This window comes from Macaca thibetana, chromosome 6, assembly GCF_024542745.1.
Source record: "Macaca thibetana thibetana isolate TM-01 chromosome 6, ASM2454274v1, whole genome shotgun sequence".
Taxonomy (NCBI): Eukaryota; Metazoa; Chordata; class Mammalia; order Primates; family Cercopithecidae; genus Macaca; species Macaca thibetana.
Window position 1 is genome coordinate 1 of NC_065583.1, and position 109,306 is coordinate 109,306.

The window sequence follows — 109,306 nt, forward strand, 5'->3', positions numbered from 1 at the left end:
GCATAATATGGTAGCATAATAATTTTCACGATATTCTTCTAATTCATGAACCCGGGATATCTTTTTATTTCTGTGGTCTTTAATTTATTTCATCAGTGTTATATAGTTTATGTACAGATCTTTCACTTCCTTGGAAAAATTTATTTTTATGTATTTTGGGGGACAGCTATTGTAAATGGCTTGATTTCCTTTTTTGACAGTTTATTGTCAATATATAGAAATGCTGTTGATTTCTGCCGGGTGCAGTGGCTCACGCCTGTAATCCCAGCACTTTGGGAGGCCAAGGCGGGTGGATCATGAGGTCGGGAGTTCGAGATCAGCCTGACCAACATGGTGAAACCCTGTCTCTACTGAAAATACAAAAATTAACCGGGCATGGTGGTGCACACCTGTAATCCCACCTACTCAGGAGACTGAGGCAGGAGAATCGCTTGAACCCAGAAGGCAGAGGTTGCAGTGAGCCAAGATCACACCACTGCACTCCAGCCTGGGCAACAGAACAAGACTCTATCTTAAAAAAAAAAAAAGAAAAGAAAAGAAAAAGAAATGCTGTTGATTTTTTTTTTATGTGGTAGCCTGCAAGTCTACTGAATTTATTTATTAGTTCTAACCATTTTTTAGTGATGTCCCTAGGGTTTTCTACATATAGAATATGTCATCTACATACAGGTATAACTTAATTCTTCCTTGCCTATTTGTTTGTTTTGTTTGTCTGTTTTTTGAGAAAAGGTCTTGCTCTGTTGCCCAGGATGGAGTACAGTAGCATAAGGTTGGCTCACTGCAACCTCTGCCTCCCAGGCTCAAGTGATCCTCCCACTTGAGCCTCCTGAGTAGCTGGAACTACAGGCATGTGCCACTATGCCCAGCTAGTTTTTGAATTTTTTTTGCAGAGACAGGGTTTCACCATGTTGCCTAGGCTGGTCTCAAACTCCTGGGCTCAAGTGATCTGCCCACCTCAGCCTCCCAAAGTGCTGAGATTGCCGGTGTGAGCCATTGCATCAGCATTCCTTTCCAATTTGGATGCCTTTTATTTCTTGTGCTTGTCTATTCTTGCTAGTTCTTTCAGTACTATGTTAACTAGAAGTGGCAAGTGTGGATCCTTGCCTTGTATGGAGTCAAATCTTTTTCTGCATCTATGGAGATGATTTGGTATTTATTTCCCTTTTATTCTGTTGATGTGATGTATCACATTGATTGATTTGCATATGTTAGACTAACCTTGTATTACAAGGATAAATCCTACTTTCTCCTTCACTTTTGAAGAATAATTTCACTGAATATAGATTTCTAGGGTGGCATTTTTTTTCTTTTAACACTTTAAATATTTCACTACTCATTTGTTGTTTGCATGGTTTATGACAAGAATTATGATATAATATTTATCTTTGTTCCTCTACCAGTAGGGTGTCCCCCACCCCCCACCCCGACAACCTTCCTGCACCTCTTCAGCTTCTTTCACGGTTTCCCTTTTTGTCTTTGGTTTCCTACAATTTGATTATGATGTATCTAGGTAAAGTGTTTTTGTTTTTTATTCTACTTAGTATTCTCTGATCTTCCTGGATCTGCAGTTTAGTGTCTGACACTAATTGTGGGAAATTTGTAGCTATTACTTTAAATATTTCCTTTCTCTGTTTTTCTTTTCTCTTTTTTTTTTTTTTTCTTTCTTGGTCTTTCTCTATTGCCCAGATTGGAGTGCAGTGGTACAAACATGGCTCACTGCAGCCTGGACCTCCTGGCTCAACTGACTCTCCCAGCTCAGCCTCCCAAGTAGCTGGGACCACAGGCACGTGCCATCATGACTGGCTATTTTTTTACTTTTACTTTTTGTGGAGACATGGTCTCAGTGTGTTTCCCAGGTTGGTCTCAAATTCAAGCAATCCTCCTGCCTCCACCTCCCAAAACATTGGGATTACAGGCGTGAGCAACAACACCTGGCCCTGTTCTGGCGTTTTTCCTTCTCTTTTCTTGTATTTCAGTTTGGGAAGTTTCTATTGAGATATTCTCTGTAGCAAATTCTCTTCTGAGATGTTCTTAAGTTCAGAGATTCTTTCCTCAGCCATACCCAGGCTACAACTAAGTCCATTAGAGGCATCCAGCATTTCTGTTATGGGGTTTTCATTTACAGTGTTTCTTTTTAAAAATTAAAAAAAATAGTTTTTGTAAATTAATTTTTTTTCCCTTTTTTGGGATGGAGTCTTGCTCTGTTGCCCAGGCTGGAGTGTAATGGTGCGATCTCAGCTCACTGCAACCTCTGCCTTCCAGGTTCAAGTGATTCTCCTGCCTCATCCTCCCAAGTAGCTGGGATTACAGGAACCCGCCACCATGCCCAGTTAATTTTTGTATTTTTAGTAGAGATGGGGTTTCACCAGGTTGGCCAGGCTGGTCTTGAACTCCTGACCTCAGGTGGTCCACCCACCTCGGCCTCCTAAAGTGCTGGGATTACAGGCGTGAGCCACTATGCCTGGCCATTTTTTTCTTTTTTAATAGAAACCACAAGGTCTCACTTTGTGGCCCAGGCTGGTCTCAAACTCCTGGGCTCAAGCTTCCCAAAGTGTTGTGATTACAGGTGTGCGCCACTGCAGCCAGCCTCTTTTTATTTTATTCTTTCTCAGAGTTTCAATCTTTCTACTTATATTATCCATTGTTCTTTATATTGTTCGCTTTTTTCATTAGCATCCTTAGCACATTGATCATACTTATTTTAAGTGCCTAGTCTGATAATTTCAAAATTATTGCCATATCTGAATCTGGTTCTCCTGCTTTCTTTTCCTCTTTAGATTGTTTTCTGTTGCCCTCGAGCATGCCTTGTAAAGTTTTGTTGAAAACCAGACATGATGTATTGGGTAATAGGAACTTAGATATATTGGCTTTAGGGAGATGGTTGGTGTTTATCTCCCTAGGAGAATTATGCTGTGTTTACTATTTGCTGTAGCCGTAGATGTCTGAGGCTGCAGTTTCCTCTAGTGTTGCATTTGCCTCCTCTGGAAAGCCCTTCTGAAATAGTCTGAGCCTTGCAGGTCTCTCACTGTGATCCGCTGTTGCTGTACAGGAGTCCTGCTGCCATGGAGGTGGGGAGGGGCATATTCCCTCATCTTGTGATTAGGTCTCAGTGGTTCTGTGGTCTCTGCATTTGCTGTATGACCTCCACACGTGCTGCTCACCTCCCCTCCCACTGAGATGTGACAGGGTGGCTAGAGAGGCTGGGTCGTTGACCCTCCCTGGGTCAGGTCAGGCTTTCATCTAGACTCCCATGTGTGCTGGCCTTTGTTGCAGGGAAACTGGAGGAGAAAAGAATGCTCTGCTACATTTGCAGATGGTTGCTTTTCCTCTGCCCCTGCTGGAGGCATGAGATTTCCCTCCAGTCTTCCCAGTGGGGACCTGGTGGGGCTCCTGGAGATAAAACTCAAGAAGGTGTGGGAGCCCTCAAGGCTAGGGTTTTGAACTCTGACTGGTCCAGCCTCTGCCTCCAGCAGCTGGTTTATTTCAGTCTAGTTGTTCCTACTTGTTCTGGCTCCAGGCAGGCTTCATCTCTTGGGCTTCCGCTCGTGGTGAGTTGTGATTTTTTGTATCAGCCTCTCTCTCTCCAGTTTTCAGGGCAGCAGTTTGCCCTGTGATCTACGAGGAGCTATTGTGTTTTAGTTTGTTCAGTTGTTTCCCTGTAAGTGTGGGAATGATGCCGCTGAGCTCTTCATATGGCAGAGCAAAAATCAGAAGTCTAGGATGCCTTTTTACTGTGCCAGAGGTTCCCTCCCCATGACGGTCAACAGAGAAACCTAATTACACTTCAGCATTTCCTCTGCACTGACCTTGCTTAGTCTCACCATCTCTGTCCATTATCCTGCTTCTCCGACCCACTGAGAGCAACTTGTTCAGCAAGAAGGTGACAGTTAAAAGCTGTGGTCAGATGGCAGTGGCTCACGCCTGTAATCCCAGCACTTTGGGAGGCCAAGGTGGGCAGATCATGAGGTCAGGAGATCGAGACCATCCTGGCTAACACAGTGAAACCCCGTCACTACTAAAAATACAAAAATTAGCCGGGAGTAGTGGCGGGCGCCTGTAGTCCCAGCTACTCGGGAGGCTGAGGCAGGAGAATGGCGTGAACCTGGGAGGCGGAGCTTGCAGTGAGCGGAGATCGTGCCACTGCACTCCAGCCTGGGCGACACAGCGAGACTCTGTCTTTAACAAAAAAAAAAAAAAAAAAAAGTTGCAGTCAGATGCACTAAGTCTCTGGCTCTACAGTGAGCGCTCAGGTTAGTAATAGATGACAGTTGGGCTCCAGCTTATGCAGGGCTCACCCTTCCAAAAACAGCCTCGGGCCCAAGAAAGACCCAGCCAATGCCAGTGCTGCCCAACCCACCTGCTGCTTCCCTGTTTCCCAGTTCCAGGGCTCTCCCCAGGGCCCCTGCTGACCAGCTCTTTTCCAAGGCCACACTCCACAGGAGGACTGGAGAACATCTCAGGGAGGCAGCCACAGCAGCCACTGCGTGGAGTCCCAGCAATGACATGGTTTTGGACCTTTTTCTACAAAATCTTTGAATTGTTACTGGGAAAGGAGGTGAGAGGTCCTCGGCCCGATGTGGACTGTGGCAGCCGGTACTCAGGGGTCCGCTGGCTAGAGGAGGAGCCCCCTAAGTCTCATCAGTGTGGAGGACCCCCTGAGCCTTGGCCCCTGACGGACTGAATTCTGGGCTTTGGAAGCAGCACAATTCCCGGACACTGCCCTGCCTGGAGCGAGGGTAGACAAAGATCCTGGGAAGGAAGAAGACAGGAAGTGGAGTTGTTGGGAGCCCTGGCCCTGGCATACAGATTCCAAACCAGAGGCTTCCATCCTGCAGTTAGGGTGGAAGAGACCAGCACTATTAAACTTGCAACAATTATTTTAAATTACTTTTGAAAATACTTACTTTTTAACCTTTAGTAACGAGAAGAGTTACGTTTGGAACACTTTCTATATCTGCTTTTATTTATTTAAAAACATTATTTATTTTTATAGAGATGGGGTCTTGCTTTGTTGCCTAGGTTGGTCTTGAACTCCTGGCCTCCAGTGATCCTCCCACCTCAGCCTCCCAAAGTGTTGGGATTATGGCATGAGCCACTAAACCCAGCTTTGTATCAGTTTTTAGATGTTAGAAACTAGAGGCTTAATTCTGGAAAGCATATCTTGACAGTAGTTTAAATGTGAACATGTATTTTTAGAAACAAATTTTGGCTTATGTGAACACAGATTCACTGTAGTATCTGATGTTGTCACAGTCTTCAAGAGAAGAAGACAACCATTCACCATCCTTGGACGTATGTGTTGAAACGCATGCTGCTGTGTGTGCAAATGAACCCACTTTTATACTTGTATTATTTTGCATTGACAGTCTATTTTGAATTTAAATAATCATGCTTTGATTCTTCATAAGTTTTTATGTTATGGAATTGTTTGCACTGATCATAAAATAAAAATAAAAATAAAAATAAAATAAAATAAAAATAAAAATAAAAGAAATGTGTGAAATAAAAAAGTGGTCCAAAGAGGAGCTCATTTCTTTGGGAGGGGCTGGGGCTGGGACATAGGCTGGAGAGGGAGTCACCATGGCCCTGGGCATGGTGCTCATGGGAAGAGCTGATTCCCTGCCCTCCATGGGGATGGAGTTAGGAGTACTTGCCACTCTCCAAGCTGCCCCTAAAAGAATCACATGGAACTTTGGGGGATGCCTGCAAGAAGAGGAGCTTGGTATCTTGTTCTGATGGGCTGGACAACCTGCCCAGAGGAAAAGAAAACTGGGAGATGAAGCCCTTGGAGAGAGCCCGCCCAACCCTCCCCAGTGCCAGCTTGTGTTTCCCATGGGTCAGGTCACCCGGGAAGCAAGACATGTTAAGCCATCTGGCTGCCTCCTTCCCAGGCCGTCTGCCGGGTGGGGAGTGCATGGGCGTGTCCTGGCACAAATGGCGTGGAGCAGAGGCTAGGGGTTCAGCCAAAGCACAGCTGAAGGAACTGAGGAAAAAGGAGGACTTGGGGAAGGTGTGGCCGCCTCATTTCCTTTTTAATTGCAAAGCGATACATGCTTCCTGTAAAAATTTCTGTGTACCATAAAAATGTACAGCGCCGTAGTACCCCATAGTACGAATAAACCATGTCTGTTCCCCTGGTAGCAGGTGGATGGTTTTCGACCTCTGCGCACGTACTGACGAACTGAGTGTCCTGCGTCTTCAGGTGCTAACGCAAACATTTCTGCAGAACAGATTCCTGGGAGCGGAATTGTTGGGTCAAAGGATGTTCACATTTATAAACTGGTAGATGTTACAAAAATTGACCTCGAAGTAGCTGTACCAACTTATAAGCCCACCAAAAATGTGCAGGAATGCCCAGTTCCTGGAATCGTTGTCGTCCCATTCAGATTCCCTGTGGGGCTGGGGATCCCTTGCCGCCCGCTTGGCTGAGGTCTTTCCCCCGCTCTGCTGATGGCAGCAGCTGTTGCCAACTCGCAGCACGGCTGGGGCTGCACAGTCCACGGAGCTGGCGGGAGCCCCGCCCCTTCTGAGCTGGGGCCGGAGCCCTCGCGCCCAAACCGCCGCTGCCGACCCGGCCTCGCGCTCTACGGAGCCGGCAGGAGGCGCACCCAGAGGACCGGGCTGGAGCAGCCCGAACCGCACCTGCTCCGAGCGCTCCTGGGCTCCAGCGGGACGGCCGGGCGTAGGGAGGGTCGGCCTCGGCCTTCCCGGGGACCACAGCTGCCCTCTCACCTGCAGGACCCGGGCATCTCCGCAGCCTGCACCCTCGGGGGCCCCGAAGGACCCCTCCCTTCCCCGCTCTGTCCCCGCGGGCTCTGGGGCGTCTGCTCCGGTTACCCGGCCTCTCTCTGCTCCGATCTCGGGGCGGGTTTAGGGCCGAGCCCTGGGGGCCTTGAATGACCACGGGAGGCAGACGGAGTCCTCGGCGGGAGGGGGAAGGTCCCCCCAGTAAAGGTCCCACTTTCAGGTCAGGCCGGGCCTTGAAGGCTGGGCGGCCAGTCCTGCGGCCCTGAGTGGGGACTCGCGGTGCCTCCTCAAGGCCCGCCCGTGGCCACGCGTGGGCTAGTCGGCCTGTGCTTCCTCCGCTCTGAGGTCATGAAAGTCCCGGGACCAGGCAGAGCAGAGGCCGGAGGACGACCCAAGAAGGGAGGCAGGTGAGTGGACAGAGGGCCGCTGGAGAGAGCGGTAGAGACCTGCAGGCAGGGAGGAGCTGCAGGCCGGGGGGAGCTGCAGGCCGGGGGGAGCTGCAGGCCGGGGGGCGCTGCAGGCCGGGGGGAGCTGCAGGCCGGGGGGCGCTGCAGGCCGGGGGGAGCTGCAGGCCGGGGGGAGCTGCTTTCTCTGCTGAGAGCCTCGGACACCTGCGGAGACACCGAATTACTTGCCTGTGGAGAGGAGTTAATCTCTCCAGGGCCTCCTGTCTGCTTGGAGCTGAGCACTCCATGGGCAGCCAGCCTGCAGGGAGGAGCTACACTCCTCTCAGTTGCTGTAATACTCAATAAAACTCTTCTTCATCCTTGGCAGGTCATGCTCTCCGTGGGCTATCTTTTTACTTATTTGTGTCTTCGCTTTATTTCATTGTTTTAGAGTTGTCAGTGCACAGATATTTCACTTTCTTGGTTACATTTATTTTTAATTATTTAATTTTTTTTAATGATATTGCAAGTGGAGTTGTTTCCTTGGTTTCTTTTTCAGATAGTTTGTTGTTAATGTGTGGAAATGCTGCCGCTTTTTGTGTGTTGGTTTTTTATCCTGCAACTTTATTAAATTTATTGGTTTTAACAATTGTTATTGGAGTCTTTAAGGTTTTCTACATAGAGAATCATGCTCTCTGCAAATAGGGATAATTTAATTTTTCCCTTCTAACTTAAGTGTTTTTATTTCTTTTTCTTTCCTGATTGCTCTTGCTAGTACTTTCAGTTCTGTGTTGAAGTGGTGAGAGGGGCATCCTTCCCTTGCACAGAAAATTTCAGAATAAAAGATTTCAGTTTTTCCCATTATGATATTAGCTGTAGGCTTTTCATGAATGGCCTTTCTATGTTTAGGAAGTTTTCGTCTATACCAATTTTGCTGAGAGCTTTTTTGAAAAAAATCATGAATGTTAAATTTTGTCGAATTATTTTTATGAATCACTGGAGATAACCATGTGGTTTTTATCTTTCATTCTGTTAATGTGGGGTATCATATGGATTATTTTCCCATCCCAGGGATAATTTCCACTTGTTCATATAATGTTTTTGATGTGTTGTTGGATTTTGTTTGCTAGTATTTATTGAGAATTGTTGCATCTATGTTCATTGGAGATATTGGCCTGTAGTTTTTTAAATAGTGTCTTTGTGTGGCTTTGGTATCAGAGTAATGCTGGCCTCATCAAGTCAGTTTGGAAATCCTAGCTCCACTTCAATTTTTTGGAACAGCTTCAGAGATACTGGTATTAGTTGTCCTTTAAATGTTTTGTAGAATTCATCAGTGAAGCCATCAGTTTTTGAGCTTGTCTTTGGTGGGAGACTTTTTATTACTAATTCAATCTCCTTACTCATTTATACTTGTTTTTATTTTCTTTGTTTTTCTTTTCTTTTCTTTTCTTTTTTTGTTTTTTGAGACAGAGTCTTGCTCTGTTGCCCAAGCTGGAGTGCAGTGGCACAATCTTGGCTATGCAACCTCTGCCTCCTGGGTTCAAGCAATTCTCATGCCTCGGCCTCCCAAGAAGCTGGGATTAAGGCATGTGCCCTGACACCCTGCTATTTTTTTGTATCTTTAGTAGAGATGAGGTTTCTCCATGTTGGTCAGGCTGGTCTTGAACTCCTGGTCTCAAGGGATCCACTCACCTTGGCTTCCCAAAGTGCTGGAATTACAGGTGTGAGCCACCACGCCCAGTCTGTATTTTCTATTTCTTAATGATTCATACTTGGTATATGTTTCTAGGAATTTACCCATTTCTTCTAGACTATCTGATTGGTTGCTGTACACAGTAGTTTTTTATGATCTTTTTTACTCTGTGGTCTCAGTTGTAATGTTTCCTGTTTCATTTCTGATTTTATTCAAGTCTTCTGTCTTTTTTATTGCTTAGGGAAAGGTTTGTGAATTTTGCTTATCTTTTCAAAAAGTCCAATTCTCAATTGTATTGATTTTTTTCTGCTGTTTTTCAAGTCTCAATGTCACTTATTTCTGCACTGATCTTTATTGTTTCTTTTATTCTGCTCACTTGGGGTTTCGTTTGTTCTTTCCCTGGTTGCTTGAGCTGTAAAGTTAGGTTGCTTCTTGAGATTTTTCCATTTTCATATTGTGTTGTATTTTCATTTTTATTTGTCCCAAGATATTTTTTGTTTCCTTTGTGATTTCGTCTTTGGCTCATTGTTATTCAGGAGCAGGTCATTTAATTTCCACATGTTTGTGCATTTTCCAAGATTTCTCCTGTTATTATTTTCTAGTTTCATACCATTGTGATTACAACAGACACTTGATATAACTTCAGTCTTCTTATGTTGTGCTGTAACATAGACTCCTGCACAATGTTCCATGTGCTCCAGAAAAGAGTATATTCTGTTGCTATTGGACGAAATGTTCTGTATATGTCCATTAGGTCCATTTGGTTTAAAGGCCAATGTTTCCTTTTTGATTTTCTGTCTGGATGTTCTATTCCTTGTTGAAAGTGAAGTATTGGCCAGGCTCATGCTGGTGGCTCACACCTGTAATTTCAACACTTTGGGAAGCCTAGGAGGGAGGACCCCTTGAGGCCAGGAGTTCAAGTTGACCAGCCTGCACAACGTATCTAGACCCCATCTCTACAAGACAAAAAAAAAAAAAAATTGCCAGGCATGGTGGTGGCACATGCCTGTAGTCCTAGCTACTTCAGAGGCTGGAGGCAGGAGGATTGCCTGAGCTCAGGAGTTCAAGGTTACAGTGAACTATGATTATGTCACTGTACTCCAGCCCAGGCAGCAGAGCAAAACCCTGTTTCTAGACAAAAATTTTAAAAAAATGTATTAAAGTCATCTCCTACAATGCTTTTTAGTTTATCTCTCCCTTTAAATTATTTTAAATTTGCTTTATATATTTAGTGCTCTAATTTTGGGTGCATATATATTTACAATTGTTATATCCTCTTAATGTATTGAAATATTATTATATAATGACTTTCTTCGTCTCTTTTTACAGTTTTTGACCTAAAAACTATTTTGTCTGATGTAAGTGTAGCTAACCCTGCTATCTTTGTGTATCCACGCACACGGAATATCTTTTTGCAAGGTGTATCTTTTTCTATTACTTTACTGTCTTATCAATTCTTTATTTTTAAAGTGAGTTGTTTGTCAATCTCTTCTTTTTAATTGAAGTATTTAGTTCATTTGTATTTGTTATAGCTATCTCTCTGGTAAGATTTAAATCTAACATTTGCTTTTTGTTTCCCACATATCTGTACCCTTTTCAAAAAACACAGTTCCTCCTATTTGCATCCTATTGGACTAATCAAAATTGTTTGGTATTTTATTTTATCACCTCTATTGATTGTTTCAGTATAAATCTTTGGTTTTTGCTATTTTCTTTTGTTGTTTTTTTCTTAACTTTAGAATTCACACTATGCAGTCTCCATATACCGCAGTCTACCTGGATTTGTTGTAACAATTTACATAGAAAATTGAAAATGTTACATACCTTTTTGTGGAAAGGTCCCACTTTCAGGCCAGGGAGGGCCTTGATGGCTGGGCTGCCAGTCCTGTGGACCTGAGTGGGGACTCGTGGTACCTTTTCTGGACCCACCCATGCCACCCATGGAATCAGTCGGCATGCGCTTCCTCCCCTCTAAGGTCTATAAAAGTCCCGGGACCAGCCAGCAAAATCAACACTGCAGAGATCCCATAACACTGCCACCAATGAGCTTCCCATCCTCAGGACCAGCCAGCAAAATCAGCACCGCAGAGACCCCTTACCCTGCCACCAATGAGCTTCCCATCCTCAGGACCGGCCAGCAAAATCAGCACCGCAGAGACCCTGTAACACTGCCACCAATGAGCTTCCCATCCTCAGGACCAGCCAGCAAAATCAGCACCACAGAGACCCTGTAACACTGCCACCAATGAGCTTCCCATCCTCAGGACCAGCCAGCAAAATCAGCACCGCAGAGACCCCTTACCCTGCCACCAATGAGCTTCCCATCCTCAGGCACGCTCAAGCAGCGGGAGCCTCCCAGGCAGGGTCAGCACTGGTGTATTCCGTAGACTGGACAGGGATACACACAAAAGTGTTGTGTTCACCCTTTTCCTACTTTGAGGGTTAGCTGCATGGAAAATGTGAACGGTAGGGAGAAGGACATCCACCATGTGCTATTTGTATGCACTTGCCTGGGGCCACTTGCAGGAGGGAAACGTGGGTTTTTACCCTGCATGCTCCAGCCTTCTGGGCGGCCTCCCCTGGGGCCTTCCTGGTTCACAAAATGTATACCTGAATGTCTAGGGTCTCTCTCAGTTTAAGGCTGGGTATGCCTCCCCCCCTTTTTTTAAAGTCCCCAGCAGGTATTTGTTTTCTCTTTTAAACATCCTACAGCTTGTCTCAGCTCTCCATATGCTGAAGAGCCAGGTCGTGGCACAGGCCATGCGGAGACTAGCAAAGGCTTTGAAGTTCTCCTCCTCGGTGATGATTTAGGCTTTCTCCTTCCCCTAGCCGTTCCTGATGGGCATAACTGGTCCTGTCAAGCTGGTGGCCAATTTCAGTTCTTCTGCTGAACCGTCTCCCTTTCTGGGGGCCAAGGCTTCCTGGGGAGAGGACGCGTTTGGTCCCGCGCACCTTCCTGGGGAGAGGACGCGTTTGGTCCCGCGCACCTTCCTGGGGAGAGGACGCGTTTGGTCCCGCGCACCTTCCTGGGGAGAGGACGCGTTTGGTCCCGCGCACCTTCCTGGGGAGAGGACGCGTTTGGTCCCGCGCACCTTCCTGGGGAGAGGACGCGTTTGGTCCCGCGCACCATCCTGGGGAGAGGACGCGTTTGGTCCCGCGCACCTTCCTGGGGAGAGGACGCGTTTGGTCCCGCGCACCTTCCTGGGGAGAGGACGCGTTTGGTCCCGCGCACCTTCCTGGGGAGAGGACGCGTTTGGTCCCGCGCACCTTCCTGGGGAGAGGACGCGTTTGGTCCCGCGCACCTTCCTGGGGAGAGGACGCGTTTGGTCCCGCGCACCTTCCTGGGGAGAGGACGCGTTTGGTCCCGCGCACCTTCCTGGGGAGAGGACGCGTTTGGTCCCGCGCACCTTCCTGGGGAGAGGATGCGTTTGGTCCCGCGCACCTTTAGCTGCTGTACATTGGCCTGCGGGACTCAGTGGACTTGTTGTGTCGTGTTGGATCCACAGAGATGCCAACGGTTTGGCCCAGCTTCTGTGAATGCCGGCTACCCTTAGCTCCTCCAGGCTTCAGACCCTGCCTACTTTGGTGTGATGCCTTAGCATGAGGCACCTTACTGTGGGCGGGGTGGGCCCAGGCGCGGGGGTCGGGGTGATGGGATCTCTGGTTGGCTGGCTGAACCACGTGGCTGCGTGCCGCTGCCAGCCCTTGTGAGAGAGGGGTTTGAACTTCATGCCATTCCAGCTGGGGCCTCTGGCTGCCCACAGCCCTCTGCACAGGAAAGCAGCCTTCCCATCATTGAAAGTGGGCGGATCAGAGCCACTGATTATTTAAACACAGTTTAATGTTGTTTTTTATATTAGCTATATGTTTACTTTTCTTATTTATCACATAAATACAGTCTTCAAGGAATGATAACTACAGATGGAGAGGAAACATATTTTTAATGTTATAACATATTTTTAATTATCACATCATAATCCTTTACCCCTTAATATGTAAGTGTGCATTTTCTTAAGAGCATTTTTCTACATCAAAATCAGGAAATTAACATTTATCCAATAATAACCTTGTTATCACAAAAACATTCATGAGTAAGAACCCCAAATATTTACACACTAATGCAAATGACTGTAGAAAATAAAACTTGCATTTTCTGAATATCATGTGTTAATAAGGGGAATAGCTTTCTCCCAACAGGTGACCGAGGATATTTTCATAAGCTTAAAATGCACTTATCTGACTTGATGGAGAAACAAATTACAATCTCCCTCTGGAATTTCACAGACAGCGGTGACTGGACCTGGCATCTCATGAGGGCTGGTCGTGGGTGTCTCTTCCTGCTGTGGTCTGAATGTGTCCCTCTCCACCACGCCCCACACACAGGTTGAAATCCCAACACCCAGTGCAATGGAGTAGGAGGTGGGACTTGTGGGAGGGGATTAGGTCATGAGGGTGGAGCCCTTACGATGGGATTAATACACTTATCAAAACAGATCTGTCAGGGGCTGGGTGGCTCACACCTGTAATCCCAGTCCTTTGGGAGGCCGAGGCAGGCAGATCATGAGGTCAAGAGATCGAGACCACCCTGGCCAACATGGTGAAACCCTGTCTCTACTAAAAATACAAAAATTAGCTGGGTGTGGTGGTGGGCGCCTGTAGTCCCAGCTACTCTGGAGGCTGAGGCAGGAGAATCACTTGAACCCAGAAGGTGGAGGTTGCTGTGAGCTGAGATCATGCCACTGCACTCCAGCCTGGCGATAGAGTGAGACTCTGTCTCAAAAACAAAACAAAACAAAAACCAAAAAAGAAACAGACCCTGGTGGGGGTGGGGTGAGGTGGCTTATGCCTGTAATCTCAGTACTTTGGGACGCTGAGGTAGGTGGATCACTTGAGGCCAGGAGTTCAAGACCAGCCTGGGGAACATAGCAAGACCTTGTCTCAATTTAAAATCAAAAATATAAACAAACCCTGAAGAACTCTCTTGCTCTCTGCCATGTGAGGATACAAAGCAAAGTCAGCAGTTTGCAACCAAGAAAAGAACCCTCGCCAACCCTGACCGTGCTGGCACCCTGATCCTGGACTTCCAGCCTCCAAAACTGTGAGAAATACATTTCTGTTGTTTACAAGCCACTCAGTGTATGGCGTTTTGTTACAGCAGCCAGAGCTGACTAAGGCACTTCCCAAGTCTGCCCTCAGTGGTGTCACATCTTCAGCTTGAAGTCAATCATAGTGGGAGTGCTTGCACCAGGGAAATCGGCTCAATATATTTTTTTTTTCAGAAAGCCAGTTATTAAACACTTATCAGACAAAACTGCATTTCTTTATCATTCTCTCTCTCTGTTTATATTACTATATGTTTTAATGAGCCATTTGAAAATAAGGTACAAACATCATAATCCTTTACCCCTTAATACGTAAGTGTGCATTTTCATAAGAGCATTCTTCTACATCAAAATCAGGAAATTAACATTTATCCAATATTATTTAATCCACATACCTCTTTCAAAATGCCCTTTTTTCCCCCAATAATCTCCCTCTCTTTCTCTCTAGAATCAAGCAATCATTCCACCTCAGCCTCCGAAAGTGCTGGGATTACAGGCCTGAGCCAACTTGTCTGGCCCAGTGATGTTTTTTATAGATCCAGGATCCCATCCTGGGTCACCGATTGCATTTAGTTCTCCTGTTTCCTTTAGTGTGAAGCAGTTCCTTAGTGTTGTCCTGTCTTTCAGGACCTTGACATTTTTGAAGAGTACCTGTCAGTTTGTCTAATGTTTCCTCCTGATTTATGCGTTTTTGGGTGCAGGAATACCTCAAAAGTGATGCCGTTTGTATTCTCCACTGCATTGTATCAGGAAGAATGTGATGTAAACTGTTTTCCCATCTGGCGATGTTAACTTCTGTCATTTGGCTAAGGTGGTGTCTGCCAGCCTTCTCCACTGTAAAGTTAATTGGTACGTGTTTTGTACTTATGAGTTAAGAAGTAATATTTTGAGACTCCTATTGTAGGGCAGAGCTTTCTCTTCTCTCCATGAATTTGTGTGTGTATGTATGTATGTATGTATGTATGTGTGTGTATCAGTGGGGAAATACTTATGGATTCCTATTTTATTCAGGGGTTCAAAATCCATACTGACGTCGAAATCCATTTGACTTGGCTCTTCTGTCCAATCTACTTTAGTATTTTCTGTTGTAGGATATTGTAGGCTCTTCTTGTATTTTCCCTGCCCTAGCCTTGGACTCAACCATTTCTCCAAGGAGACTTCATTCCTTTTGCTGAAAATAGTACTAAAAACTAAGTTCTGGGTCTTGGTGTGCCCATTGGTACTGGGGTGTTGTTGTTGCTAAGCCTTCAAACAAGACAGAGCTGGGAACGAGCTGCATGCACACACATCTATGTATCTGTCCACGTATGTGCGTGCATTCCATCTCTCTACATACAGTAAAGCCCACGCGTTCACATTGATACCTCTCATTCCAGTCCACCTTAGACTTACTCTCATCCTCTGCTTTCCCCTTTCTGTATTTCCGTATTTCCCTTCACTGATACAGAAACCTGACTCTCAGCACACTTCGTGAATTTTTTTATTTGTACACCCTCCTCTGGTGTGTAACCAAACTCCTGGGCCTGTGGGGTGAAAGCTCATCCCCAGAGGTGTCCCTGCCCCATCCATTCCCATCCTGGTGCTGAAGGCCCTGGTAGAAATCTCAGTCCCCATGAAGAGGAAAAGAAAAGGAGAGGGAAAGAGGGAAGAAGGAGGAAAGACCAGTTAGAAAGCTTGGCTGCGACTCGTCTCCCTTCCTCATTCTCCTTCTCAAGCAAGATGGGCAAGGAAAGCTCTGACTGGAATAAGGGGAAGGGGAGGAGAACATTACTCCTCTGAATTGTACCCTGAAACAATGCCCTAGGAGATCGTCCAGCAGTTTCATTATAGTTTCTTTCAAATGAATGATTTTGAAGATGAATATTTAAAAAAAAAACAGCTTCTTCCCCTTTATTACAGAACTGATACATATACATTATTGAACGTTAAAAAATACAAAGAAGACATTTAGAAAATACAATTACCAACCATTTTCCCATCCAAAGGTAATCACTAAGCTTTTTGGTGTATCCTTCTCCCCGCCACCCAGCTCTTTCAGTTTGCAAAATTTCAAACCCACAGCAAAGCTGCATTGATAGTACAATGAATATCTGTCGACTAGTCACCTAGATTCACCAAGTGTTGTCATTTTGCTACATTTGACTTGTCTCTTTCTTTATATTAATATGTTTTATATTTTTCCACTTAGTCACTGGAAATTCAGTGGCAGACACTGTGGTAATTTATATCTAAAAACTTCAGTATGTTTGCTAAGAACAAGAATATTCTACATAGCCATAATACAAATGCCTCACTCTGAAAATGAAGCTGGGCACAGTGGCCCATGCCTGTACACCCAGCATTTGGGGAGGCCCAGGTGGGAGGATTGCTTGAGTGAGGAGTTTGAGACCAGCCTGGGTAACAAAGTGAGACCCCGTCTCCATAACAAATTTAAAATTAGCTGGGCATGGTGTTGTGTGCGGAGGTGGGAGGATCACTTGGGCCCAGGAGGTTGAGGCTGCACCCCGGCCTGGCTGACAGAGAGACTCTCTTGGGGGTAGGGGGTGTAGAACACTTCTCCAGTGATATCCTGTTCGTGTTTCATTTTCCCCAATTGTCAAACTAATGATGTCCTCGGTGCCATCATTGATGGTGTTAAATTTAATCACTTGGATGATCTGGTAGACGTCTCCATTGTAAAGTAAATTTCCATTTGTAAATTTCCCCTTTCAAATTTATAAGTAGTGTATAAGGTCACTGTTTTGAGACTGAAAATACCCTGTTCTCCAAAAGACTCTCACCAATAATTAGACTTCACCTCTAAAAGAAACCTTCCTGTTTCTTCTTTTTAAAAAGAAATTTGAGTATCAGCATGAACTCAAGGATTATGTTTTTATTCAGTGTGTTATCATCTCCCCTGTCATTATTCATCCTGATGTTCAAATTGTCCCACAATTGGTCAGGGAGGTTCCTTCAGCCTGGCTCCTCTACCCTTTTGCCATGTTGCCGTCACGTTTTGAGCGCTTATTTTACTTTACCACACAATGCTCCAGGCTCACCTTGAAATTTTTGCCCCAGCCCCAGAAGCAGCTGTTTCTTCAACTTCATTTTAATGGGAAATGCTATTTAAAACTAGGATCTGAGCCTTACTTAGGTGAACTCGTTGCTTACGAAGTGTCATTGCGTCTGGACTTTTTTAGAGCTAGCAAACATATACAAAAAATATAAAACTATGCAAATTAACTGATCCCTCTAATGCAGTCACCAAAGCTTTCTCCCGTCTTTCTTCCACGCTGGCTTCTTTCCCACCGCCCACCGCAGGCAACCCCGGCTCTCAGCGACGTGGATGTCTTTGTACTCATTCGCTCAGCCCCACAATCCGCATATGAGTTTTGGACGTGTCTCCTTTCCTTGAAGAAAATCGCATTACACATACGCATCTACGTAGGCAAAGGTCCCCCTCTTTGTCCCCCTGGCTGACATTTTGGCTGGTGCACCTGCTCACTTCAGCCGGAGCAGGAGAGCAAAGCGCGGGCCTGGGATCCGGGGAGCCTCCCGGGCCAGTCCTGCGGCCACGAGGGCGCCTCACCACCAGTCCGGCGCGGGGTCCGTGGGCTCGTAGGGCTGCAGCCACGTGTCACTGTCGTTCTCTTCGGGGACGCGCGTCCCTCTCACCCGCAGCGGGCAGATGGTCAGGGGATCCGGACGTTCGCCGCCGTCGTGGGCCCGGGGCCTGAAGTAGGCACACAGCGCGCCCGAGAAGGTGTCGTGGAAGGTGAAGATGTGGGAGCCGTCGGACACGTTGAAGAAGGACAGCTGTCCCGCCTCGCAGTCCAGGAAGACGCCCAGGCGCCGCGGAGGCACGCGCAGGGGGAGCGCCACGCGGTGCGGGGCCAGGACGAAGTACTCGCAGCCGTTCCACAGCCCCAGCACCCAGTAGCCGGTCGCCGGGCTCAGGCGCACGGGCCCCGCGCGCGGCACCGCGGCCAGGCAGGCGCCCAGGAACCAGCGGCTGCGGCGGCCCACGTGCACCTCCCAGTAGTGGCGGCCCGCGGAGAACCGCTCCAGGCTCAGCGCGCACGTCTGCTCCGAGAACCGCTGCGGGTCGCTCGGCGCGGGGCCTGGCGGCGCCCGGCGGGAAGACACGCTCTTGCCATCCTCGGACACTTCCAGGCTGGGGTGCGCGGAGGCCGCATCCAGAGTCACGTCCACTGCGCAGAGCCGCAGCGTTAGTGCGCGCCCAGGACGGTCTGGGCCGGTCCGTCTCCTCCCCGAGACGGACAAACCTCTAGTTTCTCTTGGTGCAATCATCAGGGAAATGAACCCCTTACTCCGACCCTCGCCCCTGCAAACCCCCTCCCCGGGACTGAAGTGACATGTTGTAAGTCCCTCCTGCGTGTTTGATAGTGACAAGGAATCCTGCCCTTGCTTGAACTCCATACCAGAGATAACAAGGAAGCAGGCTGGCGGGAAGGGAGCCACGTCCCGGTCAAGGGGAAGGACCTATGGGCGGGTTCTAGTTCCTGCTGGTGGCACCACCCCGTGTGACCTTGACATAATCAGGAGAGCACTGAGCGTCATTTTACAGAAGTTTTTGGATTTTTTTTTTTTACATCCAGTCCTTCAGAAAGTTTTAAAAAGGATTTTAAAAGGACCTTTGAGCTCATCTAGTGCAGTGCCCCACATTTCAACACCCCATCCCATCTGACAGATGGGAACCTAGGGGACCCCTTCTGTCAGAGGATCCGGGAGGTTCCTTATAAACTCTGCACTCTCGCCTGCAAATAGCCCCGAGCCAGATGGAAACAAACGTAGTGTAACCCCGAGGAGCGACGTGTTTGGGAGCTCACGTGTGCGTGTGTGTGTGCACGTGCGTGTGCATGCAACCACGCATGTGTGCCTACACATGCAGGCATATGTGTCATGTGGCGTGTTTGCAAGTGTGTGTGTGTCTGTGTGTGCAGGCCCCATACTCGGCTCCCAGAAAGCCCCAACCTCTAATCTCAGATCTCTCCACCTCCCTTCTGTTTAAGATCCAGCCAACCCAAAACACAAATCAGTTTCCTGGCTTCAGTTACCTGCATATTTTTGGGCTGCTCTCCACTCTGAAACCAAACAGAGAAGGAGAAAAAAAGGTCAGAAATCTCAGTCAGTAACTCTGGAACCTTAGCAAAGGCTCCAGATGCATGAGGGATGCATGCAGCGAGAATGAACCCATTCCCACCATGACAATGGGCTTGAATTCAGACTGGTCTTGGGGTTCACCATGTATTTTCCTGAGAAATTTTAGATCCAGTAGAGGCCTGTGTCATTGATACCAGAGCTACATGCAGGCTGAAATTCTGCTGAAAAAAGCAGGAGAATGGAGCATGTAAGTGAAGAGACTCTATAGGCAGCCTGGATGCCCTGAGACACAGACGTGGAGCCTCAGACTCTGACTGGCCAGGCTGTGCCCAGGAGGACCAGCTGAGCCTGACAGATCCCGAAGATGCCCTCCAGATGTTCTGTCTTTTCGTGACATGCCTCCATTCTTAATGTGAATCAATCTGAGTGGATTTCTGTTGTGTTTTATCTTGTTTTGTTTTGCAACAAAGATATCCCCAAGTCACAAAAGCAAAAGCAACACAAGATATTCTCAGAGTTCCAGATATTTACAGCAAGGCTTTGTTGCCCCAGTTTTGTGTCAGGATAACTGGTGAAGCCTTAAACACAATAGCTCTTGTGTGGAATATCTCAATTCTACAAAGATGTTGATTTTTCCCTAAGTTTATCTGTAAGTTCAAAGCAATCCTATGTAAAACTCCTTTTTGGATTTTTTGGGGAGATTTATGAATTTATCCTAAAGTTTATATTTTAAAAAAGTTCATTCACTTTAAAAAAGGAATTGGAAATGGAGAAGGAAAACTTGTACTTCCAGATACTACAAAAGCCATAGCAGTAAAAACAATGATGTAATAGGTGGCCACTGGACAAACTCATATAGAGACAGGAATCCAATGTGCATCAAAGGTGGATCCCCACATCAGTGGCGACCCTGGAATGGTGGAGTAAATGGCGTTGGGAAGCCCAACCCACTATATGGAAAAAAATCACAGGATTCTCACCCAACACCTCATAAAATGGCAAATTTTAGATGGATTAAAGATGCAAATGTAAAGATAGTAGAAAGGTTTTTGTAGTTACATAAAGAAAAAGAAATAGAAGAAAGTGTAAGAGAATATCTTTGTGACCTAAATGTGAGGAAGGTTTTCTTCAATGAAACTTCAAAAACACAAACCATAAGGTAGGTAAAAAGGTGATGGATTACATTTTATCAAAATTAATAATTCCTTTTCAGTAAGGGGAACTATGGACACAGCTAATGGCAGATGGCACAACAGAAGAAGGAATTCACAATGTTTACCCACAAAGGATTAATATCTCTCTCTCTCTCTCTCTCTCTCTCTCTCTCACACACACACACACACACACACACAGAGACATATAATATTCCTGTTAATAATAAAAGACAGCAATCCCAAAAGAAAAATGGGTCAATGATACGAACTGGCAGTTTTCAGTAGAGGAAGCTCCCGAACTAACTAGCATATATGGAGATGCTCAATCTTCTCAGCATTCACAGGTGTGCAAACCTAAAGAACCATGAGCCATCACTTATCCCCATTGACTGGCAAACTTAGAAAGCTGGCTCACATGAGATGTGGGCACATGGAATGTCCCTGCATGGCTGGTGGCAGGATGAGGACGCTGCCTTCAGGGTATCCCAGTATCCCCTTACCCCATGGGACACACCCACCATGGGCCAGCAATCCCCCTCCTAGTTATAGACCCCAGAGAGATCTCCACACAGGGCCGTAAGGCAACGCGTTTGAGACTATGCATTCAGTGTTGTTGTGGAGTTAGAGGCAGCCTGGATACCTTCCCCAGGAGGGTGGCTGGCTAAAATGACACTCTGTGGTAAGGAGGAAAAACAGACTGAATACACATGAGTGGCAGCGATGGATATTAAAGCATGGTGAGCATGAGAAAAGCAAGGAACAGCACGGAACCATAAATGTCACTTACATGAACTAAGATGCATATGCATAAATCGATATTCACATTTTGCAAGAATATATACAAACTATATACATCAGACTATCTGTATTATGGGTGGATAGAGGAAGGTATACAGAGAAGTATTTACATGCACAGCAACACACTCATGCCAGAACCATGAGTCTGTCTTGGAGGATGGGCACCAGGAGTCAAGGTAACTCTGATATGTAACCAGGATTGGAACTAGTGGTTTGCAGCACACTTAGTCCTCAGGACGGAGTATAACCTCTACCCAGTGACACAGATTAACACATGCTGTGTGAGGCCGCGGAATGCAACCAGAATGAAGCCCGATAGGTTCATCAGGGTGAGTTGGACCGGGGTGCTCAGACATAAATGAGGAAGAGTCAGAGAGAGACGGATTCCACTCACCAGCCTGGCCTTCAGCCCGTCTCCAGTCTGAAGCAACCAAGGAAAAGCAGGAAATTAGCACATCAGGACCCCAAGCTTCCCCGCTCACACATCACATCTTGCACCCACCGCGTCCCCTCCCCTCCCCTCTCTCCCGCCACCCACACCACCAGCAGGGGTCCTGCCTGGGCATCATACCTGGTTGGGAGATGAGAAGATATATCGGGAGCCAGATGCAAAATGATGAATAAAGAGAAATAGTTCTAAGAGGGGTCACTTACCAAGCTCTTTCTGAAGCTTCTCTGCAGGCAGAACACACAAAGAAAACATCAGCCTGCAGATGGTGGAACCATCTTCCCAAGAGGCCACTGGGAAGAGCTTCCTCAGTCTTAAGCCATTGCTAATCATAGCCTCATTTTTTTTTTTTTTTTTTTTTTCCTGCAGCTGCATCTTTGCCCCTTCATTGCCCTCAAAAAGGAGTCCCACCTGCAGGACTCTTATGCCTCATCCTATCTTAGCTCAAAGGTAGAAATCTGCACAGGGCCTAGAGGGGGAACCAGATCTTAGTACTGACATGCCTCTTCCCAGGGTTCAGGTTGTTCATTCTGTCTGAAATCACAAGCTTCCTGGGGGCAGAGCTCCTATGTAAGTCCAGGCAATGAGCGCAGCCTATGTGAGCCTCAGGGTCACTTACTGGGTACATTATTTAAAGGACTGGAAGGACATCACACCCAATTATTTCCCCTGACCAAATACCAAGGACGCCAACATTTTGCTACTAAAAATGCATTCCTTTGATCTGTCCACCCAGTGTCAAGCTCTTTCAAAGGTAAATGCTTCTGGTAGAGGCATTCGTACTATAGTGTTATGACTTACAATTCATACTATAGTGTTAACGACTTATTAGGGCTATTTTTTTTTCATTCCCCTTGAAGGACTAGGTAGACGTCAAGACAAGCTTCCCCAACCTTACAGTTTCATCTGAATCGCACCCAACCCCAACACCACGATGGCCTTTTCCTCCATTCCCCCTCCCTTGGGTTCACTCTCTCTTCCTCTCTGCAGAGACACATTCCACAGTTTTACGTTTCTGAGTCCCTCTGGGGAGAAAAGTGAATCTGAGAAATTATTCCCAGTTTGGTGCAAATTAAAGGTGTCACCCTTCCTAGTGCCATTTGCATTAAAAAAAGAAGGATATTTTAGGAAGATGAACCAGAGACAGTAAACGTTTTATGACGGAATTTTAACTGAATTGTCTAATTTGCAGGGGAGGAGCTGGCAGGGTCTGTCCGGAGGGTCTCAGGCAGCTGGACAGTGGCAGGCAGCCACCCTTTCAGCCCCTTAGCAAGAGAAGAGGTGGAGGCTCACAGGGATAGTCTAGAATTAGACAGTTGCCAGCCGACTCTGTCCAAAGGGAGCCTCTCCTCCCACTGCAGAGGCACAGGGGTCCACCCCACTGGCTGACAGGCAGCACTGTGGCCCCGCACCCAGAACTTACCCAGCTCTGCAGTGAGTTTCCCTAGAGAGAGAGAGAAAAAAAAAAAAAAAAAAAGAAGAAAGACTCTCAGGTTGGGGAATGAAGCAGACAGAACAGGTGGATGAACACTGAGGCCACACCTCCGATGTGGCACTTCCATCCCCGGTGGTCTGGGGGCCCAGGCTGGGCTGGACAGTGAGGCTCCAGGCAGGGGATGGGGAAGTGCCCATGCTTGGCTCCCCTTCTCCATAGGAAGGTGCTAGTGTGAAAATAGAGGTCGGAGCCTTCCAAATTTACTATGCCCAGGGGAAGCGTTAAGCCCTGGACACTGCCTCACATAACACGGCTATTTGTTTGCTCTGGTGCCTGACCGCTGCTTCCTGACCTCGTGCTGAGGTGTCACCCATCAGCCCGACTCCCTGAGCTTCATGAAAACCTGGACGCAATGACGCTGGCACCTCCGTACGGTACAATGTTAAGCGAGCTCCGAGGGTGTAATCAACAGCAGCCAATTAACCCTGGCACCGTACGCTAACCTCTGCGTGGAAGATGCAACCGTTCAGCACCTCCGCTTTTGCCCGTATGAACAATCTTCCCTTTCCCCACCGAGGGCGCTGATCGCCGTTCCCGGGGGCCGCCCTGACACCTTGCGCTGGAACAAACCCTCGTCATGGGGTCCAGAGCCTTTGATTTACTGCACTGCGGGCGGGCACTTCGGGAGGTGGGTGCAGAGCGCCCGGTCCCCGCTCACCTTCTCTCTTCTCCGCCTCCTTCTTCAGCTTTTCTGAAGGGAAAACGGGAGGGGTGAGGCTGAGTGTGCGTCCCCGGCTCTTTCCAGGCCCCGTTCCCGCGCCGCGTCCTGGGAGGAGGCGCCCCCGTGGCCCGGGGTCTAGGACCGGACGCCCCTCCCAGCCCCACTGCCCCCAGCACAGCCCGCTGGGCGGGCGGCCCCGCGCCGGTACCTTGGCATCGCCGCCGCAGCCGGAGGAAGCCCAGCGCCAGCGCCGCGAGGACCGCCAGCAGCGCCGCCAGGGCCCCGACCAAAGCGCCCTTCCACGGAGGGGCTCCGGGAGAAAACACGCCTGGAAAACACCCCCCGGGGCGGTCTCGATTCAGGCGCCACTGAACACCCAGACGCAAGCCCGGCCTGCCCGCTGCGCGCCGGAAAACCTCCCAAGGGACCTTCGGCCGGCAGCCGCGGGTGAAACGCGCGTGGGGCAGCCGCGGGTGAAACGCGCGTGGAGGTGGGAGCCGAGCGCGATCCGCGGACGGGCCGGGGCGAGCTGCAGCGTGTGCGGGAGGGAACCGGCGCCCCAGCCCCGCTCGCGGCTTCTGCGGCCACGCGCTGCCCTCGCTCCGCTTCTTCCCACTCTTGCCCCACGCGGGAGGGTCCCGGGGCTTGGCAGGCGCTGGACGTCCAAGGAGCTCCCGCTCTGCGCCCGCGCTGTCTAGTCCACAGCTCGTCTCCTGCTTGTTTGCAGACATTCGGCTTCTACCTCGGTTCCTACCGCGCTTTTGGAAGCAGTGAGAACGAAACCACGCGCGCGTGGCCTGGCAGCTCCCACCTCCCTCCTGGCTCCCCAGGCGGGACCCGCCCCGAGGCCGGACCAGGCCGGGGGCAGCGCCCACAGCACCAGCCAGCCAGCGCAGAACACATTGGCCTTTCACAAACGCTGTGGCAGTTTAACAGAGTAACTTTCTGTGTCGTCTAATTATTAGAAAATGGTGCTTTGATCTCAGATCTTTAAAAAATATATATTTTTTTGTTGTAGTAAAATATACGGAGCATTTCCCATCTTAACCGTTTTTAAGTGTACAGTTCAGGGGCGTGATTGTATTCACCATGTCGTGCAACCATCCCCACCGCCCATCTCCGGAAGTTTCTTCATCTTTCAAAACTGAACCTCTGTACTTATTAAACAGTAGTTCCTCTTCCACCCCCCAGCCCCTGGCGCCCTCCATATACTCTCTCCACCCCTGTGGACTTGACTTCTCCAGGTAATCCCACATCATCAGCGGAATCAGACAGCATTTGTTCTTTTGTGTCTGGCTTATAAGTGACATTAATGGGCTTTGGCTTTTAATTTTGTTTTTCTAGCAGTGCGTTTTTATTGTATGGTACAAGAACACTGGGTCACAATGGATTGGTCCTCACAACAGATGGTGTGTGAAGCAATCGCCTGGGGTCAAGAGCACGGGCTCAGGGCCGACTGTCTCTCTGACCTGTGACCCTCCGCCTCGACCCTCTGGCTTCCTGGCTGTTCTGCCAGCGGCCGGCAGGTTTCCCTCTCAGGCCCCTGGCTTTGCCCTTCCCACCACCTTCCCAAAGGTATCCATGTGAATCATGCCCTCTGTAAAGGGGTCCGTGCATGCAAACATTTACCCATCTAAAAATTTGTATATAAACTTAAGTTTCATAATAAATATAAATAATATAAATTAAGATTTATATTAAAAGCTACAAAGAAAATATTGGGTTTTTCCTGGTGCAAAAAGAGAGACACTTTCCTCTTCCCCTCTCTTAGTTCATTTTCCTTAGAAAATGTATCAATTCTTTCTTTACAACCCAAGAATATTTTTCCTAAGGGCGGCGTATTTGAAATGCAAACATAAAAGGGAGAGCACTGCCATGGAGATCCCTGTCTCATGGGAGTTTAGCTTAGCTGCATGGCTCCAACTCGTAACTACAGGCTTGCCGTAGACATATCACATGCTTTGTTTTTCCTTTGGTTAAAGACAGTTGGCTCACACAGATGGCCATCCCAGTTCCCAGGAGATTTAGAACCGTGTGTGATAAGTGGTTTGCCAAGTCCTCCTACTTGCAGACAAGTTATCATTTATCTAGAGAACATGTATGCATTGGCTTGTATCTGACCGACTATATCAAAGGGTGAGATTTCTTTTCTGTTATAATAAAATAGCTATTGATTTGGACTCTGTGAAAAATGGCCCATAGATTGGGTTTGTCCTGAAAATGTAAAACAATTAGAACCATGAACTTGAAACCTTTTGGTGGCTGCCTCGTAATAAGACTTTAACCATGACCCTGCCTTCAGCTCGCTGCCTAAACACCCACTTCTCGGATGTGCCTTATCTGTAAGAGGGTAGACACACAGCTAGTCCTCTTAAGTATTACCAAATTCCCTTGTTCTGGGGCTTTCCAACTTTGAATTCCAGTAACATGGTACAAGAGAGCTTGCTTCTCCGTAGCTCCATCAACAGCCCGTGGAAGAGCTTTTGAAATTTTGCGTCTGACAGTTAAAAAAATTGCATTTAACATAGCTTTGATTTGCCTTTCTCTCACTAAGTGTAAGTCCCCACTACTTTTGGCCTGCTTCATTTTTCTCTACAGCACCTACCACCTTCTTTTTTTTTTTTTTTTTTTTTTTTTTTTTTTTTGAGACAGAGTCTCACTCTGTCGCCCAGATCTCGGCTCACTGCAACCTCTGCCCCTCAGGTTCAAGCGATTTTCCTGCTTCAGCCTCCCAAGTAGCTGGGATTACAGGCGCCTGCCACCACGCCCGGCTAATTTTTGTATTTTCAGTAGAGATGGGGTTTCACCATCTTGGCCAGGCTGGTCTTGAACTCCTGACCTCGTGATCCACCCACCTTGACCTCCCAAAGTGCTGGGATTATAGGTGTGAGCCACTGCGCTCGGCTGCACCTACCACCTTCTAACGTGATGTGACAGGATGCACTTCTTTTGCTTATTGTCTGTATCTCCCACTGGCATGGGGACCTGAGGGCAGGGACTGGGGTCACATTGCGGAAACTCAATAAATACTGTTTGGGAGATAGCATGACGAATCTATTGGCTCCCATGATGGCCTCTGACGAGTAGAGTTTTGGGTTTTAGTGTATGGCCTTAGGCACAGAAAGGTGGGCTCTCTGGGGCCTCCCTCATTGACTGTCTGGGGTCTCAGCAGTGTTCTTAGTGTGTTCCTAATATCCAGGTTACTGACTTTTCAGGTGTCAAGGCCAACACACCCTATACGCAGACAGGCGCAATACCATTGTGTCTTTATAGACTGCCTTTGGGCCAATGTGTATGTAGACGTGAGGACTAGGAAGACGGGTGTGAGCTGACAACCACTGACCTGCTATCTGGACCACGAACTCTTTCTTCTGGTTCAAGAGGAGATTCTGGATGGAGAGGGACACATTGCTGAAGGCTCCCTCTCGGACAACCACAGATGTTTCCAGACTGAACAGGCCCTGGGCATCCCAGACGATGGCTTCAAACTCTGGAGACAGGCATTGTCCCTGGTGGTCTCTCCACTGAGCCTTAGGCTTGGGGTACCAGCCACTGGATCTCAGCCTCAGTTGAATGCCTCCTTCCTTGAAGCCCTCAAGGGAGAGGTGAGGGTCTGAGCCCAGCCCTGGCGGAGGCAGGAAGAGTGGGAAAGATCAGGGTCCTTCCGAGAAATCACGTCTAAAGTTCATGCCACTGTTCACCATTTGTAGTCACCATAAAGCATCATGAAGTGTGGCTGCTATTAAGACATGTGTGGGCTTGCAGCTCCCCACCCATGGACTGGAAATGACAGTCTAAATTAGTGGTAGCATGTGGGGACAGTGATACCCCTGAGGGACATTTGGAAATGCTGGAAATGACTCTAAATCAGTGGTAGCATGTGGGGACAATAATACCCCTCAGGGACATTTGGAAATGGGAAGGGGGTCATTGGGTGGGGAAGGGCTCCTGGCATTTAATCATATCAGGTAAGGGCCCGTTTCCTAGAATGAAGAATAGCACCACCCTAAATTCTAATACATTCGAGTTGTGACTCTTCTCTTTTTCTTGAATCCCTCCAGAGCTCCAGTGCCTGCGTCATACACACTCCTTTATCTCTCCATCCTTGTGGAACTAGCATTATATTTTGAGTATGCAAAACATTAATGTGGTTTAAATGCCAATGCTGTATAGAAATGTATATCAGGAAAAAAACTCCATCCTTTCCATGTCATCACACCTCACCCTAGGTAACCAATTTCATTAATTTCTTGTTTATCCTTCCTATGTTCCTTTTGGCAATGTTTCTCCTTCTTTCTTACGCATGCAAGTATGTATTATTGAACCTTGCATTTTAATTTTCTCTCTTAACAATACTAGAAATCACTCTGCATCCATTCAGAGACCACCTTATCATTGTTTCAGATGCATAATACATAATGTAGATTACTCCATTGGGTGGATAGAGCATACTCAGCTTTTATACTTGGACATTTAGGTGGTTTCCACTATTTTGCAATTGTTTTTAAAAAGCTTTACAAAGATTAAACTCATACATATGCTTTTTCATATTGGAGGCGTCGGAGGTGGCGTAAGTTCCTGGAGGTGGGATTGCTGTGTCAGAGGGTAGACACACAGCTAGTCCTCTTAAGTATTACCAAATTCCCCTGTCCTGGAGCTTTCCAACCTTGAATTCCACTAACATGGTACAAGAGAGCTTGCTTCTCCATAGCTCCATCAACAGCACGTGGAAGAGCTTTTGAAATTTTGTTAGTCTGACAGTTAAAAATAAATTGCATTTTGACGTAGCTTTGATTTGCCTTTCTCTCCCTATGAGTAACTTTGTTACTCATAATGTATTATATATAACATATAACATTTTAATATTTTATATATTTATAAATTTTATAATTTTATAATTTATAATATATAATATGATATATTATATATAAATAAATACATGATATATTATATATATATATTTTTTGAGACACAGTTGTCGCCCAGGCTGGAGTGCAGTGGCAAGTGAAGCTCACTGCCCCCAGATCCTTCCACCTCGCCCCCCTGAGTAGCTGGGACTACAGGCATGCACCACCACACCTGGCTAAGAGATGGGGTCTCCCTTTGTTGCCCGGGCTGGTCTCGAACTCTGGGGCTCGAGTGACCTGCTTGCCTCGGTCTCCCAAAGTGTTGGGATTAAGCCTGAGATTAAGGCTTGAGCCACTGTGCCCAGCCTTTTCATATGTTTAAGGGCTGTTTGTGTATGTTTTGGTGAACTGTTTGTTTTGTTTGTTCATTTGAGAATGGACCTATCCATCAGCTTTTATGTTTTTTAAAAATTACCAACATTCTTCCATTCTCTGTGACTCTACCTCTACTCGGGCAAAGCACTTGCATCTCCCTCTCCCCTGCAGGGCGTTAGGTCAGTCCACGCACCTGCTACCTCCAGTTCCCAGAGAGCTTCGCCAGAGAAGTTGTTGGAGAGGAAGCGGCAGCCATATGTGCCCTCGTCGGAGGGGACGATGCTGTGAAGCTGCAGGATCACACTGCCGTAGGCGATGTAGTCCTTGACCAACTTGGTCCTGTTCCGGAACGCCTCCATCTGCCTGCCAGGGAGCTCCTGCTGCTCCTGGTACAGGTGCACCACGTCTGAGGTGTGGCTCCGGAACCAGCGGATCTCCATGTGCTGGGCATCCAGCTGTGGCCATAGGTGGCACGGGAACTCCACCTCCTCCCCGACGAGGGCCAGGACGGGATACTCGGGGCCTAGCACCTTGACCTCTAGGATGACAAGTCAGAACAGGCAAAAGCAACCCTCATCCAATTGAAAAAAAGTTATCACACCCCTTTGTAACTGAGGAATCTACAGCAAGCCATGCAAACAAGAAAGGTAAGATCCTCTGCAGGACAACTGGCCCCGATCCTTGAACAAGTAATTTTTACGAAAAAACGTGAGTGCACAATTAAACACACAGGTGACATCACAACCAGATTTGTGGTGCTGAGCTGGTAACTGGTTTCATCCAACCAGGTACAAATGTTATTTTGGGGACAATTATGTAAATATGACGAAAGCATGAAGTGAAATGGAATCTTTGATCAAAAAAGCAAGTTTCAAAATAATCTGTACAACATTATCTTAAGTAAAAAACATATATTTGCATAAATGTGCAGAGAAAAATATCTGAAAGGAGACACCAAATTGCTGATGATGGTAATTTCTGCATGATGAGAATATATATTTTCTTATTTTTGCTTGCCTGATTTTCTGAGTTTAAAAAATAATTCACATGTACAGGTTCTACAAAGGGTATCAAAAATCATCTACGAGGGTTCCCTGCTCCACAGGTTTTCTTATCAAAAGGTCAACCAAATCCTTCTGTTGAGACTTATTTGTTGGGCTCTTTCATTTGATCACCCTCCTCTTTGAAGGCTTCTTCATGGGGCCTCTCTACTCCCTCTGGTCTGGTCTGTTGTCTGCAGTTCCCATGAGAGTCGCTGCTCCTGCGCTGGTCTTCCGCATGCACGGATCCCTGCCGCCCCACAGGCACTCACTCTTCTCTCTGGCCTCTGTACCTCTCCTCTCCTTTCTTTCCAAGTTCAGCTGAAAGCATCCCGAAGCTCTCCCGTCATGGACCCCCCCTGTCCTGCACTTGGCCCACAGGAAATGGAGGGACCTTGCTTTGTTCACACTATTTGAGGCTCCTCATTGGCGGCTGGGTGAATATCCAATACCCTTCCGACAAGTTTCCCTCTCCAGGTTCTCTCCGGCTGTCCCTCCACACACCGATGTCTGGCTGTTTCCCTGGGCACACCCTGCCTCAGCTTATCCCCTACCTGTCATCTTCCTGGAGAATGTGCATCCTGCAAGCCTCTGCTCAAACTATATTCCCTCTCTATGGCTCTCCTCAGCTTTCCGGGAACAAATCATTACTCTTAGCTGTGCTCCCAAAGTCTCTCTCTCTCTCTCCCTCTCTCTCTCTCTCTTTCTCTCAGCCATGGTCACATAAATGGACAGCCATTTATGCCACATCCACACCCCTCCCTTGACTACAGACTGCTGAAGACCCGGGCTATGCCGCGGTCACCCCAGTATTCCTGGTTTCCAGCCCAGGAAATTAGGAAATCACCTTTGAATTATTAGTTTACACCCTCTGTTGGCTACATCTGTCATGAGAGAAGCTTTGCAAGGGGTAAAGTTAAAAACGTGTATCAATGGGTTCAGCACAAACACAGGCCGATGAGTTCCCTGGCACCCTCTTGCTCGGCTCCCTGCTATGCCTGTGGATTTCGGAGTGCTGGGAAGTGTGCAAGAGGCGGTGGGAGCTGGAGAGGTAGTGGAGGAACACTGCAGGCTGGATAATGCCCAGGGGTGGTGTTTCTTTAACAACCAGGATTGAAGTCCTTTTTGTATTTTAGCATCTGGCATGCCCTGGTACTGTTCTAAGATCTTATCCCTGGGGAGCACCTGGCAGGAGGGGTGGCGTTCATGTCCTGGCTGGCTGGGCTACAGATCACACACAATACCTGAGTTCAGCTCCCCAGGCTGAAGGAGGAGGAGGTGCATGAGGAAGACTAGACTTCTGGTCAGAGATGCTGGCTTCAAGGAGTCCAGGGAGACTGGGAAATCCACCATCTCTCTTCAGCAGTGGGGGCCACCTGGAGAGGGACAAAGGGATGCTGGAGCGACGTGCAGAGGTGGGGGGAGCTGGAACTCACTCCATCAGACCCGAAGTCAGTTGTGACCTCAGTTATTTTTGTCTTGCTCTCAAATTCCTGACAAGCCTCAGTGCTTGACTTCTTTAGCTGGATGTGAGAGCTGCTTCTAATTTTTCCAGGGGACACTGTTAATGGCATCCCTGGCCTTGCTCAGGTTCACAGAGCTGCAAGGGGACAAGGCTGAAGGGTCCCAGAGGAAGCAGCTTCTGTGCTGCTTATTGTTTAGAGCCAGGAACAGAGTCACACAATGTGTAGGGGCTCAGTGCCCCCCCACTTTTCTGGGCTTAGTGACTTTGCTCGAACAAAGGGCAGTCTCTGAAGATCTCAGATGCATTTTCGTTCTCCCTGCCTCACCGCCACCAACCCAACCTTCGACCCACTTCCCTTTGGTCCGGAACATTGGGTCCACAAAACACAGGAACAAACCCAGAGTTCTGCTCTCTCGGAAGTGGAGTGCATGCGGGTGGCTGCCTGCCAGCCCCAACGACATCCTGGGACACTTTCCTCCAGGCCTGGGACCTTGAGTTGTGCCTTCAGGAGGCCAGCTGGTAACTGTCTCTGTCGAGAGCATCTTCGGGGCCACAGTGATGGAGTCATCCCATCTAGCCACCCCTTCCTCATCTGTGACCCAGGAGGCCCAGACCCAGCCCAGACAAGGGCTGCCCCCTCACTCCTGATGCTCTGCTCCCTTGGGCGCCACTAATGACTCAAGCCCAGCGAGTGTGTTGCAGTCAGTGAGTCTGGAGACACACAAAACTCTCCATATTTCTCTTGCATTTAGTTGTGCAAGATTTTAGGCAGATTTTTAATTGGTTGGACCTAAATCTCTGCCTGAACCATGGAAGAGACCAGTGCCCACTCCCACGGGTTGCTGGGAGCTCTTGAAATCAAAGTCAGCACCCCCCTTCCCCTCTGCCTTGCAAACGTCCACACTGTCTTCATCCTGGGACTGCACCCCTTGTCTTTCACTGCATCACAGTGCCCTTGCTGGGGAAGGCCGCGGTGGGCTCCTCTGTCCAGCCCTCTCTGTCTCCCCGTCTGCCCCCACGGCTTGGCTTTTCTTCTGAGACCTTGGCATGGCAGGTGTTTCTGGTGTCCTGTGGCCGCAGGACACGGGCCACGCTGTCAGCAACGCCACCAGCAGGTGTGAAGGATGGACTCTCAAAGCTGCTGGCCGTGCAGTGGCCGAAGGATCAGAGGGGTGTGCAGGGTGAGTTAATGAGGTGGTGGAGGCTTCCCAGGGACCCTTAGGCTGAGAGGGACCCGGGTAGGCAGGAATACAAGGGAAGAGGGGTGGCCCGTGAGGCTCATGGGCTGATGGCCCTGTCTCCTAGAGCTGAAATTGAGGGGACAAACAGAGGACAGTTTGGGACAGCTCCAGGTGTGTTTCAAGAAGGTCTCAAGGACAGGAGGTCCCCTGGATCGGGGCCATGTTGACAGCTCTCAGTTATTGGAATCCGATTCACACAATGACATGGGAGAGGCCTTGGGCAGGGTCCAGGCTCTGGCTGGACAGTCCGGACTCTCACCCTCTGCGGCTACTGGTGGAAGCGTCTCTGTGAGAGGTGGGGAAGCTGCAAGGAAGGGTTCTAGCAAAGGGGTCTACACTGGTTGTGTACCTTCTCACCCTCTCTTCTGTTCCCTTCTCTTTTCCTGTATGCTTCAGTCTTTTCTTCTGGATTCTAGACACAGGTTAGAGCCCCATGACAGCAAAGCCAGGAGGGGCATGTCAGTGTCCAACTAGTGCCTTCCAAAACCAAGCGGGGCTGAGAGTGTGTTTGTGCATCCATCTGGGTGGGCTGGGTTCTGGGGAATTAGTCGAGGTTGTGTTAGGTTGTGACACAGGTCCCCTCATAAGGTGGTAATGGGGCGCGAGACAGGTCCCACAGCTGGCCTCCTCACAGAAGGAACACTCGTTCTAATTGCCTGGGCTGGGGGCAGGCTGCCACCTCCCGGGGACAGGGGATTGGGGCAGGATGTTCCAGAACCGTGGGAGTGCTAGAGGGACCTCCGTTCTCTGTTGTGAGACACCCATGTGATTTCCATCATGGATGCCTCAGAGGAGGAGGATTGTAGACAGACAGACACACACACACACACACACACACACGTGCTCACAGTAATAAAAACAAACATGCACTGGGTACTTCCTATCAGGCACTTATCTATACCTCAAGTATTATTAGTATTTGTATTATTATTATTACTAATAGGTCCAAATTATAGCTGAGGAAACGGAGGCCCGGAAGCTGAGTGACCTGCTCCGGCCCACAGTGGGTGAGTGGTGGAGGGGGTTCCACCCCCCCGTCCGGTTCCAGAGCCTCGCTCTGCGCTTCTCGAATTCAGATTCCTCACCAGCTGTGTCGTGTGTCTGGGTACACCCTTCAGTCACTCCTGTGACCCAAAACATGACGTCTGAGGAACCAGCTGGCCGCAGACCAAACCCTCACCCTAACCTGCCGTCACACAGAGGCACTGAAGCAGCGACCGGCTCCCAGGGTGCCAGCCACAAAACCAGCCACCAACCAACCAACCAACCAACTAATGAATAAAAACTTTAAAATCCCACTGCCAGATAAAACAACTGAAAACTAGGGTCTCCCTAAGACTTTGTCAAGAGCATCTTCTCAGCCAGGAGGGACATGTACCTGGTCCCTTGGCTCCCAACACTCAAGGGTATCATCTTGAAAGCCTTTAGTCAGAGACAGATGGTCTGGCGAGTTCCTGAAGGAAAAAATCAGCGACTACTGAACAGCACCCTCCTCCCCGTCTGCTGCCGTGAGTCCGCCCTTTCTGACCTCACTCTCCAGTTAAGGATCGAGGGTGTTCAATCCGTAGTTGAAGTTCAAGTCCCCTCCTTGAAGGAAACACTTTGCACTCTCTGCTATTTTGATTACAGTGTAAATTGATTTCAGGTTCTGTTCCTGGTGAGGTTTTGCCTGGGGAAGGAGTAAGCGACTGGACGCGTCGGATATTTGGGGAAGATTGAAACTCGGTGTGCGTGAGGACCGCCAAGGGATCCTCCAGCTGCAGCTGAGCTCTGCTGGCGCGCACCTGCTCCTCGTCCTCCCAGGAGCCTCGGGCTGCTCCCTCCGGAAGGCACAGGGAGAAATAAGTGTCCTGGGAAATGTCACCGCCTGCACCCAGCAAAAGCCCATTTCTTTCTTCTCCTTCTCTTTTTATTTTTTTCTTCTTGCTCTCTCACTGCCCCCAGCCCACCCCATTCCTGTTCTCTCCTCCTGCACCTGCAATTCCTAAACAACTCTGACGTTATTTTGATTTCCAGTCCCTCAGTCTTGAGTCTGTCTTTAAAGATGAGTAGTTTTTGCTTTGCTACTGTTATTTTTTCAGATAATTTATTGTTAAATGAAGAATTTTAAAGCAAAATGCAGTGGGACAGATGTCAAAGGCAAGTTGAAAACATAATTTCTGTCGAGTACTATTCTGGATTTCCTAAGATTAGGCACAAGAAAAGCGTCGAATGAAAGGTACTTACTCAAGCTAAGTCTTTTTAAAAGGTCTGTGTTTGAAAGGAAAACAACTTTTCACTAAAAATATAAATCATTCTTATTACATGAAAACCATAATTAAAGAGACTGAGAAAAAAGCTTTTTGATTCACAAATAAACGGCATCTCCCTAATACACTTAGGAATGTTTGTTTTTATTCAGTGACTCTTAAAAATCACTGCTTCCACCTGACAAACTCATGCGAATCACTATGGATTGATGTCCTCCGATCCACCCTGAAGTGTCCCATTTTTCTCTACACACATCCTTTTCTGCAACTTTTAGCAAAGCAAGATTGGAGAAAAAGAGCATTAGAAGGAACCTCAGCTGATTCCCTAGTGAACAACTTAACAAAATAAAACCTGCTTTTCCGTTTGCATTACACATTCACAATCTCTCACTCTTACTATACTGGTGTATTTCAGATTCTGTCCACACATATAATTATTTGCCTGAACTTAACACTGTCTTCCTGACAAAAAGGTAAATCTCCCAAGGACATCTCCGAACCTGGCAGTGTCCAAAGGCCACGTCCTCCCACAGAACTGCCTTGCCTGCCGTGCAACTGTTGGTGTTGCCCTGAGCGGTCCCAGGGTCTCCATGGGGCGGAGCAAAACCTTGGGGATTTCCCTAACATAATTTTAAGACTACGTTTAACACTTACGTGACCACATTATGAAACCCAGCAGGAAAATCCATTTTTGTTAATAAATGCCATGTCACTTGCTCTCCCAAACACAGGAGGCATTTTTTGCCCTGCATGTGTGTGAGGAGACTATGGGGTCCCAGAGCGGAAAACTTCTCTAGTAATAAAGTATAGAAATTATCCCTGAAAGTATAGTCTTTGCTTTGCTACTTCTGTAAGCTGTGGAACTGGTGAATTTTGCCTGTCTCCTATCCTCTACTCCCCCAGCTGCAAGTCCCCAGGTGTCAGTGGGGCCTTGGTCCTCTTCCACTGGCCTCCCTGGCACCCCTGCAATGCCCTTGCCCCCGGCAGACCCCAGCCAGTGCCCACTGCCTGCACTGGTTCGATTTCAACAGGTCCACAGGAGGATTTCCACCCTCTTACTCTCTACGGAAGATGGACTGCCCCAAGAAGGGAACTGCCATGAGGCTTGAAATCCTTTTCATCTGGTGAGGGGCAATGGGATGTATCAGGATCCTGCCTCCTGAGATGGGGCCTACCTAAACGGGCGCCAACATCTCCTCTTGGCCACACTCGGAACATCCCATGCTGCAGCCAAGCTCGTATAATAAAATGCTGCCACTAATTGTACGTCCTCCCAAAGCCTCCCACCTTCATTTTCTGATTGCCATTTCTGAAAAGTGGAGGTGTAGGCAGCTGTTGAGAATGAGCCACTTACCTGTCAGGTAGCAGCAAAAGGTCTGCAATGGCAGATGAGTCCCGGTGATCTCACCTCCTCTGCAAAGGGTGATGATCGCTGTGAAGTGTCTTGGTCCTAGATGCTAAGATTCCAGGACTGGCAGCTGAGCTCCAGAGGCCAGGACATGTGTGAGAATTATTTATCCATCTTCCTCCCAGAGATATATGCTGTTTGCTCTGCCCTTTTCTATGAAAACCAAGGTGGATAGAACAAAACAAGGAAGTCGTCACATCCTGTCTCTGAGAAAAATCTCGAATTCTCATGTAAAATATCTCTCCAGGGTCACAGAAGGAGGGGAAAGGTATCTGAGAGCTTTGTAGAGAGTGACAGCTGCAGAGGCTCAAAGTGGGGAGAAAAGGCTCCAGCTGGGTGCAGGGTCTTTGTGCTGGTGAAGCTGGGACTCCTGGGAGGCAGGGGGGCAGTCTCCGAACGTGAAAGAGAGTCGACTGCAATCTCCACTAACTAAGCATGAGGAAGGGGCTGATGCCCAGTTTTTAACCCACCATAACCTTCTCCTCAGGGCGAGGTCAGTAAGGAGTAACTCCTGGGGGCATTGCTGTTAGTGCAGCCTGCAAAACCTGTTCGCGTGCAGCTTGGAAATGCAGGGGGTGCTGGACTGGGATTTCTCCAGTGGAGCAGAGCTCAAGAAAGAAGCAGCAAGCACTACCCACCCCAGCCCACCCCATCTTACTGTAGGCCATGGTGCACTTGGGCATAAGTGGACTGAGGCACTAGCCACCCAGCTGCAGCCCACATTGACATCCCCTCCAGGGAACAGGCCAGAGCTGAGGCACGAGCCGCTCAAACACATGCAATATTGTGGTAAACTGAGGACCAGAGAGACGGATGTGAAAATCAGGAGGATTGTTTATTTTAGGTACACACCGGCTCAGTGGACTCACGTCCAAAAAGCTGAGCCCTAAACAAAGACAGGGTGGGGTGTTTGTAAGTGGACTTACGATAAACAAAACAAAAGCAGTTAATCATATGATAGGTCACATAATCTATAGCACAGCATAACTTGTGGCCTTGCATAGCCGGTGGCCTTGTAGCTGCATTGAAAGAAAAACAAGAACTGACTAAATACAGACATTCGTAAAACACGATCATGCTGAAGAAGCCTGAGGAAAGAGTAACAGTAAAAGAATTTGCCTTTCTTTCTTTTTCCTTTACCCTTGCTCTGGAAGTGGGGCGGGGGGTGTCTGGAGCCCATTCCTTTGGCCTTGGTTTTCTGGACAGCATTATCTTATCTGTCCTTGAAGTGAGCTTGCTAGGCAGAGGAAAACTTGTTTTCTTTTTAACCCTTGCCTTGCCTGTTGCTTTTCTTGGAGTAAATGAATGCATATGTATTTTAAATTTTTCTGCCCCAGCAGGACACCGCAGGGACTCCCAGAAGGGCCTATGTTTGGAGAGGGGCCTGTGCAGGTGGCAGGGCTCTATATGGGAGGGAGACAGGAGCCAACGAGCTACAGGCATGGACCTGGAGGTGACTGTCCGTGCTCAGACAGGCTGGCGAGACTGGGCACCCAGGCTTATTAATGTGGAAAGATGTCCCTAGGACAGCAAAGGGGCTGAACAGTGAGCTCAAACAGTGGGTGCAGTTCCCCGGGCCTGGGGAGACAGAGGAGGGCTCAGGGACAAGGTATACTGAAAATGGATGCTGCATAAACAGTAGGATCAGGGAAGCAATGGGGCAGCCCGGGAGGACAGACATTCTTCGTGGAGGGAGGTGATTAGCACGTGGGAGGTAGGAAAAGGCTCGGGGCTGGCCAGGCCTGTGTGTGGCTCACTAGTGGAAGGGAAGGCTGAACAGAAATGGATGGGACCACATTGCAGAGGCCCTTGCATGCCACACAGGGGAGTGAAAGAGAAGGCAAATTGCACTTGTAGAGAGGGGCTGCTCAAAAACGAGAACATGGCCTAAGCTTTTCATTGCCCTTAGGTTGGGTTCCTCCATGCTGCCTGGGGAAAGATGAGATTGTCACATCAGAAATGCAAAGAGAGAGAGAAATGGGCAGAGTCCACTTCTGTGACTCCTAGACACAGCCCTGGTGGGATGCGGAAGGGGGACACCACCTGCCGCCACCGCCTGCATATCAGGTGCCTCATGCAGCAGGAAACTTGTAGACAGCAGCTGCGCCCTGCCAGCCGCGCCTCCCATTCCAAGACCCAGTAAATGCATAAAGGCTCAGATCCAAAAGGAAGGTAGGTGCTGAGCCCCCGGCAGGCTACAGGTGCCACTGGAAAGAACGGACCCTCATCTGTCCTTGTGTGCGATCTTTGGGGTGTCGATTTTCTTCCTGGAAACCTCTGTGGCACCTGAGTTCTTGTCCTGCCTCCAGGAAGAATGAGGTCATGAGGTACACGGAGAAGTAAGGGTGAAGAAGATGCAGAGGAGCTTTACTGAACGTTGGAACAGCTCAGAGGTGACCTGCAGCGAGCTCCTCTCTGTAGGTAAGTCCTCCCGTCCCACTGAGTGTTCAGCTCTCAGCAGAGAAGGCCCTGGAGAGGGCAGCTCCTCTCTGCCCGCTGGTCCTCCTGCCACCTGCTGCTCTCAGCAGACAGAAGCCCCTGGAGACAGCGGCTCCTCTCCACAGGCAGGTTGTCCGGAATGCCTCTGCAGGTCTCTGAAGCTCTCAGCAGAGAGGGTAGTTTCTCTCTGCAGCTGGTCATCCTGTTGTTTCTCCATCCTCTGCCCTGCTCTGGCTGAGCCTGGCGCTTTTATGCACCTCTGAGGGGAGGAAGTGCATGCGGATTGGTCCATGGGCAGCCAGAGGGAGACATCACAAGTCCCCACTCCGGTCCCAGGGACTGGGGGCCCGACCTTCAGACCCTCCCTGGCCTTGCTGGGGACCTGCCTTCTCCCTCCAGGGACTCTGCCTGCCTCCCACTGCCATTCATGGTCCCTGGCCAGGCCCCAACCCCGCTCCAAGATTGGGAGCAGAGAGAGGCCAGGCAGTGAGGACCAGAACCCCTGAGCCTGCAGGGATGGGGGTTGGGGGGCTGGGTCTTCCCAGGCCCCGGCGGTGCAGGCTGCACAGATGCTGGGGTCCTGCTCCTGGGAGCGTGGCCGAAGCCACACCCGGGGAGCTCCTGCCCCGTCAGTTTGGAAGGGGCAGGGTTCCTGCTTGTCCTGGCTCCTGCCTCCTCCGTGGAGCAGGAGGCCGAGGTCTGCAGCTGTGGGTCGGGCGGCTGCAGCTGCACGCGGAAGGGCAGATCCCGCCTGTCCTCGGCTCCCACCCAAGAGCTCAGGGAGGCTCAGACCCACAGCTGCAGTTTGGGCGGCTGTAGCCCACATAGGAGGGTGGGGATCCTGCCTGATCTGCAGAGCAGGCGGCCTGGGTCTGCAGTCACAGTCTGGGTGGCTACAGTGGCACCCGGGGAACGCCCGCCCCGCTCGGAGGTGTGTGGCCCCAGCCAGGCCTCCCTGCTGCAGCTGGTGTGAAGGCAGCGGCCACCACGTGGAGGGGGGTAATTAGCACGCGTGGGGTAGGAAAAGGCCAGGGGCTAGCCAGGCCAGTATGGAGCCATCACTCGGACAGTGGAGAACACGCCCCATTGCATAGCCTCGCCATGAGGTCGTCTGAGGGAATTCTGGAGGGCTGGTGGGAGAACCCTCATCCCCAGGGCAAAGGCTGTTCTCACGACTGGCGTGGGCTACCAGAGGAGACAGAATGCAAAGTCATGCCAGCCTCACAAGGAGTGAATTCCTCCTTTTCTGACTATTCCCCATCCACCTCCCCCAGCAGCCCACACACGGCCCTTGAGCTTCCTCAGCGCATGTTCTCCTTGGCGGTTCTCCAGGGAGCTCACACTGGCTTTCTGGTGCCTGTCAGCGGGCACAGTGCCCACCATTGTGCTTTGTCACACAGATGGAGACATGCAGAGCCACTAGAAGAGGAGCAGCCCACTGGCTCCCTCCGGGCCGCAGGTGCTCATCTTTGGCTCCTGAGAATGTGAGAGCTGCAGGAGCCACACACACCCTCTACTCCCAAACAGCCTGGCCTCCCCAAGGTCCTGGCCCTCTGACCCCTAAGCTTTGATATTTGTTCTTTGCTGCAATGTATTAGCTGGGTATTTCACTGTCTTTTTTTTTGAGATGGAGTCTCGCTCCATCACCCAGGCTGGAGTGCAGTGGTGTGATCTCAGCTCACTGCAACCTCCCTCTCCTGGGTTCAAGCGATTCTCCTGCCTCAGCCTCCTGAGTAGATGCGACTACAGACGTGCACCACCACGCCCAGCTAATTTTTGTAATTTTAGTAGCGATGGGGGGTTTCACTATGTTGGCCAGGCTGGTCTTGAACTCCTGACCTCAAGTGATCCGCCCACCTCAGCCTCCCAAGGTGCTGGGACTACAGGTGTGAGCCACCACACCCGGCCTGGGTATTTCACTTTCTAAGTGGACTGTATCTTTTACCAGTGTCAAACATCTGTGCTATGTTTAAATTTTTTTCTTCTATTATTTTTTAGGTGATATTACTATTGTAATTTCAACTTTCCTTTTTGCTTTCCTGCTAGACTGTCTTTGCCCATTCCTTTGTTTACAAACTTTTTCTGTGGTCTTGCTTTATTTTATCTCTAAATAAGTTACTAAAAATAAGTTGCTAGGCCAGGTGTGGTGGCTCACACCCGTAATCCCGGCACTGTGGGAGGCCAAGGCAGGAGACCAGGAGATTGAGACCAGCCTGGGCAACATGGTGAAACCCTGTCTCTACAAAAAATTTTTAAAAAATTAGCCAGGCATGGTGGTGCATACCTATAGTCCCAGCTACTTTGGAGGCTGAGGTGGGAAGATGGCTTGAGTCTGGGAGGTGGAGGTTGCAGTGAGCTAAGATCGTGCCACTGCACTCCATCCTGGGCAACAAAGCCAGACCCTGTCTAAAAAAACAAAAAAAACAACAAAAAAACTTGCTATATAGAAGCATTTAAAACAGTATCTGGATTATAAGTAGTAAGTGTTTGCTGCTTTCCTCGTTATTAAGAACTATTACAAGAAGTGTCACCTTTTCTGCCTCCAGATAAAATCTCCATTTTTAAGGGAAATTAAATTTGTCACATATATAGCAGTTAATAATTTGCTTTGACTTAGTTTTGTTCTCTTGTTTTCTGTTCCTATTAAATATGCTTTCTGTTTTATATTTGCTTCTGCGACTGGGTGATGCAGTTTTCTTTCTTTGTGTCCCCTCTAGTGGTTTGAACATTCTATGACCTATTTCTATATATGCTTAAACGTTTATAAACCATATATATATATAAACTTTGAGAGAGGATCTAGCTCTGTCACCCAGGCTGGAGTGCAGTGGCAAATCATGACTCACTGCAGCCTCGACTTCCTGGGCTCAAGCTGGGCTCAAGTGATCCCCCCACCTCAGCCTCCCAAGCAGCTGAGACTACAGGCACGCACCATGCCAGGCTAATTTTTTAATTTTTCTGTAGAGCCAGGATCTTACTATGTTGCCCAGGATGGTCTTGAACATTTGGTCTCAAGCAGTGCTCCCTCCTTGGCCTCCCAAAGTGTTGGGATTACAGGTGTGAGCCACCTCACCCAGACTGTAAACTACATCTACACTTTTATATTTTTTCTTTAGTGTCTAGAAGTGCTGGTCATTCCTGAATGAGACAAAATATTGATCATGCTTTTACTCCTCTTCCATTCCTTTCTACTCTTCCCCACCCAAACTTCCAGGTTTTGTTGAAGTCATGTGGAAGTTAAATTTCGGATGCTCTAACATAGAATCTTTTCACCTTCTATTTTAGGAATTGTGTCTTAGAAATTGCATTAAGCATCACAGATGCACTTGCAGCTGCTATAGCAATAATCACTCCTTTTGGTGGTTTTGTTCACCACCGTTTCTTGTGTTACATGTCTCATCACTTTATTTTGTTACGGGCTCATTTTGCTTGAAACGTCTCAAGTATTTTATTTCCACTATTGTTAATGAGCAGTATATTTTTTTCCGTTTATCTCTGAAGTTCTGTAAAACTTTCTTAGTTGAAAGGTATTTGTTCAAAAATGTAGCTGTAACCCTGGAGGAAGTGTGAATAGTGAGGAAGTGTAAATAGTGAGGAAGTAAGGACCGGGTAAGGAGGTAGAGAGCACTGTTGATGACTCACAGCCCTGACCCCTCACAGCAGAAAGCCAGTCGACAGGTAGTGGTGATATAAACAGGTAACTTAAGGAAGTTAAGAACCTGAAAAACCCCAAACAGAAGCCGTACAATTATTTCTCTGGGAAACAAGACCTGGAAGGATAGGGGAAAAGATGCAGAAGGGACACGGTTAGGAGATTGTTGCTTTTTATTACAGTGCTTTTTGTCAAATTTTACTCTTGAAACGTGAGCCTGCATTATTTTCATAAGAATAAGTTTCCAGTAACTCAAAGGGACTTCTTAGTCCTGGCCAATCTAGGATGTCAAGTCAGGTTTTAGGTGTGAGTAACTCAGCTGGCTTTTTGTTGGCTGTATTAAGAGAGATTAAACCACAGAAGAGCCCACAAAATCTCTCTCTCTCTCTCTCTCTGTCTCACAAACACACAAATACCTCTGTATGTGTGTTTCTGTGTGTGTGTGTGTGTGCGCGTGTGTGTGTGTAGCCAGCCCTTTCCCTGGTCAGGACCCTCCCTGACTTTTTTCTCCTTTCCTCTCAGGAGCTAAGCTTCAGCAGCATAGCAGAATGCTCCTTCAGCAGCATTCCCTGAGCTGACCATTTTGTTCCCACACAATGCCCCTGCCTGGCCCAGCCTACACTCATGTCCTTCATGAGTATCACCTGCCAGTTCTTGGACTCATATTTACTGCTCCCTGCAGGGCACACAGGGAGCCGGCCATCACCTCTGCCACTCACCGCATGCTCCTAGACTCTCTGCTCCCTCTGGTCCCTGGACTCAGCCCAGCCTCTACAACCCACTCTGCTTCCTCTCCTTGAGGCTCCCCAGGGCCCTCCATCCTTCCCCAGGGACAATAAGTGGGCCTAACTCCTTTTGAAAAAATTGTTACAACTAAAAAAATGTATTTATATAAACTTAGGGGTGCAAGTGCAGTTTTGATACATGGATGTATTGCACAGTGAAGTGTAGGCTTTCAGTGTAGCCATCACCCAGATAGTGTACGCCGTATCCATGAAGGAATTTCTCATCCGTCGTCCCCCTCCCATCTGCGCACCCTTCTGAGTCTCCAACGTCTATTATTCCACACTCTATGTTATCCTATTTTAATTTATTTTTTCAGTTTATTTTTATTGTAGATTGGCATTATAATTTTATATATTTATGGAGTACAAAGTGAAGTGATATATATCATATGCATATAATCATTGTATATATATTGCATAGGTATACACATAGACAATATGGGATGATTAAATCAAGCGAATTAATATATCCATCATCTCAAATTTTTTTTTTTAATGATGGGAACACTTAAAAACTCCTCTTTTAGCAATTTTCAAATATACAATATATTGTTATTAACTACAAATACCATTATGTAAACAGACCCCTTGAACATATTCCTTCTATCTAACTGAAATTTTGTATTATTAGACCCACATCTCCCCCATCATCCCCCACCCAGTCCCTAGTAACTGCTATTTTCTACTGTCTGCTTCTATGAGTTAAACTGTTTTAGATTCCACATGTGAATGAGGCCATGCAATGTTTGTCCTCCTTGTGCCTGGCTTATTTCATGTAGCACAATTTTATTCCAGGTTCATCCAATTGTTTCAAATGATAGAATTTCCTTCTTCTTATGGCTGAATAATATTCCATTATATATATATAATATATATTATATATTATATATGTTATATATGTTATATATAACATATATAACATATATAACATATATAATATATGTTATATATTATATATTATATATGTTATATATATAATATATATGCCATATTTTCTTGATCAATTTATCTGTTGATAGACACTTGGGTTGATTCCATATTTTGGTTATTGTGAATAACACTGCAATAAACACAGATACAGATATCTCCTCAACATACCGATTTCTTTGATTGCTGGATCATATGATAATCCTATTTTTAGTTTTTTGAGGAATTTCTATACTGTTTTTAATAATAGCTATAGTAATTTATATCCCCACCAACAGTGTAGAAAAATTCCATTTACTTTGTATCTTCTCCAACACTTGTTATCTTTCATCTCCTTGAAAATAACCATTCGAACAGCTATGAAGTAATATCTCATTGTTGTCTTAATTTGCATTTATCTGATGATTAGCGAGGTTTAGCATTTTTTCACGTTCTTGGCCTTTTGTATGTCTTCTTTTGAGAAACATTGATTCAAGTCCTTTTTCCACTTTTAAATTGGGTTATCCTGTACTTTTGAGGTCATATCCAAAATATCATTTCCCAGACTAATGTGGAGTTTTCCCCTATGTTTTCTTCTAATAGTTTTATAGGTTCAGATCTTGTAATTAAGTCTTTAACCCATTTGGAGTTAATTTTGATATATGATGTGAGACAGGGGTCTAATTTTTTTTTTTTTTTTGCATGTGGATATTCAGATATCCTAATAGCCTTTATTAAAGGGACTAGTTTTTTTTTTAAAATTATGTATTCTTGGCACCTTTGTCCAAAATAAATTGACCATAAAATTGTGGGTTTATTTCTGGGCTCTCTATTCTGTTACATTGGTCTACATGTCTATTTTTATGCCAGGACCATGGTGAATTACCATCATTTTGTATTACAGTTTGAAATCAATTATTGGGATGCCTTCAGCTTGGTTCTATTTGCTCAAGATTGCCTTGGGTTTTGTCTTTTGTGATTCCATATACATTTTAGGGTATTTTTTCTATTTCTGTGAAAAAAAGACATTTCACCCATGAAGCCATTAGTCTTGGGCCTTTTTTTTTTTTTGGATGGAAGTTTTTTTTTTTATTACTGATTCAATTTCCTCACTCATTCATTACTGGCCTACTCGGATTTTCTATTTTTTTCATTATTCTGTCTTGGATGGTTGTGTGTTCAGGAATTTATCCATTTCTTCTAGGTTATTCAATTTTTAGCATATAATTTTTTATAACAGTCTCTCATGATTCTTTGTATTTCTGTGGTATCAATTGTAATGTCTCCTTTTTCATCCCTGATTTTATTTATTTTAGTCTTCTCTCTTTTTTTTTGTAGTTTGTCTTGCTAAAGGTATGTTGATTTTGTTTATGTCTTCAAAAAACTAAGCCTTTGTTTCATTGGCCTTTTGTATTTTTAGTCTCTATTTTACTTATTTCTGCTCTAATAGCAATTATTTCTTTTCTGCTGCTAATTTCGGATTTAGTTTTTCGTATTTTTCTAGTTCCTTGGGGTGCATATTAGGTTGTTTGTTTGTGGTCTTTCTTCTTTTTTTAATGTAGGTTTTTTGTTTGTTTGTTTGTTTGAGTCAGTCTCCCTCTGTTGTCCAGGCTGGAGTGCAGTGGCGGGATCTCGGCTCACTGCAACCTCTGCCTTCCAGGATTCTCGTGTCTCAGCCTTCCAAGTAGCTGGGATTACAGGCGTGTGCCACCATGCCCAGCTAATTTTTGTACTTTTAGTAGAGATAGGGTTTTGCCATGTTGGCTGAGCTGGTCTCAGACTCCTGGCCCCAGGTGATCCATCTGCCTCTGTCTCCCAAACTGCTACAGTTATAGGCGTGAGCCACCACACATGGCTAATATACACGTTTGCTGCTATAAACTTCCCTCTTAGAACTGCTTAGAACTGCATCTCAGAGGTTTTGGTATGTTGTGTTTTCAATTTTACCTGTTTTAAGACAGTTTAAATTTGCTCTTTTAATTTTTTAATTGATCCACTGGTTGTTGAGGAGCATGCTGTTTAATTTCCATGTATTTATAAAGTTTACAAATTTCCTCCTGATGTTGATTTCTAGTTTTATACCGTTATGGTTAGAAAATATACTTGAAATGATTTAGATCTTAAATTTGTTAAAGCTTTGTTTTGTGACCTAACATGATCTGTTCAGGAGACTGTTCCATGTGCTATTGAGACAGATGTGTATTCTGCAGATTTTGTCATGTTTGTTTGCTTGTTTTTGAGACAGAATCTTGCTTTGTCGTCCAGGGTGGAGTGCAGTGGTGCGATCTTGGCTCGCTGCAACCTCCACTTTCAAGTTCAAGCGATTCTCGTGCCTCAGCCACCCGAGTAACTGGGATTACAGGAGTCACCACCATGCCCAGCAGATTTTTGTATTTTTAGTAGAGACGGGGTTTCGTCATGTTGGCCAGGATGGTCTCTAACTTCTGGGCTCTGTGATCCGCCTGCCTCAGCCTCCCAAAATGCTGGGATTACAGGCGTGCGCCACCGCGCCCGGCCTTGAGCAGCATGTGCTGTAAATGTCTGATAGGTTCATTTAGTCTAGTGTGTGGTTTAGATCTGTTTTCTTTGTTTATATCCTGTCTGATGATCTGGTCGTTGCTAAGGGCGTGAGGCTGAAGTCTCCCGCTATTGAGACTGAAGGGAAGCACTGGGAAGGGAAGAGCGTGGTCCCTTTAAATGATACGGCAGAGGAAGGGAAGCCCCGGAAGAGGAGGGCGTGGCTAGGGCTCCACCCCCAGGATCGAGGTGTGGACAGGCCTTTCCCGCCCAAATGCTGCATTTCCCAAGACCACCCTGGCCTGCCACGCCCCCATCCTGTGCCTATAAAAACCTCCCAGGCCTGGCGGGCAGACACACAGGCGGCTGGACGTCTAGAGAAGCTGGCGGTGGAGGCCGACCACCAGCCGAAGCACCACGATGCAGTTTCGCGGGGCAGCTGGAGACGAGCCCAGGATGCTGAGCGGCCTGACTCCAGGGGAAAACCTTCCCACTCCACGTTGAGCTGGTTAACACAAGCCGCCTATATAGACTGCAAAACTACAAGAACACCCTGTAACACACGTCCGCTGCGGCGTCCAGAGCTTTGAACACTGACCCCTAGACACTGCCTGGGCTCGGAGCCCCACGGCTTGCCCGTCTGTGTGCGCCCCCAGAGGTGTGAGTAGCGGGGCACCGAAGGAGTGAGCTGCAAGCCCTGCTTTGGGGATAAGGGAACTTTTCCCGTTTCACTATTATTGTATTGTGGTGCCGTATTATTTTATTGCCATCTCTTTTTAAATCTAATAATAATTGTTTATATATTTGCTTCAATGTTGGGTATACGTGTATTTACTGTTGTTATATCTTGTTGAATTGACCTCTTTATTATTATATAATGACTTTGTCTCTTTTTACAAAAGTCTAACTTATCTTACCTGAACTTAGCTACTCCAATTCTTGTGTCCCACTTAGGTGGAATATTATTTTCCATTCCTTCATTTTTCATTTATATGTGTCCTTACAGGTGATGTGAGTTTTTTGTGGGCAGCATATAGTTGGATCTTCAAAAAAAAAAAATCCCTTCAGCCACTCTGTGTCTTTTAATTGAAGCATTTAATCCATTTATATTCAAGGTTATTACTGAAAGGTAAGAACTTACCCCAGTCATTTTGTTAATTTCTGGTTGTTTTATAGATCCTTTGTTTCTTTTTATTAGTTCCATTTGTGATTTGTTGGTTTTCTCTAGTGATAAGCTTTGATTCCTTTTACTTTTCATTTGTGTATCTTTTGCAATTTTTTCTTTGTGGTTACTCTGGGATTTATATAAAAATCTTAAACTTTTAAACTGATACCACCTTAACTTTTGTGGCAAACGAATACTCTAGCCTTTTCCTGTCTCATAATTGATAATCTTGTTGCTTCAATTTAGATCTTTCTATACTGTGTGTCCCTTAACAACTTATAGTTATCACTGATCGTTTTGACGTTTTATACTGGAGATCTGAAAGATTATATACCTCCATTTCAGTAATATAGTATTCTGAATTTGATTATTAATTTATGTCTACCAGTGAGGATTATACCTTCATATGTTTTCATGTCAGTAGTTGTTGTCCTTTCACTTCCAGGTGAAGCACTTTATTTTTATTTTTTATTTTTGAGACGGAGTCTCCCTCTGTTGTCCAGGCTGGAGTGCAGTGGCGGATCTCAGCTCACTGCAAGCTCCACCTCCCGGGTTGACGCCATTCTCCTGCCTCAGCCTCCCGAGTAGCTGGGACTACAGGTGTCCACCACTTCGCCCGGCTAATTTTTTGTATTTTTAGTAGTGATGGGGTTTCACCGTGTTAGTCAGGATGGTCTCCACCTCGTGATCCGCCCGCCTTGCCTTCCCAACGTGCTGGGATTACAGGCGTGAGCCACCACACCAGGCCGATGAAGCACTTTCTTAAATGTTTCTTGTAAGGCCAGTCTTGTGGTGATGAATTCTCTCTGCTTTTGCTTGTCTGGGAAATACTTTATTTCTGAGGTATATCTCTGCTGGGTCTGTTATTCTTAGCTAACATTTTTCTTTTAGCACTTGGAATAAATCATCCCTTTCCCTCCTATTCTGCAATATTTCTGCTAAGAAATGCGCTGACAGTCTATTGTAGCTTTCCTTATGTGTAATTTGTTACTTTTCTCTTGCTGATTTTAGAACTCTCTGTTTGTTGTTGATTTCTGACAGTTTGAATATAATATACTTCAAAGATGATCATTTAGATTGAATCTATAAAGGGTCCTTTAAGATTTATGGATCTAGTCGTTCATATCTCTTCCAAGGCTTGGGCAGATTTCAGCTATTATTTTGTTAAATAAGCTTTCTGTGCCTTTCACCATCTCTTCTTCCTCTAGAACTCTCATAATGCAAAAGTTTCTTTGCTTAATAGTCATTTAAGTCCTGTAGGCTTTCTTTGTTCTTTTTCGTTTTTTTTCCTCTTTCATTCTTCTGACTAGGTTACTTCAAAACACCTGTCTTTGAGTTTATAAATTCTTCCTTCTGTTTGATATAGCCTGTTGTGAAGCTCTCAGTTGCATTTTTTTGGTCATTGAATTCTTCAGTTCCAAGATTTCTATTTGGTTCTTTATGATTTCTATCTCTGTTGAATTTACTATTCAGGTCATAGCTTATTTTTTCATTTTGTTGTCTATCTGTATTCTGTTGCTTCTCACTGCATTTCTTAAGATCATTATTTTGAATTCCTTTTCAGGCAATTGATAACTTTCCATTTCTTTGGAGTCAATTACTGGAGAATTATTGTCCTCTTTCATTGACTTCATGTTTCCTTTTTCATGTTTCTTGTGTCGCTGCATTAATACCTGTGGATCTGGTGCAATGGTCGCCTCCTCTGATATTATAGAGTGGCTTTTGCAGGGAAAGTTTCGCCTGCAGATATGTCTTAGAGTGTCATTTGGGTAGGGTTCATGGGCTTTGGTTTTGAATGGACACAGTAGTGTCTCTGCAGTTTTTCAGCTGTAGTGGTCTAGGCTGCAGAAGTTTGTGCAGCTGGCCTGCCAGATCTGAATGGGGATCACCTGGGAGTTGTGTGCCTCACCAGTAAGTGCAGGGGCCAAGCTGCCTGTGATTGGAACCCCTTGGAAGCAACACCTGGCTGGTGAGTGTGCTGGTGGTACACTCCTATTATGCAAAAATTAGTTCTCTTGATGGTGTTCCGTAACTCTTGTAGTCTTTCTTCATTTTTATGCTTTTTCCTTTTGCTCTTCTGACTGGATAATTTAAAAAATTTCTGTGTTTGAGCTCATTAATTCTTTATTTGCCCTGATTGAGCCTGCTATTGAAGTTTTCTGTTGACTTTTTTTTAGTTCAATCATTGTATTCTTAATCTCTAGGATTTATATTTGGTTTCTTAAAAATTGTTTCTATTCATTCACAGGAATTAACCTTCACTATTTAGTTTAGCCTGTGATTCTGGATGGGCCAACTGGTAGTGACCACAGGCAGGCAGAGCTTGCTGTTGAGTTCTCTGTCTGGGTGGGCTGACGCTTTTTCTCTGAGGTCGAGTGGGGCTGCTGGCTGGGCTCTACTGTCCAGCGAGACCACTGGCTGGGCCCTGCAATTATGTGGAACTGCTGACTGGACACTGCAGTTACCACTAATGAGGCCAGGTCACAGCATATATTCCCTGGCCAAGCAGTTTTGCTATTTGAGTTCTGCAGTTGGACAGGACTGCAGGATGGACCCAAAAGCGAGGCAGAATGTTGCTCAGGATGAACTAGACTAGAGGCTGTGCTCAGTAAAAATGGATGATACGGGCTTGCTCTCCAGCTTTGGGGTGAACTCTGCGGTTGGTTCAGACTGCTGTGTGGTCTCCTGTGTTGGGCAGGTCCAGCCCCTGTGCTCTGCAAAAACGTGTGGTGACAGGTATCTCCCTGCTTGGGCAGAGCCTTGGGTGGGCTTTGTAGCTGGGTCAAGTGTCTGTTTGGTCTCTCATGTCAAGTACCTGTGGCCCTTGTGCTTTGCCTAAAAGCACTGTGGTGGGAATTTTCATGCCCAAGTATGGCCTTGGCATGGGCTGTGAGGCTGGTCATGGAGGCTGGCCATCTAGGTACTCAAGCCAGTTTGAACAACTTCTGGGAGAAACTAGCTGAGGTTTGTGGGTGGATCCTGCCATTGGCTGGCACTTCTGACTGGGCACCACCACTGGCAGGAACACAGAGCTATCCCAACAATCCATGTTATCATCACTGTGACCTCTGCTTCACTTCTTTGTTTCTACCTGACCCAAGACAGTCTAGTCTTGCCTATACTTTCAATGTTCCCCATGAGGAAGGGCCACAGTGGTAGGCTTCCTGGGAAGCATTTTAGAATGCTAGGGAAGCTGGATGTCCACCTCTGGCCTTCTTCTCACTGTAGAAATTACGCATCAAAATGAATCTTCTGTGTGTGGTGCTGTGTGGACTTGGGGGAGGGGAAGGAGCAAAGTGGTCAAAGCAAGACCATACCTCTTACCCTTCTAATGTGGTTTTTATTTGGCCCTATGTCCACATGGGTGTCTCAGGCTCGCTCCCAAGTTTTGGAGTTTCACAGAGGTGTTCTTGTCTGTGGATGGTTTCTAGTTGAACTTTCTGTTGGGGAGGAAGTGAAACATGGGACTTCCTGTTCTGCCGTCTTGCTGATACCGCCCTCTGGCCTAACTTCTGATTTGGGACCTATGACACAGCTCCCTACCCACTACCCTAAGGGGAAAACTCAGAGGAAGGCCCCAGGAGGCAGGGTCCTTAGAGCCTCCAATAGCTTGTTTCTACAGAGATTTGACCCTGGCACTATCCTGGGTCTCAGTAACAGACACCAGGACCTGTGTTCCTGTCTATAGCTGCTTTGATTTGTTTTATTCACCTTTTTGTAATGAAAAGCAACATGGTGGTTGGAATTTTTGAGGGGAGAGGTTCATTATATTGGCACTCATTGATTCCATTTTGACTACCATTATTATGTAGTATTAACTTTTTCACTTACTGTTTCTTGTTCATAATATTTGTCCTTATTTACTTTGGGAGGTATAGTGAATGACATCCTTCAGTTATGATTAAAGATAATTGTTCTAATATTGGAAATGAGGGATTTTTTAAAAGCCTTGTTTCATTACTATTTGATGTGTGCTAACACTAGTTGAATCTCTGAAACTGTTTCACATTTCCTGATTTCAACTGTCAATATAATGAACTGAGACTCAGATGAATCATGTTTTTCATTAAACTTTTCATTTTGACATAATTGTACACTTAAAGCTGCTTTTTAAGTGAAACTAGTTTGCATTTTCTAGAGTTTTATTGTAAATTGAGTCAGACAATATCTTGAGAGGGAGTCTGTCTCTCTTTACTTGGAGTAATTTAAAAAACTGTTTTTTTAAAAGAATTTTACTTTAAGTTCTGGGATACATGTGCTGAACATGCAGGTTTGTTACATAGGTATACATGTGCCATGGTGGTTTGCTGCACCTATCAACCCATCATCTAGGTTTTAAGCCCCGCATGCATTAGATATTTGCCCTAATGCTCTCCCTCCCCTTTCCCCCTCCATCCCCCGAAAGACCCCGGTGTGTGATGTTCCCCTCCCTGTGTCCATGTGTTCTCATTGTTCAACTCCCACTTATAAGTGAGAACATGCAGTGTTTGGTTCCTGTGTTAGTTTGCTGAAGATGATGTTTTCCAGCTTCATCCATATCCCTGCAAAGGACATGAATTCATTCCTTTTTATGGCTGCCACATTTTCTTTATTTAGTCTATCATTGATGGACATTTTGGTTGGTTCCAAGTCTTTGTTATTGTAAATAGTGCTGCAGTAAACATACATGTTCATGTGTCTTTATAGTAGAATAATTTATAATCCTTTGGGTATATACTCAGTAATGGGATTGCTAGGTCAAAAGGTATTTCTGGTTCTAGATCCTTGAGGAATCACCACACTATCTTACACAATGGTTGAATTAATTTACACTCCCACCAACAGTGTAAAAGCATTCCTATTTCTCCAGATCCTCTTTATCATCTGTTGTTTCCTGACTTTTTAATGATCGCCATTCTAACTGGCATGAGATGGCATCTCATTGTGGTGTTGATTTGCATTTTTCTAATGACCGGTGATGATGAACTCTTTTTCATATATGCGTTGGCTGCATAAATGTCTTCTTTTTGCCCACTTTTTGATGGGGTTGTTTTTTTTTTTTTTTCTTGTAAATTTGTTTAAGTTCCTTGTAGATTCTGCATATTAGCTCTTTGTCAGAAGGATAGATTGCAAAAATTCTCTCCCATTCTGTAGGTTGCCTGTTCACTCTGATGATAGGTTCTTTTGCTATGCAGAAGCTCTTTAGTTTAATTAGATCTCATTTGTCAATTCTGGCTTTTGTTGTAACTGCTTTTGGTGTAATTGCTTTTGGTGTTTTAGCCATAAAGTCTTTGCCCAGGCCTCTGTCCTGAATGATATTGCCTAGGTTTTCTTCTAGGGTTTTTAAGGTTTTAGGTTTTAAGTTTAAGCCTTTAATCCGTCTTGAGTTAATTTTTGTATAAGATGTAAGCAAGGGGTCCAGTTTTTGTTTTCGCATATGGATAGCCAGTTTTCCCAGAACCATTTATTAAATAGGGAATCCTTTCCCTATTGCTTGTTTTTGTCCGAGTTGTCAAAGATCAGATGTTTGTAGATGTGTGTTTTTTTCTGGGGCATCTGTTCTGTTCCGTTGGTCTATATATCTGTTTTGGTACCAGTACCATGCTGTTTTTGTTATTGTAACCTTGTAGTATAGTTTGAAGTCAGGTAATGCAATGCTTCCAACTTTGTTCTTTTTGCTTAGGATTGCCTTGGCCATACAGGCTCTAATTAGGTTCCATATGAAATTTAAAGTAGTTGTTTCTAGTTCTGTGAGGAAAGTCAATGGTAGCTTGATGGGAGTAGCACTGAATCTATAAATTAGTTTGGGCAGTATGGCATTTCACGATATTGATTCTTCCTGTCCATGAGCATGGAATGTTTTTTCCATTTGTTTTTGTCCTCTCTTATTTCCTTGAGCAGTGGTTTGTAGTTCTCCTTGAAGAGGTCCTTCATGTCCCTGATAAGTTGTATTCCTAGGTATTTTATTTTCTTTGTAGCAGTTTTGAATGATAGTTCACTCATGATTTGGCTCTCTGCTTATTTTTGGTGTATAGGAATGCTGGTGATTTTTTTTTTAAAATTATACTTTAAGTTCTGGGCTACATGTACAGAACGTGCAGTTTCATTACATGGGTATACACATGCCATGGTGGTTTGCTGCACCTATCAACCCGTCACCTACATTAAGTATTACTCCTAATGTCATCCCTCCCCTAGCCCCCCACCCTCCAACAGGTCCCAGTGTGTGTTGTTCCCCTCCCTATGTCCATGTGTTCTCATTGTTCAACTCCCACTTATGAGTGAGAACATGCAGTGTTTGTTTTTCTGTTCTCCTGATAGTGTGCTGAGAATGATGGTTTCCAGCTTCATCCATGTCCCTGCAAAGGACATGAACTCATCCTTTTTTATGGCTGCATAGTATTCCATGGTGTATATGTGCCACATTTTCTTTATCCAGTCTATTATTGATGGACATTTGGGTTGGTTCCAAGTCTTTGCTATTGTGAATAGTGCTGCAATAAACATACATGTGCATGTGTCTTTATAGTAGAATGATTTATAATCTTTGGGTATATACCCAATAATGGGATTGCTGGGTCAAATGGTATTTCTAGTTCTAGATCCTTGAGGAATCACCATACTGTCTTCCACAATGGTTGAACTAATTAACACTCTCACCAACAATGTAAAAGTGTTTTTCTATTTCTCCACATCCTCTCCAGCATCTGTTGTTTCCTGACTTTTTAATGATCGCCATTCTAACTGGCATGAGACAGTATCTCATTGTGGTTTTGATATGCATTTCTCTAATGACCAGTGATGAGCAGTTTTTCATATGTCTGTTGGCTGCATAAAAGTCTTCTTTTCAGATGCGTCTGTTCCTATTATTTGCCCACTTTTTGATGAGGTTGTTTGTTTTCTTCTTGTAAATTTGTTTAAGTTCTTTGTAGATTCTGGATATTAGCCCTGTGTCAGATGGATAGATTGCAAAATTTTTCTCCCATTCTGTAGGTTGCCTGTTCACTCTGATGATAGTTTCTTTTGCTGTGCAGAAGCTCTTTAGTTTAATTAGATCCCATTAGTCAATTTTGGGGTTTGTTTTGTTTTGTTTTTTTAACTATATTTTAAATTCTAGGGTACATGTGCACAACATGTAGGTTTGTTACATAGGTATACATGTGCCATGGTGGTTTGCTGCACCCAACAACTCGTCATTTACATAGGTATTTCTCCTAATGCTATCCATCTCCCAGCTCCCTACCCCCCGACAGGCCCCAGTGTGTGATGTTCTCTGCCCTGTGTCCAAGTGTTCTCATTGTTCAATTCCCACCTATGAGTGAGAATATGTGGTGTTTGATTTTCCGTCCTTGTGATAGTTTGCTGAGAATGGTGGTTTCCAGCTTCGTCCATGTCCCTGCAAAGGACATGAACTCATCCTTTTTTATGGCTGCATAGTATTCCATGGTGTGTATGTGCACATTTTCTTTATCCAGTCTATCATTGATGGACATTTGGGTGGGTTCCAAGTCTTTGCTATTGTGAATAGTGCCACAATAAACATAAAGTGTATGCATGTATCTTTATAGTAGCATGACTTGCAATTCTTTGGGTATATACCCAGTAATGGGATCGCTGAATCAAATGGTATTTCTAGTTCTAGCTCCTTGAGGAATCGCCACACCGTCTTCCACAATGGTTGAACAAATTTACACTCCCAACAGTGTAAAAGTGCTCCTATTTCTCCACATCCTCTTTAGCATCTGTTGTTTCCTGACTTTATAATGATCACAATTCTAACCAGCCTGAGATAGTATCCCATGACTTTCTTCACAGAGTTGGAAAAAACTACTTTAAAGTTAATATGGAACCACAAAAAAGCCTGCATAGCCAAGACAATCGTAAGCAAAATGAACAAAGCTGGAGGCATCACGCTACCTGACTTCAAACTATACTACAAGGCTACAGTAACAAAAACAGCATGGTACTGGTACCAACGCAGATATATAGACCAATGGAACAGAACAGAGGCCTCAGAAATAACACTACACATCTACAACCACTTGACTTTTGACAAACCTGACCCAAACAAGCAATGGGGAAAGGATTCCCTATTTAATAAATGGTGCTGGAAAAACTGGCTAGCCATATGTAGAAATCTGAAACTGGGTCCCTTCCTTACACTTTATACAAAAATTAATTCAAGATGGATTAAAGACTTAAATTTTAGACCTAAAACCATAAAAATCCTAGAAGAAAACCTAGGCAATATCATTCAGGACATAAGCATGGGCAAAGACTTGATGACTAAAACACCAAAAGCAATGGCAACAAAAGCCAAAATTGAGAAATGGGATCTAATTAAACAAAAGAGCTTCTGCACAGCAAAAGAAACCACCATCAGAGTGAACAGGCGACCTACAGAATGGTAGAAAATTTTTGCAATTTAGTCATCAGACAAAGGACTAATATCCAGAATCTACAAAGAACTTAAACAAATTTACAAGAAGAAAACAAGCAACCCCATCAAAAAGTGGGCAAAGGATATGAACGGACACTTCTGAAAAGAAGACATTTATGCAGCCAACAGACACATGAAAAAAATGCTCATCATAACTGATCATCAGAGAAATGCAAATTTTGTTTTTTGTTGCCATTGCTTTTGGTGTTTTAGAGAGAAAGTCTTTGCCCTTGCCTACATCCTGAATGGTATTGCCCAGGTTTTCTTCTGGGATTTTTATGGTCCTAGGTCTTATGTTTAAGTCTTTGATCCATCTTGAGTTAATTTTTGTATAAGGTGTAAGGAAGGGGTCCAGTTTCAGTCTTCTGCGTATGGCTAGCCAGTTTTCCCAAGACCATTTATTAAACAGGGAATATTTTTTCCATTGCTTGTTTGTCAGGTTTGTCAAAGATCAGTTGGTTTTATATGTGTGATGTTATCTCCCAGGCCTCTCTGTTCTCTGTTCCATTGGCCTAAGTATCTGCTTTGGTAACAGTACCATGCTGCTTTTGTTACTGTAGCCTTGTAGTATAGTTTGAAGTCAGGTAGCATGATGCCTCCAGCTTTGTTCTTCTTGCCCAGGATTGTCTTGGCTATGTAGGCTCTTTTTTGGTTCCATATGAAGTTTAAAGTAGTTCTTTCCAATTCTGTGAAGAAAGTCAGTGGTAGCTTGATGGGGATAGCATTGAATCTATAAATTAGTTTGGACAGTGTGGCCATTTTCACGATATTGATTCTTGCTATCCATGAGCATGGAATGTTTTTCCATTTGTTTCCTGTCTTATTTCCTTGAACAGTGGTTTGTAGTTGTCCTTGAAGAGGTCCTTCACATCCCTTGTAACTTGGATTCCTGGGTATTTTATTCTCTTAGTAGCAGTTGTGAATAGGAGTTCACTCATGATTTGGCTGTTTGTCTATTATTGGTGTATAGGAATGCTTGTGATTTTTGCACATTGATTTTGTATCCTGAGACTTTGCTGAAGTTGCTTATCAGCTTAAGGAAATTTTGGGCTGAGACGATGGGGTTTTCTAAATATACAATGATGTCATCTGCAAACAGAGACAATTTGGCTTCCTCTTTTCCTATCTGAATACCCTTTCTTTCTTTCTCTTGCCTGATTGCCCTGGCCAGAACTTCCAATACTATGTTGAATAGGAGTGGTGAGAGAGGGCATCCTTGTCTTGTGCCAGTTTTCAAAGGGAATGCTTTCAGTTTTTGCCCATTCAATATGATATTGGCTGTGGGTTTGTCATAAATACCTGTTATTATTTTGAGATATGTTCCATTGATACCCAGTTTATTGAGAGTTTTTAGCATGAAGGGGTGTTGAATTTTGTCAAAGGCCTTTTCTGCATCTATTGAGATAATCATGTGGATTTGTCATTGGTTCTGTTTATGTGATGGATTACGTTTGTTGATTTGGAATGCTGGTGATTCTTCCATATTGATTTTGTATCCTGAGACTTCGCTGAAGTTGCTTATCAGCTTAAGGAGATTTTTGGGCTGAGACGATGGGGTTTTCTAAATATACAATAATGTCATTTGCAAACAGAGACAATTTGATTTCCTCTCTTCCTATCTGAATACCCGTTATTTCTTTCTCTTGCCTGATTGCCCTGGCCAGAACTTCCAATACTATGGTGAATTGGAGTGGTGAGAGAGGGCATCCTTGTCTTGTGCCGGTTTTCAAAAGGAATACTTCCAGCTTTTGCCCATTCAGTATGATATTGGCTGTGGGTTTGTCATAAATAGCTCTTATTATTTTGAGATATGTTCCATCAATACCTAGTTTATTGAGAGTTTTTAGCATGAAGGGGCGTTGAATTTTATTGAAGGCCTTTTCTGCATCTATTTAGATTATCATGTGGTTTTTGTCATTTGTTCTCTTTATGTGTTGATTGCGTTTATTGATTTGCATATATTGAACCAGGCTTGCATTCCAGAGATGAAGCCCACCTGATCATGGTGGATAAGCTTTTTGACATGCTGCTGGATCCTGTTTGCCAGTTTTTGTTGAGGATTTTTGCATAGATGTTCATCAGGCATATTGACCTGAAATTTTCCTTTTTTATTGTGTCTCTGCCTTGTTTTGGAATCAGGATGATGCTGGCCTCATTCCTTCTTTTTCTATTGTTTGGAGTAGTTTCACAAGGAATGGTACCAGTTCCTCTTTGTACCTCTGGTAGAATTGGTCTGTGAATCTGTCTGGTCCTGGGCTTTTTTGTTGTTGTTGGTAGGCTATTAATTACTGCCTCAACTTCAGAACTTGTTATTGGTCTATTGAGGGATTCGATTTCTTCCTGGTTTAGTGTTGGGAGGGTGTGTGTGTCCAGAAATTTGTCCATTTCTTCTAGATTTTCTAGTTTATTTGCATAGAGGTGTTTATAGTATTCTCGGATGGTAGTTTGTATTTCTGTGGGGTCAGTGGTGATATCCCCTTTATTATTTTTTATTGTGTCTATTTGATTTTTCTCTCTTTTCTTCTATATTAGTCTAGCTAGTGGACTATCTATTTTGTTAGTCTTTTCACAAAAGATTAACTCCTGGATTCATTGATTTTTTGAAGGGTTTTTCATGTCTCTATCTCCTTCAGTTCTGCTCTGATATTAATTATTTCTTATCTGCTGCTAGCTTTTGAATTTGTTTGCTCTTGCTTCTCTAGTTCTTTTAATTGTGAGTTAGAGTGTCAATTTTACATCTCTTCCACTTTCTGATGTGGGCATTTAGTGCTATAAATTTTTCTCTTAACACTGCTTTGGCTGTGTCCCCGAGATTCTGGTATGTTGTGTCTTTGTTCTCATTGGTTTCAAATAACTTTGTTATTTCCGCCTTGATTTTGTTATTTACCCAGTAGTCATTCATGAGTAGCCTGTTCAGTTTCCATGTAATTGTGTGGTTTTGAGTGAGTTTCTTAATCCTGAGTTCTAATTTGACTGCAGTATGGTCTGAGAGACTGTTATGATTTCCATTCTTTTGCATTTGTGGAGGAGTGTTTTACTTCCAATTACGTGGCCAATTTTAGAATAAGTACTATGTGGTGCTAGGAAGAATGTGTATTCTGTTGATTTTGGGTGAAGAGTTCTGTAGATGTCTATTAGGTCTGTTTGGTCCAGAGCTGAGTTCAAGTCCTGAATATCCGTGTTAATTTTCTGTCTCGTTGATCTATCTAATATTGACGGTGGGGTGTTAAAGTCTCCCACTATTATTATGTGGGAGTCTAAGTCTCTTTGTAGGTCTCTAAGAACTTCTTTTATGAATCTGAGTGCTCCTGTATTTGGTGCATGTATATTTAGGATAGTTAGCTCTTCTTATTGCATTGATTCCTTTACCGTTATGTAATGCCCTCACTTGTCTTCGTTGCTTTAAACTCTGTTTTATCAGAGACTAGGATTGCAACCCCTGCTCTTTTTGCTTTCCATTTGCTTGGTAAATATTCCTCTATCCCTCTATTTTGAGCCTATGTGTGTCTTTGCATGTGAGCTGGGTCTCCTGAATATAGCACACTGATGGATCTTGACTCTATCCAGTTTGCCAGTCTGTGTCTTTTAATTGGGGCAGTTAGCCCATTTCCATTTAAGGTTAATATTGTTATGTGTAAATTTGATCCTGTCATCATGACGCTAGCTGGTTATTTTGCACATTCCTTGATGCAGTTTCTTCACAGTGTTGTTGGTCTTTATATTCTGGTGTGTTTTTGCAATGGCTGGTACCAGTTTTTCCTTTCCATATTTAGTGCTTCCTTCAGGAGCTCTTGTAGGGCAGGATTGGTGGTGACAAAATCCCTCAGCATTTACTTGTCTGTAAAGGACTATATTTCTTCTTCACTTATGAAGGTTAGTTTGGCTGGATATGAAATTCTGGGTTGAAAATTTTTTTAAGAATGGTGAATATTGGCCCCCACTCTCTTCTGGCTTGTAGGGTTTCTGCAGAGAGATCCACGGTTAGTCTGATGGGCTTCCCTTTGTAGGTAACCTGACCCTTCTCTCTGGCTGCCCTTAATATTTTTTCCTTCATTTCAACCTTGGTGAATCTGACAATTATGTGTCTTGGGGTTGTTCTTCTTGAGGAGTATCTTAGTGATTTTCTCTGTATTTCCTGAATTTGAATGTTGGCCTGTCTTGCAAGGTTGGGGAGGTTCTCCTGAATAATATTCTGAAGTGTGTTTTCCAACTTGGTTCCATTTTCCCTGTCACTTTCAGGGACCCTGATCAAGCATAGGTTTGGTCTTTTCACATAGTCCCCTATTTCTTGGAGGCGTTGTTTGTTCCTTTTCATTCTTTTTCTCTAATCTTGTTTTAATGCCTTATTTCAGTAAGTTGTTCTTCAGTCTCTGATATCCTTTTTTCCTCTTGATCTATTCGGCTATTGATGCTTGTGTATGCTTCACGAAGTTCTCGTGCTGTGATTTTCAGCTCCATCAGGTCATTTATGTTCTTCTTTAAACCGATTATTCTAGTTAGCAGTTCCTATAAGCTTTTGTCAATGTTCTTAGCTTCATTGCATTGGGTTAAAACATGCTCCTTTACCTCAGAGGAATTTGTTATTACCCATGTTCTGACGCCTACTTCTGTCAATTCGTCAATTCTGTCAAACTCATTTTCTGTCCAATTTTGTGCCCTTGCTAGAGAGGAGTTACGGTCATTTGGGGAAGAAACATTCTGGTTTTTGAAATTTCCAGCAATTTTGAGCTGGTTTTTCCTCAGCTTTGTGGATTTACCTACCTTTGATCTTTGAGGCTGATGACCTTTGGATGGGGTTTTTGTGGGGGGGGGACCTTTTGTTGATGTTGATGTTACTGCTTTCTGTTTGTTAGATTTTCTTCTAACAGTCAGGCCTCTTTTCTGCGTGTGCTGCAGTTTGCTGGAGGTTCACTCCAGAACCTATTTGCCTGGGTATCACCAGTGGAGGCTGCAGAACAGCAAAGACTGCTGCCTGCTCCTTCCTCTGGAAGCTTCATCTTAGAGGGCCACTGGCCTGAGGCCAACCAGAGCTCCCCTGTATGAGATGTCCGTCAACCCCCGTTGGGAGGTCTCTCCCGTCAGGTGGCACAGGGGTCAGGGACCCACTTGAGGAGGCAGTCTGTCCCTTAGCAGAGCTCGAGCACTGTGCTGGAAGAACCCTCCCTGTCAGCATCTGCTGCTGTCTGCAGAGCCAGCAGGCAGGAACGTTTACGTCCACTGAAACTGCGCCCACAGCCCACCCTTTCCCCAAGTGCTCTGTCCAAGGGAGATGGGGGTTTTGTCTAAGCCCCTGACTGGGACCGCTGCCTTTCTTTCAGAGATGCCCTGCCCAGTGAGGAGGAATCGAGAGACACAGTCTGGCCACAGCCTCTTTGCCATGCTGTGTGGAGTTCCGCCCAGTCCAAACTTCCAGGCCTCCTTAGCACTGTCAGGGGAACACCGCCTACTCAAACCTCAGTGATGACAGATGCCCCTCCCCGCACCAAGCTCCATCGTCCCAGGTCAGCTCCAGACTGCTGTGCTGGCAGCGAGAATTTCAAGCCAGTGGTTCTTAGCTTGCTGGGATCTGTGGGAGTGGGACCTGTTGTGTGTGCCCACTTGGCTCCCTGGCTTCAGCCCCCCTTCCAGGGGGTGAACAGTTCTGTCTCACTGTGGTTCCAGGCGCCACTGGGGTACGAAAAAAAAAGCCTGCAGCTAGCTCGGTGTCTGCCCAAACAGCCACCCAGTTTTGTGCTTGAAACCCAGGGCCCTGGTGGTGTAGGCACATGAGGGACTCTCCTGTTCTGTGGATTGCAAAAATTGTGGGAAAAGCATAGTGTCTGGGCCAGACAACACAGCCCCTCACAGCTTCCCTTGGCTGGCGGAGGGAGGCCCGGAGGGAGGTCCCCCACTCCTTGCACTTCCTGGGTGAGGCAGCGCCCCACCTTGCTTCTGCTTGCACTCCATGGGCTGCACTCACCGCCTAACCAGTCCTCATGACATGAACAGGGTACCTCAGTTGGAAATGCAGAAATCACCTGCCTTCTGCATTGGTCTCGCTGGGAGCTGCAAGCCGGAGCTGTTCCTATTCAGACATCTTGCCAGATCCTTCCAGTGTTTTTCTTTATCGTAAAATTAAATTTAACTATGGAACACTTCATGGATGTGCACGTCCTCCTTGTGCAGGGGCCACACTAATCTCTGTATCATTCCAATTTTAGTAAACGTGCTGCCGAAGCAAGCACTACTGGGAATAATTGCTGTGAGATTTCATGATTTTGTGTGTATAAAATAGCTTATTCTTTTTTGTTTCTGAGTGGCACTTTATTTGCATGGATATGTCATAATTTGTTCATCAACTGGTGAGCTTTGTGTTGTTTTCAAATTTTGGCTGTTACAAATAAAGCTGCTATGAACATTCACATATTTCCTTTTCTCTTGGAAAAATAATTAGAAGGCCATGCTGGATCATGTGGTTAGTGACTGTTTAACTTTTAAGGAAACTACTGAACTGTTTTCCAAAGTGACTACGTTATTTGACATTCCCATGAGCAGTGCATGACAGTTTCCCTCCTTCCACATCCTCACCAGCGCTTGCTATGGTCAGTCTTTGTAATTTTAGCCACTCTAATAGATGGTAATGGTATATTGTTGTGGTTTTAGTTTGCATTTCCTTAATATTTAATGACATTGACTATCTCTTCATGTGCTTATTTTTCATCTGTGTATCTTCTTTGTTGACAGGTTTTATCAGTAATGATGGTGGCTTTATAAAACTTTTGCTCTGTATCTATTGAAATGATCATATGGTTTTCTTTTTTACTTTATTAATGTGCTGAATTACACTGACTGATATTTAAATATTAAACCAACCCTGCATTTGTGGGACAAACCACACTGAGTAGTTATATGTCATCTTTAAATAAATTGTTTAGTTTCATTTGCTAAAATTTTATTTAGAATTTTTGTGTCTATGTTAATGAGGGATATGGACCTGTAGTTTTCCTTCCTCTTCTTCTGTTTTCTTTGCCTGGTTTTGGTATCAGGTAATGCTGGGCTTATAGAATCAGTGAAAAATCCTCCCTCCTCTTTATTCTTTGAGCCTCACATAGCAGGTGTTCAATAACTATCCCGTGGGCGATTTGGTATAGAGAAAAGTAAATTAATGTGGAATAAGCAAACAGAGTTTATGGTGGGAAAATGTATAATATAAAAACACATCATTAGAAAACACTGTGCCATCAAACCTGCAAGCAGGATTCACATTCATCGTCTCTTTAATCTTTACCTGCGAGGTGGGAATCACTATTCCTGACTAACAAGTGAGGAGCCTGGGAGGTTGTGACTTGTTCAAGATCACTTAGCTGGATGGAGTTTTCACAAAGTAAATCTTATGTGAGTCTATTCCATCCCCACTTCAGGGCAGCCATGGCTTCTGACTCCCACAGGGACAGGCCAATCCTCCCTCATCTGGAAGCTGCTGCTGCTGCCGGGCTTAGGAGAGAAGAACCTCAGCACCCTAAAGGAGAGTGGGAGGCGTGACTTCCTGTGCGCAGGCTTCGGAGAGGAAGCTGGGGCCGCCTGTGGGGCGCACTCTCCCTTTGCTGTGTCTGGGTCTGCGGTGTGGGGCCCTTTAAGCAGGGTCTTCTCTCTCTGATCCCAGGACACTGGACATATGAATATGGGAGTCCTATTTTTCTCTTCATAGATCACATGCCGGATATAGGGTCTCAAGAGGCCTTGAAACTGACATGTCAGGATACAAATTCTGGACTGGTCATTTGTATTGAAGAAGGAGATGTTCCCACCCTCATAGTCCAGGAAGACCCCTACTCGTGTAGGAGGGGTCTCGAGGGAGAGGTTGATAAAATGGGGATTGAATGTGAAATACAAATATTCTGTCGTCAGTCCGAAGACCCAGTACCCATTGTTGGGAGACAAAGTCACAGAGTCCTTCCTCCTGTCTGTGTCATCCTGGCACACTCCCACACACCACCCTACATGTTGTCCCACGTCCACCTCCCAGTAATGTTTCCCTGCCTGGAAACCCTGAGACGCCACCACACTCTTCCTTGTGAATCTCTTCGTAGAGTAAGGCACTTCTGGGGAGCTTTTCTATGGGTTACAGTTTTCAGATCAGAAACGCAGAGCTGTGGGTGAGCCGTCTCCGGGTCCAGAGTCACCTCCACTGAGGTGCGGTGGGGGAGAGAGGAAGCGTGAGTTACTGAAGAGGAAATCTGGGCTGGAACAAGAGGTCGACCCTCCCACTGCAGACTGGCTCCCGATAGGATCTGGCCAGTCCCACTATCCCCTCAGCCGTGTCTCTTCTCCAGGGCAGCCCCTGTGCCTCACTGATGCTTGGAGATGCTCAATCACCAGAGGTTCAACTCCTCTGCATCACCCAGCCCGACCACTGCCCTCCCAGGTAAGCCCATATTTGACTTTGTGAGACCTTGAGTGACTCCAGGATTCACCTTCCTTCCACCCACCCGTTCCTGCTGACTTCACTTCTTTCCCCTTAGCACAGACCCCTAGAAGCCAGCTACTGGTGCCCTCAGTTCCCTGGCGTCTTGCCTGTGACCCCTCCGAGCTGACCCAGTCCCTATGCTTTTCCTTCCAAGTCCTGGGCCAAGAAGTGCATTTAGAGGCAGCGGCAACCTGGGGTGGATTGGGGCATCACAGATTTGCTGTCTGCAAGCCGGGTGGGCTCCATATTTGTCACTAGTCATCTTCCTACTCCATGCCCACTGTCACCCTCTCAGGCATTGGTACCTGCGTGTTTCCGGGCCTCTCTCAATTCTGAAAGCAAGCAGACAGAACAGGCAGTTCAGTGCTCCCGTGGGGAACAGGACACAGGGAGAAGGGAGAGACCAAGGATGAGGACCTTTTTGAGTGTCGTGGGCCCTCTCAAGAGATCTGAAGGCAGCTATGGGGCTTCTCTACAAAATGCACCTCCCCTAGAATCTAGACAATTCAGGGTCCCCATCACAAACTTGGTTCTGCAGGGACCCATGGGCCTCAGGATATAAAAATCCATAAATGAGGAACTTGGAAGAAAGAGGTAAGTTGAGGGAGCAGAGTCTCTCACCTGCCTGTTTGTGTATCTTCACCAAGTCTGAAACAAAAAGAAAAAAAGAAAAACACATAAGAGGCTGACATCACAGAGCAGGGCCCAAGGACAGCGTGGGAGGAAAGCCCTGCATGTGATAACACTCTCACTTAGTTTATCCTGCAGTTTCCACGAAACAAAAAGCAGACGATTTCGTGGTTGATACAGGACTGGGTAAAGTCTCAAAGCATCAGGCCAGGGAGGTTGAGGATCACCCACCAATTTTTCTCAGGTTCCTCCCTGTGGTCCACACCCTCAGAGCTTGTGATCAACACCTCCCCCCACCACTCACAGAGCGGACCAACGGGCAACAGGCACAGATGGGACTTCCAGGCCCTGAGGCCTATCCTAAGCCCTCCAGATATCTGAGGGGCAACTCATTAGCCGTGGATGGAGAGAGCGAGGCAGCTGCTCTCCTCCCCCTGCCGGTACTTCCTGTCCAGCCTGGAGCCGGGGTCTCCAGAGGCTCACGCTGTGGATCAGGGAGGGACCCGGGAGAACCATGTGTGGGAGGCTCAGGACGTGACACACACTTACCCAATTCTGCCTGGATTTTCCCTGAAACAGAAACAGTGTATTCAGTGGTGGACACAGGAGTGTGCAAGGTACAAACATGACCCTGGCTGCTTGCACAGGTGGGACAAGCTGCGGGTGTGAAGGGCAGGGCCTCTCCTAGAACACTTACATGTGCTCGTCTCCGCAGCCCCCCGCACGGAGCGTAGCTGTCTGGGGGGAAGCAAGAGATCAGGAAGGTTCATGCTAAGGAGAGGGACAACAGCTGGGATGCTGTGGAGGTGGGGATGGAGGTGGGAGAAGGCGGCTGGGAGGGGAGGCGGGGTGATGGAGGTGGGAGAAGGCGGCTGGGAGGGGAGGCAGGGGGATGGAGGTGGGAGAAGGCGGCTGGGAGGGGAGGTGGGGGCGGCCTCATCCCCAAGGGGAAGTGTCACTCCCAAGGAGGAAATTTGTTCTGGGGTGAAGACTCTTACTGAGATTATCATTTTATCTCAGTCACTGAGTTTTATTTCCTCTTTTATGAAAGAGGAAATAACTACCCTGAAATTTTCTTATAAGACTCTTGTTGTAGCTAGTAGAAATTTATTTATTTTTATATATTTATTTTTTGAGTCAGGGTCTCACTCTGTTGCCCAGGCTGGCGTGCAGTGGTGCGAACATGGCTCACTAAAGCCTTGACCTCCTGTGCTCAAGCCAGCCTCCCATCTCAACCTCCTGAGTAGCTGGGACCACAGTCATGAACCACCACACCCAGCTAATTATTTTATTTTATTTTTTAAAATTTTTTTATAGAGAGGAGTTCTCGCCATGTTGCCCAGGATGATCTTACACTCCTGGGCTCAAGTGATCCTTCCACATTGGCCTCCCAAAGTGCTGGGATTACAGACACGAGCCAACACACTCAGCCTGTTTGTAGGAATTTATGTGAACTCTTTTTGTACTGAAAATCAATGATCTGCTTATCCTGTGCTCCATGTAAAGTAGAAAGGGATTGGCAGAGGCTGGCATTTCCTGAAGGAGCCGTTTCAGGCCAGCACAGAGGAGGCTGAGGACTGGCTTCCCTGTGCCTCAGGTGGCGGACCCTGGGGGCCTAGGGCTGGAACAACAGAGCCCGGAGGTGTGTGAGGGCAGCCTGATACCAGCTCCACAGGAACCACGAAGAAGGTGTGGGCCCATACTTCTCTCTCTCACTTACCTTTGGATTTGAAGAAAACAACTGTCATCCCCATGACAACAACACATAGGCCACCACAGAGTAATCCGAGTAAAATAGAGGCCAGGCGCCAAGGTGAGGGCTGGAAAAACGTCTCTGAAAAACAGTCCCACAGACCCCTCAGTGATTACTAAGCAGGTAAGACCATTTTACGCCCATTTAAGGAATCCCCCAGTACTCCAATTTCTTCTACAGCTTTAAAGCTTTGCATTTCTGTATAAGTCTTGATCCATCTGGATTTTATATATTTATTCACGTGTGTGTGTGTAATGAGGCGGAAGTTCAATGTCATCTTCTTCTAAGCAGGTATTGACTGTGCTGGCAATGTTTATTGAGTGGACCTTGCTTCACACACTGCCACACATGCAAGGTCACCTCTGTGTACCTCAAGTTTCTGTTCCAGCTTGGATTTGTTTCTGGGCTTTCTGTTCTTTCTCATTGATCCATAGGGTTATCTCTGTGCCAATAATTTTAATTGGCTTAATCTTCAAAGCTTTGGGATATGTCTCTGAGATAAGACTAAGCTTCTTAGCTTGCTCTTATTCCACTGTGTCTTAGCACTTCTTGGCTATTTGTTTTGCCACATAAATTTTGGAATTGACTTGTTAGGCTTTAAGAAAACTCTGGGTCAAGTGTGGTGGCTCATGCCTGTAATCCCAACAGTTTGGGAGGCCGAGGTGGGAGGATTTCTTAAGGACAGGAGTTCGAGACCGGTCTAGGCAACAAAGTGAGATCCCCATCTCTAAAAATATTTAAAATTAAAAAAAATTAGCCAGGCAAGGTGGTGCACACCTGTAGTCCCAGCTACTTGGGAGGCTGAGGTGGGAGGATTGCTTGAGCATGGGAAGTTGAGGTTGCAGTGAGCCATGATTGCAACACTCTACTCAAGCATGGGCGACAGAGTGACAGCTCGTCTCAAAAAACAAACAAAAAAATGTGCTGAAATTTTTCTATGGAATTGTATTGAATCTGTATAGCAATTGTAGGAGAACTGATATCTTTAAAAATATGCATCTTATCTGAAAGGTGTTATATTTGTTCTCTTATTTTAGTTTTCATTAGTGTCTGTTAATGCAGTTTTGTAATACCCTTCAATAAGATTTTGTAAATGTTTTATTAGACTTATTCCTGGTTAACATTTTTTTATTGTTATTGTACATGGCATGTGCTTTTCTTCCTTTGCTGGTGTTTACTAATGCAATTGATTTTGTTTATTTATCTCATTTTTCATGAACACGATGGGTTCTTTTATGAGTTGAAAGAATTTGTCTGTAAATTTTCCTAAATTTTCCATTTATATAATCATGTAGACTGTGAACAATGGCCATTTTATTTTTTTCTTTCTAAAAGTTATAACTTTTACATTTTCTTCCCTTATTGAAGTGACTGCTAATAGTAACAGTACTCTAATATAATACGGAGCTGAAGTGTTTAATGCAATCTCCTTATGTTATGATTTTAAATGACACATTAGGTATGTTTTCTGTGTGTATTTAAAAAATTAAGTGGCTTACTATTTTGTATGATGTTTGCTGCAAGTATCTTTAGATATCTTTTTATCCGATTAAGCAGGGTCTCTCCTATTTCTAGATTGATGGAAAGTTTTCTTCTATTTCTAGATTTGCAAGTGTTGAAATCATGATGAATAGATGTTGAAAGTTATCTATGTTTTATTTATATCTCCTAAGAAAATTATAGTTTATCTCTTTTAACTAATTATGGTAATAATTACATTAATATATGTTCCCATGTTGACCTAACATTTTTTTCCAGGATAAGTTTGGTCATGAGATATGTTTTTGTGGACTTTTCTACTTGCAAAATTTTTGGTAAGATTTTTACATTTTCAATTATGAATAACGTTGGTAAAAATTTTTCCTTTTTCGAGTTGCCCATTTCTGTTATGGTGCCAAAATTATGTTGACTCAATAAAATTAGTTTAATATTTCCTATTTTTTCTGCTTTCTGGACGACTTTCTGAAAGATACATTTTCTCTTTTCTTGAATATTTGGTAGACTTTGTACATAAAAAAATGTAGCCCTTGTGTCTTCCTTGTTGGAAGACTTTTAAATGCTGACTCCACCTCTTTCGTGGTTACAGATTAGTCAGGTAGTCTATCTTTCCTTCGGATTTTGTATTTTACATTTGTCTTTTTTTAAAAAAATTTTTGAGACAGAGTCTCACTCTGTCCCCCAGGCTGGAGTGCAGTGAGATGATCTCAGCTCACTGCAATCTCTGCCTCCTGGATTCAAGTGATTCTCATGCCTCAGCCTCCCGAGTAGCTGGGATTACAGACACACACCACCATGCCCACCTAATTTTTGTATTTTTAGTAGAGATGGGGTTTTGCCATGTTGGGCAGGCTGGTCTCGAACTCCTGACCTCAAGCGATCTGCCCGCTTCAGCCTTCCAAAGTGCTGGGATTACAGGCATGAGCCACTGCACCTGGTCTGTATTTTACATTTTTCTATGAAAACTTTCACTTCATCATATTCAGTAGAAAAGGAAAAAGTTATTCAAAGCAGCTTATCTCATAAATCTCTACTAAATCTTTAGTTGTACCTTCTTATTTCCTGCATTATTTAATTGTGCTGTTTCTCTTTTATTCTTAACTGATGTTGCCAGTTTATCTATTTTAATAACACTTTGAACCATCTAACTTTAGATGTATTAATCTGCACTATTTGTCTTAATATTTCCGTATTTCTATATCTTTAGGATTTCTTCCACTTTCTTTTGCTGTTTTCTGAAATATATATTGACGCCTAATATCAATATTCAGCTATTTCATGCTAATAAGAACATTTAAGGATTTAAGGATATAATTTTTTTTTTTTTTTTTAGATGGAGTCTTGCTCTGTCCCCCAGGCTGGAGTGCAGTGGCATGATCTCGACTTACTGCAACCTCCACTTCCCAGGTTCAAGCGATTCTCCTGCCTCAGCTTCCCGGGTAGCTGGGATTACAGGTACCCGCCACCACACCTGGCTAATTTTTGAAGTTTTAGTAGAGACAGGCTTTCACCATTTTGGCCAGGCTGGTCTTGAACTCTTGACCTCAGGTGATCCACCCGCCTTGGCCTCCCAAAGCGCTGGGATTACAGGCGTGAGCCACCGCGCCTGGCCAGATAAAATTTTGACTCAGAAAACCGTATTAGTTCCATTTTACACATTATGATAGATTGTAATTTTATTATCAGTTTTAAGAATTTTCTACCTATCACTATGCTTTCTTCAATTTCTCAGTTATTTTTATGTTTAAAAATTTTTCAAACACATAAGAATTTAAACTATCATTTGCTATGGTCATTTAACTTTATTAAATTATGATTAGAGAATTTTGTGTGCATGATATCAACGTTTGAAAATTTTCTGAAAACCATTTTATGTGTTTATATCTGATAAAATTTTGTAAAAGTTCCAAGTGTGGTAAAAATTCATGTGTATTCTACAAACCTGGAATCCTTCTCCAAAATATGTTATTTCAGGCTTATTAATTTTTACTTCAAATATTATATATTCTTACTCATTTTATCTACTTATTTGATCAATTTTAGAACTCAAAGTATGATCTTTTTTCTTATATTTCTGTTGATATTTTCTTTTTATATTTTACATGTATCAGGTACATACATATTTAAAATTTTCATATTCTTATACTGAGTGAACTTATGTTTTTGAAATAACTCTATTCCTAATGTCCTTTTTGTTAAAACCTTGTCTTCCTTTTCTTGACACTAATATATCTGTTTGATTCTTCTTGATTAATATTTCTCTAGTATTTTTTATTTTCAATGAATAGGTCATATGTGCTACATTTTTCCTCTTATGAATTGCAATTGAGATTTTTATTATTTATTTATTTTTATTTTTATGTTTTTGAGATGGAGTCTCGCTCTGCCGCCCAGGCTGGAGCACAGTGGTGCCATCTCGACTCACTGCAACCTCTGCCTCCTGGGTTCAAGCAATGAGACTTTTAAATCCAGTCTGAGATTCTTTGTCTTTTAAATGGCAAATTAAATCCTTTTACATTGAGTGTGATTCTGGAAACATTTTAGTTTATGTAAATTTTCCTACTATTTGTAAATCCTTTCTGAAATTTTCTACATTTTTATTCTGCTTCATGAAGGAGCAATGACGTTTTCTCAAAATGAAGAAACAATTATTTTCTTAGTCCTAGAGTTAATTTCCTTAAGTTTTGTATGTGTTGAGTTGTGAGTGTTGCACCATTGGGGTATTGTGTGGTGAAGGAAATACTTAATTCTACTGCCTTGGAATTGTAAACAATTTTACTTCTGCCTTATCAAATGTTTGGTTATTTTTTTTATACCTCATCAATCTTTGACTCTCAAAACAAATCACTGAAGCTGGGTGGTACTACACAGCAATTCCAGACACAAGCTGCTGCTCTACCCTGGGTTACCTATGCACACACCCATTCCTTGCTCCTCCTTCTCCCCACTCACCTCTTATCAATACCTTGGATTCCACCTCATGACTCTGCTCAGCAAGGTGGATGGAACACGATATGCTCCCAGCATTTTCCTGGACTATAATGGAGGTCTCCACATCATACATGTTGTGCCCATCTGCATTTGCTCTGGAGTCTGAAGACAAATGCTGTCCTTGTGGACCTTTCCACTTGACTGTGGGCTGTGGGAACCAGCCTGAGGACAGGCAGAGTAACTGGATACCTCCGTCAACATATCCCACGATGGAAATAAGAGGAAGTGAGCCCAGTGCTGGGAAGAAAACAGGGAAAGATGAAAGTGAAGACCAAATTTCAAGCTTACAGCTATTTTGAGTCTAGTTCATCAAGCCTGTACCCATAACAGCACACACATCCTTCTCTCTCTCTCTGTCTTACACACACATCCACTCATAATACTACTGCAAGACTTTCCATGGTCTATGTTCATTTAGCATTTATTTAGGAACCACTATGTATGTCTGGATATTCCTAAGTATGAAATAGGATGCAGTGCATAAGACACAGCCCCTTCTAATGAGAAACTCATTGACCAAATAGTGAGGAAACTGTATAAAATACATTTCATAGTGAAACGCAACTATGAAAGCACAGTCAGGTTAGCAAAGAGAAGAGTGCTTAACTGTCAGGGAAAGTCACAGCTTCCTGGAGATGACATTTGCACCCTTCTGTGTCAGAAAATAGGAGTTTTATTGTGGTCAGGTTAGGGAGAGGGGAAGCATTTTAGATAAAAAGAGGCAAGTGCAAACCACAATGTGAAAAGTTAACATGCCACAGTGATTTCAAGGACTCATGAGTATTTATATTCCAGATAATGATGTATAAGAGAGTAGGGGTGTGAGACAAGGCCTGAAAAAGGCACAAGGCAAGCCATGGGGGTCATACATTCACTGACCTGAGCAATGTGGACTTGCCCACAGCCACTTTAAGAACTGTAGACCAGTAGGGCTCTTACCAGTCTCCAGCAGGTGGGAGTTATGGTAAGACCTGTATCTTAGAGAGGTCTCCAGACAGCAGCATGGAGGAGGGACCACAGAGAACACTCCGGAGGAGAGTGACCCGATGTGCAACTACTGAAGTGACTCCAGTGAGAGAAAAGAAGGGCTGGGGAGGAGGAGGGTTTTGAGAAGGGGAACTGCAGATACAGAATCTATTTGAGAGGTTGATTCAATAGGACTGAACATCAAGGAAGGGTTTATTGTGACATCCAGATTTGTGACTTGGGAAATGTGGAAGAGTACCCCTTATGTGGTTGACTTCAATTTGATGATTTAATATTGCCTTTTAACCACTCCAAACAGAACTTCCTTTCTGAGTGCTGTTCTCTGCCGTTCCCCAGGGTCTGGATCAATGCATGGAGCGTAATAAATGTTTGTTAGTCAATAAATTAATGAAAGAATGATAACGGTATAAGCACCAAGGAAGGGGGCTCAAGTAAGATGATGTAGACTTATCTTCCTTGCTCCTTCCTCTAAGTAAAAGTATAAACCCTGGAAATAAGGCAAGCATAGGTGCATTGTGAAAAGTGGAAAGACTAAGGAGGACTGACTAGGGACCCCAGGACTAGAGAAAAACCACAGCAGCTGAGCATCCTACGACCACTCCCCCACTCCCACCTCCAGCAGAAGTAGGTGGCCCAACGGGAATCTTTCCACCCCTAAATGGCTGAAAATACATGATATGCAAAGTGGTGCTGGCAGAAGAATTGACCATGAGCCCCATTGACTGGAGGCCAGGGGAAGAGTTCTTTGTCCCACTATGCCAGATGATCACCTCTCTCACAAGAAACACTGGGGAGCAACATGGGGAAACACCTTTTACTGCCACAGTCGGTACTAGAAAAGATGATCAGAATCTCCAGGGCCATCAGATAAGCAAAGCAGACCAAAATAATACAGTAAAGTCTCTGAAAATTAAATTGTATTTGGAGCCACAACCACCAAAAATAGACTAGGACCTGAGCCATAAATCTAAACACAGTGACTGCCTGCAAAACAGAAGCTTTACATAGGGTCTAGAGTGTCTTACAATAACTAAACCACTTAGATTTCAACTAAAAATTACCCATCACACCAAGAACCAATTAAATATTAACTTGAATGAAAATAGACAATCATGTGATTGCCAAGACCAACATGAATAGCTATTATTAAAGTGTTTCAAAAAGCAATTATGAATTATCTCAAAAAAATTAAAACTCACAAAAAATACAGATGTTATAAAAAACAAATTGGAAGTTATATAACAGAAAGAAATACAAAAACAAAAACTAACTGGGTAGCTTCAATACTAGAGAGGAGATGACAGAAAACAAAATTATTGAACTCCAGGATACAACAATGAAACTTAACCAGCATGAAGAGAGAGGAAAAGATTTTTTCTAAAGAGGAAAAACAGATCCTCCAGGACCTATGAGACAATAACAAAATATCAGCATTTATATCATCATAGTCCCAGAAGGAGAGGTGAAAGAGAGAGAGCTGAAAGAGTATTTAAAGAAATGATGGCCGATCTAATCAAATGAGGTGAAAGTCCTTTCAAGAAGCTGAGAGCAAACCAAATAGGAGAAGTGCAAAGAAACTCATGCCTTGATAGATCATAATTAAATTTCTGAAAATAAATAAAACTATCTTGAAAGCAATCAGAGATAAATGATGCATTATAAATAAACCAATGACAGCAGATTTTTCATGAGGAATCTTCAAGGCCAGAAAGAAGTAGCACATTTTTCAACTGCTGAAAGAAAATAACCATCAGGAAACTTCACAAATTCTATATCTGGCAAAACCATTATTCACAAATAAAGAGGAAATCATTTGCATGTTTATTCTCAGATAAACAGAAACTAAGAGAATTTGTCACTAGCAGACCTATCCTAAAAGGATGGCTGGAGGAAATTCTTCAAACAGAAAGGAAATGATAAAAGAAAGAATCTTGGAATATTAGGAAAGAAGAAAAGCAATAGAAAAAGAAGAATAAGGAAAACTACAATAGATTTTCCATTTTATTAGTGTTTAACAATCACATACGGGCTGGGTGTTGTGGCTCACGCCTGTCATCCCAGCACTTTGGGAGGCCAAGGCTGGGGATCATTTGAGGTGAGGAGTTTGAGACCAGCTGGCCAACATGGCAGAACCTCATCTCTACTAAAAATACAAAAAAAAATTAGCTGGATGTGGTGGTGCATGCCTGTAATCTGAGCTACTCAGGAGGTTGAGGTACAAGAATCACTTGTACCCAGGAGGTGGTGGTTACAGTGAGCTGAGATCATACCACTGCACTCCAGCCTGGGTGACGGGGCAAGACTCTGTCTCAAAGAAAACTAAAAACTAAAAACTAAAAATAAAAATTATATATGATGGTTTAAACAGAAATTAAGTCACTCTCTGATGTAGTGCTTATGTATATAGAAGAAATACTCAAGGCAGTATTATTTTTAAATTGTGGAGATTAAAGGGATCTAAATGAAAATGAAGTTTCCACACTTCAAAGTGGTAAAATGTTGATACAGTAGATTGTGACAAATTATATATGAATATCATAACACTAGAACAGCACCTAAGAAAACATGACAAAATATTATACTTAAAAAAAGGCTAAAAATAAGTTGTAATAGAATCCTAAAAAAATTTAGTAACACACAAGAAGTCAAGAAAAAAGAAGAAAACAAAAGAAATTGAAGCAGGACAGGCATCGTCACGCTCATTTCACCAACAGGGTGGGAGTGATTTTCCTCCGTATCCTGTCAGGTGGTGGCAGGTGCAGGTGGCTGTCCTCTCTGTCATGACCCCACTGTGTGATGGCAGGGCCAGGCTCATCTCCAGGAACCTCAGGTCAGGGATGCCCACCAAAGCCTTTTTACATCATGTCAGAATCTGGAAAACCTGTTTTATTTCATTATCTGAAATACTTTCAAGAGCTGATAATGGTAGCATGACTTTGCAAGACAACTCAGTCATAAATAAACAACTGACCTGACACCCGCAGCTCCCAGGTGGCCTCCTCGTCATAAATCTGGGAACTGAACCAGCACCCATACATGCCCATGTCCAAGAGAGTGATGTTTTTTAGTCTTAGAGAGACATGCCCCTCTCTAATGGAGTCCTTCACAAGCTTCGTTCTCCCTCGATACTGTGGCATCTGCATAAATTCCCAGTCTTCCTCATCTCTGTAGAGGTGGACCACAGCATGGAGCTGATTCCTGAAGAAACGCACTTCCATGGCCTCTGCACTGGTCTCAGGAAAGAGGGAGCAGGAGAACACTGCGTCCTCCCCCACCGAGGCCTGGACAAACTTGCCCGGTCCAGTCACTTGCCACTGTCCTATAGGAGGAAACATAACAGATAACTGAGCAAAATCTACTTGAGTCCTTCTCAGGGCTCTGGTGGGTGGAGATGTGTGGGGTGTGGGGGTCGGGTGGGGGATCCATCAGTCTTCTTTCTAAACCTGATGACTTGGATTTGCACATCTTCTTACACTTGCGAGAATGCTTCCATGTCAGTTACTTCACTCGGTTCTCATACACATCTCCTGTGAGATGAGGTGAGGTCTGTGCTATCAATATTTCCCACATTCAACATGAGGAAACCCTGTCTCTGGGGCTGAGTTGTTCAGAGGCCTGAGAGGCACCTTCCAAATGCAGACTCCCTGACTAGAGGAGGATCTACCTCCACATGCTCTCTGCCCAGCTGCTTAATGAACACTCACACCACCGCCTTTGCATCTTCTATGCTAAAAACCTTTTTAAATGACTCAGGAGGGGAGTAAGTGGCCATAAAATATCCAATTTGGGGAAATGTATTTCCTTCGAATAGATGATTACGTCTTGTAAATGTTTTATGGATACAAGAGAGAAATACATATTCTCTGCTGAAGCACATTTATTTGTGCTTCTTTTTTTAAGTAGACTTCTGCCACATTCTGAAGGACATGGTATGACACAGTGAGGAGATTTTATAGTTTTTGTTTCAGAGATTTGCTCTTTAGTGCACTCACGTTGTGACATATCTTTTCCATGACACCTACCTTTTACTCCAGGTAATAATTTTATGTTTTTCCACTTTATTATTTCGTACTTGAATAGTACTTCATCTAGCAAAAGCTTGTCCAAGCCACAGCCTGTGGGCTGCATGAGGCTCAGGACGGCTTTGAATAGGGTCCAATACAAATTCGTAAACTTTCTTAAAACATTATAAGACTTTTTGTGATATTTTTTCATTCATTAGTTATCGTTAGTGTTAGTTCTTCTTCTTTCAACATGGCCCAGGGAAGCCAAAAGATTGGACACCCCGACTCTAGTGCTTTATCAACATGGCTTACCTGTTTTTTTGTTTGTTTGTTTGTTTGTTTGTATTTTCTTGGTACAGCTTTGTCTTGATCCTCACTTGAAACTGTCTTCATCTTGCTGCAAGTGACATAATTGTTTGTTTTCTGCAAGTCTTCCCTGCACAACTCTCAGCTTCATGAGGACAGAGTGTGTGTGTTTTCCTCAGCACAGGATTCCCCATGCCCAGCACAGAGAATGGGCTCCGCAGACAGGGATTATGCTCTTGAATGGTGAGTGCTACTTTCTTTGTGCATTTGCTTCTCGGTTTTGTGGTCAACTAAGTAATTTTCCTGGTGTAAATCACACTTACAACTCTGTATGATTAGAGTTCTTCTTAGAGAGATCACAAATGATGGAGGCCCACTCCCTTCACCTTCCAAGTACCCAACGCTTTGACTGGCAGTGTCTCTTGATTCATTCACATGTATCCATTTATGGTATATTGGTATACCTGTGTGTGCTGTCTGCATGTGCATCAGAGGCAAAGTGGATCCCATGTGTTAATTTCCAGATAAGTGGATGTTTTTAATTTTAGCACTAATTATGTCTAAGTTGAAGTACATTTTATAAATCTTGCTGAAATGTATTTCACTTGTGCATCTTTAAGAGTATTATTAAATGAGGTGTGATTTTGCCACCTGATGTCTGACTAGCTGCTGACGTGTTGTAGCAGATGTTGAGGCCCTGCTCCTCACCGCCCAACCCTGAGTCCCCCTGCAGTGGGATGGGCATTTCCCTGCCTGCTGACAGCTCCGCCCCTGGAGCCTGGCCTCTGCCTCTCTGCTGATGGCTTCTTGCAACCTTTGGAACTTACTCAGCCCAGGCACAGGGCAGCCAAGAAGGTTTGCGATTTTAATAGTCCCGGGGGACACATCTCACCCAGTGGGGAACAGGAAGCGGTGGATGTTGGGAAGATCCTGAGCCATCATCTATATGGTTCCTCCAAAGGACACAGTGGGACTGGGTCCCAGTTGCCACCACCGCAAGCTGCTCATTCGTGCACCTTCTATGGCTTTCCTCCCACTGGCTTCACTCTTTGCACCTTGTCGCTTTTGTTTCTGAGAACGATCTGTTAAACAAACCATCTGCAGAAAGGCCCTTGCTCTAGATCAGTTTTTGGGAACCAACCTGTCAGCTGGGCTGCTGTGAGTGCTGCCCTGAAGGCTGCGTGAGACTCTCAAGCTGGGCAAACAGTTTTTAGTACATGTCTGTTTCTCCGGCCGGCCTTGCTGCTGTCATTTTTCTTGCTGACAGCGTCTCCCTTTACTCCTTCCCCTGGGGAGAAGCAAGGAATAACACTGTCTGTGGTTGCAACACACTGTGCACCAGTGGAGCTCTGTGCTGCATGCTCTACATGCAGAAGTCCATGCAGTCCACACAGTAGCCCTTCAGCCACAGGATGTCACGGATGTGATATTATTACCTCTATGTCATCACAAACAAAAACTGACACTAATAGAAGTTATTAGCCACAAGCTCATAGGCAGAGAAAAGGAGTTTTAAAAATAGTCTTACTTCCTCCAAGGTCATTTCCAGGATGCCCTGCTGCCTCATGCAGAAACAGAAAGCAGACAGAAAAGCTCGTCAGAAAATGGGTGAGAATGTACTTAAATGGAGGCTCTCTTGTGAGTAACACACATGGATTGTGGTTTTTTGTTTTTGTTTCTTTGAGACAAAGTCTCACTCTGTCACCCAGGCTAGAGTGCAGCGGCACGATCTCGGCTCACTGCAGCCTCCACCTCCCAGGTTTAAGCAATTCTCCTGCCTTAGCCTCCCGAGTAGCTAGGATTACAGGTGCCCACCACCGCGCCCAGCTAATTTTTGTATTTTCAGTAGAGACAGATTTTCACCATGTTGGCCAGGCTAGTCTCAAACTCCTGACCTCAGGCGATCCACCCACCTCAGCCTCCCAAAGTGCTGGGATTACAGGTGTGAGCCACTGCGCCCGGCCAACACACATGGATTTTGATGCCCTTATTTCTGTTTTCTTGGCTTTGTTTAGCAAAACAGTCATAGGTAGACAAATAGCAGGATGGAACTGTTTCAGACAGAAAGTGAACACAGTCAAATGAACTTTTCATGGCTTGACACTGACCACCCAGAATCCAGTGTTCTACTCCAGTCCCTATCTCTCCCTGCCCAGTGTTCTACTCCAGTCCCCATCTCTCCCTGCAAAATTTATTGGATTACTGAAAATCCTATACACCAGGCTCTGTGTTGATGGTTACTAGAAGGAGAAAGAAGAGTGGATTTCTGCCTAGAATATGCCAGGTTCCAACTTATTCCTCACTTAAAGCTCTGGTGCTTTACCCCATATCCACAGGTGTTTCTAACTCAGCATGTACATAACTGGACACATTGTCTTTTTCTCCAAACATCCTAAACAGTGTCACCTTCCACCCAGACACCCAAGTCAAAAACCTGGGGATTTTATTAGAGACCTCCCCTGCCTAAGCCCCACAGCCCACTGGGGAAAACAATGTATTTACCTTAGCATTCTCGGTGTGTTCCCTCCCCACTCCCAGGGCTGCTCCCATTATTCTGGGCTGCTATAATAGTGCACACAGTGCCCATGTCCTTGAGAAACAGCCCACAGGGTCTGCTCCTGAATTCCTGCTGCCCTGTGCTTCCCACAGCTCCTGGCATTGGTAGTTGCCAGCCTGAGGCCAGGGGAAGCTGGAGAATGCAAGCACCAAAGATTTCTGCATCTCGCTGTGCTGAGTTCATTGTCACGAATGAACTCAAAATATTATTCAACAAGGAGACAAACAACATCTAAACGGAAAGGCTTACCTGACACCAGCTTGTAGAAACTGAGAACCAAAATGAGCACGAAAGCCATGGATATTCCTGTGGGTTGATCTCACGCCGTGAAAACAGATGACGGCAGGGGTGGATGGATGATTTGCAGGGCAGGCCAGCTGTCTCAGATGCAGGAGCCATGGAGAGGCTCTTCATGAACTGATGTCAAGCTGTGCTTTTCTCCTGGAACCTCCCTAAACATGGCTGTATGAATGAGGAGTGTGGGCCCTGGACTTTGAATCACTGCATTTATTGGCAGGTCATAAACATCTATCTCAGACCAGAGAAACGGTCATGGAAAGAGAGTAGGGTACACTTGGAGGGACTTTGTTCTGAGTCAAGACAGTGCCCCACATAGGTGGCATAGGAATGCCAGACGCAGAGGTATTTTCAGGCTTAGGCTGGCAGGCAGAGCTGCAAGACAGAGTGAGCATCTATCCCTGAAAGAGAGATTGGACGGGTGCAGTGGCTCATGCCTGTAATCCCAGCACTTTGGGAAGCCAAGGCAGGTGAATCATGAGGTCAAGAGCTCAAGACCATCCTGGCCAACATGATGAAACCCCGTCTCTACTAAAAATACAAAAATTAGCCAAGCATGGTGGCACGCACCTGTAGTCCCACATACTTGGGCGGCTGAGGCAGGAGAATCGCTTGAACTGGGGAGGGGGAGTTTGCAGTGAGCCCAGATCACATCACTCCCTCCAGCCTGGTGACAGAGTGACACTCTATCTCAAAAAAGAAAAAAAAAAAAGATAGAAATCATCTCAGCACAGGGCAGTGAGGCAGTGAATTTGTCCAGGCACACAGGCAATGCTCCATGAGACTCATATTTCCTGGCACAGCATGAGGAAATTCTGCCCATCCCTCCCTTGTCTTGAGTTCAGGGACAGGACTCTGATCATGAGGCCAGATGGGGTTGAACTTGCCAGAACAACCAGGACCTTGATCTCCAAGGATCCAAGGTATTGAGAAAGAGACCAAGACGAGGCTTCAGGCCTGGGGGTAAGGCAAAGATGCATTCATTCAGTCATTCGTTAGATGTACTAAGCCAGGACAAACACGGTTAGAGATTACGCAGCGATTTCAAGTCTGGGGAAGAAGAATGCACGAAGAATAAGCACTTACTAGATCAGAAAGCAGTTTCCACGGAGAGCACTACGAAGGGCAACGAAGGTAAAGAGGAATTTAAAAAGAGGAAACCCCGTGAACTCAGAAATTGCTAATAACACAATTTTAAATAACTAATAGGTCTAAGAGAACTAATAATAGAAGTTGAAGGTAATTAGACTAGAAGAAGAATGAAAACACTACATTTAAAACACTGTATGATGCATGTAAGGCAGTTCTTACAGAAAGGCTTATCCTTAAGTGCTTATATTAGGAAAAAAGAAGTCTGAATATTGGCTGAACAAAGTATCTGAGTTAATCTGAGTTAACTCTTGGATCCTGAAGTTCTTGGGCCACTCGCCCCATCTTTTCTCTCCCTTCACTCTTCTTTTTTTTCTTTTTTTCCCCACAATCTGTAAACATGTAATCCTGCCTTAAGTACAAAGCCTTTACAAATGCAAAAAAAATCAAAGATTACAAGTCAATTTCTTTCTGCATACAGTAAGAGCTGAAATGTAAAGAGAGCAACGTTAGAAAAAATACACTGAAAAACATGCCACTTGAATAATAATAATAAGACAAAACTGCAAATTAAATCAATAGAAATTAGGTAGATCCATTTATTTTTTAAATACAAGTATAATTTTGGAAGGGCTATTTGACAAATTCAGCATTAACTGCCAACTCTATAGACATGTTTAACAACAACGACAACAAAACAAGGCATTTGTTCTTGGCCCTTTTAGTACAGGTGAAGTGTCCTATTGCATCACAAGTATTAGTGATGAAGTAACAGATCCAAGGGCATAATATTAAAGAGGTTTTTTTCCAACTGCGATTTGGTTGAAAAATAACATAATATGAAAGTATATTAATAACTATCAAGACCACCGGTGATCTGCAGAATACCTAGAGGACTACATACTTAGAAGGCTGAAACTAGTAAAACAGTGTTAAAATGCATGTTTTTATTCTTAGATGAACAATGAGAGTGAGATTTCTGATTCCAATTTTATAGTGTGGTGGGGAATTGAGAGGAGATATTGGGGAAGACTGGCAGTGTGTGCTGAGATAGTGTTGGGAATGTGGCTCAAATTGGTTAATACTCAGATTAGGATATTGTTTTAGAAAAAATTTAAATGGGTTCTAAATTGTGGCATGTTGAAAAGGATATTAAGGAACAATGATTCATTAGCCCTAAACACAATTTAATGAGTGCCATCAATGGGCTTAAGAAATAAGCAGGGATGAGGGATGATGAGGCAACATGAGGTGAAAGAGAAAATGGAAAGTGGAAAATATGCTTGAACATTGGAGAATGTAAAAAGTCCACCAAAGAAACTGCTTTCGTTATCACTCAGAAGTGCTCTTCCCATTGGCTACCTGCTCCCAATCACCCAAACGCCAATTTTAGAGCACAGGAGCAGTAACCCCCTTTATCTGCAATTTCACTTTCCATAGTTTGTTACCCGAGGCAACCTTGGTCCAAACGTATTATGTGGAAAATTCCAGAAATAAACAATTCATGTTTTAAATCACAAGCCGGCTGGGCACGGTGGCTCATGCCTGTAATCTCAGCACTTTGGGAGGCCAAGGAAGATGGATCACCTGAGGTCACGAGCTCAAGATCAGCCTGGGCCAACATGGTGAAACCCTGTCTCTACTAAAAATACAAAAATTAGCTGGGCATGGTGGTGGGCACCTGCATTCCCAGCTACCTCGGAGACCAAGGCAGGAGAATTGCTTGAACCCAGAGGGCGGAGGCTGCAGTGAGCCAAGGTCACACCACTGTACTCCAGCCTGGGTGATAGAGTGAGACTACATCTCAAAATAATAATAATAATAATAATAATAATAATAATAATAAATAAAATAAATTACAAGCCATGGAGTGATGAAATCTCATGATCCTCCTGCTCTGTCCTGCCCGGGGTGTGCATCATCCCTTTGTCCTGCTTGTCCACACAGGTTGTGTACAACCTGCCCCTTAGTCGCTTAGTAGCCGCCTTGGTTGTCAGATTGAAAAAACATCGTCTATAAAGGGTTGAGTACTATCTGAGGTTTCAGGCATCCACTAGGGGTGTTGGAATGTATCTCTTGCAGATAAGGGGAGACTACTGTATTATATTTCAGCTTCCATAAAACTTTACTAATTTGGATTAAGAACACAAGCCTGATTTTGTAAAAAGTATCCATAAATATTCAGAGGTATAATTTTGTTTCATCAAGTAAAAAGAGCAACTAATTCCAACTGTTGAAGTAGTAACAAGTAAAGGCTTCACCAGGCTTGCCTTGATGAAGAGTTAAGACATATTTTTAGGTCAACAGCACAAGATTATTAAATAACTTGTATGCTACAAACATGTTGCTTCCACTCATCAAAACAACCCAACAATCCTTACTATTCCAACTTGCTGAGAACCATGTCAGATGTTGCCTTCAAGAATGAAATGTTTCTCAAAACTGTTCTATCAAATGTAGTAGCTATTGGACATAAAACAGGTAATTTGTGTCAGACTTTAGTTAGTTTTCATGAAGTATTTATCTCCAACTTCAGTTTATCCCAACATTAATTTATGATAGGACAGTTATTAAAATTAGCCATTTCTCAGACTATAGCTTTGAAGTAATAAGAAATGGACAATTAATTTCACTAGTTGAAATCTTGATTCAAGTGATGATCCAATAGCTTACAAATGTCTCCAATAAACTGAGCTTTGAGGCAGGACGGAAAACAGAAAAATGTAAAACCTCTCTATCCCAATCACCAATAATGGAGGCTAAGCAATTATACCTGCAAATCCTTAACGACAGGTCTCTCCTAATGAAAAATCCTGAGATTTAAGCACTGTGACTTACAGAAGGCAGGTTGGCTTAATGAGGAAATTTACTTTTAGTAAAAAAACCAATCAGCAATATTTTATTTTGGGCACTTAGTATTTCACAGATCCTCAACACGTTTTGAGGTAGGTCAAATATTAATAGCGTATTTTACAAACAAAACTCACGCAGATGTTTTGTTACTTGTCCCAAACCACAGGAGCAATTCTGTCACGATCAGGAATAACGTGGTCTCTCTGATCTTCCAGATTAATCTGTCATGTGTGAAGTTAAGGGTAATCACTTGCAAATATTCATGAAAAAAAAAAAAAAACAAAAACAGAAGACTAGATATAGAAATTCTACTTCGGGATATTTTAAACTTCTTAAATTGATCCTATAATGAGTATATACTTGCTCTCATTACAAATCTATATATAACTGATCTTTACAATTACAAATGAGCACAGGAGTGACTATGTTGCTTTTCTGCCTTTTAGGGTGAGTAGAGCAGGGAGATAATCAGCCAGCTTTCCCTGGAGCACTAGGCAGCCTTTACCTGAAGGTGCTGTGTTCGAGGCACCATTGACTATGATTTGGGATCATAGGAGAGCAGGTATACTAATGGGAACAGGATTCAGAAAAGATGCCTGGATCCAAAAAGCAGAGGCTCTCTGCAAGTCAAAGGTGAAGAGAAAAATAGTAACATCTCAAGCTTCTGATCCTGAGTATCATGGCATGGCATTACAACTGCTTGTGAGAGGACCTCCTACAAGAGCAGTACACTTGTCCCAATAAAGTCTGTTAGAGTTCTTACTAACTAGATAAGCCACAAGTAAAACTAAATTGGTATTTCACTAAAGTGGACACCTATAGAAGCAAATATCTAAACATTTTTAATATGACTAAGTTTTACCCGTCATGTAAATTCCTCTCATTGTCACAAGACCAATTCTATTAGCTTGTCATAATTCCTAAAATAATTTACCAAAATTCAGCTCATCTTGACATAGGTTCTTGAGCCAGCATTCTGTACTGTTTCATCATAAAGTTCCTTTTATTTAAACAATTGTATAATATTAGTAATAATAAAGGATTAAGAATAGTTAACTTGAGCCTAGGAGTAAGGTTGCAGTAAGCCATGATTGCACTACTGTACTAGAGCTCAGGTGACAGAGCAAGACCCTAATCTCAAAAAAAAAAAAAAAAAAAAAAAAGAGAGAGAGTTTAACAACTGAGAAATTAGAAGGAAAACATCATTACTGTGTTATATAAAAGAGTAAGGATATGTTTCTGTATAGAACAAACAACCCAATACCATTTGAGTCGAAGAACAAAGGGGAAAACAAGCGGGTGGCAGGGGGCATGGAATGCAGAGTATTGAAGCCTTTTACTCTAGTGTCTCCAAAGTTGAGTGTGGAAGTAAAAAGTTTCTACATTTAAAAAGTTTATATAAATTATATGAATTGTAACTTTCATAAAAATCAAAATGAAAGGTTCTGCATAGGACAAAAGCTATTCCTAAGCAACACATCGTATTTGCACAAGGCCACTGAATGTCGTGGATATTAGTAACAAATGAAAAGCTTAAGTCTATGACAGATTGAACTAAGATTTCAGTTTGGTATTCTATAAGCCCAAGATTATAAACTACTCTTATGATACAAAAGCTATAATGACTTACAGACTTTTGTTTAGGAACTCTTGAGCTTCTGGTTGGCACATTATCTACTTTTTAAATATGTGAAATAAATACAGACATTTGTGAGAGGCTGTGCAAAACTATTGTATTTACAAAAATGGCACAAAAGTGAATTCAACACAAAATCAACAGTCAACGCACATGCATACTTCATTTATATCTTCAACAACAAAAGGTATTCTGAGGCCGGGCGCGGTGGCTCAAGCCTGTAATCCCAGCACTTTGGGAGGCCGAGGCGGGCGGATCACGAGGTCAGGAGATCGAGACCATCCTGGCTAACACGGTGAAACCCCGTCTCTACTAAAAATACAAAAAGAAATTAGCCGTGCGTGGTGGCGGGCGCCTGTAGTCCCAGCTACTCCGGAGGCTGAGGCAGGAGAATGGCGTGAACCCGGGAGGCGGAGCTTGCAGTGAGCCGAGATCGCGCCACTGCACTCCAGTCTGGGCGACAGAGCGAGACTCCGTCTCAAAAAAAAAAAAAAAAAAAAAAAAAAAAAAAAAAAAAAAAAAAAAAAAAGGTATTCTGACTCTACAGAACTGAATAAGAATATTAGCTTCAACGGCAGCTGCTAAGCACTAGAGACACATAAGTTACACCAGAACGGGGAAATATTGCCCAAGTAAAATTCTACTGTTAAAGCTGAAACAGGTTTAAGGCCATTCAAGTTCAAGCAGAGACACAAATCTTGTGGAGACCTATCTAATTGTATTTGAAATATGTGACCTTTCTTCTAACTTGTAGTCTTAAACTTCTGTTTAAGGTAAATACAGAAAAAATCAATACAATAGAGATTATATTAAATAAGAGTAACATACAAAGCTGTAATTAAGATGAAGTAATGAAAGCCAAACATTAAAATTTTAAAACTTGCTGGTTACTTGTTTGAACCAGTACTACACTTGGAGTTAGATAATCAAACACTTATTTTCAAGTAGTTTACTAATGTTGTTCTAACACATCCTCTTCACCAGTGCACTGTTAAACGAATCAAAAACTCTACACAAGTATATTCCACAATAGAAACACACACTACTGTTACCTGCAAAGCTGTCAGTCTCAAATGACTTAGTGAATGAAAGAAAATAAAAAGTAGGTAAGTAACATATTAAGGAGAAATCATGGGAATTAGCAGATTCATGCAGTTCAGCTCTTTTAATCAGCTGGCCAGCTTGCTAGCAACAGGAGATGGTTTCCGTTGAGGAAGATCCTGTGGAGTAGGAATGTGGTCACCAGTGACACATCTAAAAAGAAGACATACAAATGGCCAACAGAAATATAAAAATGTCCAACATCATTAGTCATCAGGGAAATGACAATCAAAACCATGAGATACCATCTCACAACTGCTAGGATAGCCATTATCAAAGAGACAAGATATAACAGGTGTTGGTGAGGGTGTATAGTAAAGAAAACCCATTTGTTGATGGAAATGTAGATTGGTGCAGTCATATTGGAAAACAGTGTGGAGTTTCCTCTAGAAAGTTTTTAAAAATAGAACTAATATATGACCCAGCAATCCCTCTTCTGGGTATATACTCACCACCTTGTAAACATATATGTGCTTCCATATTCATTGAAGCATTGTTTACAATAGTCAAGATATGGAAACAAATTGTGGTGGGGAGTGTCATCAAGATGGTAAAATTGGAGATACTAGCCTTTATCCCCCACCAAAGAAAATAAATAGCTATCCACAAATGAAAATATCTCTAAGAGGACTCAAAGGCACATTAAAGAATGTGAGGCAACACAGTGGAGCAAAAATAGTAATAACAACAAAACACAATAAAAAAGGAGACAATCCACAGAAAGGAACACTGGTGAGACTGGCGTATCTGAGACTCCAGGAGATGGTTTATTTATGAGCTCCTTATTTTGTTCCATTCGTCTATGTGTTGACTTTTATGCCAGGACCATTCTGTTTGATTTCTATAGCTTTGCCATAAATTTTGAAGTCAGGAAGTATGATGCTCCAACCTTATTTTTCTTTCTTAATACTATTGTGATATTTAAAACTTTTTGTGGGTTTATACAAATTTTAGTATTTTTTTTTCTGTGGAAAATGCCATTAAAATTTCTATATAGTGTTAAATCTATTGATCATTTAGGATAGATAGAAATTTTAACAGTATTAATTCTTCCACACAAAACACAGGATATCTATTTATTTACTTATTTATTGAGAGGTCTCACTCTGTCACCCACGCTGGAGTGCAGTGGTGTGATCATAGTTCATGGAACCCTCAAATTCCTGGGCTCAAGTGATCCTCCCTCCTCAGCCTCCCCAGTAGCTGGAACTACAGGCCTGTGCCACAATGCCTGACTAATATTTTAGGATTTTTTTTGTAGAGATGGGGGATCTTCTTTCCATATATTAATACCCTCTTTAATTTCTTTCATCAATTTTTATAGTTTTCAGTATACAGATCATTTACCTGAACCAGGCATGGTGATTCACACCTGTAATCCCAACAATTTGGGAGGCCACTTGGGGCCAGGAGCTTGAGACCAGTCTGGGCAACATAGCAAGACCCCATCTCTAAAAAAAAATTTTTTGTGAAAAGGTGGTACAGATCTTTTATTTCCCTTGTTAGATTTATTCCTAAGTATGTTCTGTTTTGTAGCTCTTGTAAATGGTATTGTTTTCTTGACTTCCTTTTTAGATATTTCTTTGTTAGTGAATGGAACCAGCTGATTTTTATGTTGATTTCATATCTTGTAACTTTACTGAATTTATTATTGCTAAAAAGTTTTTTTGGTGGAGTATTTACAGTTTTCTAAGAAAAGGATCATATTATATGCAAACAGAGACACTTTTACTTCTTCCTTTCTGATTTGTATGGCTTTTCTTTCTTCTCTGATTACTCTTGCTAGTACTTTCAGTACTGTGTTAAATAGAAGTGGCAAGAGGGAACATCCTTTTCTTTTACCAGACCTTAGCAGATTTCAGTTTCCCTCATTGATAATGGTATTCATTGTGGACTTGTCATAAACAGCCTTTATTATGTTGAGGAAATTTCCTGCCATCTTTATTTGTTTGGGCTGCAATAACAAAATACCTTACAATAAGAAGTTATAAACACGAAAAATGTATTGCTCGCAGTTCTGGAGGCTGACAAGTCCAAGATCAAGGCACTAGCTGATTGTCTGGTGAGAGCTTGTTCTCTGTTTCAAGATGGCATCTTCTTATTCTTACATGGTAGAAGGATGAACAAGCTGTTTTAGGCCTCTTTTACAAAGGCACTAATTCCATTTTTGAGGGAGAAACCCTCCTGACTTAATCATCTCCTAAAGCCCACATCTCTTAATACTATTGCATTGGGGTTTAGGTTTCAACTTTAGAGACACAAACATTCATACCACAGCATTTTCTATATCTATTTTCCTTGGATTTTTTTAACCATGAAAGGATATTAAACTTCATTAAATGTGCTTATTGCATCTATAGAGATGATCATGTGGTTTTAATCTTTCATTCTCTTAATGTGGTTTTTTATATTGATTGTTTTGCATGTATTAAACCAACCTTGTATCCCAATGATAAATCTCACTTGGTCATGGTGTATAAACTTTTTGATGTGTTGTTGAATTTGGTTTGCTAGCAATTTATCAAAGATATTTTGCATGTATGTTAATCAGAGATATTAGCCTATAGTTTTCTTTTCTTGTGGTGTCTTTGGTTTTGGTATTAGAGTGCTGCTGGACTCATAAAGAAGTTGGAAGCATTTCCTCTATTTTTATTTTTTGGAAAGGTTTAGGAAGGATTGGTGTTATTTCTTCTTTGAATGTTTGGTAGAATTCAGTTGTGAAGCCAATTGGTCCTAGATTTTTCTTTGCTGGGAGGCATTTTATTACTACTTTAATCTCTTTGTAATTGGTATGTTCAGGCTTTCCATTTCTTCTTGGTTCAGCCTTAGTAGGTTGTATGTTTCTAGGAATTTACCCATTTCCTGTGTTATCCAATTTGTTGGTATATAATTGTTCATAATAGTCTCTTATGATCCTTTTTATTTCTGAGTGATCTGTTGTAATGACTCCTAATTCTGCTTTTGTTTCTTTACTCTTTTTTTCTTAGTATAGCTAAGAGTTTGCCAATTTTATTCTTTTCTAAAACACAATGTTTATTTTTGGTATTTTTCTATAGTTTTTCTACTTTCCATTTGATTTGTTTCTATTCTAATCCCTATTATTTTTTCCTTTTGCCAGCTTTGGCTTAGCTGCTGCTTCTTTTTGTAATTCCTTGATGTGTACAGTTAAGTTGTTTGATATCTTTCCACTTCTTAAATTTAGGCATTTATCACTACAAACTTTCTTCGCATTACTGCTTTTATTGCATCCCATAACTTTTAGGATGTTTCTTCAGTTCAAGATGTATTTAAAAATCACTTTTTGATCCAGTAGTTTTTAAGAGTATGTTAGTTTCCATGTATTTGTGAATTGTCCCCCTTTCTTGTTACTGATTTCTAGTTCCACTTCATTGTGGTCAGAAAAGATACTTCATATAATTTTGATCTCCTTAAACTGGTTAAAACTTGTTTTGTGGCTTAACATATGATGTATTTTGGAGAATGTTCCTTGTACACTTAAAAAGAATGTGTATTCTTCTGCTGTTGGGTGAAAAGTTCTGTACAAGTCTGTTAAGCCCATTTGGCTAACAGTGTTGTTCAAGTTCACTATTTCTTGATTTTCTGCCTGGATGTTCAATTTAGTATTCAAAGTGGAGTGTTAACGTTTCTTATCATTGTTCTACTGCTGTCAATTTCTCCTTTTTTCTCTCTCAATATTAACTTTAGGTGCTGTAAAGTTTTTGGATGCATATACGTTTACAATTATTCTATCTTTCTGTTAAATTCACCCTTTTATCATTATGTAATAACCTTCTTTGTCTCTAGCGACAACTTTTGACTTAAGTTTACTTTGTCTGATATATGTATAGCCACTCCCATTTCCTTTTGATTACCATTTGCGTGGTAACATATTCCTCCTAACTGAACTTTTGTGCTCCTTGGCAAACATCTCCCTATTGCCTCCCCTGCCCCCAGCCTCTGGTAATCACCATTCTACTCTGCTTCTATGAGTTAAGCTTTTTTGCATTCCACATATAATTAAGAGCATGCAGTATTTGTCCTTCCGTACCTGGCTTCTTTCATTTAGCATAATATTCTCCAGATTCATCCATGTTGTCACAAATAAGAGGGTTATTTTCTTTCTAAAAATTAGTAGTGGCTCAATCAGTCGCTCTCTGCGTGCTAGGCGCTCGGGAGGGGGCGGCTCCTCTGGTGCCCGGCGTAAGACACGGTGGAAGCGATGGATTTGGGCAAAAACCCCAACGGGCCCAACCATTCCTCCACTCTGTTTGCGAGGGAGGACGGCAGCTCCACGTCCTTCTACATGCGGCCCAGGCCCGCCAAGCGGCGGCTGCACCGAGGGCGGGGTGCGGGAGCCCTCGGGCGGCTTTGCCTGCGCAGTGCGTCCTGGCGGCGTGGAAGGCTGCAGCGGCCGGGGCGGGCGGCCTATCGCTGAGCCCCGCCTAGGCGGCCCACCCGGGCACAGACGCAGGGCAGGACCCTGGCCGAGCGCGCCGCGGAGCCCGAGCCGTAGTCGCTCGCGGGGCTGCCTTCACGGACGCGGGCGACGTGGCCTTTCGGGCCTACGTGAAGGAAAATGCCCGCTCGCCCCGTTCGGTCGCGGGCTGCAGGTCCCGAGCCCTGCCCCGCGGGGAGGCAGCTGAGGCCCGGCGAGAATTCGAGCACGGTGCTGGCGGCCGGCAGTGCTGGGGGACCCGGTGCATCCCCTGCGGCTGCGGGCCTCGGTCCTAAGCCCCTCATTGCCCGGGGCCGGCGGCGCCAGTCGAGCTCACGCCCACCCCGCCCGGAACTCGCTCACGCCCACCCGGAACTCATTGACCGGGGCCGGCGGCGCCAGCCGAGCCCACGCCCATGCCCACCCGGAACTCGCGCTGGCCCGCGAGCACGGCGCGCAACCCCGGTTCCGGCCCGCGCCTCTCCCTCCTCACCTCCCAGCAAGCAGAGGGAACCGGCTCCGACCTCAGCCAGCCCAGAGAGGGGCTCCCACAGTGCCGTGGCGGGCTGAAGGGCTCCTCAAGCGCCGCCAGAGTGGACGCCAAGGCTGAGGAGGCACCGAGAGCGAGGGCTGCTAGCATGTTGTCACCTCTCATTATGAAATAACAACTTCTGGAAATGAAGAATAATGTGCGAAGAATAAATTACCATTGGTGGGGGGGGGGGGGGGTTAGGCGGGGGGAGCGGGGTGGGGGGAAGAGACAAACAGAAGTAGAAAAAGTTGTAGCCAGTATACCAGTGTTATCTACGGTGTAGATTTATACCTTTTCTACTTGACCAGGTCTCTTAGGTCCTGTCTGAGTAAATATTTTTAACACTAAAGCGATTACAAATGAAAGAGTGGCCAATAAAGTGACTACTCTCCTCAGGGCTTTAAACCAGTTGGGATAATGTGGTAAGAGAAAAAGTTCAATGTGTGATGCTCTCCCCGTTACCTATTACTGTGACTGTGGCTTCACTGAGTGTTTCAGAAATAAGGCATACCATGAAAACACAACAGGAACTGTACTATTAGCTAAATTAAGGAAGTCGGGTTTGGCTGGACTGCCTTCTGGTAGAGCAAAACCCCATCTGACCACCACAAGAAGGATACGAAACTGACTCCATCTGAGTAAAAGCTAATATGGGAATATAAGCCTTTGTTATTAGCAGGACCAGTGGTGGAGCAATGAAGGGGATTAGTCCTGCCAGAGTTACCTATAATGCTGGCTTTGGACTGTCAGGCAGGTACATGATGGTGCTTGGTGGCCTGGCTGGAAATACTGCTTGCTTCTGCTTCTTTTTAAAGTTGCAGGGGGATGTGTGATAGCCTTGTGTCTTGCTCATATACACTGGAAATGATGAGAAAAGCCAAGGCCTTGGAAACAAAGAGGGAAAAGTACTGCTGGAGAGACATCTTGAGAGAATGTGTATCTGTTCCTCTGCTGGCTCCTAGTGCCACTGCGAAAGAATACTTAAACATCTTAGAAGATGCTTGAGAAAACTTCAGGATGAAGTGAAACATACTGGGCCCTATTGAAAGTCTTTTTCAGGAGGATGCCAGGCAGTTCTGATAAACGTATTGTTATAACTAAGTGGAGGCATTGAATCAGAAGCATGTTTTTGTCAGCATCTCGCAGAGAGATGGAAAACTGAGCTGAAAGAACAGTCCAGGACTCCCGGAAAGGCACTTCCAACAAGTGAGTCAAGAGCCCTGATTTTGAAATACATACAACAATGTGTGATGATAATTCGCCCATGCCTGAGGAAGACAGAAACACAGCAGGAGCAGAAAGGTGAGAATGGGAAAGAGGAGGAGCGGGGAGAGACAGAGAAGGAGGGGGACTTCTGGGGATGGGAGCTGCCATTACGATCATTCGGCAGTTAATTGAAAAATTTAACTTGGATCTACCAACAGTTACACAGGCCTTCTTAAAAACTATTGGTGAGTTGGAGGCTACTTCTTCCTTCTTAGCATCTGGTCAGAGAGCTGATAGATACCCCATTTGGTCCCGACAAGATGACATAGATCTGCAAAAAGATGAGGATACCAGAGATACATTGGTCAAAAAACTTGGTGCTTAGAATGTAGCTCGGAGGATTGTGTTTTAAAAGAAATAATTGGCAAGATAAAGAGAAAAAAAAAGTCGTAGCAGATGAAGTGATTTAAAAAAGAAATTGTGACCATTGAACTTTAGAGAGTTCTTGCATTAGAACTGGCACTTACCTTTTGACCAATGCTGCCATTGCTGTGAGAGTCCTAGATTTTGTAGCCAAGCAGAGTTGTATAGGGGGGATAAAAAGAAAGGAAATTGGATAAACTTAGAGCTCTCCTTGGCAAGGGTCAATGTGTTTATGAAAGGAAAATCTAAACCAGAGAGGAGTTGGTCCTCAGTAGTAATCCTTTGCTGGAATGAACCCTTGCTATATTAGTGACAGAGTCAAAGGAAATTTAGGAGACATAGGCCATTTTAGGCAACAGAAGTGATCTCCTTTTCTTTGGCAGAAGCTCCTTGAAATTGTGACAGATTCCATATCAAGAATCTGGAAATGTGGGAAGATTTCATTATGAGGCCTTGAACATGGATTATCTCCAAACCCAGTGAGCTCTGATTTCTAGACTGCTTTGAAAAATCCCATATTCATTTTGCTAACTTGGTATTTGGGGACACTCCTCCTTGGCTGTTCTTTTCTTTGAGCCCTTCTCAGTCACGTTTGTAGGGTGTCTTTCTTTACCTACCACTCAGTTTTGTTTAAAACACACACACAACCCTAGAGAATCTCAAGAATAATCTTACTCCATTAATAATGTGTTTTTTTTATTGAGCATAGTTTGTGCTAAGCATTGTGTTAGATTTAAAAATTAGTGCATTGACTCCACTTCGTTTTTTGTTTGTTTGTTTGTTTTTTCGTTTTCGAGATGGAGTTTTGCTCTTGTCGCCCAGGCTGGAGTGCAGTGGCATGATCTCAGTTCACTGCAACCTCCGCCTCCCAGTTTCAAGTGATCCTCCTGCCTCACCTTCCCAACTACCTGGGATTACAGGTGCACACCGCCATGCCTAGGTAATTTTTGTATTTTTAGTACAGACAGGGTTTCACCATGTTGGCCAGGCTGGTCTCAACCTCCTGACCTCAGGTAATCCACCCGCCTCGGCCTCCCAAAGTGCTGGGATTACAGGCGTGAGCCACCACGCCCAGCCTGACTCTGTTTTTTGCTATTTATTGAAAATTAATACAACTTTGTATTTGAAAAAAATTGAACAGTATTCCATTGTGTATATATACCACATTTTCTTCCTCCATTCATCCACTGATGGATGCATAGGTTGACTCCATCTCTTAGTTCTTGTGAATAATTCTGCAGTGAACATGGGACAGCACATATCTCTTTAGCACATTGATTTCAATCTTTTGATGTTTACCCAGTAGGGGGATTACTAGATAATACGGCATTTCTATTTTTAGTCTTTGGGAACTTCCATACTGTTTTAGATAATGGCTATACTAATTTACATTCCCACCATTAGTGTACAGTATTCATAGTTTTGTCAACACTTGTTACTTTTGTCTTTTTGATGATAGCCATTCTATTAGCTATGAGGTAATATCTTCTTGTGGTTTTATTTCTTATTTCCCTGATGATTAGTGATGTTGAATATTTTTAAATGAAACTATTGGGCATTTATGTGTTTTTTGAGAAATGTCTCCTCAGGTTCTTTGCCCATTTTACAACCGTGTTATTTTTCTAACTATTGAGTTTTTAAGTTCCTTATAAATTTTGGATATTATCCTCTTATCAGATATATGGTTTGCAAATATTACTCTTACTCTACAGGTTGTCTCTTCACTTTGTTAATTGTTTACTTCACTGTGAAAAGCATTTTAGTTTAATGCTATTCCATCTGTATTTTTGCTTTCATTGCCTGTGCTTTGCGGGTGATACTCAAAAAATAATTACTCAGGTCTATGTCGTGGAGCTTTTACCTTCTTTTTTTCTAGTACTTTTACAGTTTCAGGTCTTATATTTAAGTTTTTGGTCTATTTTGAGTTTAATTTTGTACATGGTGTGAGATAAGTTTTTAAATTCTTTCTTCTGCATGCAGGTATCCAGTTTTTCCAAGACCATTCACTGAGGAGACTGTTCTCTCCCCATTGTGTGTTCTATATATCTTGACTAATCGTCAATTATTTACAAATTCATGGATGTTTACTGGACTCTGTATCCTGCTTCTTTGGTTGACATGTCTGTTTTTAGGCCAGAAACATGATGTTTTGATTACTATAGCTTTGTAATATATATTTAAGTCAGGTAATGTGATGTCTCTAGCTTTGTTGGTTTTGGTCAAGATTGCTTTGGCTATTTAGGGTGTTTTGTGGTTCCATGTAAATTTTAAGATTTTTTTTTCTAATTATGTGGAAAATATTATTAAAATTTTGATAGGGATTCTATTGAATCTGTAGATTGTTTAAGGATAGTATGGACATTTTAATATTACATCTTCCGATTCATGAACATGGAATAACTTTGTGTTTGTGTTTTTACCAATTTCTTTATCAATGTTTTGTAGTTTTCTGCATATAGATCTTTCATCTTCTTAAATAAATTTACTCCTAAGTAGTATTTTTTGTAGCTATTGTAAATGGGATTCTTTATTAATTTCCTTTTTGGATAATTTGTTAGTGTACAGGAACACTACTGATCTTTACAATACGATTTGGTTTCCTACAACTTCACTGAATTAGTTTATCAGTTATAACAGGTTTTGGTGGAGTGTTTAGGTATTTCTATATAAAATATCATGTTGTCAGCAAACAGACAATTGCATTCCTTCCTTTCCAATTAAGATGTCCTTTATTTCTTATTCTTGCCTAATTCCTCTGGCTAGAACATCTAGTACTATGTTGAAAAAAAGTGGGAAGAGTGGGTATTCTTGTTTTGTCCTTGATTATTGAGGAAAAGCTTTCAACTTTTCCCCATTGAGTATGTTGTTAGATGTGGACTTGTTATGTATGACCTTTATTGTGTTAAGATACATTTCTTCCATACCTAATTTGTTGAAAGTTTTTATGGTGGAAAAAAGTGTTGAATTTTGTAAAGTGCATTTTCTGCATCCATTGAGATGATCATATGGTGTTTGTCCTTTGTTTTGTTAATGTGATGTGTCACATTTATTGATTTACATATGTTGAATCTTTCTTGCATGCCTAGGATAAATCTCACTTGATTACAGTGAATGATCTTTTTAGTTTTGTTAATTTCAGGTTGCTGGTATTTTGTTGTGGAGTTTTGCGTATTTGTTCTTCAGGAATAGTGGCCTGACCCTGTGTATCCAGTCCCAGGTTAACCACTGAAGCCCCAGGACCCAAGCCAGCCATCTCAAACCTAGCCAGTAGCTTAGCACGGATACATTTAGCCTGAAGACCAACACCAGTGGATACAGGCTCCAGGACAGCCACTGTGGCTTCAGTGACAAGGCCAGCACTGACAATCCTAGGCCCCAGTCCAGTTCCTGCAGAGTCAGGCTCCATGCCATCCTAAGTACTAAGATGTTCTCAGGCTCTAGACCAGTCTCAGCTGCTCCATGACCTAGAACCTGCTCCAGCAGACTCAAGGTGCAGGAACATTAGACTCCAGTGACAGGAAGGATTCTGTGAATTGAAGTTCTAAGACCACCCCTGAAAACAAAGGCTTTGGGCCAGCCACCATGGATTCCAACTCCAAGGACATTTTACTGGTCTCAGTTGCCAGGTAAGCCCCAGAACAAAGCCAGTTCTTTTGGGCTCAGGTTCCAGGCCCATTCCAGTGGATCCAGGTGCCAGAGCCATCCTTGTGCCTATCTAGCCCCTGCAGACTCAGGCTCAAGGCCCACCCCAGCACCAGGTCATCCCTGTGGATCTAGAACTTAGGCAGCCTCAGCAGATACAGGGTCACCCTCATAGACACAGCCTCTAGGCCCATCCCCATAGACTCAATCAATAGGTCTACCCAAGGGGATCCAGGCTTCAGGCCAAACCCACAGACCTAGAAGTCAGTTCTTCCCATCTGCTGACGCAGGCTGGCCTGCCAAAGGACTCTTGTAGCAACACTGACCTCAGACAGAGAGCCTTGCTAGAATCTCTAGATGAGATGACTGGTGAAAATGCTTCCCAGACAAATCCAGTCTGCAAAGACTGGAATAATCCTTACTTTGTCAAATGTGCAGACATCAACATAAAGCAAAAAGAAACAGGGAAAACTAAAGAGGTATAATACCACTAAAGGAACACAATAAACTCCCAGTGCCAAATGTCAAAAAAAATGAGGATATACAAACTGCCTGACAAAATACTTAAAATAATAGTTTTAAGGAAGCTCAATAAACTTCAAGAAAATAGAAACAATTCAATGAAATCATAAAAATAATAAATGACCAAAATTAGAAATTTAACAGATATTTAAATTATTTAAAAAATCAAACAGATGTTCTGGAGCTGAAAAATACAATTAATGAAATTTTAAAATGCAATAAAGGGGATCACTAGCAGAATTGATCAAACAGAAGAAAGAATATGTGAACTCTAAGACAGGTTATTTGAAAATATACAATCAGAGGAGGAAAACAGTATAAAAAGAATGGAGAAAGTTTATAAGACCTATGGAATGGTATCAAAAGAACAAATATTCGAATTATAGGAGTTTGTGAGGAGCAGAGAAAGATAAAGGGATAGGAAGAGTAAAGAAATAACAGCAGAAAACTTTCCAAATATGATAAAAGCTATAGCTATCCAGATACAAGAATATCAAAGGTCTTCAATAAGTTTCAATCCAGACCAGAAATATAGCAAGACATTATAACACAACTGTAATAAGTGAAGAACAAAGAGAGAATCCTGAAACTAAGATAAAATAAGTAAATAGCATATATGGTAGTTTGAATGAGGCTTGGATCCATCAGCAGATTTCTCAACAGAGAATGTGGGATGATATAGTCAAAGCGCTGAAGCAAACAAGCAAACAACAACAAAAACTACCTATCAAGAATAATGTACAAGGAAAATTATCTTTTAGAAATGAAGGAGAAATTGAACAAGTAAAAGCTGAGGAAAGACAAAGATGGCTGACTACAGGCACCCAGCACTCACCTCCTCCACAAGGAAGAACCAAAACAGCAAGCAGGTAATCACACATTGAATATAGCATGTAGAGAAAAAATGCTGGAATCCAGAAGGGAAGCAACTGGACCATTCTGAGGCATGAAAGCTTGAGATGGCAGCACAGAGAAGGGAAGTGAGGCATCCAGTCCGATTAGCTCAGAGCCAGGAGGGACTCGCATTGGAGGAAAAGGCAAGTAAGAGATCCTCAGCAGTCCACATGCCAGAGTCCTGTAGTACATGCTACAGGAAAGTCCCTCAGCCCTCAAAGGCCCTGAGTAGTATAGGGATTTGCTGGGTCCATGTTACTGCACTGTTCCACAGAAGGAGTTCATGCAGTGTTATATCCCCAGGACCCAATCAACTGCAGCATGACATCATTTTGAGAACAGACCCAATACAAGACAACATTCTGCACCATGGCTTAATAGCCCCTGCATCTCCACATCCCTGGGGTCCCATGAGCATCCTCTCATATCCACCCAGAAGTCTGCAGCATCAGAGCATTAGCTGGACCCAGATGTACAGTAAATCTGAACCCATGGAGCACTCTAAATCCGGACAGCAGGCATTCCTGCGCATCAGGGAGTCTGCGCTCAGAACATAGAGAACGGAAATACGCACTCCCCAGAACTTGAGAGCCGCCTTCCTGGGTCCACCACCACAAACAGTTACTCTGTTCCCTTCAGTAATTATGTAAATAAAGTTTATATGCTATTTTTAATTTTTAGTTATTTCTTTATAGTTAAACAGTTAATCTTTCAAAAAAAAAGTGAAATAACTCAGAAAAAGAAGAATGAAGAAATCCTATATGACATATGGGACACAATCAAGTGAACAAAAACTCAAATTTTGGGAGTTCCAGAAGGTACAAACATGGCAAAAGGCATAGAAAACCAGTTTAAAGATAATAGCTGAAAAGTTCTCATGTCTTCGAAGAGATGAAAACATTTATATGTGGGAAGATCAAAGAATCCCAAATAGACCAAACCCAAAATGTCTTCTCTGAGGCACATTATACTCAAATTGTCAAGAGTCAAAGACAAAGAATTGTAAAAACATCAAGAGGAAAACATCAAGTCACATGAATCTCCATCAGATTAACAGCATGTTTCTCAGCAAAAATATCTGGGCCAAGAGAGAATGGGATATGTTCAAAGCCCTGAAAGAAAAAGAAAAAAAAAAAAAAAACTGTCAGGCAAGAATACGATACCTAGCAAAGTTATCCTTCAGAAATGAAAGAGAAATAAAGTCTTTCCCAAAACAACAAAATCTAAGTGAATTCATTATCACTAGACCAGGCCTTCAAGAAATGCTTGAAGGATTCCTGCGTCTAGAAGTGAAAGGATGATATCTCCCATCACAAAAACACACAAAAGTATGAAACTCACTGGAAGAAGCAGATACACAAATAAGAAAAAGAAAGGAATAAAATGTCATTACTATAGAAAGCCATCAAATTGCAAAGATAATAAGAGAATAAGAAAGGAACAAGGATATACAAAACAATTAAAAGGCAATTAACAGAATAATAAGAAGTCGTTGTTAGTAACAGCCTTGAAAGTAAACATATTAAATCCCACAATTAAAATTAAAAGTTTTTTTTTCCAAGATGGTGGATTAGAGGCATTGTTAGCATGCCTCTCCTACTTGGAAAAACAAAATAGTGTCTAGACATACACACTGTGAATTTTTTTTCTAATAAGCAGGCAAGAACTTAACAGGAAAACTGAAAGAAACCACAAACTCTGAAACAAGTGGCAGGCTGCAGCCTACACAATGAGTCAGGCAGAAAACTGTAAGTCCTCAAAGTATGAGGGGGGATAAACTACCCCCAAGATATACAGTACCACTGGGGAACCTGACAATACAGGCCATAGGGGATGGCCTTAACTCTATCCAGCCTGAAACCAATTTAGGGAGTAGTGGGGAACAAAAAATTAGAAGCACCAGCACAAGAGAGCCTTGCATGCATTCCCAGTCTCCAGTGTGGACCAAGGAAGCCATTCCTGATCCTACCTCCCAGGGGACCTCACAGAAGTCGACCAGCTAATTCAGGCAGCAGTCACAGGTTAAGAGAAGCTTCTAACTAAAATTCATCATATTCTCTCAAGTGGGATGAACTTCCTTTGCCAGAAGTGGGAGGTGAGTGGAAAGCGTGCTGCATCCGTGAGTGCAGAAGCTGGGCACCCTGGCTTTGCTGGCAGACTGGGAGGGGCATGGCCTAAGTGCCACAGTTGCTGTCTCTGCCAGAAAGGCTTATGGCCTGGAGCAGTTTTGAGTTCTGAGTGAAAACTGCCTGAAACTTAGCCACTGCTAGTGGAACACCATGGGCATGAGATCTGCCTTGCCAAGTACGTGGGGACTGGGTGGGGCTTACTGCCACCTGCTGCTCCCCACTCCCTGTGTAAACTCTTCTGTGCAATAGAGGCAGCTGCACCCCTTCCTAGAACGTTGCCCCAGTGGCAAGAGAACCACCTTCAACCCCCACAAGAGCCACTGTTTTCCTTGCATGTGGAGAGCCAGCACGTGGACCCGCCTGACCCAGCCTCCACCTGGTTTTGCCCCTCCACCTACCCTGGTAGCTTTATACAAAGGACGGAAACTTTTGGGAATTCTGTAGCCCCTCCTATTGCCTGAGACACCAGAGTACCTCCCCTGGGTAACATAAGGCAAGCATAAATCCCACTGCTACTACTGCAGCTGGTGCTCTTTTCCAAGCAACACCTCCAAGCTAGAGGCCAGCTGACACAGTCCATTACAGCAGCTCCAGGTAGAGTAACAGAGCACCCAGGAAGAAGAAAACTTGTGTGTAACCTCAGCTATCACCATTTCCCGCAGTGTCCTGACTAACCAGTGGATCCTAGTCTGTCCAGGTGACAGTTCATTACTACTATAACCATCATTTGAGAAAGCCAACATACCAAGGCTATTTATAACGAAGGAATCTCAGAGTCTGCGTTACTCTCCTGCCACCCTCATCAGAGCTGGTGCTGGTACCCATTGCTGGGAGACTTGGGGACAGATTACATCACTGATGACTTTACTGGCAAATTCTACCAAACTTTAAAAGAAGAATTAATACCATTTCTACTCAAACTGTTCGCAAAAGTTGTAGAGGCAGGATCTCTCCCTAACTCATTCTATGTGGCCAGCATTGCCCTCATACCAAAGCTAGGCAAAGACACAACAAAAAAAGAAAACTACAAGCCAATATCCTGAATGAACATAGACGCAAAAATACTAGCAAACTAACTCCAACAACACATCAAAAAGATAACACACCACGATCAAGTGGAATTGATCCCAGGGATGCAAGGATGGATTAATACACACAGATCAGTAAATGGGATACACCACATGAACAGAATGAAGGACAAAAACCACATGATCATCTCAATAGACTCAGAAGTAGCATTTTATGCTATTCAACATGCCTTCATGATGAAACTGGATATACAAAGAAAATACCTCAACACAGTAAAGACCATGTATGACAGATCCACAGCTAACATCATACTTATTGGGAAAAAACCTGAAAGCCTTTCTTCTAAGATCTGGAAGAAGACAGAGGTGTCCACTTTCAATACTTTTATTCAGCATAGTACTGGAAGCCCTAGCAAGAGCAATTAGGCAAGAGAAAGAAAGAAAGTCCATTCAAATAGGAAAGGAAGAAGTTAAATCGTTCTTGTTTGCAAATGACATAATCTTATAATTAGAAAAACTGAAACACTTCAACAAAAATCTCTTGGCACTGATAAATGAATTGAGTAGTTTTAAGATACAAAATCAACATACAAACATCAGTAGCATTTGTATATGCCAGTAGTGAACAATCTGGAAGAGAAATCAAGAAAGCAATCTCATTTACAATAGCTACCAAAAATTTAAATAGCGAGGAATAAATTTAGCCAAAGAGGTGAAAAAACTCTACAATGAAAACTACAAAAAACTGATAAAAGAAGCTTGAGGAAACAAATAAATGGAAAGATTTCTAATGTTTATGGATTGGAAGAATTATTATTGTTAAAATATTCGTACTACCAAAAATGATCTATAGACTCAATGTAATCCCTGCCATCAAACATAATAAAAAGAGTCCTAAAATGTGTATGGAACTACAAAAGACCTCACATAGACAAAGCAATCCTAAGCAAAAAGAACAAAGCTGGAGATACCACGCTGCCTGACTTCCAAATTTACTGCAAAACTTTGGTAACCAAACAGCATGGTAGTGACATAAAAACAGGCACATAGACCAACAGAACAAAATAGAGAATCCCAAAACAAATCCGTACATTTACAGTCAACTCACTTTCAACAAAGGCAGCAAGAACATACACTGGGGAAAGGGCAGTCTCTTTGATAAATAGTGCTGGGAAAAATAGATATTCATATGCAGAAGAATGAACTGGATGCCCCATCTCTCACCATATACAAAATCAAATTAAAATGGATCAAAAAACTTAAATATGATACCTGGAACTACAAAAGTACTAGAAGAAAACACTGGGGAAATGCTTCAGGACATTGATCTGGGCAATGGTTTGTTTGTGTAAAACCTCACAGACAACAAAAGCAAAAATAGATAAATGAGATTATATCAATCCAAAAAGTTTCTGCATAAAAAAGAAACAACAGAGTGAAGAGACAGCCCACAACATGGGAGAAAATATTCACAAACTAGACATCCAATAGGGAATTTCTAACCAGAATGTATAAGAATTCAAATAAACAGAAAAAAAAAAAAAAAAACTTGATTTAAAAATGGGCAAAGAACTGGAATAGACATTTCTCTAAAGAAAACATTTAAATGTTTGAAACATATATGAAAAAATGCTCAGCATCACCAGTCATGGGAGAAATACAAACTAAAATCACAATGGGATGTCAGTTAACACCTGTTTGAATAGCGATTATCAAAATGATGAAAGATTAGTGTGAAGGATGTGAAAAAAGAGTTCTTGCACACTGTTGGTGGGAATGTAAATTAGTACAGCCATTATCGAAAACAGCATGGAGATTCTCCCGAAAATTAAAAATATGACCACCTTATGATTCAGTAAGTAATACTACTCCTGGGTGTATATGCAAAGGAGTTTAAATTGGTATATTGAAGAGAGAGCTGCACTGCCATGTACATTGCAGCATTATCCACAACAGCCAAGAAATGGAATCAACCCAGGTGTCTGTAAACAGATAAAGGGATAAAGAAAATGTTGTAGTTTTAGTAGAGATGGCCAGGCTGGTCTTGAATTCCTGACCTCAGATGATCCACCTGCCTCGGCCTCCCAAAGTGTTGGGATTACAGGCGTTAGCCGGGCACGGTGGCCCATGCCTGTTATCGCAGCTACTTGGGAGGCTGAGGCAGGAGAAATCGCTTGAACCCAGGAGGCAGAGGTTGCGGTGAGCCAAGATCATGCCATTTTACTCCAGCCTGGCTGACAACAGTGAAACTCAAAAAAAGAAAGAAAGAAAAGAAAGAAAGAAGGAAGGAAGGAAAGAAAAGAAAGAGAAAATGTTGTGTATATACAAAAACATTTATCTAAAGAAAATATTAAACATTCTGTATGTGTATGTACGTGTGGGTAGACACTATGTATGTATATAGATACACAATGAAGTAGTATGAACCTTTAAAAAGAAGAAAATCCTGTTATTTGTGACAACGTAGATAAACCTGGAGGACAGTATATTAAGAGAAATAAGCCAGGCCCAGAAAAAGAAGTACTGCGTGATCTTATGTATATGTAGAGTCTAGAAAAGTTGAACTAACAGAAGTAAAAAATAGCATGGTGCTCACCAGGGGCTGAGTGTATGGGAAGTTTGGGGAAATGTTGGTCAAAAAGTAAAAAGTTTGAGTTAGGAGGAATTCATTTAAGAGATCTATTGTACAACCTGGTGACTATAGTTAATGTATTGTATTCTTGAAAATTACTGAAACAATAGATTTCATGTGTTCTCATCACAAAAAAGATAAGTATATGATGGAATGCATATGTTGATTAGCTGTTTATAACCATTCCACACTGTATAGATATTTCAAAACAACATGTTGTACAACAGATATATACAATTTTTGTCAATTAAAAAGAAAACAAAATAGCTGAGTGCAGTGGCTCACGCCTGTAATCCCAGCACTTTGGGGAGGCTGAGGCGGGCAGATCACCTGAGGTCAGGAGTTTGAGACCAGCCTGGCCAACATGGTGAAAACCTGTCTCACTAAAAATACAAAAATTGGCCGGGCGCGGTGGCTCAAGCCTGTAATCCCAGCACTTTGGGAGGCCGAGACGGGCGGATCACGAGGTCGGGAGATCGAGACCATCCTGGCTAACACGGTGAAACCCCGTCTCTACTAAAAAAATACAAAAAACTAGCCGGGCGAGGTGGTGGGCGCCTGTAGTCCCAGCTACTCGGGAGGCTGAGGCAGGAGAATGGCGTGAACCCGGGAGGCGGAGCTTGCAGTGAGCTGAGATCCGGCCACTGCACTCCAGCCTGGGTGACAGAGCGAGACTCCGTCTCAAGAAAAAAAAAAAAAAAAAAAAAAAAATTAGCCTAGCTGCTTGTGGTGGTGGGTGCCTGTAGTCCCAGCTACTCAGGAGGTTGAGACAGGAGAATCACTTGAACCCGGGAGGTGGAGGTTGCAGTGAGCCAAGATCACACCACTGCACTCCAGCCTGGGGGACAGAGCGAGATTGTGTCTCGAAAAAAATTAAATATTAAAATAAAATAAAATAAATAAAATACCAAAAGAAGAAACAAGTAACTTAGCCATAAGGAGAAAGAACCAAATCGAGAAGCCATAAAGTTTTCCCTGTGGAGACAACACTGGGGTAGGTTGGAAAGGGACACTGTAGTAAGGCACTGGGGGACTATTGCTTTTTATTACAATGCTTTTAAAAAATCATGTTTTTGGTTTTTTGTGTGGGCGGGTTCTGTTTGTTTGTTTGTTTATTTGTTTTGACACAGGTTCTCTGTTTGTTACCCAGGCTGGAGTGCAGTGGTGTGATCTCAGCTCACTGCAGCCTCAACCTCCCAGGCTCAAACAATCCTCCTGTCAGCCTCACGAGTACCTGGGTCCACAGGCGTGAACTACCCACCTGGCTAATTTTTTGTATTTTTTGTAGAGACAGGGTTTTGCAATGCTGCCCAGGCTGGTCTTGAGCCCCTGGGCTCAAGCAATCCACCCACCTGGCCTCCCAGAGTTCTAGGATTATAGACGTGAGTCACCGCACCGGGCCTAAAACCTCCTTTAAATATTAATTTGCATTACTTTGATAAAAATCCATGTTTAACAGTCACATGGGCTTCTCTACATCCCAAGCAGATCTGGGATGTGAAGTCAGGTTTCCTGTGTGAGTGACGTTGCTGCTGCTTTTTTGTGTGAGTTTTTGTTTGTTTGTTTGTTTTTTCTTCAGTTTTATTTTCTTTTTCTTCCTATTTTGGCCTTGTAAGAGAACAAAACCACAGAATAGCTCAGAAAATTTCACTTTTACCCCCACTTCTTTCCTCCTTTCTCCTTACATTACACACACACACACACACACACACACTCTCTCTCTCTCTCTCTCTCTCTCTCTCACACGTCTCTGTATGAGCTTGGCTGCCCAAGGCCGTCCTAGCCCTCTCTCCTTTCCTTTCAGAAGTTAATTTTCTGACACCTCCTTCCACAGTGCCCTCTCAGCTATTTTGTTCCTAGACAGTTCACAGCAGTCCATCCACCTATCTCTAATGTCTGTCTTCTGGTAATTTCTGAGAGTATTTATTACTCCCTGAAGAACACACAGGGAACCTGCCAGCATCTCTGCCACTCACCACATGCTCCTTCGGCTCCCTCTGTCCCTCTGGCCCCTGGACTCAGCTCATCGACTACAACCCGCTCTGCTTCCTCTCCCTGAGGGGCCTCAGGAGCCTTGCATTCTTCCCCAGGCACAGCGGGGGCACTTAGCTCCTGATTTGGGCCCCACCGTCCTGCTTCTCACTGCTGTCCTAAGGTGGGAAGCTCAATGGCTGCACCAGGAGGCAGGCTCTCCGGAGCTTCTAAAAGCCCATGTTGCGAAGATTTGGCCCCTGACACCAGCCTGGGCCTGAGCAGCAGCCACTGGGCCTGGTACTCCTGTCTGTCGCTGCTTTAGTTTGTTTTAATCATCTCTATGATGAAAACTAACTTGGTGGTTAGGATGTTTTGTGGGGGAATTCATTATATTGGCACTTATTGTTTCTAGTCTGACTACCATGTTACGTTAATGTTAACTTTATCACCTGTTCTACCATGTTACGTTAATGTTAACTTTATCACCTGTTGTTCCAAGTTTCTTATTCATGATTTTAGTCCTTATTTAGTTTGGATGGCACAGCTAATGGCATCATTCAATTTTGATTTGTTGAAGATAGTTGTTCTGATATTCGAAGCTACAGAATTTTTTTAAAATCTTCTATTTCATTGTCATTTGATGTGGGCCAATACCAGTTGAATCTCTGAAACTCTGTTTCACACACATTTATTTATTTCAACAACCCAACTTCATTTTGAAATAAATGTGTTTTTTTGTTTGTTTGTTTGTTTTTTGAGACAGAGTCTCGCTCTGTCACCCAGGCTGGAGTGCAGTGGCTGGATCTCAGCTCACTGCAAGCTCCACCTCCCGGGTTTATGACATTCTCCTGCCTCAGCCTCCCGAGTAGCTAGGACTACAGGAGCCCGCCACCTCGCCCGGCTAGTTTTTTGTGTTTTTTAGTAGAGATGGGGTTTCATCATGTTAGCCAGGATGGTCTCGATCTCCTGACCTCGTGATCCGCCCGTCTCAGCCTCCCAAAGTGCTGGGATTACAGGCTTGAGCCACCACGCCTGGCCAAATAAATGTTGTTTTTTTAAAGCTACTTTACAAATTTTTGTTTTATTTTGAAACAGTCGTATAAATTTCCAGGACATTGCAAAAATTGTTGAGTCTTGAGTACCCTTCACCAAGCTTTCTCCAATGTTAACAATTTTTTAAAATTAAGGTAATGGCAACATCTTATGCAGCTTTGCTATGGCACAATATCGAAACCAGGAGATTGATATCGATATAAATATGTTAACTAGACTCCAGGCCTAATTCACGTGTTACCAGTTTTTACATGCACTCATTTGTGTGTGTGTGTGTGTGTGTGTATACATGCACGTGCGTGTAGTTCTGTGCAATTTTATTAGATATATAGATTCAAGTAACCACCATCATAAACAAGATACTGTTCCAAACCAGGCATAGTGGCTCACACCTGTAATCCCAGCACTTTGGGAGGAGGATCCCTTGAGCCCAAGAGTTTGAGACCAGCCTGGGCAACATAGGAAAACCTAATCTCTACTAAAAATAAAAGTTAAGGCCGGGCGCGGTGGCTCAAGCCTGTAATCCCAGTACTTTGGGAGGCCGAGGCGGGCAGATCACGAGGTCAGGAGATCGAGACCTTCCTGGCTAACACAATGAAACCCCGTCTCCACTAAAAATACAAAAAAAAAATCAGCCGGGCGTGGTGGCGGCGCCTGTAGTCCCAGCTACTCGGGAGGCTGAGGCAGGAGAATGGCGGGAACCCGGGAGGCGGAGCTTGCAGTGAGCCGAGATCGCGCCACAGCACTCCAGCCTGGGCGACAGAGCGAGACTCCGCCTCAAAAAAATAAAATAAAATAAATAAATAAATAAATAAAAGTTAAAAAAGTAGCAGGGCATGGTGGCACATGCCTGTGGTCCCAGCTACTCAGGAGGATGAGGTGAGAAGATCATTCAAGCCTGGGAATTTGAGGCTGCAGTGAGCTATGATTAAACCACTGCACTCCAGCCTGGGAGACAGAGCAAGACCCTGTCTCAAGGAAAAAACATACTATTCCATCACTGTTGAAGACCTCCCTCAATGTGCATCCATAAATCACTCTGATATGGTGTGACTCTGTGTCTCCACCCAAATCTCATGTCAAATTATAATCCCCATGTGTCAAAAAACCAAAAGAGGGACCTGGTGCAAGGTGACTGGGTCATGGATGTGGTTCCCCCATGCTGTTCTCGTGATAGTGAGTTCCACGACATCTGACAGTTTAAAAGCATGTGGCAGGTCCCCCCTTGTTCTCTTTCTCTCCTGCCGCCATGTAAGAGGTGCCTTGCTTCCCCTTTGCCTTTTGCCATGATTGTAAGTTTCCTGGGGCCTCCCCAGCCATGCAGAACTGAGTCAATTAAACCTCTTTTCTTTATAAATTACCTAGTCTCAGGTAGTTCTTTATAGCAGTGTGAAAACAGACTAAAACACACACCTTTCCCCCCCTTTTCTAATTCCTGGAAACCACTTATTTTTCTTCCTCTCTATGATTTTGTGATTTTGAGAATATTATGTAAATGGAGTCATATACTATGTAACTTGGTGAGATGGACTTTTTTCACTGAATATACTGCCTTCAAGATACATCAAAAATGTTGCATGTATCAATAGCTTGTTCCTTTTTTTTAACCAAGTGGTATTCCATCTACAGCTGCTTTAAGACACACTCTCCCAGCGCTACGGAGAAGGGACTGTGGAAGACCCTGTAGATTTTCACTTCAGTCCCCCTCAAGCTCCCTGGGGTAAGGCCAGAGGGATTGAACATTGGCACCTCCTGGGAGCTGCCAATCACCTGGCAGTCACCTCTTCTCACTCAGCAGATGCTGCGTTAAGAAGCACGTCCGTCTCCCACTCTTGACACTGTCTATGCTCAGGTACCTGAGTACCCACAGACTTGGACATTCCATAAAATCAATAAATGAATAGTAGTGTATCAGGCATATTACTGTGATTTTAAAAATGTGAATGTTCATATTATAAAGTGAAAGAAAACAATCTAAAAAGACCACATAGTGTATGATTCCAACTATATGACATTCCAGAAAAGGCAAAACTCTGGAAATAGTAAAAAGACCAGTGATTTCCAGAGGTTAGTGGTGAGGGAAGCAGGAATAGCAGAGCACAGAGGATTTTGGGGGCAAAGAAAGCATTCTGTGTGATGCAGTGATGATAAATCCATGTCATTATCCATTTGCCAAAACCCATAGAATGTACAACACCAAGAGTGAACGCTAGTGTTAGCTGCAGACTTTGGGTGATAATGAGGTGTTAACACAGGTTTATTGGTAGTTGCAACGTTCCACTCTTGGTGGGATGTGGACAGTAGGGAGAGCTATGCACCTGTGCGGGCAGAGGGTATATGGGAACTCTTTGTACTTTCCATGTGACTTTTCTATGAACCTAGAACTGCTCTTTAAAATAAAGCATACATTTTAAAACATGGGCATAGCACTCAAAGGATGAGGTTCGAAGGCCAGGAACCTTCGCCTTTCTGGTCTTTCACCTTGGCCACGCCTTGGCTGGGCCTCAGGCTGCTCACCTGGATCTTCTGGATATTCTCTCTGTCCAGCCCGGTGGTCCCTGTGTAGTAAGAAGCATTTGGAACTGTGGAGGGCT

General features: G+C 44.0%; 2 protein-coding genes, 2 long non-coding RNA genes, 1 other non-coding gene and 1 pseudogene across 6 annotated transcripts; 1 reads left to right on the plus strand and 5 right to left on the minus strand.

The window, feature by feature from the left end:
- Positions 1-10,740: 10,740 nt before the first annotated feature.
- LOC126956281 (uncharacterized) lies at positions 10,741-11,203 on the minus strand. Its single transcript, XR_007726272.1, has 3 exons — positions 11,122-11,203; positions 10,994-11,054; positions 10,741-10,926 (listed from the first exon to the last, which is right to left on the minus strand). It is a non-coding gene; the product is annotated as an uncharacterized LOC126956281 (long non-coding RNA).
- Positions 11,204-16,506: 5,303 nt separating this feature from the next.
- On the minus strand, positions 16,507-36,525 carry LOC126956280 (butyrophilin-like protein 9). Of its 2 annotated transcripts, XM_050793125.1 has the most exons (11): positions 36,159-36,382; positions 31,094-31,225; positions 29,003-29,347; positions 26,931-27,212; positions 23,796-23,915; positions 23,585-23,617; positions 22,855-22,875; positions 21,638-21,658; positions 21,378-21,404; positions 18,986-19,012; positions 16,507-18,118 (listed from the first exon to the last, which is right to left on the minus strand). In XM_050793125.1, the coding sequence occupies exons 2-11, from the start codon at positions 31,200-31,202 to the stop codon at positions 17,493-17,495; spliced, it is 1,611 nt and encodes a 536-aa protein (XP_050649082.1). In that variant the 5' UTR covers positions 31,203-31,225; positions 36,159-36,382; the 3' UTR covers positions 16,507-17,492. The 2 variants fall into 2 exon arrangements, with proteins under 2 accessions (XP_050649082.1, XP_050649083.1); XM_050793126.1 differs by lacking the exon at positions 31,094-31,225 and having other exon boundaries at positions 36,159-36,525.
- Positions 36,526-62,215: 25,690 nt separating this feature from the next.
- On the minus strand, positions 62,216-62,319 carry LOC126957711 (U6 spliceosomal RNA). Its single transcript, XR_007726890.1, has one exon. It is a non-coding gene; the product is annotated as a U6 spliceosomal RNA (small nuclear RNA).
- A 941-nt stretch (positions 62,320-63,260) lies between these two features.
- On the minus strand, positions 63,261-76,769 carry LOC126956068 (butyrophilin-like protein 3). Its single transcript, XM_050792950.1, is given in 8 exon segments — positions 63,261-64,179; positions 64,182-64,262; positions 64,847-64,873; positions 65,163-65,189; positions 65,721-65,741; positions 66,892-67,005; positions 71,374-71,649; positions 75,371-76,769. Coding segments are annotated over 8 exon segments (1,614 nt in total). The 5' UTR covers positions 75,735-76,769; the 3' UTR covers positions 63,261-63,475.
- On the plus strand, positions 65,625-94,812 carry LOC126956070 (uncharacterized). Its single transcript, XR_007726235.1, has 7 exons — positions 65,625-65,788; positions 65,887-65,977; positions 66,769-67,047; positions 69,755-69,876; positions 76,763-76,952; positions 92,346-92,511; positions 93,222-94,812. It is a non-coding gene; the product is annotated as an uncharacterized LOC126956070 (long non-coding RNA).
- LOC126956069 (transmembrane protein 69-like) lies at positions 91,433-92,240 on the minus strand (annotated as a pseudogene).
- Positions 94,813-109,306: the final 14,494 nt, after the last annotated feature.

Bases quoted from the DNA above. Each gene is read 5' to 3' on its own strand.
- LOC126956280 (XM_050793125.1), bottom strand. From the start codon at position 31,202: ATGGTGGATTTCCCAGTCTCCCTGGACTCCTTGAAGCCAGCATCTCTG. The intron at 23,618-23,795 runs GTACCGGCGCGG...TTTTCCCTTCAG, and splicing joins GCTGCGGCGGCGATGCCAAG to AAAAGCTGAAGAAGGAGGCG. The intron at 19,013-21,377 runs GTGAGTGGAATC...GTTTGGTTTCAG, and splicing joins ACGGGCTGAAGGCCAGGCTG to AGTGGAGAGCAGCCCAAAAA.